Source organism: Plectropomus leopardus, chromosome 13, assembly GCF_026936395.1.
Source record: "Plectropomus leopardus strain MGB_pleo_1.0 chromosome 13, ASM2693639v1, whole genome shotgun sequence".
NCBI lineage: Eukaryota > Metazoa > Chordata > Actinopteri > Perciformes > Serranidae > Plectropomus > Plectropomus leopardus.
The window spans coordinates 25,625,612-25,743,571 of NC_142188.1; the positions used below are offsets into that span (position 1 = coordinate 25,625,612).

Genomic DNA, 117,960 nt, shown 5'->3' on the forward strand with positions numbered 1-117,960 from the left:
TCTCTTTAAAAACAAAATTCTAATTTCACAAATTTCTTGCAATTTATGGGACATTTCTTACCAAGTTGCTTATTGCCTTTTCCTATGTGTTGGGAGAAACCAAACCAATTTGCTCAAGGTTCCAAAGTTTAAATCACTGAGAAAGGCATCTGAATGCAGAACAGTGATGTCAAACCAGGTTTCAAAGGGTTAAACCTAAAAGAGCCACTTTGCCTCCAACTGAGGGTTGACAGCGCCCTCTTGTGTCAACATCTTCAGGCAGAACCACACACTAAACAATATTAAAGTTAACATTGATTTTATTGCCATTCATATATACATATATCTTTTCTTTCTCTTGATATATCACTTAAAGCATCAGGATCACTGTAAAAACAAAGAACACAGAACAATGAAAAAAAGGCTAAACTTTGTTAAGTTCTAAGTACAAAGAAAAGCAGCTAGTGTTAATCACACTGATTCCTAATCAAAACAGGCAGTATGGTGCATTTTGCTTCCACAATACTGCATGACATGATTGGAGGAAGATACACAGCATTAGGTAAACTACAGCTGATTATCTGCTGGGTTGTGTGACTCTATGCCGACTCTTTACAGTATGTTAGCAGAGCTCTGTGAAATGGATCTACAGGAACAACATGTAGCCCCTTAAAATAGGCCTGGGTTGCCATAGTGACACTGCCTAAGGGTTAACACAGAAGAGAAACAGCACTGACGTGTTTATGAAACACAATAACACGCTGAAAGGTCCCGTGAATGGAGTTACTGTCTTGTTACAGGACAACTAAACACATTACAAGGCAATTAAACACTCAATCACTAAAGTCTTTGCATTGTCACAGGAATGATTTGGATGATCAGTAGATATTTTTAAGGAAAATGTGAGGCAAAAGCAGAGCGGAGGAGACGTGGCAGCAAGTCTAAAACTGTGCGTCAGGCTTTGTGATTGTGACGAGCAACAGTGGGAGCAGCACAGATTACAGTTTGTTTATAAATGATCCATCAGAAGTCTGATTAAAAATGAGTTACAACACGTTTTGACAGCTCTCCCTATGATACACACACCACAGAACAACCTCATTATGCAAACATCAAGGGACACAGGGAGCAAAGTATCCTCTCATCTTCATAAAAGTAGGAAATTAAAAATTCCATTTGGATCAATGGAATGGATTAATGAGCGACCAGCATCTATTTAACTGAACTGAACTTTACACAAGCTAATTAAACAGTATCACGCAGGTGGCAGCGGTCAGATTGCGCTTCCCTCTGTGTGTGCAGGGAGATAATACACTATTAAGTGTCTAATAAGTGCAGGGTGGCCAGGCTAACAAATTTGACAGCAATCCAACAGTTACAGCTGCAGAGTGGTGCAGTAGCAAGCTTTGGTCACTCAATTATACAGCACCACCTGCTGTGGATGTTGCGTCCAGTCTGCTATGTGTCGGTCTAGAGCAATACTAGGACACTACTAAGGAGGACTCATTCAAATAATGTGGTGTTTTTTTGGTTAAATTCAGGAGTGCAAAAAAATTTGGAAGTCAGTCATAGGGTGGTAATGGAAACCTTCTGTATGGGGAGTGCATTTTCAAACTCAAAAAAGGAAGTTATTATTTTTGTGCCACATTTAATCTCAACAGCAAAAAGGCAAATTAAACCTGTACGGCTACAACAGTACTTTAAAGTTATTAATACAGGCACACAAAATAAAGCCTAACAAGAAACCATTAAAAAAAATGTAATGAGTTTCATTAAACAACCAACGAAAACAAATGTGCATTACTGCATTTGTTGGGGTAGTCGGGACAAAAGTGTTTCTTTTGGGGCTGGACATGCATACACGTACGTGCACAAACACGCACTGGTCTTACCAGACATCAAGAAATGTCACACTCATTGATCACAGACACAGGCAGACTCCAGTGACAGACTGACAACTTCACACGGAGGAAACTCCTCATATCTCCTCTTCTCGCGGTGTGGAGATGATGATCATGATTCCCCTGGATGCCCACACAAAGTCATTTAACAATGGTCATGTTATTGAGTTTAGAATGAATCGCAGACCCCTTTTTCTGCACTGAAGAGCATGTCATCTCTTCCAAACCTCTCCTCTTCGGGGGTCACTCGGTGCTCTCCTGGCCCAGCTCCACTTCATCTTCGCCAAGAATGGCTTCTGGCGTGCCTCCCTCTCCCTGGAACAGCTCCTCCATCAGCTGTTCCCCAGCGCTGCCGGCCCGAGATGCCCACAGAGCAGCACCCTCCCGCAGGCCCAATGAACGCAGCAGCCGTGCGTAATCCAAAAACGCAGCCTTGATGAGTTTATGTGCAAACGTAGGTCAAAGAGAACTTGAAACAGCTCATGGGACAAAATTAACAAAAATTCAAATGTGCAACACATAACCACCTTAAAAAAATAGAAACCAGTGTTGATTCGATTAAGCTGATTAGAGGCTCATTTAAACAACATAAATAAAATCAAAATGTCCACAAGAAATGAAAGGAAACACCTGGATAACTGAGTGAGTAACTGAAATGAATGCAGGCGCTTCCATATAGGAAAAAAGAGATCACTGAGCAGTTTGGTGAGGAAAGGAAATAATATAAATGAAATGTGGTGATGTTTAGAGCACATCTGAAAGAGCCATATTTTCCTGCTAGTACAACGCCAGCAGTATCCTACATTCAGTCACACTAAGTTTTGGCAGTGCTTGTGTGGTATTTTCCTGGCTCCATATGGGCCTGCCTGCATTGAGCTGAGAGGTGTGGCTAAATAATATACGCACTTTTCAGCATAAAGCAATACTATAAGATAAATTACAAACGGCAGCATCCAAAATGACTATAAGGATCTCTCTAAATCAGCTCTGACATAAACTGGACATTTTATTGCAGGGATGTTAGGTCAGCCGGGGAAATTGAATGTTTATAGTCTCTGGGTCGATGGTCACCAAAATTGCAGGGATTAGCTGGACAAACACACCAGCGCTTGTGCCCAAACACTGCATCTGAGTGTGTGTTTGCACCCAGTTTATGTTGGTTTAAAAATAAATCTGTCACTCACCTGTATTTCTAAAAAAAAAAGTAACAACAAAAAACAAACAATGGCGGATATGATGTCCCGTGCTTGCAAATCTGAAAATGAGATATTTTGATTTCTTGCAAGGCAGTTTGGCCACGCGCAGTCTAGTCTGCTCCTGGTCTGGACTCCATAAATCATAAATAACAAAGTGGCTACAAGCCAGTTCTAACCAATGAACAAGCTAAAAGGGGATGTCCTCAATTTACTGTACACATAACAATAACACTTTTCTAGATTAAATATTATTTTAGGATTGATCTCATTTTTTCTTTTTTTCCCCTCTTCTCTTTTTCTCTGTTGTCTTTTGTGTGTTTATTGCTACATGTTAGGGCGACACAATTGATTGAATATCAATCGCAATCACAATTTTGGCTTCTCATAATTAAAATTTACACAATGAACTGTGATATTCACATTTAAATTGCGTGTCCGCTCATAGAAAACTCTGCAGCATAACAAATCAAGCGATTCCCAGAATGTTAGCCTTGCAAAGCAGCACAACTAACTTATTAAACCAACTGTAAAGCCCCATAAACTGCAGCGTGTCACCATATTGATCCAGCTCCCAAAGACAGACTGAAGTAACCAACGCAATCGCATGTATCACGTGTTCATAAAATCAATTCCTTACCCCGCTGAGGAGTCAACGAGATTGTCTCTGTCACAGTGACAGTAAGACACTATGCTCTATCCTATAACTTTCACAGTGAACATATTTATGATCAAAACTGTAGAACTAGTACTTTTCCGAAGTCTAGGTTCTGAAGGTTCTCTTATGAGTCATCGGCATCACTGCGCTTTTGTGATAAAAGTGTGATAGGATGTGCTCCGTGGAGCATTTAAATTGTCCTTCATTGTGTAAAAGCTCTCTGCTACCCAGTGCACGTCTGAGTTAGAGATAGACAGGGTTAGCAGGGGAGCTAACTCTAGCTGTAAATGGCCCCCAGAGTGCAGTAATGGCTTTTCAAAAAGGATATTGGAAGAGTCGTTGGCCTCCATCACCCCGTACTTCAGACAGGCTTCGATGAAGAGGGCGGCGCGATCAAAGTACCTCATACTGCCCAGGAGACAGAGGGCGGAAGAGAAAGACAGAGGCAGAAGGAGGTGAGAGCTATTGTCAGAAACCAGCCTCATCCCTGCCTTGATGTCTGTGATCCTAAAGCATACATCAGCCCTGTCATCCCGATGTCGCTCTAATTCTCTGCGAGAGCTTCTACTGCCAAAGGCATCTCATAACACGAGCTGTCAAAGAGGAGGATGAGTAGACTAACAGGGAATCAATGATGAGGTAAAAGAAACAGAGTCGGACCATACCATGCACTGTGCCATACAATGCTTAGTGTTTATGATGGGGAATGAATGAAGAGGGGGGGCAAAGGAGAGGAGGGTCAAGAAGAAAAAAGTTGCAGGGCAAATACATTTTATGAAGAGTCATAGTTAAAAGGGGAACCCTAATTTCAAGAATAAAATGTAAGACTGGATATTTGCATGCATGGTTTTCTGTGAGTGGCATTAGTGCAAGACAGAGAAAATTACAGGATCTTCGTTTCTCTAATTAAAATTTAATACTTCTTAGCCCTATTCCCCCCCTCAGTCTGTGCTTCGTGCAGCACATTTACACGGGATAAGCAAAGTTTTTATTTTATTGGAATTTACTGACATTATTACCCAGATATGATGCGCACAGCCATTTGTAACTCACACACAGAAGTAGCATGTTGTGTAGCGAGATAAGCCTCCTGCACTCAAAAGCTGTCAAAACTTTCAGTTATAATTGCCAACGCAGCCTCCGTAACGTTGATTCTCAACCAAGAAAGAGTTAGAAATGAGGCACAGAAAACCTAAATACGAACCCAAATCACAGAGGTGTTGATTCACAGACATCAGACGTGGCAGATTCCCGTGCAAGTAAGATCACAAACAATCTCCGCAAGTATTTAAATTGACCAGAGGTCAATATTAGTCCCATGTGAATGGAGCTCCAGACAATGAAAAACTGTTGTACATTTTTTAACAAAAAAATGTATTCTTATATATGTACAGATAGGGATGTGTGTGCATGTGGTTGTGTTTCTGTTACTGTGTTTATTTTAAAGGATCCCCATTAGTTGCTACCAGGGCAGCAACCACAGGACAACTATACACGAGGTCACATTACCCCAGAGCTCTATATCACTCTATCCCTAATAAACACCAGCAATTTACTGGAATTATTCAATGGCAACAACAAAAAGTAAAACAGATTCAGATTAAATTAATAAGAATTACATTTTAATGAAGCGCGTGTGTATAGGAAATATTTAAGTATATGTATGTGCAAATATGGTAAAGAGATGAAGTTCATGAATTAACTGACAAGTATCTGAGAGGGAGTAAAAAATGATACATTTATACTTCATCCTACTCCTCTTTGAACATGTAAGATGTAATATTTATTGTTTATCAAAATCTATTCATTGAGTTTATGTAGAGGTTATTGTCCCATGTGTATCTTTTGAAATAAATATTCTACCAAAATCAAACATCTATCAAACACCTGAATACATAAAGTCGGCTCACCACAGCATCAATCGTGGGTCTTACCTGTGGAGCATCTCTCCTACTTTGTAAAAGCAGCCGAGGGAAAGCAGCACCAGGATGGCTTTGGATTTGTGGTTGACCTGCGGGGAGCACAGGTGCTCTGCCCAGCGCTTCAGCACATCTGAGCTCTCTGCTGGGTTCAGACGCACCTGGAAACACACACAGCAGCGAGACACTGAAGCTCCAACTGCTTCAAAGGAGCTCTCCTAATGGCAAATTGATCTACAGTGTAAGAACATGGTGCTGTGCAGCTCAAAACTAAAACGTGTCTGTGTTTCCAAGATAGTAATTCTAGTAAGAAATAATTAAATTACACTATCAAAACACTTGATACTTAAAATGTAGTTGCAAGGAAGTAAAAAATGTGTAATGAATCCACGCAAATACATTTTTATAACCTTACAAATTCCCAAAAGAAAACATGTAAAAGTCAAGCATACATGTAGACATTAAGTGCACACTTTAAGAATTTCACCGATATAAAGAAAGTCCTCACATAAAACCAGGCTGTTTCTGCAGCAGACAGAAGCAAATACTACAAGAGGTAGAAAACCTGCAACTACCAGAATGCATTGTGCCTTACCAGACACGGCCACTGGTAGGTGAAGTAATGTGGACTGGTCTGTGTGAAACAATGGTGGCTGGCGATCTCATATTACAATAAACGATATGTGAATACGTGTTTTTTTTAAACATTTCAGGCGAGAAATAGGCAACTCAGTAAAATAATCTTGGTTCATATTTGATCAACGCTGCTTAGGTTTTGCCGTCTCGTATCAGTTTTTTAAGCCCCCGTTTTCACTGTGCAGGATGCAGAATGGCGCCCACTTCCTGTTCACAATCTCTTGCTAAACAGGGCATTTAAATATGTTTCTGGAAACATTTTAGGAGATAAACAAGCAGTGCAGTAACATTATCTTGATTTATATTTGATCAGCCCTGTCTAGTTTTACCGTTTGATTAGATTTCAGTCCAAGGAGGAATATCTAGGCACTGGTTAGATGGACGGAAGTTTACCACAGTTCATTTACACATAACACTCACATTGTTATGATACAAAGCTGGTTGAAAATTGGTGAAATATCCCTTTAACTCCCGCACACCTACATGCCCACACACTGTCAACCTATCCAAACATTACACAGTATCAGATGTTTCCTGTTGATGGACGCTGTCATGCTGAGTTACCTTAGCCAGCCAGGCAGCCCGGTTCCACTCCCCGTAGGTCTGCAAGTAGCGGCAAGCATCCGCTGCCTTGTCAATCAAACAGAGCAGCTGTACTCCCTCTGACAGACAGCAAAAGGAGAGAATTTGTACATGGAGAAATGATGGCCTATCGCTTGCAAACTCTGCCCAGACACCAGGGTGATGATTTCTTTACACACTGAATCCGCAGACAGAACCACACTCATTATGGATTGTGTTGTTGGAGTCCACACAAAATTTTATAAGAATCTACAGCTGCAACCTTTTCAAAACCGTTCTAAAACATCATATATAAATGTGTCTGGTTCATTTAAAGGCCTAAAGACTAGATGAATTATCTAGAAATATCTTTGCAAGGCTGCAGACATCCACATTATGAATGCCGATGATTTTCATTACAATAAGACTGGAGCGGGTTTCCGTCAGACACGCAGTAACACTACCTGCGAGCTTGCCGTTGGCGATCATGTTGGTGGCCACTAGTTTGATGGTGGATTGCGAGGGGCCTGAAGAGGTGATGGTGGTCACTAGGCAGGCCTTGAGTGAATCGCAGTAGTAGCTGCTGTTGTCTGCACTCGTCTCCAGCAGTAACTGCACCGCTCGGTCCGTCTGAGAGCAACAACAAAGAGATGAGCATACAATGACCATGGCAGCTAAGAAATGAGCCATCGGCAGCTCTGTCAGGTAACCACCGTGCGAGCTGAAGAAGACACAGTAACAAGGGGAAATTATGTTTATTATCTTGCTTTTCATCTGGTGTAGATGAAGGCTCAAGCTCACGCTGGGGTCAGCTCTAGCCGGCCTCGGCCCGTCTGCCTATTGGTGGACTGCACCTCCAGCACGCAGCGTGCTGATTGCAGCCTGTGATTAGAGGGAGAGTGGTGACATTGAGAGGGTGGAGAGGTGACTCCAATCCCCACAGGCTGAGACACCAGAGAGGAGAGAAGCAGCACTTACAGTCCATCTTGCTTCATTAGGCTCCACAGCACCAATATGACCTATTTACCATTATGGTAATATGCACGTATGCCCAGCTATGAAGGTGTGAGTGAGTGTGTGAGAGAAAAGGGTAATGTGTAGTTTGAGAGCTGTAAGAAAGAGGGTGAGAGATTGCCAGGGTGTCTAAAGGTAAGAGACACTTTAAGTAAATGCTTTTTAAGACCTTTTCAAGATATTTTTTAACCAAATTCAAGACGGATTGTTAAAAAATTATCTTTTTCTTATTCAAGTGTTGCAACTAAGAATAATGTTTATATGTGGTCCTGTGCAGAGGTAGGTTTTATGTAGGAATACAATTATTGTCATTTTCATTTGAATGCAATTTGAATGTTTTCTCAAAGTACTGTATTTAATATATGTCTATGCCCAGTGAAACACTTATGTGTGAATGGAATTTCTAAAGAATTGTTACATCAAAAAATGTGGACTTCCACACAGCAGACCTTGACTGATTTTTCACTAAAAGCAAAAGCAAAAATAAAATTAAATAACTTGTTTGCAATTAGGATCTCACAAATATTATAAAAGACTATTTAATGACTCTTGGTGTCTAATATTTATAAAGTTGAATCAAGGACAATTAAAATTTTCAAGGACGGGCAGACACCCTGACTGCACAATTTGTTAGGGCCGCACAGTTAATCGAAATATGATCAAAAGGGCAAAATGGCCAAGTGCAATATCCCACTGGCATGAGCTATTTTTTTGAGAAAGTAAAATATGTCACAACATGCCATTATAAATGAAGCACTGTGGTGTTACAAATCATATTCCAGATGTAAGGGAACATCCTTGTCATCATTGTGTGCTTTTTAGTGAAAATGAAATGCAAAAATGATCATTCCCACTAAATACACACCTTATATCCATCATATTATTCACATTATGTTGGTTTTTTTGACATATCATGCATCCCAACAATTTGTGCCAGATTTTCTTTTTGATTACTAAAAGGATGTGACAGCCAAAAAGAATTAGGCCATTCATGTATAAGGGGGGATTATGTCACAGGAATGCTAACTATTGTGATTCAACCCAAAGAGACATGAGGTCATTTTGTGTATCTGAAAACTGGAACATCTGAGCTGAAACTTCTATCTATACGATAAAAATGCAACATGTATCTGTAACCTCCTTACAGACACCGTGTGTGCAGTGTGGCTGGTGTAATACCCACCTGACCCAGCAGGAGGAGCTGGTCAGCACATTTCTTGGTGTGTTCATAACTGGAGCGCTTCAACTCCTGCAGGTGAACGCGATCCAACTGGAACTTCTGTTGAGCAGTAAAGGTGAAGCCACATGTTAGTTTATTTTTTTACATACCGCTTCCATAGATCCATGGTCACATGTGCATGTGAGAGACAGAGACAGATAGGTTATTGGACATGATTAATGATGATCAAAAAGATATAGAGGAAAAAAAAAAGAAACACAGAGTGCAGAGATGGAGAGTATAATTATAAAGTCTTTAAAATATTCAGGAGTTTTCACAGTGTTTCTGGTGCCACAGCACCCCGCACTTATTATTGGTGCCTTTTTTTGCTCATTATTTTACTACATTCACATGGGACTACTACATTATGTTCCCTGATGGGAGATCTGACTTTTTTTCCTCAGTGAGCAAATGATGGGCATGAATCATGAAAACAGCAAAAGATATTTAAAAGTATGGGAGCTCGTCAGTTTTTTATTAGAGGGGGAGAAAGATACAGTGAGGGTAGAGATAACAGCATAGTATGAAATTAGTTACATGGGTTGTATGTGTGTCTGTGTGTGTGTGTGTCTATACATAACACAGAAGCTTGACTGTTTTTTTTTTATGATGATTATGTCTGAGTCACAGCCGTGGGCATAAATCCTCACAGAGAAATGAGTTTAGTAACTGTATGCTCTGTATTGGAGTCTAGGATATTAGCAATTATTGTCAAACTGCTGCCACAGAAGCTGTTTTATGACAACAGGATCCAAATGTAGCTGCACACAGTCTGGGTAGCACTTTGGAAGTCTTAACTTTGTGATCACTGCATGGCCCCTCATTAACAGGGAGGAGAACTTTCACAAAATCTGAGTTGTGCATTAATGCATAAACTTAAAGGGGAAAAAAAATACAGACTTATTTGAGACTTTTCAATAAGACATCTTCTTACTCAAATTAGACAGTCCATTTACATTCCGCTACTTCAAGCATTAATGCTAGCTAAAAGCTACTTGACATTTTTCTAATCGTCTTTCATCAGAGAAGGTACTCTCGCCTGCTCCCGAGGTTATATTGATGTAGCCTTGTGTTAGAAAAAGACCAAACCTACCGAAGAATGTCTGTCTTCACTTTCACAGCGTGCCAACTTTTTAATTACTCTCCACAGTTGTGTTTCAAACTATTCCTCAAGAAATATTTTCTGCAGCCTGGACACAAAAACAATGTGTGGGTGCATCACAACTACAAAACAAAGAAATAAATAAACCTTGAACGAAAAAAAAGGCACATTCACCGTGGCAACATTAAGGTGGATGCCTTTTATTTTCAATGGGTTGTGTGACCGCCATGTTGATCGGCTGAGTGATGCCGGTAGACACAGCAGAGGAGGACCAATCAATGGGCATCTTCAGAAGAAAGTTTCCCAACACTCTTGAGAACAAACTGGGTCAATAATTAAAGTTGGGGATTCAAGGTATTGTTTATAGGAGCCATCAGTAAGACGCATTGATCCGAGCAATGACACAGCGCAAACAAGAGATTTATTTTTGTTTTTTTTTTAATTGAGCGTGTCCCTGCGTGGGCTCATTGGAGGAAATGTTGGGGAAATTAAATGCAATGAGGGCGAAATAAAAGATAGGTTTGACCTCAAAGGCTTAAAAGTGTAACAGAGGAGATACACAATGTCATTGATAATGGGATGTTTCTGTGTGTCCGGGGTGATGTTGCTGACACTGTGGATGACAAGGGACAGCCTGGCGGGGGTTGTTTGTCTGACTTGAGGTGAGTAACTGTCTCTGGATGGCTCCTAAGGGAATTCTGAAATATTGACTGCTGGGATCATTTGTTTGTCTCTGTTTACCAAAGACAGAAAAAAGCGTCTTGTTTCACTGACCTGGAAGTAGGAGCTCTCACACAGGACGTCGTGGCAGATGTCAAGGTGGTTCTGAGGTGATGGCTGGGCTCCTTCATTTTGGGTCTGACCCTCTGAAGTGGACACGCTCAGCTGGCGAGCCTGGGCAAACGACTGGAGGTAGTGCGACGCCACTGTCCAGAAGTGCAGATCCGACTCATCCCCGAACAGCCTGCGGTTTCCCACAACAACGCATCAGCTGGGCCCAGAGTGGATAATGTCGTCTCTGGAGGTTAGTCATGTCGTGCAGTCTGAACCAACACGCTGCGTGATCCTGATCCTTCTACTAGTTTGCTCACTAATGACCACAGTTCCTGCATCTTCCAGCCCACGTCTCGCTCTCCCAGCTCCCCTCCACCCCCTCTCTGCATCCTTCTGCCTTCACTTCACTTCCCTCAGCCTCCTTTAAACATATCTGCACAGGCACACAGCTGTTGCTAGGCTACCTTACCACATTAACACTGGCATAGAAACTTGGCCGGCCGGATGTAGAGACATAATTGTGAGCTCTTGCTGTGAGCACACTCGTAGTACCCACTGTACAGAAAGGGTCTTTAGGACTTTCATGGAAATCACAGCTTTAATAACAGCGTGCAAACTGAGGGGAGATACTGCGTTTCAGCTCAGACCGGCTGCTCTAGATTTGTCAGATGCTTGAGGGAAATGAGAACTGGAGCAGAAATGCGATTAGAGTTGCTGACACCAGCTCTCATATCATGCCTTTTTGTGGAGAATCACTGAGGTAAAGTTACTCCTAAAATAAATCCGGATATTTAGGCAGATTATTTGGCCATTTAAAAAAAGAAAATTATTCAACTTGCCTCAAAATATTACATCATCTTGTTTATCTTTTTCCCCCTATGATTCATGTGCTAAACTAAGTAAAATGTAACAAATATATTAAAAAAAAGTTACATTTTGATATTCCACAAATAACAACTGTGAAAACATAGTCAGCGTAATATTAAGCACAGACTTCCGTAGAGAAATCACTCCTGATCCATCGAATTCTGTCTTGCTCAGTTTAATTACTTGGTGATCAATCAGTGAATAACGAGACTAACAAGTAGCTTGATTGCAAACCCAGTTCCACTTTAAATCATTGTAACAAATAGACCCACTCGATCGCCTAAACTTAACATTCACACAAACAGAGATTAGCAGAAAACACATATTGAGTCAAAGTTTAACGTGCTCTGTGTTTACAGTTACATTATTCTTAAAATAATAGAGGGGAAAGATGTTTGTATCCTGGAAGAATGTCCTCCTACTTCCAGGACAGCAGCTGTTTGTTTGCTTTATATTTTTTTACTTCTTATAGTGTGCTGCAGGAATGAGTTTTAAAACCCTGAAATGAGTTGGTGTTTTAGCACTCCCAATTCCCTCATCTTGAAGTCAATGGGGTTGTTTTTTTGACTGGGTTTTTGGTTAGATGCCTGAAATAAGGTCTGTGGTTAACACAAGCCTAAGAGACTTTCATATTTTGTTAAACAGCATGGGTCTTTAACAGGGGGTCCACAACCCCTCGGGGGTCCTCAGACTTTTTGCACAGGGCTGCAAAATTATTGTTTGATTATTTTTTTTCAGTTTGTTTTTTTTATCCAAACTGAAATATGTCTGAAAATTCAAATTAACATGAAACCAACAAATTATTAGCAAAGATAAATCTGCCTTTTTGTAAAAAAAACCAAAACAAAATAATCTATTTAATTTAGAGTAAACCAAATTGATTACTGGGTAACTGTTACCCATGGATCCTTGTCAAATAAATTTATGATGTAGAAACATCTATGAATCAATCAAGAATCACTATTTTAGTAGCTTAGTACTGTATGCACCACATATTTACACAGGTATGTTTATACATGGCACTTCAGGCTGCCTATCAATGGGCTCAGTTTAACATGGAACTCAATTTCATATATGCATATATTGCTCCATCTCTCTTTCAGTTAGGGGGTTTTTGGCCTTAAAAGTGTTAAAGACCCTGCTCTACAACATAAAAAAAGGTTAGTAAAAATTCCCATACATGAATTTTAGGTCTTATAAAAGACAGTTGCAAACAACTGGCTTACATAAGACAGCAAAACGCCATCACACCGAACACAGCTTTACAGCCCTGCGGTGGTTTGGACACTGAAGTCATGTAACTGTAATAAAGTTCTTTTACATCCTGACGTTACCTCTGTAATTGTCATAAATGGTTGTTCACCACTGAGCCTATTTTCTACAATAATGCAAATTCCAATAGAAAATCCCATTGGCTTTTTAATGACAGAACTGAGTGACACTAACTTTCACGTCAGTCTTCAAAAAAAACCCCTTCATCCCTGAAGCATTCAGTGAGTTGTTGTGAATCTTTGACATAGGTACTCTGTCTGAATGTCAACAAAACAATCATGCCAGGGTACCAGTAAACCCCTGTGGGCACAGTACAGTATGTGCAGACAACAAACGGTTGTGACCTCATGCTGATTTTTAACTCACCGTGAGACCAGGAGGCAGCGCTGCAGCAGGCTGAGCTCGGGGTCCTGTAGCACACTCTTCATATCACTGGGGAGCCAATCAGAGACAGACAATCAGAACACAGCAAGAGCCAATTACACTTCTCAGACACAGCAGGCCCAGTGTGGCTGTTACGGCAGATTCTTCTTATCTGTCAAGCCGCAGACTACATGCTCTTTGGGCCTGCTGTCTAAACACAAAAGATCCTGGGACTCCTACTGCAAGGCAAAACAACACAAACACAAACTGTCACTTGGCAAACAGACACATGCACTAACATCTGATTGTTGCTGTTTGCATCATGACATGAATATAAATATTCTACATTGAGCTGCAGTGTGTAACCATTATCATTAGAACGTGCAATAACTCACTTAGACAAGGAGTTGAGCTGCTCCTGGATCAGGCCTTTTATCTCGTCTTTCTCATTGTAGTCTCTGAAAGACAGGGATCAAGCTCAGTCAAACAGCTCCCGAAAATAAAACCTGACCTGATATTAATATGGGAAGCAGAGAATCTGCTTGTTAAGAGCAGTCTATCTGTGGTGTCAGACAATAATGGATAACTCTATTCCAACATTTATGCTGAGGTCAGGTAGCACCCTGCGAGCGCCGCTAATACAGCTGCCTGACTTACCATAAGGCAGCTGTGTGTGTTTAATAAAAGAAAGAAGTGTCACACTGAGGGCTCAGTTAAATGGGGCATAATTACATCAGGTAATAGTTAAACACAGATGTAGCCGTCTGAGAAAACATAAATAAAACTCCTCTCTACGGGCGGCCTCTACTGGCTCCCATGTCCACTTGTTTACAAAGAAGAGTTGCTTACACTCGCAATTTGGTGATCTTTTTTCTGTGAAGGTAATAAAGTGAACGCTTGGTTGGGTGGGGGATGGCATGGCAGGGGCACGGGAGAATACATCAAAGCAAGTCTTATTATTTTATCGATCTTAAGAACGATTCAATCTTTCAAATCTCATCACACCCAAATAAGTCTCTATTTCAACTATTACTAGACAAACTCGCCTTGAGACCATTCCTGCTCACAACTAAGTCTAGTTTGCAAATTTAATAGGGATGGCACCATCAAATTGTGAAACTGAAAAAAAATCAGCCCGAAAACAGGTTTACATAACAAAAATACCGCTAAACATATGAGATGTATTTGGCAGCTAAATATCTCTTTATATTCATGTATTGACGTTTAAATGACATACTGTATGTGGTGTGCAGAGGTCAGTCTATTACAGATAAGTGTAAAGAAAGACTGACAGCCTGTCTTCATTCCAAGTTCAATAATGTATAGTACGCAGGTTGAAATGCAGTTTAACCTAAAGCACCTCTGCTCAATCACTGCTGCACGCTGTGTGGACATCAATAATTGAAACTCCTGGCCCGTCGATGTGCTGCTCTGCTAACTTGCTCCCAACAGCTTGCTTTAGGGATACGCATACTGTACGTGCCAATATTTGCTTTTTATTTCAGAGCTGGTGTACCCAACTACAATAAAAATAGGATTGGATTTGGATTAGAATTTTAATAGCTGTTACAAATATGGAAAAAATGCACTGGTTGGCCCTGATACTGATTTTGAGGACTGGCTTACAGCATCTCGAGCAGTAAAAAAGTTTGCTAACTTATTATTTTTTTAATCACTTTACAAACATTTTAACAAAGTCATTACTTTTCAACTTTGGTCCTTTAAGTGTGCCATTACATATTTACTTTTCATTGAAGTTTTTGGGTTTATCCCACAGTCTGAAGACATAGTAGTTTTATTTTCAGTTTTATCCCCACATGTACAAAGAATTTGTTGGGAGCCAGACAAGAGAGTAAACACAATCCAACACTGTCATCTTTTAAAGAAAAATATTAATTTAAACTAGTTGGGGAGTTAGCCTGAATAATAATGATTAATGGCTGCTGCTACAAAACGTGAAGAGAAAAAAACACAAATTATTGTCTCATTTATCTTTAAGTCTCTTTGTATTCAAACGAAAAAACACTCTAATCAATTGATTTAAGTTAATTATGAAATTCAAAATCTCACATACCAAAAAATACTAACTGATATTTACTGGGAATTAATGGAACATTCTTTGAAGATAAAAACTCATTTTACAGAGTCTTAGTGGTAAAGTTAGTGGACGACAGTCACATGAACTTTTCATTGCTTTATAATTCAATGCCTATTCAAACATGAAAAAAATATGAACCATCCCTTGACCTTAGGTGTAGACATACGGTTAGCCCTTACTTTTTTGATATCATAAGTGAGGGGATGATTTTATGATTGATTGGACACATATACAGTGAATGCCTCAGAGTTGAGACTTACACTTGAGTAATGTCCATGGTGAAGGTTCCTGACCAGGGCTGCAGCAGCAGGAAAGCCTTGAGAGTGAGGGCAGCTCTGGGCACCAGCAGGTAAGGACACCACACTGGATCTGAACATATTCCCCACAAATCAGAAGGATCACAATATTAGGTCATGGCTTTTAATGCAACCATGAGCTGTATTGACATCATATGTAATTATGTAGAGCAATTTATTATTGGATAGATATTTAATAAGCACATAATTTTTTAAATAATTAAGTCTGCAATTTACATTCTTTTACACATTTTGTTCCCTGGCTCACCGGTGAGGTCTTGTTCATCCATGCGGTAGCTGGCAGACTTCATGGCCATCTCAAGCACTCTGATACAGCCATCGTCAGAGGCCAGCACCACCTTGTCTGACGTACACCAGTCAATGTCAAGGATACGGTAGTTCACGTTGCGCCCAATCCGCATGCTGCTCACCATTTGGACCTGCAAGAGAGGCCGGCAGTTCATCTCAAACTGTCACCTGAAAGCTATCAATTTTTCTGCAAAATTTTAAAGGAAGAAGTTCACAATATGAGATGATTATTGGATTCAATAAAAGCCTGTTGGATTCTAAACGGAGGATAGATGCAACTGTAAACTAATTTATGTTGCGTATAGCAGGATAGAATGGAAGACTCAGTGAAAAGCAGCCTTTTCAGAAGGTGTTCCCTAATACCTCTTTCTCTCGGGCTTTTTATAGGGCATGGGAGTCCATACAACCCAGCTGTCAGCAGAGCACTGAAGCATTTCGGAGATCTCTCCCGCTCTTCCTCTCCTCCCTTATTCTCTCCTGCTCCTCCCTCTCTCTACAGTCCTATAGTGGGTGCTCACTTCCCTCTGCAGCTTAATCCATCTGTTGTCTGGCTTTTACGACTGGAGTCTGAAAACTGTGTCTTATCTCGGCTCCCCTCAAGAAAACACCTTTCTCCACACAGACAATAGCGCTCCGGTGGGACCCTATCCCTCCTCACCATGCTGCGTTATTCAAACCATAGCATCTATCAGTGTCCACATCCATCTCATTTTCAATTATTAAAACATTGCTGCTGGGTAGGCTAACAAATTTTGTGGCGTGGATACAGATAAACAAAAGAATTCCAGTCTGTGACATTAGATCTAGCCCAAAGGATTCTTAGATGAGGTGAAACGAAGACTGTGCGGAGGAGGGATTTGTGGATGATAACGACGACTTCAGCAAACAAAGTTAAAGAGGAGGCCAGGATGCATGTCGCTTACAGGAATCAGGATCATCCATCCTGCTATGGTTGTACTTATGTATGGCAGTGGAAAGCTTTTAGGGCTTCTGTATGTGTACAGAGCACTGTAATGATTCTTCAATGTAACGGGGCAATTACAGCAGAGATACTATTACCACAGCATTAGTTTGAGAGATATTATACTGCTTCAGTGATTACAGAGCTACAGAGACACATTCATTCTGCCACAGTAAATCTGTTTAAATGTAAACCACTGCTACGAACTTGCAGACTGTTGCAGATTCTTTCCATTTTTATGAGTTATGCAGCACAGTCAGGTGATGCATGCTGGAAGTTTATTACCAATCAATTTTGCCAAAATGACATGCATAATGTCAACGGCGACTGTCTAGGGCAGATGTGCGTAGACTTACCTCTTTAGTGTCCCAGACTTCTGCTCCATCTGTGTACATGACCAGCAGCTTCTGGTTGCCCTTGCCCGGGGCGAAGCGGATTTTCTTCACCCAGCCACGATGTGTCGGTATTCCCCTGAAAGCATCAACAACATCACTGATTGATTTTTTTCTATCCTACCCCACAGTCATTTCTTTCCCCCTGGTTTTCATTAAGTAAGAGACATCAGCATAGACAATCAATCAATTAACATTCTGGGCAGGTTTATTTTTGTCTCATAAAAAATGTAATCTAAATCAATCAAATATGTAAAAGCCCAAGAAAGCATCAATATATGCTTTGGAGAAATACAGGCAGTAATGTAGCAAACTGTAGGTATAATGCAATAATTGGCCTAAAACTTAGTAGTTAAGCTTTTACCTGGACAAACGAGCTTTGAGGTCCCAGAAGTTGAGATTGCCGTCAACATCCCCAAGCACCAGGGTGTCACCTTTCCAGGCAATGCAGGCGATACTGCCCATACTGCCCTGCAACACAAGAGGATTATACATATTTAGTAAGAGGAGCAAAAAGGGAAACATACGGAAGAACAGCTACATATTTGTCCCCTGTTCAAAGATTCCAAATAAAGGAATGCATTTCATTTGTTTCACAGTTTTGAAAGTAAAGCTTGATGTTAAGTAGCTTGCCCATGTACAGTAGATGAATTTCTATTATTTACAAACAAACAAAAACATTAAAAGAATGTCACTACCAGTGTTTCCCACAGAATCAAAATCTATGAGTAGCTGTAGCTGATGCCTGGGGTACAGCAAACTTCATTTTCTTTAACCTTTCTGTGCCCCTTTAAAAAATAAATAAATAAATTTCAGTGTTCACTCTTTAAATTTGGACATTTGTCCATGAACACAGTGCAGTTCGAGGCGTTAGAGTGGTGGGATGGATAATTGATCTTTAGACCTGGACAGAGCTGATTAATCGTGGCTGGATGTCACAAATGAATAAATGTGACAGAAACCCTGACTACTATCTACTTGCGTCACCAATGAGTTACTGTAGTTGCACTCTTTAAGTACTTTAGGTAAATTCATCACAAGTCTATGATCATCCTCTTCATAATTAGAAGACAGACATAAAAAATAATGATGTTATGAGTAATGGTAACAAGTCTCCTTTTCGATACAGCATCCTAAAGTGTAGTTAAAAAGTGTAATCCCAACAGCATAAAATCTGTTGTTTTCCCGCCCATAAAAACATCATACTCTCTGGACTGAGTGGTAAACAAGAACGACATCTGAGTTTAAGTAAGGCTATACCCCAAGACAGAGTGCTGAAGTGAAGACATTAAGTGTCAGCTCACCTTCGGTGTGTACACAGTGGATGACAGGACAGAACTTTTTGGGGAGAGTTTCTGTCAGTTTTTTCCTGACAGAGATTTGAAGATCTTCTATCATCCTGAAAGAACTGTAAAACCTTTGGGGTATGCAAATCTTTGAGCAATGAATCTGTAGCCGTCACGAAGATAAGGCTTTAAAATCCCCAGGTAAACCTCCGCTTTCTGTCTGCGCGTTGTGAATAGATGCAGGGAGCGAGCGAGCAAAACACAGGCTGTCTAACAATGCAATCTGCTGCTCAGAAACGGACTTGAGAATCTGATACACTATGGGGGCTTTCCTTTAGAAATACTCTATAGAGCAAGATGAAGTTTGCCATCTCGAATGAAAAGAATGTGTGAGTGATAATGTGTTACCGCTCCGTGTTTATTGACCAAAGATGTGGGTAATCAACAACAAACAACAGAAGGTGCCATCTACTCTGTAGCATGACTCAGCTCGACAAAATTAAAAGTCACAACGAGATAATGAGTCCGAGAAAGTTCCTGAAGAGAAAGTCTTGCAAAAGACATCTCAAACAATGGCTTTAATTTCATGGTACTCTGTGGGAAATGCTTGGGCAACTAAACACCTTTCTTTAATCAACAATCAAAGGGTTCTTTGTTGGTAGTGACACGTTATATAACCAGCACATCCCGCAGTTATCCAGGTGAAAAGAAATCCTCTCTGCAGTAATAGCTTGTTTCTATTTATCATGTTGCTGTCAAAGCAAATTAATGGTTGGGTTACCGTCAGGTGGTTTACAGGTTTATACAGTAAAGAGTGTCTCTTCTCCTGAGCCCAAGTCACGCTCTGAACCAGTGAAGACAACATGTGCAAAACACTATCTGGGACAAACTGATGACACACTGATGACACACTCAAAATCACACACATCCATTTGGCTGTTTGTTCTCTGACAAAAAAAAAGGTTTACTCTGGCCAAAAACATAAAGCTGTAGAAGCTGTGGCACATTAGATGGAACACTTTTTGTTGCGGAGCCAGCATGTATATCTTCCCCAAAAAAACTTGAAGGACATAGAAGGAAGTAATGGCTTTTACTTTACAGAGAAGGATGTTGTGCAGACGCTGGCTAACAACCAAAAAGAAGTGTTTCTTTTGAACTCCAAAATTGTTGGCACAATGCAGATGTTTGATCACAAAAACAGGGAAGTAACTGATGTGAAACACTTGGCTATCATCTTTTCATTTTCTTTGACATTGAGAAAGAATAGTCAAGCTGTAAAAAAAGATTTAACCTTTAAACATAAGAGAGAGGAAGCTGGAGCAACAACAAAAGATGACGGGGAAAAGACAAAAAAGGGAACTTTTCAGTTTTCTATCTAAAAAAAAGGGACTGTACAAGGATGGATGTGGCGTGTAAAGGTGAAACACAGTATAAAGGACAGTGTAGGTTAAAATATGCTGAGAGGAAGTATTGATTACAATAGTTGTCAGATAACACAGATAAAAACATATACAGAGAGAGCAAAGGAGAAAGTCAGAGGTAGAAAAAGTTATAGAAGACATACTGAAGTCCGAACAAAGTAAACAGGGAACAGAATAAACAGATTTAGATCTCTGTGTGCAGAAAGGTTTAACAAAAATAAAACTCAATGTAGAGTAAGATATATGACACCAATAGCAATAGCTTTGTGCAAAGGATCAGTGAGGATGACCTTGAAGTACTGGAGACATAAAAAAGACACTCTCTCTAGACTTACATCAGGGGGAATTCGTGCACCATCTTTGACTGTGTTGCCCTCCACAGTGATGTGGTAGACCTGCCCGTCTGTGTCAGTGAATACAAAATGCTCCCTGGCTGAGATGGCCTGGCTGGTCTCTGACTTGCTCTCTGCATCCTGGAGGAGACTGCAAGGGGAGAAAAATGTCAGTTTTTTTCCCTCACTCTTTCCAGTGTGACATATTTTGGCTAGACATGGACATGTTAGTATTCTGCAGCTGACAGCGGCAAGGAATTACCACTATCTTCTAAACCAGCTATTCCCAACTGGGAGTACTAGTTCCCTAGTGGATACTTGGGAAAACTGTAAAGAAGCCCATGTAATTTGGAAAAAAAAGATGTGATTTCATTAAAAAAAAAAAAAAAAAAAGGTCCACATAATAAGTCTGCTTCACTGGAACATTGTGTTGCAATTAAATGTATTTGAAGTAGTCAGCAAGTGACAAGCAAGGTCTTAACAGCAAGCTAAAAGAAAAGGATAAAAGGTTGATATTGTTAATAAAAGTAATGGATAAATTGTGTATCAGTGAATCGTGATAACTGGTTAAAATAGTTAAGAATAATTCAAAAAAAAAAAAGCTTGAAAAAGTTAACAAAAAGTCATGGATACCTTTTTGCAACAGTTAGCTAAAAGTCATAAAGGCTTGAAACAGCTAGCTAAAGTTAATGGGTACATGGCTGAAATACTAAAGTTAAAACAACTAGAAGGCGTGGATAAATTATTTAAAAAGTTAGCTAAAAGTAATGGATCAGTGGTTGAAATACTTATTTAAAAGTCATGGATAAAAGGCTGAAATAGTTAGCTAAAAGTATTATATAAGAGCTTGAAATTGATAGTTAAAAGTAATGGGTAAATAGATGAAATAGTTAACTAAAGGTTATGGGGAAAAAATGTTGAAAGTGTTTGCTAAAAGTAATGTGAAAAAAGTTTACTTTAAGTATTGGGGAAAAAAAAGGTTGAAATAGTTCATAATATGTAAAGGATAGAAAATTGAAATAGTCGGTTAATAGTGATGAATAGCGGGTGAAATAGAGAGGTAAAAGGTGAAATATTAAAACAATTATTAAAATGCACAGCTAAAAAGTATGGGTCAATGATGAAATAGCAAAAAGTAAGGGATAAAGATAATGGATAACATTAGAGCATCAATATCCACTTTTATATAGTCAATACTTGTGTAAAGCATCCAGTTTAAAATTACTGAACAAGTCTAGAGCATGACTGGTGGTGTTTGGGGTATCTGAGTTCATCTAACAAGAGTGTAAAGGTTTACATCAGTCAAAAGAGGCACTGATCTAGGTTTTTGTGTCACTGGAGAATAATGCTGGATTGCTCACTTTATCAGTCAGATAATCAATTAAACCTGATGAGGTGTAAAGACATTGTTTCTGAATTGGAATGATTAACTGTTAAATTAAAAAACAATCAAAATGTTAGTGCGATGATTGCTGTCTCCTAATGTGTCTCTTTTTAATCTGATTTCAGTTTCTCTCATAATAGCTCTTACTCTGCCCCAGGGCTTTATATCCTCGCAAAAGGTTTCCAGGAACAAAATTCTGAAGCTTTATAATGCTGACCTTATGACTGAGGATTCAACACTGCTCTGCTCGGCATCTGACACCGTCTGCCGAGCTATGGCCTCCCTCGCTGCCATCTGCTTCTTCTTCAGACTCTTCAAGTTGTGGGATGGGGACCATTCCTGTTTCAACACACAGGGTTGTAGTTGCAGCAACAAATGCAAACAAAAACCCAGATACAAACACATTTGCTATCACAATCCTCCAAACTATTGCAGTGCAAAAAGTAAATAGATAGAGACAGAAGGAAAGGGAATGATTTGCACATACAGTAGATGCTCACATAAATGAAAGTATGGCACGCAGGAGAGCTGTTTTCCCCCAGCCTTCCTGTCTAACTGCTGGAGCACTGTGGCTGCAGTCAGGTTGACTCGAGGTTGTAATCAATATGGAAATGAGACAGCAATATGGGGCTGGGGGAGGCCAGCATGTATTATTAAGGTTACTGGCGTTTTTTATTTGCACTGTGGAGGATTTTACAGCCCCACTGTAAAGTTTGTCCAGCATAACTCTTCTTTTATGAGCATTGCTCTGGCCTAATGAAGCCACTGTTCTTTGCTGAGCTGGGGGAAAATTTTCAGACTAATCTTTCAAATGGCCCACACAAACACAAGAGGGGAAAGGGGTCAAAAAGTAGAGACTGTTAACAAAGGGAAGAGTCAACAATCAGTGTTACTACAGCACTGACAGTGTTCTGTTAAAGTAAATATTTAATCTGGCATCGAGCATATCTTAACATGCCCCCCAACCCTACAGAGTAATGCCATTTCTGTTATTTCAATTTAAACAGCAATTGTACTTTTTTCTTTGTGTTTCATTAGCATTTCAAAGTTGAGGATTAGTAAAATATGTGTTTTTTTTAATAGAATGTAGATTTGTCAGTACCAATGCAGTAACAGTGGGGAAGTTCTTGGCCATCTCTCGAAGAAGTGTCCCCGTCCTGATGTCCCACAGCTCCAGGGGTTTGTCTCTGAACACCACCACCAGGTATTGTCTGAGGATGGATATTGCAAACACACACATTAAGTCTCAAAACATACATTGCCCACTGTATGGTTTATTTTGGTTTTTGCATCCAAAAAGGGTTTCAAAATCTGGTCCATGTAGCTCAGATGTTGAGCTTGCCACCTAACTGTCAGATTACCTGCAATGACAGTGATATCATGAATTCCAGTTAATGTGTTTCAGAAAGTTCTCTTTGTTTTGTTTTCATACAGTACAGTAAAGATTTAGATCTTTGAATGTTTAACTTTTCCTCAAGAGCCTAAATGCAACTACTCCTACAACTCCTACAATTTTTTAGCCCATACTGTAGTGAACTCAGGCACACAACTTTTAACAGCAACAAACACACACCGCTGGTACAGCTTTTTCTCTGTTGAGCTTAAAAGTAGTCTAGCTAGTAGTTTCAGGGTATGTGGGTCTAACACTGAAAGTAATAATTCAATTGTTTGCACTGCATGCATTTTTTAGTTTAATTTGATATGTTATGTTTGGTCTATGCTTTTGTTATGTGGTTGAATGTTGTGCTTTGTATATAAATTTCAGTAAAGGTAAAATCAAATCAAAATCAACTCGAAATGAACAGTGTGAGTAACAACACTTTGGGTCACAAATCTGAATATTTTATTCATTTTCTTGCACAACTGAATAAAAAATTCAGACTTGTGACCTAAAGTGAGTCAGTCTGAATCCCTAAAGATCTGGCCAAGTAACAAGCTCTACTTGTTAAAAGAAGCTACCATGTGAATGCTTAAGAACAAATATCTTAACCTTCAGCTGCTGTAGAGGAGAAACACAGAATTCAACAGAATAAACAAAAACACTGCAGCACTGGGCAGATCCTCACTAGGCTTCAGAGCATGAGAGCATGTTACCCTCTCTCTCCCTGTTACTATAACCCTTCGGCCTTTGCTATTATAAGATTGCGATCCATTGCAGCTTGGTTAAAATAAATAAGATGATATCGATACAAAAAAGACAGATATGATGCAGTGTCCAGTACTTCCATATTTTTTCACCTCGTTTTACCCCATGATGTGATGTGTAGAGTACAACCCCTCATATATTTTACTGTTCATCTTGCTGGACTAGCTTGCTTTTAAAGTGAGAGTAATGCAACTTTTGCTGAGCAGCAGTCACTGCAGCTACAAGTGACAGTTTATGGAATAATACTAAAAACTAAACTACTGTTGAGCATTTGCATTTGCTGAAGTGCTAAGTTAGCTCAAGTGGAGACGACTCAGCAAACTGGTACACTAATGTCTATTACACAGCAGTATTCACAGAAGGTTTGCAAACAGTCAGTCGGTGTGTTACATACGGTAGAAGTCAGCTGGCACACCCTCTATATGGAGATGCATGCAAGAGTGGCGACATGTAAGCTAAGCAATGAATGTACTGCTGTGCGTATCAGTTGAAATGTATGCTATATTGAGAGTATTTTCACTGCTTTACTTATCTGTCAGACAGACTGTTTTAACAGGGAAGCCATTAACATCTTCAGTCCCCATCTAGACTCTTTTTGAAACCACCAAACTCCATTGACAAAAACAGTAATTTTAGCTTGCTGAACATGGGACCTGCTGGTCTACCACTGCTTCGATTAGCTAGTTTGTGTTATTGTGTAACTTCAGTAAATCTAAACTACACCAAAGTTGCATAATAACACAAACAAGCAAACTGTTCGAGGTGGCTGTAGACCAGCAGCATATGTGTTCCACGATGTTAAATCGCTGATTTTATCAATGAAGTCAGGCTTTGAAGAGAGCAATATAACAGTTTCATTATCTGATTGGAAATCACTGTCTGCCATTAAGGTAGAGAAGAGAAAATGCTCTTAATATAATGTACACTTAAACTGAAACTGACCTCCACAGTAGATTGCTCAGCTTCAATGTCTTGCCTTCCTCTCTGAACTGAAGTATGCTGACTGATATCTACTGTTTGTTTAATACTGTACTTTATGGAAAAATGCCCGATACAACCCCATTTCAAAAAAGCAGATTGAAATGAGCAACAGTGCTATTTATCACTGATGAATTCAACTTTTCATTTGTAAGTGTAGTTAATTATCTGCAGTTAAGAAGCTTGTAGGCTATTCCATATATAATATTTTAATGGCCATGGCTTGTGTACTGACCCTTGTGTTCATTGCTTTCGCAGCAGCCCACTCTTTTCACTCATAAGGGAACACTTGTTGCTTTTAGCAAAAGAGCAAGAGTACAGTAGTTGCCTAATGTAGGCAGAATAATAAGAGGTGTCACTTTCCAGTATAATACATGATATTCCTAATCATATTCATAACATTTACACAAAGCTAGGACTCTCCATGGTGGCTTGGCATTGTCAAAATATGGTGCCCTTGAAATGAAAGTAGAGTTTCCCGTCACATCAAGAGGAGCAGAGTGTACAGGCGACAGCTGCTGTCTGATAACCTTATGTATATTTCAGTTTCCCCCCCAAAAAAGGGTGACTTTAAATGCATTCTCTTTTATTTTTCTGAAAATCACAGTCCTGTTAAAAGATGTATAGCAATGAAGCAATAATGAATCATGGATGATCCAAAACATTGCACAAAATGAATTTGTGAATTTAAAAAACACAACACCACAATTAATGGTGGTCTGTGCTTTTCAGATCTTTTTTCAGATTGGGACTCAAGTCTGGGTGTTACAAAACCTTGGAAAAAAACAAGCAAAAGTAACCCACTCCTTAAATGAAAATGGATTTTTATGTTCATAGACAGAAAGAGATGTCTGAAAGGTGAAAGGTGAGATTGCTCCGGGCGGGCAAGGTGAGGGCGCGTGTTGGTGCTAATTGTTTATATGTAAATGCACAGCTCGTGTTTAAGTGTGTGTGTCTCAGGTAAAAGCACGACAGACTGTGATGTTGTTAGCATTTGGTTTTGTTGATGGTGGGGAGCGCAGGCTACTTACTTAAGATGAGACACTTTAATCATCTCAATGGGTGGCTCATCGTTTCCTCGCTCGCCTCTGAAAGCAAAGCATCTTCCTGGAAAACACAACGGACGTAGAGAGAAAGTGAGCGTGAGGTAGACGATGTGATGATGGAAAGCAGAAGACGATATCATTTCCTCACACCTGTGAAGAGACTGATTGATCTCATTTCACTTTAGTGCCAGGGCGTCCTGGTTTCATCTCTTTGGCCTGCATGGGGAGAGCAAACTGCCGACAACTTACTCTCGCCAGCTGCTCTAATTCTTGCCTTTCATTCGCAAACTTTCCACCCACCAAAGTCGACATTATGCAGAGCATCAAGGTGCCCCTTTAAACAAAACAAGTATACCCTTCAGGTGTATCCTGTCATATTTGCCTGAGGAAGTGCTGATCTGATTTTCCGTGAGGACACTTAGGAAGCTGTTTAAAATGTACGAGTGACAGAGCTGTCTGTGGTGGTTTGAGGCGGGGGGGGTGACCTCCAACAGTTTTGTTGAGACGGCAGTTGGTGTGTACCAGAGGGAATGAAATAGCTATGCATATGGTGTCGAGAAAACTTGGGAGACCTGTGGCGCACTAGAGGCTAATGGAGCCCCCTTCATCATTTCTACTTTTGTTTCCAGAGTGTCAATTATCACACTCTTCAGATCATCAGCCTGCAGGCTGTAATCACACACACAGGCATCTCAACGCCCTGAATATAGCAATAAAGACACAAATGGGGTCACAAGGGTGTGCTTTCCCACAGCAATTTCAGAACTTTACACTCTTCCTTGTGGATAATCACTTCAAAGACACCACAAAGTACTGAGCTAATAACACCTGCCATGATCATGCATGTACAAATATTATAATATGTAATCATCATCTGTAAACATGCTACGTATTCCTACTGTGAGGCAAACGGAGTTCACCGCAACTTCTCAACACCAACTTCTCCAGTTACTGCAGCACGCAGAAAGTCTTCTAACAGTTAAAGAACATGTCCCTTCAGAACAGCTGCTATCATTGCTGCAGAGACCAGGTTTCACCACAATTGAGAAAGATGAGCGAGGAAGATGAGTTTTCATCAGAGAGCCTAAATCTCATCAGAAAATGCTTCAGCCGTAAAGGGCACAAGGTGGCTGCCATGGTGGATTAGTCTTATAGGTGAAGGGCAGAATCTTTAAGCGCACAAATTACTTTGCTGTGCTATTTGAGGGCTTATTTATGCAAAAAAAAGGCTAATTTCCCCTGAATAAATGAGACATAGGAACATAAGCTCAAGTAACAGAAGCAAAATTGTGCAAATTTGCCAGCACACTAACTGAACGTTGTCCAGGATGTTCAGATGTAGCAGCAGTTTCAATGCTCGATGATGTAATAATCATTTCAACATTTATCATTAAAACATTATTTGAAATATACTGTAAGTTCAAATGTGCTACTCTGAACTGAAAAACTGTACTTCGCAACTGATTTCCTCTGAAAAGCATAACATGATTGTTAAAATCGCAATGTCTTGTTTTCTCATTCCTAAATGTAGTAGAAGTTGCGACTTATGATTAAGACATCTTGTAAGTTCTTGAAAGGCACTTTTTTTGTTTTAGTTTTGGTGGAGCTTAGCAAACTGTTTCCGCTTACTTCCCTTGTCATCTTGGTGCCATGCTAGGCTAAACACGTCTCAAACCCATTGTATCTCTGTACTGAACACACACAGATTAAATTGATATTGATCTTTTCCATCTAACTCTTAGTAAAACAGCAAAAGGAAAGTTCATTTCCAAAAATGTTGTGACAAAGCGCACTCGCGCACACGCATGCATGCACGCACACACACACACACACACACACACACGGGTGCATCCTAGCTGTGAGGCATGACACTGGGATTCCCACAGTCCTGTGAACTACCAGTTAAATTTGTAGTTAAGGACACCTTGGAGATCTGGCACAAAAAAAACAATTAAAGGGGGCCTCTATACTATCATACTTGAATTTGGGGTTTCTAGAACATTTTCTAGACCATGCAGACATGCTTCCCTGGTCAAAAACACTGCTCTGCTCTGATCTGTCAGTATTTTCAGGTCTTCTGTAGTTTACTGCCTCTGCACCGCTATTACAGCCAGGGAATGAACGCACTATAGGAGCACTTTCTACCATTAAAAATCACCATCAAAAGCTTCTAAACACGACATATTCCAGTGGAAGTACGATCAGAGATCAGAAGAAATTAACATTCGCAACCAAGTTTACAAGATGTTAGAATGTGGCTACATGTAGCAGTGTCCGCGACGTAATGTAAACACTTGCAGAAGTGTGCTTGGAGCAGATGGCTGTATAAAAAAAATCCATCAACAGTCTGAAGTTTACTCTTACATATGTTTAACTCATTATTTAAAGCTTGGTCACATTTACTATGAACATCTGACATTGTAACATTATATATGTATGACAGAAAAAAAAAGAAAAAGCATAAAAGGTTTCCTTTGAGTATATATGTGTTGGAAAGTGCTGGGGCCTGTAACCAAAGCTGATGCTGTGGACTGTTAACTTTGATGACTCTGGCGCTTTAGAGAGAGCCATTAAAGAAGTGACTTCCCTTTGTCTTTGTTCTCAATGAATCAGGGATGAAAGCTCTGTGAACCGACCATTTAAGTGGCCGTATTTTTTGAGTCCATGCAAATTTCTGAAGGCAAAATTTAAAATTCATGACAAAAAAAAGGCAAGATTTATGAAAATGATGAAGAAAGTGCTCATCGATTATTTAAATCCAAGACAGAATATAAATTAGTTCTCATATACGGTTTGTCTAAACTGAAAGAGAAGATTTTTTTTTTCCATTGAAACAATCTCTTTCTAACCACTCAGTACCTCACCCTCAGGTTACTTTTGTAATCTTTCTTTTTCCAATCCCTTGAGGAGGTTGAAACATACAATGGTCAGCACTGGTGCAGTAACTCCACAGACCCTTCACTGGGCTCCGGCAGCAGGGATACAAGTTGCTCTCCAGGAACTCAGAGGATCTCATTTTCTCTCAGAGCTAAGCATCCTTTGGTGTTACCCTAACAATGTTCAGTTTGGACCTAATTTGGAGGAGTTTGTAAGTATCCCCTAGAGGAGAACTAGACAAGTCTCTTGGAGGACCACATAGACACAGACAAACAAAAAGAGAGAGTAAGAAGATGAGAGTCTGAAGTGTCTATTTTCTTTGCTATTTAGGCTGCAGGAACCCTGAAAATAAAAAGAAACCTCAAGAACAAAGGACATTATAAAAGTTTGGTTGCTAGCTTTAGGTACAGGTGATAATGTGTGTGCACGTGTGCATGTGCATGTGTGTGTAAGCCTCTCACCTGTGGGCAGGTCCACATGCTGCAGTTCATTTCGTACCAGGCCCATGTTGTTGGGAGCAGAAGTGGCAAAAGATAGGAAACTGGAAAGACTCACCCACTCAATCCCCCTGTGGAATAAGCGCGTGCACACACACACACACGCACGCACGCACGCACGCACGCACGCACGCACGCACGCACGCACGCACGCAAACACACGTTTTAGTTAATGAATAATATTCCTATCTAATACCTGCAGTGTTGCTGTCAAACATTCCTCCACTAGATCCTAGCGAGTGGTAAGGTAAATGAGACGCCTAAAAAGTCTAAAAAATCCATTCGGAAGGTGTAAAAAATGCCCAGCAAATCAAGCCAGCGAGTGTTAGATATGAATATTTTTGAGAAGTGGGCCCAGCTCAGGGAGCACCGACTCCACAGTAATGAGATGGTAAATAGCCACATGATTAATTAGTCGATTTCCCCACTAAATGTAAATGAGATGCTAAGTAGTGAGGTCTCGTTTGGCATGGCTGTGCTTGGGCAAGGGCTGCTGGGCTCATTTCCATAAAGCACCTCTACTCTCTTCACCATGGAAAACACACAGCTTTGATCTAAACGTTCGTCACGGCACTGGAAATAACAGCATGGCTCTATAGGAGCCGATACAGGAGGAGAGGATATCTAATAGAGATGTTCTCGAGACAAAGCCCTAAGCTGATGGCATTATTTGAATGTGAATGTCTGATTCAATGAGTTCATGTATGATTGTGTTAGTCTTTTATTTTTTACATTTTTGGTCCATACTGTGCATTTGATGATGGTCATTAAAAAAATCATGACGGTTCTCTGAGTACATTTGTCTAACACAAACCATAAACATTACAATGACACATCCTCACCCCACTAAAATCCTCCCCCTGTTGCTGGTGACATTAATACCTGCCCTGCTCTATCTCAGCATTTCATTAATTTCTGTGAAGATAACTAAATGCAACTGTATCTTTTTAAGGTTAGATTAATGTTCAAGATGCATTTTTTTTAAATCTCAGGAGGCGCAGTGGGGACCTGAACACAAGCTGTATTCACAGAGCCTCACTCTCTACTAAACAGCCTTGCAAGCAAAAAGGATTTCTCAAAAAAAGTCTTTAAAGAATTATGTTTGTAGATATATAGAATCATTTGAAAAGTTTCAACAAATATCAGGAAAACTCATCTCTGATGGAACATTCACAGGAAATAATCTGCTCCAAATTTATCATAATTGCTAATCTAACCTAAACTTCCTGCAGTTGGGCATTTTGGGTAAATTGTACAGTTTATCAGTTGTTCTATACTGTTACTGTTATGAATTTAATATAATATGAAATATCCCTAAAATATGCCACCAGTTTACTCAATGAAGGACAGGGGTTGGGAACCATTGCATACAGTCCAGCAAAATACCAGGATTTAAAGGTTTTAACCTCGTCTTTTTTTATATACCACGTCAAGTCCTGTTTGTCACCTTGTTTTCTTTGTCTGTGTGTGTGTTTGTGAGTTTGTGTACGCATGCATGCGTGTGTGTATTTTTGTCCTGCACTTGTATAGCCACCACTGTTTGTATTTAACACAAATAAAATGAGGGTTCCTACCACATCAAAGCCATGTGCAACTTCAGGCAACTACAACAGTGTGTAAGAGTGTTAAATATTATTTGCAGTATGAGCAGAAGGTACAGTTGGTTGAGTGAGACAAGCAAGACAAGTAAATGAGGAGTCAGCTGTTAAGTGTCATGACTGTAAAGCAAATTCACAACAACTGACACCAAAAACCCGGCAGAGAAAACCATTGCCTCATCATTCACCTTAATCGACACATATTCACAGCCTGAGGTGGCTACAGAAATGTATGTTTGTGTTGAATAGCTCATTAAAGTTTTGCTGGACTTTTGCATATGTGGATCCCAACTTCTCTCATTAAACCCAGCCTGGCTGTGTTTGAACGGATAGTGTTTGCTCCCAATCAATCTTTTAACAGCATTAATTGATTCAATCTCTTGCTTAATTAATCCTGGTGAAATAGTTTTGTTGCTCATTAGAGAGTACTAACTAATGAAGCGCAGCCTGCTCTTTGTTGGCACTTGGCTGTTGCATCGCAGGGCACTTTGTCGCTTTCTTAGTGTGGACCGCATCGCAGACCATAATTAACCGATACACTTTGCAGAGGCACAGCAGGATGAACAAATTTAATGTACGACAAAACCAAACTGAACCAAAGCAAAATTTAAGTCGAGTATATCACCACAATTTATCTTAAATAGATGAGTTTTAATTCTTAATTAGAATAAATGGCCTAAACTACTACTTGATATTAATGTTGTTTGCTAAATGAGTAAAATATTGAATGGTGTTCTTTTACAAAAATGCAACTAGATATGCAATGTTGAGTAAACCTATCAAAAAGTTCTAAAAACCAAATGAATCCAATAATTCAGAAGACCTAATTAAATGAGCTGGTCGCTTTTTAATATCTACTGAGCACACGTAGAGACAAAGGAGACTGCATACCCTCCCTTGGGTTCCCCATTTGTCCCTGTGGTAACACTACTGCAATTCTTTTTGTGATCCCGGCAGATAAAGATATTCTTCTCACAATCACAATCACTGTTGCCAGCTGGCATAGAGAACAACACCAGAAACAAATACTTAAAGATGAATCATTGAGCATTAAGTGTTCACACACAAGGCCATGGCATTAAGGCAAGACATGATGCATCACAAAATTGTAAAAATATATTTACTAAAATCTCTACAAATCTCTACAATGTATCCTTGTAATAGCTTCAATTTGTATCAAATAGAAATGTATGAGAGAGTTTCCTAACTAAAGATCATACAGCAGATATCAGTCAGCACGCTCCCAGCATGGAGAAGCAGACCGGAGTACCACCACAGAAGCTTAGCAATGCACTGCTATGGATGCGTGTTAGCAATTAAATAGATTTTATCCACTTAAAAAAAAGGCCTACCTAAAAAAAAATCAACATCAGTCTAAGATGACACTATATTAAGAATAATTTCATCACTGTACTTTGCCATCAGACAGCCCTTTGCCTTGGCACTACATTTTCTCCATAGTATAACTTCCATATTCTCTTGTGAAATTGTGGCTGTGTGGTGCACTTACACAGGTCTGCTGTTTGGGTCAGACTTTCAGCAATTTACAGTCTGCAGTTCGAATCTGGCCCCCAATAGGTGACGGTTGGCCCCCTAACCATTTTCTAATTCAAAATAAAAATAAATTGATTTCCACTGGGAATTTTTTTTGTATTTTCAGTAAACATAAGGTGCAAGAGTGCATAAAATAGCTTGTTTATCAAAAAAAACTGCCAGTGGAGGATCCCCTACACCCACTGACAGGTCCTAGCTAAGCCTCCGATTGATGTCCTACAATCCTACAGACATCCTAAAGTCTGAGTAATGTCCTGAAATCCTAGATATGCCCAAATATCCTACAAATGCCCTCAAATCCTGGAAACATCCTAAAGTCCTATAAATGTGATAAAACCCAAGAAAATCCTAGACATGTCCTACAATCCCAGACACATGTATGGGGCTGCTGAGACTGGCTCCTGGCCTCTTGTTATTTTGCAAAAGTGGCCCCCAAGCAAAGCTTATTGAGTATCCCTTCAATATATACAAGAAGATTAAGAGAATACAGATTATAACAGCAGCTATGAAATTGTGTTCACAATGGAAACAAAATGATACCTTTGTGAACCAGAGTGTATATAAAGGCAGAACTTAAGCAGAGGGAGACTGAACGGGCCAAAAAAGAGAGAGAGGAAACTTCTGTTGAAACTAGAGGCCAAGAAAGAGCACAAGATACATTTGTAAATTGTAAACACATGCTCACAGACACAGAGGGCTGCTGCTGCCTGTACCTGGTTACAACAAAACTTCAGCATAATTTTGCCTGTTGGTTGGGTATAGCAGTTTTCTTCAGCAAGTGTCTCTCTCACTTATTTGGTGGTGCTTTTACATATTCTGAAGAAGAAATGTTCCCTGCAAACGCCAAGTATCTCAGTTTTTCAGATTGAGTGTTGATATCAACGTTCAGTACAACTAGCCACTGCTGTCATCTTTTTTTTCTTTTTCAACAGCCTTGAAAAAAACAAGGAGCATCATTTTTGAAATCTTTTCAAAAAGTTAAGCTTTCTTCAGTGAGATTGTGCAACAGCACTTTCTGACCGGAACAGCTGACCTGCGGCTTAATGCACAGCACAGCTGGGCTTTTGCACAAGCATACAGACGTTCTGAGGTTAAGAAAATGCAGCACTAAAGGCAAAAGCTATCAGTGACAGTGAAAATACTTTAATATAGCGTCCACTTAGACTGATATTGATTTTTTTAGGTGGGCCTTTTTTTGTACGTTGTTAAAATACATTTTGCTGCTAACTCCCTCCACAGCAGTATATTGCTGAGCTTCTGCAGTGGCACCTCTGCCTGCTTCTCTAAACATTGAGCATATTGACCACTATCTATTGTATGTAAAACACTGACTATCAATAAGAACTTCATACAGCCCCACTTGTGAAGTGTTAACAGTCATGTCTCTGGCTCCTATAATGACAATAATGATCATGAACAACTCTTTTTTATTTATTTCTATTTTTAAATGTTTTGTCACGAGCAGAAGCAGAAAGCATCCTAATATAGAATTATGCTCTTCCTGAATGCCCCCTTTGATGGTTCACTGACACCTTCATAAATTAGCAACTTAAACTTGAGGGAATAGTGTTTAGAGATTAAAGGAACACTGTGAGAGAAGTCTAAACTTATGGCTCGACTTCCACCATAAAAAAACAGGAATTTATTCCAGGTGACAATAGAGAATGATATTTATATGCAGCAAGCATTTCACCTAAAAATCAATAGCCCTTGCTCCCAGCAGACATTTGGACTCGTCATAGCAGGAAAAACACAAGTGTAACTAATAACTTCAATGACGGCTCTGTTATGCTTAGGTGTTCCAGTGAGTCAGCATACACAATACCAGAGCCTGGCATTAATGTTATTAGTTACACATTTGACAAGTCCAAATGTCTCCTGTGAGAAAGATGTATGAACTTGGTAAACAAGCTCTAGGAGTTCTGTTGTGTCCTTGTGGAGGTCAGTAACAAGTCATTTCTTCTATTTGTTTGCGTTAACAAGACAAATACAACACTTCACTTACTCACTTACTGTGTCTAAGTGTTACATCAGCAGCTTTGGGTAGATATGCAACATTGGACACTGATTTTACACAGTCTGCTTCTCTCTACCTCAAATAAACACGAACACACACATACAGAGTAAAATATAGGCCTTGTTATGCCATTTATTGGGTTGTTGCGATTAACTGATTTGCACGGTACGCAAAGCTGGTCCCATTTTTCAAGTGCATCTAAGCTCCCACTGCGTTCACCCACACTTCAGGAAAGAAACTCACCCTTCAGTTACTTGTTGGGATAAACGTATGGAAGCAGTATTTTCATCAGTTCCTCGAGACTGTAATTTTTTAGAAATATGCGCTGGCCCGAATGCATAGTTTGTGATGCGAAGATTTTCTGTTAACTTCACCTCTGTACATCATATGTATCCAGATTTTCTCTTAGCGACATTATGGATTTGTGGCCTTCATGATGTAATTTGTGTAAAATACCAATGCTACTACCAACTTGGTGTTTGGACTTTAGTCAAAAAAGTGACACAAAAATCTTAAACTTTTTTTAAAGCTAGATAATGCACACCAATATCTGTTAAGATTCTTTTTATTTTGCTCTTGTGGCTGTCCTTATTTCTTCAAGTCAAGACTATGACACTCAGCAGATGTTGAGATAAAGCTCCCATAAAGCAGGCTTAGGAACACAAGCTGACAAGGCACTCTAATTATGTGATTGCCAATTGCCTCTGCAAACTGTAATGAGCCTGAAAACAATCAAGAGAAAATCAATCCGCCTCGAGCTGATTGACTGGCCGCTGGGGTTCATCCAATGTGTCATTTTACAGATATTTCATCTCATACGCACGAATGCATACTGACCCAGGAAGTATTCTGCCCTGTTGTAAATTTAACTTGCCTGGGACCAGCCCTTTGAATCAGCCCACTCCTTTGAGTTCCAGTTGATCGATTTGTCTGGCAGTGTGATATTCAACAGAGGTTTCTCAAATAAAACTAGAATCACCACTATTGGGTTGTATTTTGCAAACTAGTCAAGTTGCATTTACAGTTTATATTTATGTCTGTAAAAACTATTTTGATGTCACACTGAAGTTGATCTTTGTCCTTTTCGATATAAAACATCAGCACTTCATCTTTATATCCTGTTAGACATTTGTCATAATTAGCATATGAATTGTTGAGTTATGGCCAAAAACATGTTTTATGAGGTTGCATTAACCGTGACCTTTGACCGCCAAATTCTTATCAGTTCTTTATTGAGTTCAAGTGGATATATGTGCTAAATTTGATGAAACACCCTCGGGGCCTTTTTGAGAAATTGCATTCACAAAAATGAGATGACAGCAAGGCCAGAGTGACCTTGACCTTGGTCCAGCAAATTGTAACTGACTCCTAGTCTAAGTGAGCATTTGTGCGTAAATTTATTGAAACTCTAAATTAATTCTGGCTATATCGCTTTCAAAAGAATGACACAGATGCAAGGTCACAGTAACCTTGACCTTTGACCACCAAAATCTAATGAGCTCATAATTGAGTCCAAAAGGATGTTGTGCTAAATGTGAAGAAAATCCCTCAAGACATTCTTGAGATGTCGCATTCATAAAAAATGGGACAGACAGACAACCCAGCTACGGCTAACGCTGGTGCAGTGGTATAAATAAATTCAGCCAGTCAGCCAATCATCACTCTCGACTAACACCATTGTCAAGCTGTTGTCAAAAAGCGCGCCGCAACCAAAGAAGAACAGTGTACAAGATAGACGCTGCTGTTAAGGCTGTTCTAAATCAACGTGTCTTCTCTCCCTCTGCTCCCCTTTTAAAAGCCCAGCTAGACAGGTGTGTTGGCATGGCTACACATTATTGAGGACATAAAAGACCTTAGTTTCAGGCTGCCTTGGTCTCTAGTGATTGGTAGGGGAACATCTTATCTCTTTCCCCTAAAGAAATTGGTTAGGGCAGACGCAACGTTAGACTGAGAACGGAAGCAGGGTGTAAAAAGTTGACAATTCTGTCTGATATTAGGCAAACATTAAATTGCACAGCAACAAGAAATCTTACCTGACTTCACAGGAGTGGACACTGAGTTCTTTGTGGAGAAGACCACTTGTCAGGTTATAGACCAGTACAGAACCATTACCGGTGCCTGAGAAGAAGAAGAAAAAAAGAGAGCAGCGCATAAGAAATATGTGACAGACTTGACACAGAAAGACGAGAGGTCACAAGGCATACAGTTACTTATCTTAGCAACGTCTACCCTCCAGCTGGATCACAGAGCCGGTGTGTCAGTGTGACACTCCTGTGTGTTCCCTGTCACTGCAGTGGGTGTGGATCGCGGCAGCACATCAAACCCTGTGTCACTCAGCTCACCGCCTGAGAACATTGCACTGTTTCATCTGCTGCTGGGAAAATAGTGCAACAGCTCTATCTTTCCCCAAACTCTACCTGATTAAATACTGCAGGTGACATTTGCCACCCTGATCAGATACTCTTAGACTTGACTAAGTGATGTGTTTTTCACATTTGTTCAAACTGCAACACAGAAAATCAAACCAAAATTTACTTAAAAGTTGTTATTTTATGTTTAGCAATCTGGGGAAAGTTTCTAGCTGTTCAAGTTAAATTAACTTGAAGTTAAATGAACTTTTTAGCATAGGTAGGGAATGTTTTTGTGGTCTGATTGAAATTCATCTTAGTGGCTTGTTCAAGAGTATCCCGGCAGCAATGAATGATTGAATAATTTCCCATCTCCTGTCACATTTTAGCTCTGGGGTAATTTTTAAAGGTACCCTATTGTACAAAGTCAGATTTCCATATTGTTTTTATTACAGAGCAGGTATACTAGGTCCTATAAATACTGTAAAAGTATTAAACACTTAGTCTACAGAGAAAGGCACCCACGATCCATTTTCAGAAACAGTGCCCTTTAACTAGCTGTCTGGATTTCTGTGAAGTTGTGATCTCACGAGTATTAAAACACAAAGGTAGAAACTGCAGCTACAGTGCAGTTACATTCATTCCCGAGCTGCAGTGATGGTGCAAAGATGACGAGAGTGCAGATGTGGAAGACCAGGAAACCCTGACCATAAGGAACAGGCTGGGTTTCATCGGTAGCGAGGGGGATTAAGAGACAGACACTAAAACGGAGCATTTCAGACAGAGCATGAATACTGGTGTATTCAAGCAGACAGTGCGTGGAATATAAATTAAATTTTTAACATTTAAGGATGTAAACATTTTCTAGCAGAAACATAAAATAATAGTATGAACTTGAAATTTAGTCAAATACGGGACCTTTAATGTGTATTTGTATTGAGCCCTGATTTGCATGGGTGGTTATGTCTAATAAATATTTGAGTATTTCAACAAAACAAGCAATAAAATCCTCTTTTTTGCACATTCAGCTTGAAATCATAAAAAGCTGACATCCTATTTACATTATGGTAATTTCGTTTAAATGATTACAACAGCTTTTTCATGGTTTTATAGAATGCCATGGGCTAATTTTACATTAGTGGGGAAAACAAGCAGTTGCAAAAAGCACAAAGCAATTGAGGTTATAACCTAAGCAAGGAAGCTGAAAGACGCAGCAATTAAAATAATTACTCAGTTCTGAAGCATTGCAAAGAAGAAAAAAAACTGCAGCAGATGTGAAAGCAAATCAAAAGTCCATTCTCATGATGTTTGTTAAGTGTTTAAACACTTTTTTTGCGATGAACACAAGCAGGTGCAGACACACATTTACGTCTTTAATGGTCCTGAGTCTGATTAAGCTACACTGTTGTCCCTCTGCAAAGGACTGCTCAGTCTGCACTGGCCTTCAGCAAGACGACCACATGCTGACACAACATCTGGAGGTAGTGATAGGCAGTGTCGCAAAGGCATCTGTGTGTGCGTGTCTTCCCCTCCTGCTCCCTGTTCAGCTGATAGATGGCAGGTGGAGTTGGGTGGTAGGATGTTCCAGCAGGAAGTCAAGCAAACGGGATGTGGGTGGATGGAGATAAACAAAGATACTTCTGTCCCTGTGTTGCCTTCCAGCCAACGTTTGCTTACTTTAATCAAGATGATCATGAAAACGCTGCCCCTCCATATGGTCTGGAAACTGTTGATAAACCTCAGTTTTGATTCTCAGGCAGTTACTTCTGATATGATAGCAAATAGAAAACAGCCTCCTAACCCACAATGTAGGACGCTACAATCAAAAGACAAATTCAGGTGAGACCATTCGACTCAGATGGACCAATCAAAAAGCTGCAATCTATGAGTGGCATTGTGGATGCTGCTCAGTGTTTGCTGCTCAGTCGTCCTTCATTTGTTTCTTTTTCAAAGACAAAACAGCACTCTGTCACTTTGATGCTCATCGGCTTGTTTAAAAGCATTTTTTTCTGTTGTGAGTTAGAAAATCTAGTTAGACATAACAGGTTCTAAAAAAAAGGAATTCATTTTTCATTTCCTTTGTCTTTCTTGCCAAAAGTTGGATTAGAAAAATGATACTCTCATATCTAGCTGTAAAACATGACACTACAGACAGCGGCTGGTTAGCTTAGCTTGGAATAGTTAAGCTTATTTCATTTTAGCTTAGTTAAGCTTATATTAGTGTAAAGACTGCAAACAAAGGAAGACAGATAGCCTGGCACTGTCCAAAGGTAACAAAACCCACTTACCTACCTTATTAAGATAACAAATAATTATGATATTGATGTTAGTGTAAAAGTTGTGGTTTTCCGAAGTGTTTTGTGCTTGACTATTTCTTGGCCCATCCCGAGGACTCCCGAGTTTGCGCGGTTTGTTTGGCAAAGTCACACTTAAGCCTCCTAAAGTCTGAGATTTTTAGCAGTCTTATACGTTTGGTGCAAGCTACGCTGTGCGACGTAAATCTAACAAACTTTGGTGTGATATCAAGTTTGATGTATGCAGAATCAATGCACAAGATTAAAAAAATCATTAGCATGCATCACGCACCTACGCCGCTGTAGTGGTAAGACAAAAATGTATTATTAAATCAAGCCCTCGCTATAGGGGAATTTATGTGTCAAAAAAGCTAACTGTCGATGCTAACTTTAGCAAACAAGGTTAAAACGGAATAATGCCAACCTTCAACACAACAACTCTACTTCATCAATATAGTCTGAGGAAAAGATTTTAATTATTTCAATAAATTCAACTTCTTGAAGGTGCTGCACACTTGGTAAGGCATTAAAGTTTTTAGTATATCTGTAGTACTTGGTAATAATAAAGCATATCAAAGCCTGCAACTGATCACAATAGTTTGTTTCTCATTCATGGTGTATGACATCCCATCTCAATTCCCCAATTATAAGACTGACTTAATGAATTTCATCGGAGCAGGAGAAATCCTTCCCAAAATGATAGTAATCTTTTTGTTGCATTAAAATTAAATTTGAATCCAATCCTAAATCTAATATGTTTCGACAGCGAGCACAGCTCAGTGATGGCAGAGCCGGACTATCCTGAGTTGAACCCAACTTTAGAAATAAATTGTGGCTTGAATAGACTCTTTTATGAACTGCAAATACCTGATATTTCCTTTGAAAGACCACTAGAGCTGAGAATGAGAATCAGTCCATTTGATAATTGTTTTGCTTTCTGAGGTGCATGCCTCAGTGGCTGCCTTCATATCAGTGCCAACGTCTCACATTTTGCAATTGACAAATTCATGTTTTTGCTGTGTTGCTACTTTATTCTCCTCTTAATGCTGTTTCTTTTTGCAGATCCAAACAATGAAGCAAAGAATAGCTGTCGGGCGAGCATGGATTAATAAATTAGGCACGCCACCTTCAGATGATTAGGAATGGATGTCAGTTTGTCAGTGTTTGTGTACGTGTCACTGAAAAGGAAGGCTCTGGGCCTTGTACCTATCTGTAATGGAGCTGTCAGGTCTCACAAAGATTACAGCTTTTTAGACAGGAGACCAGACAGCATCGCTTCTGGGTAGCTAGGTCGGTTGCACAGTTTCGGTAACCTTCCCTCCAGAGGCAGGGAGCACAAAAGACTGACAGAGGGGGGGAAGGGAGAGACGGAAATAGAGAAAACAGAGACGGGAAACTCAGCCTTCTGTCTAACTGTAATGAAACTGTGGCTGGCAATTTCAACCCCCAGTGCTTTCACATCATCAGCAGTGAGCTCATCGCTTGCTTTATTTTCACCTAGTGGAAGGTGTAAGGAACGGTTTCCCTTGGCTGTTCCTCTGACTGGTGTCGCATCACAGAGACTCAATGAGTCCCCCTTTTAACTCAACTACACATTGGGGAGAGACCTAATGTAGACTGGAACAGAGGCCAAGAAAGAGACTGAGCTGTATCTGCCAAGCACTCATCCACGGATCGCTCTGGATTCAGTGATCAGGTGTATTCTCTAGCTCTTGGTAAACAAGAGAGGTGACAGATGCCAACGCTGCCAAAACACCTGTCACAGTCCCAACCTTGGCGTCATTACTGAGAAGGTGACAATTGCAACTGTAAGCCAGGAATTTATTCAATTGATAAAGCTTGACATTGAGGCCAAGTGCTAGTTTAAAATGTATACGACTGTATGCAGGAATTGTTGGTTACTGTTTGTAAACAGTATTGTCAGTGAATGTGAAAACCAACCCAAGATTCACTTGTTGGACATTTTTATACCCTTGTCTTGGATTTATGCTTCTTGAAGTCTTTTGTTTGAGTAAATACATTGTTTGTCTTTAGGGAAAATCCTGCATATTATACTTTTAAACACTCCAAATACAGAAATGGCTAATGTTATTGTAATCTCTACATTTTTGCAGCAAAGCACTCACGAACAGTGCTAGGGCTTTAAAGCCAATTTTACAAAGTGGCCAAAAGTGAAATTACAACACCTGGTTCCTTCACTTGATGCCATAGGGCCCAGAAGGACATTTTCCTGTAGACACAAAAATGGGAGAGAATTTTTCATTGCATGTAGTTGCGTATAGTCATATATAGTGGGCATGCACCGTTACATGGCAAAAGAGACATCTGTAAATCAATGGATACATTTTTATGAGCGTCACTAACCCTGTGATATGGCCCATTTCCCATCGGGATTTGATCTATTCCGTCCAAAAACATTTTGAAAGTCTAGAAGAGCAGCCTGATTAAATCATTTTTATCCCTCTTAAATACAGCAGAGCACTTAATCAGAAGTTAGCCCCTTGGTTGCTGTAGGTCTCTAGCATACTTGGCGCCCACGATGTGGATGATCTGGGTTAATTAATATGGTGGAAATCAAGCTTTGTGGCTTCATGTGCCACTCACAATTTTCACAGAAACAAACAGGGCCCCACCGCCAACACTGTAGCCACTGTGTCCTTTATGCATCCGAGGTTGCAACCATACAATGTATAACAAAGATGGATAACAGTTCTCCAAAACCCCTTGATTTCCCCCAGGTGGCTGCCTGCAGTATAAGTCATAAACCAAACCCTCAATTTTAGAGATCGGACAAGGACCACACTAAAAGAACAAAACACATCAATTTTTTTTTTTTTTCCAAGAGGGTCTCAGTCATGTTAGGTAGTTTTTATCCCGCTGCTGTATGTTCAAGTGTTCATTTCTCTGATGGTTGGTTATAGCTAGTTATTTGTTTGCTCTAAAAACAGCGATGTAAAACATGACTGACAGCTCTGTGTGCCAATCAAGAGCTTGCAATTATTGGAGCTGCTTGTGATTGCTCAGATGGCGGAAACTTGATGCTGTGAAGATTGCGACTGCACAGACTCTGGCTTCAAATTACACCACAAGAAAAAAAAAATGGCAGCAGCTGTATCTGGGATATTCTGGCTTCATTTTTTGATTGGTCATATATAGATCACTCATAAATGTGCTCATACAAGACATTGTCTATGAACGAAATATCATTCGAGCATCCTAAATCTTTAAAATTGCCTGGACATTGCCTCCACCCGTCAACAGAGATGTGCCCTCCATCCAAATCTTCAATGCAATTATCCAGTCCCCAAAACTTACTATTCACAAGCTAGCTCACAGGAAGTGGAACAAAAGGCACATTTCAATAATGCAGCTAGAGACTGTTTAACTACTTGACTCTGAAAGCTGACTGTGGGGACCTGACAAACGATGTGCATAGAAAACTCAATCGCCCTGTTCTAGTTTTAGATTCAGAACGCCACTGGGAACCAGCTGTGCCAAGTCAACCCCACACCATCTGCGACATGATGAGCTCCTACTGCACCCGCTCCAAAATTCATACACTGATTGAAAAAAAAAAAAAAAATGACAGGTCTCTGACTGAAAAGTGTTTTCGAAATGGCTGTTCTTGAGAGTAGTGGTTGTTGTTTTTTACGTAGAGATGCCTCTCACTCTAAACCAACACACCAGAGACATACCAATAAATAACAGATGGTGAACAGCAGTGGTCAACACTTTAGGCCTTTCAGAACTACTGTAGTCATTAAGTGTCAATGTTTTGTTAACTTGGGAGATCTGTGTGTCCCACCACTGTAGACGTGATGCACATGTGAAAGCGACAAAGACACCCAGTGCAAATGCTTGTAAGATGTGTAGGTTGAAGGTGTTATTATTCATCTGCTTGTCTGTAGGTCTGTGGGAGGCAATGTATCTTTGAGGTATGATTAATTTATGTGGGCTATGTCAGGGGACTGAGTGTAGCCTATTTTTCAGCTTGACAACTAAACTGAAGGTTTGCTGCGTTGGGCAGAGAACAGCAGTACGCCTGGGCCTTAAATGGAATTTGGTTGCACAGGCAGGAGTGTGTGCGCACAGAGACCAACACACATAAAGCAACAGACAGACAGACTAAAATTAAGACACATTACATGCACAATTCTGCTCTTAATTTCCCATTCAAATTGAGACTTTCATAATTATATGCATTATTACTGTGGGGGAGATAGGGTAGCTTTTGAAGAAAGTGGCTGATCTAAAACAAATAAATCCAAGTTTTCACTGCCGCTCTCCTACTCTCTCACTCTCTCTCATCTATTAGCTGTCTTTGGGAAGTAATAACAGAGGCTGATCTTTCAGATTAAGTATACACCCTTTGCATCATTTGCTGAGACCTCACGGTCGGATTGAAAAGACTGCCACTCACTCACTTTCGGTCTCAAAAAAGTCAAGATCACAGCAGTCATTTGTATATTCAGGCATACTGATGTGTGCATTTCAAATGAGAATGAGAAATCAGGATATTTTTAAATTTGCAGTGTGTCAAGATGGTTCAAATAAAGTGTCAGCGAGTTAAAGAACCTTTCAACTTAAAAAAATGTTTTGCTGTAACCTTAATACCCTCCAGTAATTGGACTACAAGGAGAATACTAAAAGATGACATTTAAAACCTAGTTGAAGTAATACTGTAAATTGCGGGCATGAGGATTCTGGAGGATCGACTTTGACAGGTCCCTTAGGCAGAGCATATAAATAAACATATTTGATAATTGTGTTGCTGTTCTGAGGTAAAGATCTGCTTGACTTCATGTCTGCCTTCGTGTCAGTAGCTGTTAATTTCCTGTTTAATGATGAATCGATGTTTGAGGTCTTGCTCTGTTGCTATTCATTTCCAGTGCTTATTATGTCTTATTTTTCAAACCCAAACCACAGATGCACATTGATAAAGGGCCTGGACACACAAGCGATTAAAATGTGTGGCTGCAGCTGCATAATCATCCAGCCCTGTGCCCTCCAAAGTGCTCCTCTCTGGCTGGATGTTTTTTGCTCTCATCACTGGGCAGCAACATTTCATAAATCAAACCAGACAAGTTTCTTCTTCTCAAGCCCCAAATCTGTAGTTGTTACAGAGATGACATGATGAATGACAACCACCAAGACAGAGCGAATGGTACGGTGTTGAAATACAGATGATTTACAACCGTGACAGATGCATAGAAATATACCACACTCTCAGAGCCAGCTCTGGCTACAGACACACCACCAAAAAACCTTGTTGCAAAATACTGAGATAGAGCTTTTTATATAGAGTAAACTCTGTAAATACTAAATTTATAAGTATGTTATTTTTTTTGTCAGTGGGGGAAGGTAACCCAGTTTATTTATTTGGGTGCTGCAATAAAAAGTGGCAACCTATAAGTGGCGCTGGGCAATACGGAGAAAATAAGACATCACAATATTTTTACCAAATACTTTGATATCGGTATTGTGATGATACCGTAGAGTTGACAATTGGTTCTTTCACAAAATATTTAAATAATGAGATTTTTTAATAACTTATCATCAGTAATGTGGATATAATGACTAAATGGGTAAAGACGTATAATAGAACGGCTAGAACAATGTAGGAAGTTTAGAAAACTGCATCACTTTAAAACTAAGACAACACAGAAAGCACTCACGATATTCCAATATCCAAAATCTAAGAAAGTATATGGTCTCTTATCACGATATTGATGTAATATCAATATACTACACAGCCCTACCTCCCAGGCTGAAAAATTAAGCCAATAAGGAAATGCCAAAACTGCAGATCATCAAATGGCCACTTGTAGCTGGCTCTAATACAGAGTAAATCCCCATTGACTGCCATGTTAAAACGCCAAACTTGACAGCAGAAATAAAGATGTTTATAGTCTGGTGCCAAAAACAGGTTTTGGTCTCTAAAGCTAAATTCCCCCTTCTTGACAGCTGTTCAGGGGGTGAATTTAAATAAAAATTAATGCACAATCTATATTTAACCAAGACTCAAAACTTTGAGTGCATCTTTGTGGGCGGGGCTGCTTGAGTGACAGGCTGTCTGTGAGGCATCGCTACATTTCATCCAGCAAGAGAGTGGAGCATTTCCAAAGCCAAATTGCCAAACTTGAGGCTTAAAACAGAAGTTCACAAAACAATGGGTGACATTAGGTAGCTACATCAACTATTTATTAAGTCTATAGTGATGAATTATACATTTAGATGGACTTCACATGGATATCTCCACTTCATTAAACTTCACCCTTCTAACTCTATTACAGGTCAAATAGTATACTTTTGACTCAACTGCATAGTAATATCTCCCACATTTAAAGGAGGCTACCATGCATAACATTAAGTAATTCCACTCTGTACTTTAACCTAAGTGAAATTTAAAAATCTTCACTTTTGCTTTTGAGAGGGGCTATTTGCATGCTGTAATGCGCTGCCATGCTAATGTTCACAAAATACTAAAGCCTACTGACTGCAGAGTGCAAGTCAAAAAACTAAAATATGTCCAAAGGGGATTTTTCACTGTCCTTGTCAATTTTCATTGTCTAGAACTGCAGACAAATAAAGTACACGATATTTTAGTGTTTAACAAAGCATTCATTCAGATTTAATGCATCTTATAATATGTGATAGAATAAATATTTAGAATCTGTTCTGTTTTTTAGGTGTAATAGCCATTAATCTAAATAAGCAGCACACAGCATCCATAACACATTGAAAAAGTACTAGTTGCCAAGACTCTGACTGAGGAAAGTCACAAAAACATAAAAGCAACTCATGTATTGGGTTTCTCTATCATCTGCAGCACTGATGCAACTGAAACAAAACAACATACTGCTACCTCCAGATTACACAGAAACTAAACTTAAAAGCAGACCTTGGTTCAGACTTTGAGAAGCCCCGATGTGAAATAATGATGTTGAGCTCCATAGCATTTGTTATATTTCAGAATACTTTCTCTGTGGTACAGATCGCAGCTCCTTTACACGGATTTGATATTAGTGTAGAGGATGTTTCATTTGGGAACAAACCCCCCCACCCCTGCCAGCGGGAGTGCCTCACTCTTCAGTGAGTTTTCTGTGTGCATGTGTGTTAATGGCGCATTATTAGTGTACCAACCTGTAGCCAGCAGGGGCTGGTAGTGGTTGATGTTTTTGGTGGTCAGAGGAGGACACATGCGGATGGAAAACGGTGGCAGCGGCAGACCAGACAGCAGGCCAGTCAGCAGGAACTTCAGCTGGACCTCTTGCTGGTTGGATGAAGGAGGAGGAGCCTCACCAGCTATCATGGTCTGACCTGGAGATGAACCACAACATTCGCTACTTAATTATTGGAGCAATTTAATAATCACAGCAAATCAAGCATGCTTAGCATTTCTACAAGAAGATCAGAAGGGTACAGTAAATGTTCCCTTTCTTTCCATTTTTCCCTGCATTTTAGCCCAATGTATGCAATATGCAATAAAATCAATATTACAACTTGATGTCTGTTTACAGAACAACAGAGAATTTATGCGAGTGAAGCTCCAATTAGAAACCTACTTCATTCAAGTATTTTAATATTGTGCATGTGTTGATATAACTGTGTCCAATATAACATTAAGGCATACACAAAATCAGTCGAGCTCATCCAATTTAGACGATAAGTCTGGCAGCTGAGTAAGTCTGCATTACAAAAATAAGGCCTGCATCACAGCTTTACTTTAATGGTTCGCTATAACTTTTCATACTTTGCTCTTCAGTATTTTTATATAATGTCTGTGGAGTTGCTTCATTCTGTAAATGTTTGGGGAGGAGGATTTAGACAGGATTTAGACAGCTACTCTGAAGCAACCATTCTTATGGATATCTCATTAAAACCACTGGCAGCAGTTTATTTGTCTGAGACAGAACGTTGTTCACTTGTTTGCAAGAATGTGCATTAGGAAAAGGTTACACTATTTCGGCAGAGCACAATCAGACATTTTTGAGAGCTGGCGTAGCTGAGGCTCTACAATAAACAAATATGTCAGAAAAAATCAAATATGAGCAAATTAAGCAATACTTAAGACACAAGCTAACAAACTGCCAACTGAAGCTCTTCAACATACTGACAGCAACATCAACTATTGAACAGCATCCCTAAGTAGCTCCTGCTACAGCTCCAGATGAGGCTGCACATAAATGAGACAGACACGGTGTCCTGATTTTGTGCAGGTGTGAGTCATTCTGCATCGAGTGGCACAGTGTCATTAGAACCCTGATGGAGGCATAAGTGCTCATGTGTTGAAATAAATCTAATCTTTTGTAGCTTTGGAGAAAAGAAAGAGGTTATCTCTTTTTCAGAATTCTAGGCAGCTATTTGTGACAGAGCTCATTAGCCTGATTACCAATAAAACTTTCAACTTGGCTTTACCGAACTAATCCTAAGCTGTTCTTTGGCTGAATTGGAAAAGCTTACACAATCGCCTGCAGCTAGAGCCATCAGAAAACAACCAATATTGTTTGTTTGATTAAGGGCAGTTGGGTTCAAAAGGATTTAGTGGTGAGGTGAGACAATTAAGTCACAGATCCAAGTTTCTACACGCTTCTTCTCCTTAAAGGACCACTATGTAGGATTTAGGAGGATATACTGACTGAAATGGAATACCACATAAGTATATTTTCTTAAGTATATGAGCACCTGAAAATAAAAACTCTTGTGTTTTTGTTATCTTAAAATGAGCCATTTATATCTATATGGGGGAGCCCAGTACTGACAAACCAAACACTGGCTCCAGTTAGGTTCATTTGGGTTTTCGTATTTTTACATTTTTGGGTCAGCCACCAAAGAAGAAGCCCATCTGAAATGAGCAGTGCCCAAGTTACACTGATTTGTAACATGAGGCAATTTTTTTAGTGTGTCTAGCAGTTTAAATCACTGGGTATGTTTTTTATTTATTTATTTATTTTTTATTTACAGAGTTAGAGACCTCTGTGGAAGATTTGTGTCCTGAACTTCCTGAACGTCTGGATGTTAAGTTACCAGAGAAAAAATGTGACCACACATTAGCATGCCTTGGACAAGCCACCCACAGTGCCAAGCAGTGTTGGAAATATATTATTTGTAATGTTAAACTTCTTTAATCTGTGTTTTTACCAGTTAAAACCACTGAATCTGTTTGTTTCGGAGTAGTAGACCTTTGTGGATAATTTGACTCTTGGTAAAAACCTCCTGAATGTTTTGATCATAAATTAACCTATCAGAGAAAGGGGTGAGCACACTATAGCATGGGTTTTTAGCTGTTTAAATCACCTGATGCATGGCATTTTAGAGAGGAAGCGACCTCTGTTGATGATTTGGCTTCAGTAAAAATGTCATAAACCATGAACACAGAAACAAATCCAAACGGGAGAAGTTTTAGCAGGTTGCAATCTGCAATTCACTGTCACCAAATCCCCCTAAATCTTACAAACTTCACCTTTAATTCTACTTTGCTGGTTTCATTATATTTCCAGTGCTGGGCAGTCATAAAATGTAATACCAGCTTTCCCCTTCAATATAAGCCCCAGGTCCTTTAATATTTTCAAAGACCAAAACACGCTATTTCTCACTGAAGCATGGATTTTTATGGCATTGCTTTTCACAATCAGACAGTTAATGACCACATTTTATACGTTCTAAATGGGCAATCATCTCCTTTTGTGTATTTGCTGCAGAGCTATAGGGCGCAACAGCCTTGGTGTTATAATTGGCACTGGTTGAAAAATCTATTCGCTTTTCATCTCATGCACCATAACAGTGTTCTATACATTGGAAATGTAATGTCTGTCTAAATGAGCGTCATTGCAGCTTGAAGACGTAATAAAATAAGAGCATCGGGGCATAACTCCAAACAAACCAATGCATCAATAAAAACAACCCATACATACAACAGATTGCCATTTGAAGCAAATGAAAATATGCAATGAAAGTATATGAGGTTTTCTAGGAGGTTGCTGTTACCCTTCTGATGCTCCTCTTGTGTCAGCCAATCAGCATGAGATTTTAATAACAATCTTTCTTTTCACAAAATTTTAGCAACCTGCAGGCCAGAGATGTTCCCTCATCACAAGAGCTTTAGTCAGCAACTGTCTGACAGAGCTTTTCCTCTGGGCAGTGGCTGGCTCCAATCTGTGTGTGTGTGTGTGTGTGTGTGTGTGTGTGTGTGTGTGTGTGTGTGTGTGCGTGTGTGTGTGTGTGTGAAGGGAGAGACAGCAAAATCCTTCTCTCTTATGCCGGCATAACTACTACTGCTCCACCTCCCCAAGGCCCACCGCTCTCTGGCAGTTTGACTCTCACTGAATACAACTGACAAACATGAAAAAAAGAACAGAAGAAAAAAGATTCCTGCATCTCATTACTATTTTATACCCATATTCATCTTTTGACAGGCTGTTCTAAATCAACAGGGAGGAGGGAGAGAAAGGGTGAGTGAAGAAGAGTTGAGAGAGAGAGAGAGAGAGATGGAAACTCATCTTAAGCAAAAGGACGAGATGGTAAAGAGACAAAAGTGAAAGAGAGAAAGGGCCAAGAACCCAGGGGACTCCGCTCAGACTGGGGAGTAATGCTGGCCTTGTGTAGTGTGCAGAGCAGAAACCAGAAGTTGTACATTAAAAAGCAGAAAGTGAAGGGCTGCCCCAAGGCCCACACAACTAACCGCGGTACAATAAGTGGTATAAGATGGCCTGGTTCACACAAACACTCACACAAAGTTTATGTTCACACACTCACACACAGCTGAACCCCCTTCATTCTTTTTAGTTTTTAAATTTCCTGTCAAAAATGAAAGTCATCTTTCTATGGGAGGGTGAAGAAGGTTCAAGTGATTTACCGTGAACAGAAAATGAAAACACCCCTTTTAACAGTTTTTGGATTATGTTGACCTGCGTTTTAGAACTTAATGCGTTAAAACAATGTATTTTCCTACTTATCTACACACACACTCTAAGCCATTTCAAAGTGCAAAGTAAACTAGAAAAATGTCAAATTTTTGTAATGTTAAACGTTTATTAAATATAAACTAATGCAGTAATTGGACGAGGTCTGCAAAAAGATTAAAAATGAACTAACATATCGATACATTGTTTCAATGCTCATTTTGTCACAGTATCGGTACTATTGTTACTACTTTCTCACTCTTTTTTTCTCAGATACTGGGTTGACAAACACCGCAACAGTGCCCCCGTAGTCCAGCCTCCTCTTACAACATTGCTGTCTTCTCAAGTCGCGTCTCATTCGTTCGAGTTGGATGGAGCCTTTTCTGACAGTTTTGTTTACTTGCACTTTTGTGTACTTTGAATATGTGACAATCTTAGATACTGTTGAACATGTGCACTTCTGCAAAGTATTATTTTCCTTTGGATAATCTTTTAAAATAATTGTTAATGTTCTCTACAGTCATTCTGCAGTTCTCTGCTACTAAGAGCAGAAAAGCTGTTGTCACGTTGTAGCGTTTTTATATTTATGTTGTAAATAAAAACTTAACATTTCATGCCCTCAATGTCAATGTCCCCTGTGGTTACAAAAATGGTATCGGAAATCGATTTTTTTTGCAAGATATTGTCTAAAAGTTAGAAATTCCATTATTATGACAACACTTGTTGGAGATAGGGCTGGGTATTGTTTTAAAATACCACAGAGATACCACAGAGTGCTTCATTTAATACCTCATTCAATACCTATCATGTGAAAGGAAGCATTCAGTTGTGCAAAATGCCTCCAGACACCACAGATGTGTAGTACAGCCAAACTTTTGACGTTTTAGTAGCATCTTGGCAAGCTGAATTTTAACTCTATAAAACACACTGTGCTCCTCTTAACCTCATCACAGACTGTATGGTTGTAGCTGCTGCAAAATTGCCAATTTTTTTCTAGATCTGGGTAAAAAAAACAAACTCAAATGCAGGTGTTGTCTGACTGGAGAAGTTATGATAGTACTTGGTACTGGGTTTTATGGTTCATACCTTAAAGGGAATTACCAATACCCAGCCCTAGTTGGAGCTAAGGCCAAAGTTGCCATGGGGTGGTTTGCAAAGAACAAAATGGGTTTTCTGGAGTGGCCAAGTCAAGGCCCCCTGACTCCCAGTCTAACTTGAAGATAGCTGTCCATCAGTGAAAACCGAAAAAAAAAAACAAAACAAAAACAAAAAACAGCTCCCAGCTCAAACTGTTCTGCAAAGAAGAGTGAGGCCAAATCTCCAAATCCAGGCGTGCCAACCTTGTGTAGAGCTTTCCAAAATGACTGATAGCTGTGGTTACTGATAAAGGGGCTTCTACCAAGTATTGATTTAAGAGGGTGTTTACTTATCAAATTTCAGTTTTGTTCATTTCATGCAATATTTTATCTCATTAAAATGATTTTATTTCATTCACATAGTTTTTTGTCCATCTGGGTCATGGCCAAATCAATCTCAACATAATGACCTAAGTTTGTATGTATGAATTTACAGACTTACAGACAGAAGAAGATGTAAAAACTTTGAAGTAGGATGTGTTTTCTTTCTACTATTTGTGACATTTTGCGTAGAAACACTCATTGTGGGGGCGCTGAAGACCCCATCATGTGTGGTGATGGCCAGATGGTGTTGATAAAGAATGTGTGCAGTCATACCAATCATGCTGTTGAGTGAGAGATCCTGAATCCTTTTCTGGTTGGGACCCAGCGGCGCGCCACAAAATGACACTGGGGAGTAGAGTGGCGAAAGACCCGAGCTGACACAGACAGGGAGAAAGAGATTATTAATTAAAGACATTTTGAAAACACTGCACACATCAGTTATTGAGACCGAGTGAATAGGGAGAGATAAATGAGTATTGCTTGTGTGAATGATGAATATGATCTGCCTTTTAATAAATAACTGGACCAGAGGGAGACAACAGCGTACACAGAGGAAGACATGTCGACTAATTCTTTGTATTGATTAGATGCTGCTTAATAAAAAAATATAGAGATGATTCAGAGAAAATTCATTTTCATGACAGTGGCAAACTGTTATGGAGCTTATACACTCGGGACATGACCTATAATTGAACAGGTACAGCAGAGTGAAATGTTCTACTCTAAATAACTCATTTTAATTTATCTCTACAAGCTCAGCCTACCGTGACACCAGCTCAGTCAGAATGTAATAATTCATGTCAGTATATCCAACCTGGTCCAAGCCAACTTTTCAGGATTTGTTTGAGAACAGTGAGCACAAGAATATTAAAACAACCAGAACACAGCATCGGATTATCAATTTGTGTAGCACACAAGACTGCTGCCAACATTTCAAAAGTCCCAAAATAGAAACCACATCTGTCTGAATCTACAGCGCAAATAAATTCAAACAAGGCTATAAAATCATCACAAAGAGGCAAAAAAGCAAAAGCATGCCATCCCTCTTTAATTCCGTGCTGCAGATTTATCTTGTTTGCCCAAAAATAAATTCAGGTTTTGGCTGCTCAGAGGCAGAAAAACCTCTCTCTGCCTCACACGGGAAGCCAGCTGAGGAGAGAAATACAAAACTGTCTCCTCGACAGCAGCAAGGGAGTGCTCCATCAAAGGGAAGCAGAGCTCATCAACGAAAGCTAAACTCTGTGCACCCCCCCACCTGCGCTCCTCACTAAGAAGACTAAATTTAGGTCAGAGGATTATGTCGTTTAAAGTCAGTTTAAGTCACTTTACAAAGTATTCAAACTTTTAACCGTTACCGCTCTCTGTTATTTCAGGTCACCACCTAAAATTATGTAGTTTGGCAGAGTTATACGTGTGTCTGAGTGTGTGTGTGTGTGTGGGTACCTTGGATTGACAACAGCCCTTCCGATGTGGGCTTTGAGCTCCCACAGCATTACTCTGCCGTCACTGACCATTAGCGCAGCGTTGTTTTCATTGACGGGGCAGATGACCATGCGATATGGCCGCACTGTTTTGGTGACTCGGATGGCATCGCACTGAGAACGCAGGTCGTACATGAGCTCGTAGACATTCTGCTCGGGGTCTGAGGGAGAAAGAAAGTAAAGAAATATAAGGAGATAAGGGTGGTGAAAAGGTAGCTTAAGACAGCGTGAGGGAGCGGAAAAGTAAGAACAGTTGTTGGAGATAAAAACGAAAGAGAAGAAAAAGGAGAGAATATGAAAGAAGACATTGAGTAGACGTTAATAATAAAGGGAACAGAAGCAGAGAGAAGAGGGGAAGCAGATAAAGGCAGGAGAAAGTGTGATTGAGAGGCCGGTGAAGACAATTTTTGAGTAAGTGTGAGAGGGAAGAAGAGTAGAGAGATATGAGGAAGGATTTAAGGAGATAAGAAGAGAAGACAGGAAATAAGCGAATAAATGACTCACAAAAGGAAATGATAGGAAAAAAAGAAAAATGAGAAGCATGGAAGAGATAGCAAGAAGTGAGGGAGAGAGCGAGTCAGCAACAATGGACTCCCACTGGCCTATAACACTAAACCAAAGATAAATGAGACAGTAAGAGGCTAAATGCCCGCTGGAGCATAGAGAAAGGCTACAGGCTGACTGCAGTGCAGTTTGGCTGAATAGATGATGACTGGGAGTTGGAGGAGTTTGTACAGTGCAGCTAGCATGTGCTGTATGCGTGTGTGCTCGTCTCTCTGGAGAGGTTTCATACCCGTTGCTTCCTCTGGAGTGGTAGTGGAGCGACACACTCGGAGAGTGATACACCCGTTCTCATGGAGACAGTAGAGGGCGTCCCGCTGAGCGCAGGGAATCACCTGCACAGAGAGAGATAGAGAGCCATGGAACAGGTGAGGATGCGTGTTCATGAGTAAGCCAACTGTCTTTTGAAGACTAAATGTTGAACAGGTGGTGCTTTAGTTTTCTCTTAGTACTGAATCAATGTGTACACATGTTATTTTGTAATTTAATACAAACACAAATGTAAAAAAAACAAGATGAATCTATAAGTCATTATGTGATTCTGAAAAAAAAAAAATTCTGTTTTTTGCACACAGGGATGCGCACACTTCGTCGCTAGTCAGCAGCAGAAATACTAGTGCATTTACCTATATTACTACCCTACTATAATTGAAAATAAAAATGAATCAATGCAATCAATAAATCTGTATTTCTGTCTCTTTGTCTCTCTGTCTACAGGCTGACCAAGAGATTGTATGCTTGTTGTTATGCTTGTAATTAGCTGGGCGCACTGGACTCTGTTAAGCCTGGACAAAAACAAGTGTTTTTAAATGGAGATGAATAAATACACAGTTAATAAATGCTATTTAATAATGTTGGTTTGTGAAAAATCTCTCAATCATCTCTCAATTCTGACTGTTTTCTGAATGTTTTCTTGTTTTAATGCCCCTTTTCCACCAGTATAAACATGAGGACGATGTGTACATGGTAAAACCTGCCAAATATAGGCATCCATTCCCATTGTGTACATGGCTCTACAGCAGACAAGTATGCCTTTCTGTGTGTTTTCCTCTGTGTGTGTGTGTGTGTGTGTGTGTGTGCTTGATGCCATGTACAGGCCTAAAAACAAGTTGGTAAACAGCAGAAAGCAGCATGCGACCTGTGATCTTTACAGTGGTTACTTCTTTTTCATATATCTCTTACTTATTCAGTCTCTCTTTCAAACTCGCTGCAAACTAATTTAAATGGATGTTTGAGCGCTGCTTGGGCAGGGACAGACGTTGTTTTGTGGTGGTGCATCATTGCGTCTCACCATTTAGGGGGCTTAAATTGGTGTCGTGTTTCCATTGAAGGCAAATGGAGCTGGAGACAATAAATAGCTGTGACTACTGCAGAGTCATTTGACCTAGGTGTGTATGCCAGTTATTCCCATTGCATTAAAAAGCCAGATGTTAGCAGGTGTTAGTGTTTTTTTTGTGCTGAGGAAAAGGGGCTTCAGCTCGGGTCAACTAATAAAAAGTTTAAACTTTTATTTAAACGTCAAGGAAATTAGTTGTTAGGAACATACCTATTTGTTAATCATCATAGTTGGAAACAATAACAGCTGCAAGTAATAGCTGTTTTCATAACTGAGCAATCTGTTGATTGTCTTTTTGGACAAATTGATTGATCATTGGTCTATAAAAAATGGCCAACAAAAGAGAAAAATGTCTATCACAACTTCCTAATGCCAAAGGCGATATCTTCACATTGCGGCCTACAGTTTTATTAATGGCCTACAGTTTCAATAATTGTAAAGTGTCTTTTTTATCTTATCATTTTAAACCAAAGTTTCATGAATTGCATTGGATGTAGAGCTACTGAACATGTACCTGATAAATGGAAAACTCAGTGTACATTGTCTGTGTGCTAACTGCCGAGTCTGACAGTGTGTGGTTTAGATGTGTCTATATTTCCCCGTCTTTCCTTGGCTCGTGGAGCTTCTACACTCCAGCCTGGAATTTTGCTGAAGCTGTGTCATCAGTCATGCAAATTGGCTGTGTGACAAGCACTTTATAACACTTAGAGAAGGGAGGTGTTGGCTGGACAGAGCCTGGGCAGCTGAGTAATACCCCTCTACTCCTGCTCTGTGACTTTAGAACTTACTCCTTGACTTCAAAGGCTTGTTCTCCACCTTTGTACTGTTTAACCATGGATACATTTATTAAAACAAGAGCACTGACAACCAAAAATAAGTATGATTTATGGAAGATCAATAAAATATAGAACAGAGCACAATTTCACACACAAAGAAAATGTCAGCTGACTGCAGTGATAAACTGGGGATCAGTTGACTGGCCCATGCAAGCACATAGAAGCACATTTCAAGGTTATATATATGCAAAGGGAATATAATGGCTCAAATAGAGTAGAACCACCACAGTGAAAACCATGAGATCTACTCATTGTAATGACAAGCCGCCGCTATGGTCATTCATTCACAGAGAGACATAGAGTTGGGAGTGAACGCAGAGTGAACAGAGGCATTAAGAGACACTTTCTGTTCCATTACTGGCTCTGCAGCCGTGACAAATCCTCTATCTAATACCCCCACAGCATTCATCAATTTCCAATTAGAAATCCAGACTCCAAAAGAAGGGAATTGTCACCCAAAGGTCAACAGTGCTGCTGAAAGTGACGACAGAGAGGAACAATAAGTTAGACAATATGTAGGCCGGTGAGATTTCTCTGCTGTAGCTAAGGACTGCATGGCCCTGCTGTGTAGTCGACAGACCTTGATGAGGTGAGCGCTGAGAGGGAGGAAGAAAAGTAGAAAACTTTATCATTCACGGCAGGGGGAATTGGCTTCCTGAAAGAATCATCCATATAAAAACTACAATTACCGCTTTTCGGGTGTATGCCTTCACCAACCTGTCAAGCAGTTCGCGTCCATGTCTGTCTAGACTTTTATAAACTATGTATGTAAGGGAGCATTTGAGGAAATTTAAATAAAAGGTATTTAGTGTAATTGGCAAATCAGCAGTTATCACTGTATTGACATGTATAATTCCAATCAATAATTTCTGGTGAGAAACATAACGTACATAAAGACTGCTTTTACAGAGGACTGATCCACATGCAACTGAGGGTGCTCATAATCATGATTTTTAGGGACAGTCGCAGATCAATAAAGCAGTATTGGCTGATACCATGTTGTAGTTGACTAAAATTTTAGTTGGTCCAGTGACCTTATTTAGAACAAATATCAACCATCCACAATTGGTGGCAGATCAATCAAAACATCCTTAGGTGGAACAAAAATAACCTTTAGTTTAATTTCAGCATAACCAATGAGCTTGCGACGGACTACCAGAGGAAGAGGATATAACACAAAGCTGTGGCCATGACGGCTGACAATGCTTTAAATATGGATGTAGTTATAGTAGGATATAGTTTCTCATTGGGCACCCAAGATTAATATCGACAATCTGATAAAAAGTCTCTCCTTCTGTTCACAAGTTATTAAACTGAATAACGGTCAAAGAAGCGTTTTTGAAGAACATTTATTGTGAAGTTGACTAATGTGGCTAAGCTAAAAAACAGCCATGTCAGAATAAGCTGGTTCTAATATCAGCTTTGGGTAGCAACAACAGTCCTATATAAAATCACTTTACTGATGTTTCGACATTATCATACATATCCTATTTTTTTTATAGTGCGCTATGTTGTGCTATATTAGCAATTCAGACCAAATTCTTTTTTCTTCTTCTGGCTGTAGCCCAATGCCAGCTTTCTATATAACTGTCTATCAAGGTACAAGGAGGTCCATGTGGTTTTGATCACCTTGTGACCAATCATAAAAAGGGTTACACTTCCTTCTCTGGTTTCTGCCCCAAATGTTAAAAGTCAGATCAATTTGTGTGAGCAGAATTCATCTTCAAGAGCAGAGTTAACCTGTGAGAGAGTGTATGCGCTCCAGCGATCACCGAGCAGAGGCTCTCTCTTGCATGGTAGCTGCATTTACTTGCTCCTTAGTTCTATACACGCAGGTGCCATTCTTTCTCTCTCCCTGTTTTGTTTCTGGCTCTTAAAGATCTAGTGAACTATGTGCACGAGGACTCAATAACCATGAGTAGCATTTAACATCTGCCCCGTGAAATAATATAATTTGCTAATGAGCATGTTTGGGCCTGCGACATATGACAAATGTGACACCATGTAATTAATATATGAATTCTTGAGCTATGGCCAAACTGATTTTGTCAGGTCACAGTGACAAATGTCAAAATTTGAAGAAATTCTCTCCCTCCTTTCCTGAGATATAGCACTCACAAGAATGGGACGTACAAACAGACATTAATCAAAATGCCTGTGGCCACATCTGTTACCAGCATGGATGGATAAAAAGACAAGTTTGGTAAAGCCCTTCAAGAAGTGCAATAAAAGCAGAAACTGTGCACTTGGTTCATTTGAGGGGAAGGAAAGATGGAGTGTATATGAGGGCGACACAATAGCCACCTTCTATTTATCGCACCCAAACCAACTACAATGTCAGTGCAAATGTTTTGTCTTTGTATGTATCGCCAAATGTAGGCAGGAATGTCTCTAAATCTCATTCCAACCAATTAAAGAAATGGCCGAGAGCTGACGGGTTCTGACCTTGAAAAATTAATGCAATTGGAACTTCGGCCAGCCTCTTTCCACCAAAAACTAGGTTAGATATGAAATTTAGACGAACTTAGATCCTTTCAAGCTTTCCAGAAATCATTTTTCCAACTTTGCTCTGGATGTATGCAGTGCCTCACCTGAGTGAAGGGCACCCCAGAGCGCTCGATAGCCACCACGCCCACCGTCTGGCTGAGCTCCAGGTCCAGGATGAGGATCTCTCTGGGATAAAGTAGCAGCATGTGGTTCCTCTTGGATGGCAGGTAGGACAGCTGCAGACAGTCGTTCAACGTAACAGCCTCCGCACTTCAGCGCCACAAGCCAGAGAAAGGACAGGGTGAATCACACACAAAGAAGGAAAAGGAAATTAATTTCTACGTCAGGGATTTTATCTGGAAAATATTTGTTTTTTCCCGTAAAAAAGTAAGCTAAAAGCCTTAAGCACATTTATCTATTCATTGATGAATTAATGTATTCCTACATTTGGCCACTGTTTCTCATACTTGTTTTAAACTCAATACACTGCACACCAGACATGTTGGAAGATGCTAAATGTACATTTACATGACTAGAATGAAATCTAGTTATCAGGATGTATTAAAGTCTTATTTGGCAGACACATCAGACTCTGCTGTAACAACACTCGCATATGAAATATGCAAATACACCAATGTGATGATGGATGAGGAGGTCTTAAAACAAGTTTAATAAAATACTGTCTCATTTCTAAGATCAGCTTGATCTTTATTCATGTCCTCCCATACTGAAGGCTGAATAAATTAGTTATTACTGTGGTGGCCTCTGCGAGTCAAAAGCAAATGAGGGAGAACTTAAAAGTGAACTTGGCCTAATGATGGGAGGTTGATGAATTAAGCAGCTATTGGCAGTGTCAGACAAAAATCCCTTTCACTATTTTTAGAGTCCAAAAAATGTTGAACTAAGTCTGTTTGCTGTAAGATCTTTCGTGTATATAAATTAATTACAAATGCTATCATCCATGGCAGTAGCCAGGTCAGATATCTCTATACCACAACAAAGCAGTCACAAATACTTAGCGGTTCAATCAAGAAGGAACCGAGGGCTGATTCTCACAGAATTTATGAGCAGGTCCATGACCATAACTCACTCCTACAGCTTCATCCCGTTAGGTCACCGTGAAATCAAATAAAGGAGGAACAAACTTTATAACACAATGGAGATCATTATCATCTTGGGGAGAGCGCAACAGATAAAGTGTGCCCTATAGGGGAACCTTTAGGAGCTGCTGAGCTAAATCACAGTTACCAGCTTACTGAAGTCAGGCGAGGCAGAGATAGAGGCTGAAATGTCTGAACCACCAAAGGCAAAACATCAGAAAGAAACAGTGAAAGAGAATTCTGTGTCTTAGATGCAAAAAAAGAAAGTAGCGACGGGGCTACAGAGAGAAAGAGGAAAAACAGAAAAAGAGAAGAAAAAGTCCTGTAACCTCAAACCCTCACAAAATATTCTGCTGTACAATCTCTAAATCATCACACGCTCTTTACATCTCTCTCTCTTTGTTGTGAATTAGGCATGAAGGTTGCAGCCATCTGTGTATAATACATAGTTATACTTTGCTCTGTGCACACGTGCGCGCAGGCACAAAGTGTGAGGAGAGTTTAGTAGCACAGCAGGCATCAGAGGACTGAGGTTCTCGAAGAACTCCTGCTTCTATCCTTTAATTGTGTTGAATAAACACAAATGACCCAGAGGATATTAAATTCAAACTCAGTGTTTATACATTATGTACTCACTTCGGTTGGAGCTTTTGATGTCTAGACAATACAGAATAAATTCAAACAACTTGTTACTGGCAGGCAATGGTGCGTAAATCATGACTTTGGCTTGGATTTGCACATGAGCACTAAATGTGTGCATAATGAGGTTTTATAACTGAGACACACCAGTCTTGGCAACGAGAAAACCATCAGCAGCTGGTAAAGGCAGGAGGGACAGAAAACATTTCGACAACTTCCACAAACTCAGTAAACGCACTTCAGTTGGTCATGCCCTTCCTGAAATTCAAATATCTGATCTCTGGGGATTTTATTAAAATAGCTTGGTACATTTTGTGGTTTGATCAGGTGTTCTTCTTAATGTAAGTTTATTATTATTTGATTTTCTTTTACAATTTTTTTAGATTCTCCCTTGTCCTTGTCCTACTCTTACTGTTATTTAACCCTCAATATCATAACATACTTACACTGAACATAAATGTAAACACAACACTTTTGTTTTTGCTCCCATTTTTCACAAGTGTACGTTAAAGATCTTATACTTTTTTAACAAAACACATGATACTTATTTCTGTCAAATTTGGGTAACAAATTTGGGAAAATCCATGTAAATGTGAATTTTTCCAAGATGATGATTAAACAGGTGTGCCTTAGGATGGCTAGGATAAAAAGGTCAATTGAAAATGTGCCGTTTAATCACAAAACACAAATCCACAGATATCACAAGTTTTGAGGGAGTGGACCATTGGCATGCTGACTGCAGGAATGTCGTGCTGTCCTGTTGCTCATAAACTGATTATACCTTTCACTACAATTAGACATCTCCAATGTTGTTTCCCTAAATTTAGCAGTACATCTAACCGCATATGAAGATGCTGGATCTGGAGGTCCTGGGCAGGTCTTTGGTTGTAAGGCTGGTTGGGTGTACTGCCAGCATCTTGGTAACAACATTGGAGACAGCTTATGTTAATGAAATGAGAATTCAATGTACCGTCAGCAGCTCTGGTAGATATAACTGCAGTCTGCATGCCAATGGCACACTCCCTAAAAACCTGTGACATCTGTGGCACTTTGTTAAAACTGCACATTTTAGAAGTGGCTTTTTATGTGATCATCCCAGGCCACCTGTGTCGTAATGACGCTGTTTGATCAGCATCCAAATATGCCACACCAGCCAGGTGGATGGTACTTTTAACAAATTGTCGGTCAAAATTTAAGAGAAATTGAAAACAAAGTCTTAGATATTTAACTTACACATGTGAAAATGGAAGCAGAAACAAATGTGCTTAAATTTGTGTTCAGTCTAATTAAAGTTCTTAAGGTTTTCATGAGATCCAACCCTGTTTTTGATACCATTTATGGCCTCAAATGAAACCTCTATGTATAGTTCTTTTATTTTTAGAGGCAGAGTCCATCATTCCCACACCAGATTTAAAATGTTTTCAAACACACAAAAAGTTTACAAGCGATGCTTGTACGTTACCAAAGTTATCATTACTTAGTCACTGTTGAGTGATGACTCTCTTTATATCACTTCACAGGAGTATTAAGTTACTGCAGACAAAATATCCTACTGCTGATTCACATTAAAAGTGTTATTGGTGAAACACAAGGTGGCTTTTATTGTAAAGCAACCGTGTTGCTGTGGTTAGTAAATTTTTATGTGTGCAAAAAACAAGACCACTGCCATTTTCTACATTTTCTTTTTGTCAGCAGATCAAGAATCCGCTACGGTGAGCAGTTAGATGGAGAGTAAGAGTACTGCACACCTATTACTGCTCAACAAAGTAAACAACCTCACCATCCTGCTGGGTGGAAAACTACTCTCGCTGTGTGCTGCAGGAATTGATGAAAAAAGGCTGATTATTGTCTGACTGACTTCTTTATCAAAAACAATGTGAGTTTGTTTGGTAACACCACTGACAGATTCACCAGTTGCTCTTTTGGTTGAACAAACTGCAAACTAGCAGCTAAAGGAGTTTTTGCTGCCTCACATGCTGTAACTACGGTAACCATGAGCAACTAAAATCGTAAGGATTAGTAATATTAAATTTACATATATAACATTTTTTGACAATTTAAAAAGTATACAGTTTTTCCGTGTGTCTGTGCATGAACAGGCGTGCCTGACTGTGAAGCCACTGTCTATTATCATGATAAAGAAGCCAAATCTGTGCTGGCTAGCAAATAGATTAATGGATGTTTAATGAGACACTAATGTTCGTGATATATTACTGTATTCAACATGTTTCTGATAACAGTCTGGAAGAGCAGAGTTTTGTTTAAAACGCTCATCTATCAACCTCAGGCAGACCGAGCCAGAGAGGAGAGATACTGTTACTGAACATGATTAACACCCAAAAATCCGACACACAGACAAAAGCGGACTGATGGAATACAGCATTTCCAGAGCAATTACACGCAGCATGAAAGGTGAGGAAAGAGGGTGTCAAACACCACCCGAAGACACAAAGACTGAACCGGACATGAGGAGAGAGGCGAGGGAGAGAATAAAGAAGAGTAAGATTAATGGAGTGTTTGTTATTAGAGCTGTTGAGTAGGTGGACAGAGGCCGGGGTGCTGCTGCTATAAATAAGCCTGTTTGACAGTCACAAGCGCACAGGCAGGAAGTTGCCAGCACATCAAACAAACCTTTGGTTCCTGGTCTGCCGCAACTTTTTTGAAAGTAATGTCTCAGACAATTTCACAAGTTTGTCACTTAGCAGCAAAAAAATAGGTTAGTCACAACTGTTACATGCTGCGGTGCTAAAAAGATGTGAACAGTATGCCATGGCAAGAGACAAATACGTTTTTGATTTCATCTGTATTGAGCCTTAAAGGCCTGTGTTCACGTCGCGTTTTTTTTCTCGCTTCTTTTTTCAGTTGTTCCTTATGAGGAGCAGGCATCTGCGACTGCATGGGGCTGCACCGCACCCGGCACCTTTTTTAGAATGCTCAACCTTTTTTGTGTGGCTGCGTCCGTCAATTAGAGTTAAAAAATCTCTGAACTTTTTAGAAAGGCGCTGGTGATGTCACTGCCGCTTTTTAGCTTGGCTAATGTCACAACAAAGACAGAGACGCCTGTCTGTGGGAGCAGATAGGCCAGCAGACACTGGATGCTGCGGATGTGTGTTTTGCTTTTATCACTGTACTGTTGTAAATCCGTTGATACCTGTGCAGTCAACCCTCTGTTAAGATACTGTCATGTTAGCTTACTAGCTAATGCTAATGTTGAGATATCGTTGTCATGAAAACAAAACCCACGCAGAGCGCGCCGTTAAAAAAAAGAGCTGGGAGCCCCCTTTTATGAAGCTCTCCCCAGCGACCTGTCACCGCTACTCTGCTGATGAAAAACACAAGGTGGACACAGGCCTTTAATGACACAAGTTTGTCAATTTAAAAGATAATTTCACGAGTCAAGAAAATTGCAGTTTTTCCAAAAACTGTTGAAGTGTAAGAAGCTAAAACCCCTGTGTGTTTTTTACTGGCATGTACTCACACAACTAACTGACAAACCTTCTTATCGCTTAGCTGCAGCTCTCAACATGGCCAGACTTGTAGTGATTTTCACCTCTTTTTATGCTTTTTTTTCATCATGTAATAAAAATGAGCCAAGGACAAGGCCATGTTGGTAACATATATTGTCCAAGATGGGCAATGTAATTAAGCAGTATCACACAAACCTAAATGGTATTGCAAGAAACTGTGATTTCCTTGACTTTTGACAGACATCAGATGTGTAATTGTGGCACATTTCAACTCCTGAAGTTGACTACAGTTGATATTTTTTCTGAACATCTAATGTGAAGGAACTTTGCCTCTCTATAATGCTGTCATTGGCGGCCTTGATTTACTACCAGACCTTTGCATAATTAATACGACAGCTCTCACCCCAGGAAAGCTTGAAATTGAACTTGGTCAAATCGATCATTCTCAAATCTTGACAGAAAAAGACTCAACTGAACACCAAACTCTACATTTAGTTTAACAACCAAACAAGCTCTTCCAAACAAGTCCAGCTCAACATGATTCAAAATCCATTATTATTCTCACATATCAAAACCTGATATTTTACCCTGTTACAAAAACATCATCCTATAGATCCCTCTGTCAGATCATTCAGGTATTGAAAAAATTTTGCTTTTCTTATTCCTCCCAAACAGACAAGCTGTCACAATTCACTTTCAACAGGTCTGTTAGGTTGCTGAAAAAAAGAGGGTGAGCAGCATGAGTAACAGAGAGAGAGAAAAAAAAAAAAAAAAAACCCTGATGCAGATGAACTGATTCAACCTGTTGAGAGCTCATTCAAAAACAAATAGCACACCATTGTGCTCCCATTTTACACTCATCTATGGGATGAAAACGTTGATCACTCAAACAAGACGTGCTCAGTGCCTGGATATGTTGTCTGGCAGCAAAGGACATAACATCATTGCCACATGCTGACAGGTTCAGGTTCGCTACAGGTCAAGTAACCATGAATACACTTCACAAGGTAAATGCCCCTCAGCCTAAAAAAGTGTTTGATAAATTTGGTCTCTTCAAAATCTGTTTGAACACAAATCCATTAGGTTGACCCTGAGCAACACTTTTCAATCCCATCTGCTGGAGGAGAACTTTCACAAACCTTGCTTCAAATGCAGTTCAGGTTGTGGGAGATTAAAAACTGTGAGAGTCTGAGAGGTTTTGAACAATGGTTTAAAATATGCCTTAAATAAATGTAAATATTGCAACTTACGTGGGTTTTTCATTGGTGATGAGCACTTTGACCTTGTTGAGGGCCTTCTTGGCGCCGGTAGGAGCCGGGGCAGCAGCGGGGGCAGGTTTGGTGTGGGCAGGGCTTGCATGAGGGCTGGCGATGTAGACCTTTTTGCCAGCGCTGCCCGGAGGTTTGGAGTGCGAAAAGTCTGTGATAAAGACTATTCCTTCACTGGTAAGCACTGCCAAGAAAAATTTAAAAAACATTATTAGGCTGTATATACTTGTCATAGCTGTCAGCATTGTGTTAACTTTGCATCTTTCACTTGAGAAAATCTAAATTTCCCTTTACCTAGTATGGAAAATGAGATGTTACCACAATTAGCTAGACTGAATGCCATGTAACTCTCTAGAGGTGGTGTGGTGGTGAAGGGTAAATTTAGTAGCTCCAGTACAATATAGAGACATGTATGTGTGGGCAAGAAATTGAAAAAGTGAACTGGTGAATAAACTAAGCCTGAGTCAGATTTTTTGGACAGAGTGTTGTTCACCTACACGCCATGTTGGAGGGGTCAAAGGGGTCAAAAGAAAAGGAGAGGATGTTCTCAGCATAGCTCTTCTTCCACAGCTTGGTGCCCGTATCTCCATTCCACAAAACGATGTAGTTGGGAGGGTGCACGGCTAACAACAGATCACGAGACGCATCCTGATTCCATAACCACTCCAAGTCTGGCAGAGAAAGAGCAAGAAGGAGAGGAGAATGTGGGAATGGAGAGCATGGAGGCGTAGTGAGCGCCAGGAGGAAAGACAGAGAGTGATGGTGAGAGCATCTTAATGAAAACAAATAGCCAACAATGGAGCAACCCTTCCAAGTTTCTACTTGGCAGAGCTGCTAAATCCAAGCAAATATGGGGGGGTCTTGGATGTTCTCTTACCCTGGATAGGTTTGGAGTGCTCCTGGATCTCACAATGGGCCGTGCCACTGACCACATCCCACACTATGATCTTCCCAGAGGCATCTCCTGAAGCCAGCCGCAGACAGTAGGGAGAGCTCATGTTGTGGTAGTAGTTCTCCCTTGACCATTTCACCTAACAAAGACAAAACACATACTAACTGAATATCTTGAAAGTATCCTAAAATCAGCTTGGTTTGTGCAAAGCCAAGGACAGGAGGGCTCTGCAGCCAGCCATGAAAACCGTCCCGAGGGTCACTGGTGTCCATCAGTGAGATGAAATACCTGAGCAAAGCCAAAAGGATATTAAAGGACAAAAACCTTCCCCATCATCTAATGTCTCAATGTGGCTCTTTCTGCTTGTACTTTCTTCCTTGCAGTATAACTAGACTTTATATTGAAGAAAAGTCCCTGACAAACTTATGTTAATTCTGTAATACACGTTTTCTTATAGATTCTCCACAATAAAAGTCCACCTATTAATTTCTGATGAAAACGTTTTTATTGTGTAACAAAAAAGAGGGAAATGTTGGGTTTTCATCAGCAGTAACTTAACAGAGTCCTGTTCCACTAAACATGAAATAGTAAAACAAAGCCGAAATCTACAGTACAAACAGGGCGCAAGAGAGAAACTAAATTCCAAACCACAGAGATTAGGTTCGAAGCTATAAAAGTACAGAGAGCTGAACACACACAGAGACTTTAAAAGATCTTCCTCTCTGTTCTCCTGCACAGACAGAGGTGTGAGTTGCATCTCCCACCCAGAGACAGTATATAAAGATGGATGACATGAAAGCTCTCCCATAGGGAAGCTTCTCGATCACACCCTGGTGTTCGGCTGCAGTACAGGCCATTAATCCCCCCCCTCCGTGTTAGTGGACAGAACATGGGCCAAACTATTCACTCAAAGTACATGCCAAATAAAGTTTTCCCACAGATGGTTTGTATCATTTAAAGTGGTTCTTATCACCCTGATGTTCGTTCAAGTAATTCTGATAAATTTCTTTAGATTAGGTATTTAATTCTACAAAAGAGGGATTTCTCGCCATGATTGACAGCTATGTGTGCTAATTTGTGACACACATCATATTTAATGATGCTGATGCAGTTGGACGGGTGTTTTGGCAAGAACTCCCCCATCGTGGAGATCACTATTATGCAGAATCTGGCTCCATATATGTCACCAGTGCAAGATGGCAGCAGCTGTATCCTCAATATTTTAGATTCGCTCTGGCATAGCAATGTGGGGATGTGCTGTCCATCTTCATATACAGTCTTAGCTCCCAACACACGCTTGTCTCAGTGAGAAAACAGGGGGTCGTCAGGGGGTGTCTGCGGTGAAATGTCACTACTTCACGCTTGGAGGCCATTGGGCGTCCTTTTGGCCCCACTACAGAGGAGGTCCATCTGTGGTGCCGCATGTTAAATTTGACAAAGCACGGCCAAATTTTCACGACATTTGACTCAGTGTAGCCAAAAGTGCCAACGGAAAAGGTCCCCTGTTGTACACTGCTGAGTCAGCGCTCCTCACTTAATGCTGCTCGGGGTAAAATCATTACACTATGTCAAACTGTCCCATCCACTATGTGAAGTGTGTGTGACTACAGCCAGCTGCTTACTCAGACCCAGGATGAGTCTGGGTGAGACGGAGGAAGCTGCCCAGAGGAAGAAAGGCTTTGTCTGCTCCGGCTCCTAGATAATGTTATCTTCTGCCCTCTGCTTAGAAGTGGTGAATTTACAGATCACGACAACCTAATACCACGCAGTCTCGGGCTTTCTTTTGATTTCTACAGTCAGCGAAAAATGTTGCACACTCCTGATGTGTCATTAGAATAGTTAGCACACATTAACTTGGAGGGCTGACTTGGCTTGTTCAATATAGCAAAGTTAGGTTAAGTGAATACCACTGTCACCCTGAACATCCCGCCGAACCTCATTTAAAAATCTGGCAGTTCCATTTAGTGTTACCTGACAGTCTCAATGAAAAAAGGAATAATACTCAAAAATCATTTTGGATAGCCAAATCCTACTCGAGTGAAAAAATTCGGGTACGTGCCTACTGTTCACACTGCTGCAGTCTGGCGAGCAATACAGCAGCATCTGCGGCCTTACCAACAGACTACAGAGCAGCTTCTTTTTCCCGAACTGTTAGACAGCTGAACTCACCCTCTGTTCTCCACCATGAAAATTGCTGTTTTTTCTTGTGTCGCATAAAGGGACAACTTGCATTTTGCTGTGCAGCCCTGTGTCGTAGAATTACAATGAATGAACCTTGAGTATCTGGCAGTCGCTATGGAAACATTGCACGACTTCTGCATCTTGCTATCTGAAATAGAAGAAAACTAAAGAAGAGAGACCTAACAGGAAAGGAAACGCATAACATTGAAACATAGCCAATGCTGGCTCTATACTTTAGACAAATGATTCGATGTACAAGCTGGTTTTAAATTATTGATTATGTATGTGCGCTTGTTCCCGAATGGGCATGCTCTTTACTGTGGCTACTTCTTTCCTTTTTTCTTTTCTCTTTTTTTTCAGCAGGCTCTCTTGTGTCGCACTGGGTGGTGAGGAATGGCAGGCTGCGGCTGCGGTGCTTTACAAGATTAAAGTGTTCTTTGGAGTGAGGAATGAGAGTCTCGGATTGAGCCCAGGCACTGATAATCACCTCAGAATTTATTGGCCATTATTTACCCTTCTACAAAGCACACAAACATATATACACATATACGCCAACGCGCACAATGGGACTATCCATCAATGCAGAAGAAAGCTTTATCAGTGTTGCTGGTGTTGGCTTACACAGCTGAATGTGTCTGGCAGAGAGGGACGAAAACAATGTGGCTCAAGGTTACAACATGCTAACATTAATACTGGGTGATGAAATATCAGCAGGTGTGTGTTAGTGTTTCACCTGAAAAGTAAAAAATCAGCAAAAAAAAGTCACATTTATGCAAAGGACATATAATGACACACAGTACGTGCACTGGAGGCATTTAAGACTTACAAACAATATTTCACATATGCTGGCTTTAAGGGGAACTGGTAAGATGTAAGTTTTTTTTAACACTTTAGTCCTTATTGGTTTTTTTTCTGTCAATTCACAAGTAAAACATATCCACAACATCAAAAATAGTAATTCACTCTACAGTATTATTTGCTTATTAAAACTTTTGTAATAAAATGTGAATTATTGTAAATAAAGTTATAGAGTACCGATGTCTTTATTTCAAAACCTAATCCATTTTTCACATTTTTGTTCAGCTCATATTCTTTCACTTTTAGAGAATAAGTCAGTGTTTTTTGATCACAAATATTACTTTTACTACATCTAACCACCGTCTATGTCTCGGTGGGTCCATTTCAAGCCAGTTACTTGTAATGGCCTTCCTTCAGGCTGTGAGTAGAACTTTGACCAAGAAATGATCTTCCTCCAGCAGCACTTTTAGTTATATAGCCCAGGTATAAAATGTAGCACTTCTCGGAGATTACATATCTAATATCCTATTCAAGACTGAATTCACTCCATCCCACAATTGCTCTACTTTTGGGCAGTTCCGGAAGATATATGCATGATTTGCATCTGTATGACCACATCTCCTCCAGCACACCTGATGCCGTAGAAGTTTTTTGCTTTTTATGTTTGGTGCAACAATTAGTTTTCCAAATCAGTTCTCTCTATTTATGTGAATTTATGATGGCATTCTTCTTCTGAAACAATGATGCAAGATTTATGTTTTTGCTTCCAAAAATCAGTTATGCAATAAATACACAAAGAGGAAAATGTAAGAAAAAAAGGAAATAAACAAATGTTCAAGAAACTGTTAGTCGAAATTATTTCTGTTGACATTAATCAGACCAAAGTGTCACAATAATTATTTAGCTTAAACTTAAAATGTTCTACACTAAGTAGTCAGTTTTATCGTGATGGCCTTTTTACTTTTACAGGTTTACTTCTCAACACATTAATTCTATCTTGCAGCCTGTGGAAAAGGATGGTACATTAATTGATAAGTCAAATGAGGGACAATTAACTGGCAACATTTTTTACAATTGCTGTTCCAACAACTTATTAAAGCAAAAGAAAACCAAACATTTGCTGTTTTCCAGTCTCTCAAAATGAAATGTTTGTATTCTCTCTTCTCTTTTTTCTTTGTCAGTGAAATTCTTTTGGTCTTGGATGGCTGGTTATCATTTTGGGCTGTGGGAGATTGTGATGATATTTTTGAAATGTTATAGACTAAACAAAAATATTTTAAATTGGGAAAAAAATAAACAGAGTAATCTTACATTAAATTAATCGTCAGTCGCAGCAAGATGGAGATTTAACAATTAACAATTCAACAGCTAAAAAAACTCACCTTGACCACATTAGCTTTGTGCCTCTCCAGCACCTGGATGGTCTGAGCCGTCTTTGGATCGATGATGAGAATACTGGAGTGACATCCCTGAGCTATCAGCCCCTGCCAACCCCTACAAGAAAATGAAAGCCGGAGAGAATGATGACATGAGGAGGTTGACAAAAAAAAATGTGAGTGGTGAGGTTAGTGTGAGGGAGCTGAAAGTTCCCTCCATGTCAGGATAAAAGAGATGGTTTGTACGTGGGACACTGAGCCACATAAAGCAGATTTTGACACGTGTATTGAAACACTTTATTTTATGAGCCAACATCAGTGCTCGTCATCCATCCCACGATGTCTACATCTATCTTCATCATTCATTGTGCAAACAACTTCTGCATGTATTTATGGCCAGAACAAATCCAACCTGCACAGATATCAAAAGTCAATGCAACATCATAATTTGGAACTCCTGTACAGACTACAGCTGTTTTTTGTTTGTTTGTTTGTTGTTGTATTTTGTAAACACATACTTTGATAATGAGTCCTGATGCAACAGGGTGATGCAACTCATTACTAAAAGAAGCTTCTAACTTTAAAGCAAAACAGGGGAATAATAACAGAAATAAAGACTGGCTCCAGGCTCCAGGTTACAGTATCTACAACATAAAGCAAAATTTATCTAACACATGATTCACATCCCTTCAGTATGAGATGAATAATATCCAGATCATTTACACTTCCACTGTTTTCAACAAAGAAGATTAATGAAAGTCTATTCTTTGCAAAAATGCCTAACATACAACTGCAAGCTTCACATATGTGAAATTAAACTTTCATTAACTAGACTACACTGACACCATTATGGTAAATAGTAGCTTATATTTCTGGTTGCTTTTAGCTTGTTTTATCACAGATCAGGCAATGCAATCATTTTACGGACGTCACACTGCAGTCACAGTCTCTGAAGGACTAATATGGGAATATAAGGGTTAAAAACCTTCAGGCCCAGCCAACTGTCAATTCACATCACATGACACAAGACACCCTTAATGCTTCTTTGCTTTGTTGAGAAAAAATTACATTATCATTCAAAATTTTCACTGTCATATTTCCGGGCCGCAGTGACAGGACCAATATAATAAAGGTGCACGCACGATGTAATTAGCAGGCTGTAAATCACCTGTCATCATCGACCCACGATTTTCCAGCTGTAAAACGATGCTAACGGCAGAGAAGCAGTACTCACCAATCTACAGCGGTTTTATTCTGCAAATTGAGAGTGCCAGTCAGCGTCCGAGCCGCGAGTTTGATGTTGACAGTGTACGGAATCATTATTGTTGGTCGGTATTTATGCTACATTAACATTTGTTGACGAAAAGCTGCTACAATTGTTTAGCTTCTGTGGCTCGGCTCTGTAGATAAATCTAACAGGAAGTAAAACGGTGTGTTGAAACAGAAAGCCGTGCGGGAACAAATCCCAGCGTCACAAGGTTCCACAACAGAAACCTTACATTTCTGCGGAAAGATAATGTCAAAAGAACTCACTCAACGTGTCATTAAAATAAAATAAAATAAAATAATAATGATGATTATTATTATTGGTAGTAGTAATAGTAGCAGCAGTGGTATTGATATAATATATATATAGGATAATTATAATATAAATATAAAATTATAATACATTTTAAAATAGTACACATATATATAACACACAAATAAACACACACAAATAAATGTGTACACAAATAAATGGAAATTGTTATGATATCATTTGATACTGATTTATTATTTCTCTAACATCCAATAGTGCCAACAGTTAATAATAATAATAATAATAATAATAATAATAATAATAATAATAATAACAATAATAATGATAATAATACATTTTATTTATATAGCGCTTTTCAAAATACTCAAAGATGGTTTAAAAGTACAGACAAGCAACACATTAAAAGGAATAAAAAAAATAAGTTAAAATCATGAATTAAAATCACACATTATAAACAGCTCTGAAGAGATGGGTTTTGAGAAGGGATTTGAAGCTTTGACAAGGTAGAGCAGGCACAGATCTGTTTGGGGAGAGAGTTCCAGAGGGACGGGGCAGGCTCTGTCACCCCATTTAAACCAGTGTAAAGGTGAAAATAATAGGATTGGATTTTGATTTTTTCGACATACTTTGTTTTGTTTTTTTTAATATCAACTTGTGTAAGGGTTAAGATTGTATATGGCTATAATTATCTAAAAACCAGGGCACTGTTTAGTTTAAACTGAATGTAAGAAAAAAACAATCTGAAGATAATTATATGAAATAAGTTGTCTTTTTTCAAATATCAGGTAAAAAAAAATTCATACTAAAAGTATAGTTTGATATCTTTAAATGTAGGAACTCAAAAACTCTTCTTTTTCATCACCAGAAATGGCATATTTATTCAGACAGTGTTTGTATCCCTTCATTTGAAATTGTATAATAGCGTGATGGGTGATTCATGTGTCATGATAACCAACTGTCCCACCAACTTCATCGTCATTAGTTTGCCCCCTGTGTGATTGCCATTAGACACTGATGATCTTATGCGCGCTGGGTTCATAAGAGTCTAAAATAGAGGAGATAACCTGTATGGTTTAGAGTGGGTATGATGTGAGGAGCAGTGTCTCGCAGGACGGTGGTGAAGTCATATTCTAATCTGATGGGCTTTGAAGCAACAAACAAGAGAAAGCAGTTTGAATGGCTTTAGGCCACCACAGCTGTGCAACTTAAATATAACAAATGTTGGCAGTTCAAACCGTCCAAATCTTTCTGCCTTTTGTTTCATGGCACTTCCACCCTGCAGTGACACAAGCTGGCACCCTGGTTGATATTGTGAAGCGCACAGTCATACCTCCAGGGGACGAACACCTGTCCTGGATTATTTTTGATGAAACTCTTTGATCTCGTACACAGTCTTTATCACATAGATTCAAACTTATTGTTGCAGTCAGATCTTTTTGAGTTCTGTCACGCATAACTCCCACTATTAAAAAAATAGGCCAAGTTTCACTCAAGACTTGAAACAATACCTTGAGCTTTTTGTTCCCACATAATGACACACTATGACGTTCAGGCGGAAGTTAGCCTTCAAGTTTGAGATTCTCTCTTCTGGTGAATTGAGGCAAAGCTTGTGGTGAAACACAAAGAAAAAAAGAGACAAATAAGACACATAGTGAGGAACTGACAGGAACTGAAAAATAAACAAATAAGAACATGGACGGGCAGTTTTTCTGTTATAATTGAGTGACTTTCAGAGAGATGTTCCATTATCGATCGATAAAAGCATTTGATGGATTCTCGTAAAACTTAAACTGGCCTTTGAGAGAGACGTTTCTTTTTTCCCCACTACTGACCATGACTTATTGAACCAGGGATGTCAATAGCCAACTATGAAGCACATTTCACTCATTTGTAGAGGTGGTAGAGACATGGGAGGTGGAAAAAAAACATGTTGTAGAGTCAAAAGCTTTTAGAATCAGAAAATGTTCAGGTTAACAGCTTCTTCAGTCAGCACTGTTCATAGTGGTGTTGGGGGGGGAGAGATCATAAAAGTGAATAACGCTATTATTTCAGGCTATTTTTACAGGGAGCTGTCTTATTGTTCCAAATACTGCATTTACACTCTGTTTTATGTGGCGTCAAATCAAAAACAATAATGTTTCAACAAAAAAATGATTCTTATTCTCTAGATATATTGTAAGCTAAGTCAAATATATAGATCCAGGTCTACATTGGAAAGGAATTTCAATCAACTCATATTCCCTGTGTGGCAGACAGAATGATTAACATGTTTCATGTGAGGTTATTGAAATTCTTTTTTAATCAGAATTCCCCACAGCTCTTTTCTGATTTGCATGTTAATTGTCGATTGGTTTACCCAAGATTGCATCTCACCTCTGTCAACATTATCTTCTGGTCATGCCTTTCTGCACATTCAATGTACACACACAGAGTCTGTCCTATTCATCATAATTACTGCAGGCCTGCTGTCTTTAGGAAGGCCGCGGAGTTGATAGAATTACTGTTTGATACTATTTCTCACTTCTCCCCGCGGGACTCATCTTTAAACTTCAGTCGGATGTGTATCCTGTTTTCCAGATGAACATTACCAAAGATGTGGATATCATTTTGACAGGTTATGACTCAAACACATTGTTGATAAATGTGATACTGCAGCTTCAACAGCAGCACACTAAATCTCTTTCCACAGTTTAAAAGTAGAGTATGTCATGCTTTTCGACTATAATGGTAAAAGTCGACTTAAAAGTTATTTAATTAGCTTTAGATTGAAGAATGAGAGAAAAGTGTCTGATGGATCTAATGTAAAGGCATTTCACGTTTAAATTACACCTAATTAACAAATACATTAAGCAGTATGAGGGTGAGACGCTATAGGAATATATTTTTTCAATACTTGTTTGATGAAAATGAAACCTCTCTGTCTATGCCAGTGTGTGCACAGAAATAAAATTCTTATTGATCTTATCATCTGAATGCATGAGACTACTACCAAGCATATTTCCCAAATGTCAAAGTGTCCCTTTAAGACTGATGGGTCTAGGTTGTTCTGGACAGCTAATGGTCTGAAAACATGTATATAGTAACAGTGACATCCCTGTGTCCATTATGTCCAGGGACTAATGTCAGTCCATGTTTCCTGCCACTTTTTTTTTACTATTTACTGTCTATTATCTTCCATCAAACTACATCCTGATGCATTTCTGTTATAGAGCATTCCCTTAGACACATCCATCCACTGTTTTAAGCGTTTCTGTTTGCCTCATACAGACTTTGAGTCTAATTTCCACTTGATTATAGTAATTTAACTGATCTTCAGATGTGTTGCAGTCACATCTTACATCAATATACACTACATGATTTATTTTGGATAGAATTAAGCAGTTGTGTACAAGGTTTACTTCAAAGGAATATTCCTCCCGCTCAGCAGGCCTATTTCAAACACATGCATTTTCCCTAAAACCTTACTATTAAAACACTGACACATTATCAGCCTCTGGCACAGATGAGTTGCACATCTATTCAACTACATTTGACTCTGCTCATGAATTCCATTGAAATAACCTCCCAGATCCTTCATTGGCCACAAAGCAACAAGCGTAATTGAAAGCAAGTAGAACTCCAATGAGCTGTGAGGCGAGATTTCTCTGGATTCGCATGTAGAGTTCAAACAGAAGCAGGAGTGTTTTAAATAGAAAGGTTTCAGCAAAAAAGGCACGTGTTTTGGAAGTACTGAACATACGCCTTGATATGTAAGATTTGGTTTATACTGTGTGGGAGTTTATAAATGGATGTTTTGATAGAGTTGCTGGTAAACACAGCCCCCCCCCCTGATTTCAATTCATCAAGAATTTCATCAAGGACTTCAATGAAACATGGAATCGATAACTGATACACAGATGAACATTTTGGGGGTGAAATATTCCTTTAAACTTAACTGTAGCTGTATTGGGTCATTTTTGACCAGTGGGGGGAAAGAAAAACTGCCAAACAAACCCATAAAAACACAGGTGTGGCATAGTATTATGTTATTAAGTTGTTAAAACCAAAATGCAGCATGAAGCAACAAGAGCATCCCATCACAACTGTGTTGCCCTCCAGAGAGACACACGGCCTACAGGCATTTTCTGATCCTACGCCCCTGATGGCAGAATAACTTACTTGTCAGTGCTTTCGAAAACTGTTACAAATAACAATTGCGGAGGTTAAACCTTTTGCATACCAGCATGGTTAGAGTTTGGTTTGGCTAAGGTACATAAACAACTTGACTAAAAGAAGAGTTTGACATTTTGGGAATATGTGGTTATTTCTCCGCTAGATGAGACCGATGTAAACATTGACCACATTCTCTGACTGCTTGACGAATGCAAAACTCACTGTCCTTTTTACTCTGTTTTGGTTTCTTGTGCTTCTTCAGAAAAAAAAATTGCAACTTAAGCTTGCTAGATGCAGAACCTTCTCCTCCAGTCACTCGCTTACCTCAGTTCTTCTGTATCGTGATGGAAAGAAAGCATTTAGTCAGGCTACCCTCACAGGACAGGCATTATTTGACAGAGTGAAAGGTAATAAATCAGTCCTTTATTTCTCTCTCTTGTTTTTCTTCCTGCTGCCTTTAAGGTTCTGTGGCTGTGTGGCCAAGGGGCCTGGGCAGCGATGTGTAATGAAGGTTCTGTAATGAAAATGGAGAGCAGGGATAATCACACTTTGGGCCACGTAAAAACCCAATTAGAGCCAGAGTGCTCTGAGAGCACTTGACTGCCGGCTGTCAGCCGAGTGAAATATCCCCATTATTTCCGCAACCCATCTGTATATCCAGCCTTAGTTTAGATGTGTTTATGAGCATGCTGAAATGTTTTATTGATTTTACTGCATGCATTGTTTATTAATGTACACAAACTCCCCTCCTTTGTTCCCCACTGGGAATTACATAAAAAAAACTTGCCTGTGATGAATTCAAGATGTTAAAGTAAATGTTGCTGGTTGTGAGAATTCCCATACCTACAGTATGGGAATTCTCTAGTTAAAGAATAACATAAATATTTGGAGGGTGGTTATGTAACATTAAAAAGAATTTATAACAAAACATACCATCAGGCAATACACTCAATACACTCAAGGGTTTTGCTGCTACAAGCTTACTTGATGTATTGGTTTTTCTCATCTACTTATGTATTTTTAAATGTTTGCAAGGAGTTTGTGTAATGTTAAATATACGTTTCCGTTTGATGTATTGTATTATAACTTTGATGTGCAGTCCCTCGGCAGGTCACAATGTGCTTTTGTTACACTAAGCTGTAGCACTTACAGTATCATTACCCATCATTCTCACCTGCTGCTGTCAAGCAGAGAACACACAGGTTGCCATCAAGGGTTGAGAAATCTCAACCACCCATGGCGGTCTGTAAACCTTTAAAAATCCATCAGATCCACTTGATAAAGTCAAACATTGCTGTCATAATAAAAACGGCTGATTTCTTTCATGTTACTGAATTTCTCTGGACAGCTTGCTTGCACAGTGGACATATTTCTCAATTTCACATTAAAAATACTGGGCAGGTAATTTGTCAGACTTGGATCACATGACTCAGACTCGAGTGAGACTCAGGCAACAATTTTGATGACTTTAGACTATACTTGACAAAACCAAAAGACACTTGCAACTTGACTTTGGGTTCTAACACCAGTGACTTCATTTGGACTCAAACCTTTTGACTTGCAAATATGAAACTGCACGCACAAGGATTAAAAATATGTTATTTAAAAGTGTGCAAGAAATCAATTTATTTCAACTTACAGTAACACAATTCATCTCAGCGAGTTGACACTTAACTTCCCAGATGCACTTTGCTTGAACCAATCTGACACCATCCAATCAAGTTGAAGGATGTTATGGCGTACCAGTTTGAAACAAAGATAATATTGTTCACATACAAAAACTATGCAGTGATCATCAGTACACAAGTCGTGTGTGTTGAAAATTACACACACAGACACAACAACTACCAAATTTGCTCAACATTTGAAGTTGCACAATGAATGCTTAGCTAATGTAAGCTTAATAGCTAAGTGAAATTTTTGCTTTCCTTTTAGGAAATAAATATTTTTGTAAACGGAATATACTATATGTTGTTAACATGCTATTACAATTGGTGAATAGTGTAATAAGACTTGTTTAACACTCAAAACTCAAAGTTTAGGACTTGGGATTTGACTTTAGACATTTCAGTCTTGACCTGAGACTTGGGACTTGAGTGCAAAGATTTAATTAGTACTTGCAAGGCAATGACTTGGTCCTACCTCTGGAACTGAGAGTTTCAAAATTGCACATGTACTAAATATTTTGCAAAACATGTGTACGATGTTTTGCAAAAAAATTAAAACCAAAACCTTACATAACAACAAAATAAATCTGGGTTAAAACACAATGAAAGAGTAATACAGATGTGCTCTCAGAGCTAAAAAAAAAAAAAAAAAGGCCAAGGCTTGTGTGATTCCCTTTATCATCATCATCATCATCGTCTCTCCAAATGTTTAACTGACACACAACAAAATCCAGCTCTGTAATGTGTGTATTTATGATTCTCAGAAAACAGAGAATTAATGACAAGCTCCCACCAAATCTGTATGCTCTCATTTCTGCCATCCTGCCTGCCATCCTCTTGATCTTCACATCAGCAGAATTCCCCGCGCGAGCACAGTGGGCATAGCACAGATGAAACAGAGGCAACAAGGGCATGAAATTCTCATTGATTTCTCTAAACCCACAGCAGTCCATATGGGAGTTTCCAGTAAATGTTTTACTGTGTCACGTCTCCGTTCACTTGAAAACTTTGAGATAGCAGAAAAAAAGTTCTCATCACCAGAGACCTTTTGTTGCTCATGAAGCATGTCAGACTCACACGAACGGACCAGCCCTTTGAATCATGCGTCCAGAATGTGTTAACAGCTCTCTTCCATATTTCACACAGACTCGATTGACGGTTACAGCACTAGATGTCAGGATGAGTTATGATGTCACACTTTGAGAGGAGAGGTCCCCAAAAGATACCCCTGATTTACTTTCATCACCCAGGCAATTGAACATCTACCATATGAATATTAATGAAAACCTCAATGAGTCGTAAAGTAAAGGCATTGTCATCTGTGTAATTGGCAGCACTGTGTCTATTACTTCTGCTGGCATGAAATTGATTCTACATTGCTGGCTTGTAAAACCAAAATGAGTCATCACTTTATGCTCAGGCTGCATAATTTCTTCACACTGGGAAAATGATCCATAATGGACATATTCTATTTATCATAAATACAGTAGTATCAGGAGCGATATGAAAGACATAAATGGCATAAAACATAAGGGTTATAATACACACTATTACCTTGTACATATAGATGAGGAGGTAATTGATAACCTCTGGGAACTGCCATTAGATTGCATGTGAATACTCAACATCCATTCCACCGTCACTACAGAGAAACAGGCTTGAGCATAGGTTTTGGCTGGCAACACATATAATGAGGTTCATTGTTGAGCTTTATCATTTCACTAAAACCCACAGAGAGGATGCTGCCCCTGCACTGCATGCATAGATACATTTTACCTTCAGAACTGTCAAAAATGACCCATACAGGAAGGTGATTTTCATCAACTGAGTGCAAATGAAAGCCATGTATTTGTACAATATCTCTGCTGAGCAATAAAAGTGTCACATCTGAGCGCAAAGTAGGAGGTGAAAATGAAAGGGCTTTTATAGGATAGCGCCAGTGGATTTACATTACTGTGTTTTTCACACAGGGAAAAAAATAAATTTGAAATACACATTTAAAGAGTTCCAAAGTTCATCCTTGGCCTTAAAAAAATCCTAAGTACTTATAGGACTTTTAACTTTAAGCCAGCACGGAGTCTATAGAGTGTGTGGAAAAAACAAGTTAATATTTGCATTTCCATGACAACTGCACAGATTAAGTTGGCTCATGAAGATCAAATGATACGAAAAGAAGCTCACATACTAAATAGACCTTGGTCAACATTTGAACGTGTGTATAAAGAAAGGAGACAAATTCAATTCAGCTGCCAGAATGAATGTTGGCAATGTCGTTTCTGTAAACCATAGACATGTTACATCTAGAAATTTCTACTGAATGTTGAAATGTAAGGTTTCTTGAACTTTCAATTTTCATTTTTTTTCAGTTGTGACAACACTGTGGTTAAGGTATGATGATAGGTATAAGCACAAAAATGACTTGGTTTAGGTTAGGAAAACATATTGCTGGGGGGTTAAAATGCCTGGTTTGGTCACAACAAAAACACCTGAAAATGTCCACCTCATAAAATGACCTCCTTATAAAAATACCTTATTTTGTCACCACAAATTTGGCTTGAAATTTCCCAACATCTCGTTAAAAAATACTTGCTTTTGTTGCTATTAAAATATCTGGAAATGTGTATCTCGTTTAAAAAAATATCTGCTTTTGGTACTACAAACTCAAAATGACCCAAACTTTCATTAACAAATACCACCTTTCCACTACAAATATTTCTGGCAATGTCCCGATGTCTTGTTAAATAATTCCCTGCTTTTGCTACTTCATATACAGCTCAAAATGCATATGTCGTCAAGAAATACCTGCTTTTGTCTCTATGAACTAAGCTAGAAATGTCCTAACCTCTTGTTAAAATATATACATTTTTTCACTACAAACAAGGCTGGAAATGTTTGGACCTCTGGTTAAAATATATCTGATTTTGTCACTATAAACATGGCTAGAGATGTCCCAACCTCTCGTTAAAAAATACCTACTTTTGTTGGTCTCAAACAGTGGTGTGCTGCTGTCTACTGCTTGGCAACCTTCTCAGCTTGGTGTCACACCATCCACTATGTCTCCTCCACTCACATACATGTAACCTAAACCACATCACTTATGTGTTGTTTATATGATAGGCTACATATGAAGCATTTAAATATTACATATCCATGGTTTAAATAAATGTACAATGCTGACATTTTATTCTGCCCAAGGGCTGGATATACTATAGCAAAAAAAGAATCAACCAGTTGAGAAAACATTTTTTTTTAAAAACTGCTGATGCTTACATGGCACAAAGGTTCACTGGTGGTTTGCTGAATATGAAAATGATAAAATATATATATGTATATGTTATGGCCTTCACAATCACCAGATCTCAACTCAGATAAACAACTATGAGAGATTCGGGGGCCAAAGTCTGTTTTTACCCTTTTATTTTTCTACCATCTGCATTTATTTCTCTAACATCAGTGTGTGATTAATTGCACAGAAGCAACTGAGAATTAAAATTAATAGACATTTAGAAAGCCGTCCAGTTTTTCTGTATGCTCATGCGTTCTCTTTCTTAATGGTGGCGATATGAGTGGGATAGAGCTTAGTTAAAATATGCATTATACTGGTCATTAAGCCCTCTCTGAACCATTATCTAAAGACTCAAACCATTTGAATATTAGAGGGAATGAGTCAATAAACCACTAAGCACTCAGCAATGAGAAACTGTGTGATGAAAATTAAGACATTAAGGAAAAAACCCAGACAATTCATGACCATGCATTGCACTTATACCTTAAACCAACATTTGTCAGCCTCATTCTCCAGCGACTCTGGGAAGAATATTTAATGTAGCAGTAACACAGTGTCACATAAACCTGACCCCGGGAGAACCATAAGTGGTGGCCGCGCTCGATGCCTCATCAACACAAACCACATATGCTGATGTGGCTGTCAGTGGTACTCATTACTCCTCTTGCTGTGGCCTCCCTCTTGATGTTTTATTAAGGTCTAATAAATGACAAGGTGATGAAACGGTCAGACACAGAATGCTGTTAAAAAAGACGAGCTTTTCCCAAGAGGAGTGTAAACAAAATGAATTAAACCTTGGGTGTGTGATGTGTCAATAAAACAGTAAGACTATATTCAACATGCAGGGCAGACGAGGCTTCACAGCCTATTAGTTTCACTGAGGAAGAGTCGCGTGGGGATGGTGTAAAGGCCTTGAGAGCAGTTCTGAAAGTATTTCACCAGCTTAATGTGATGATGAAGCCTATAAATCTACAGCAGCATGATGAGCTTTAGACATCTTACAGTCATGCAAATCATATTTGTTAATCACTAGCATATTTCTCTGAAATAAATCCAAATTTTGCATATAGAGGAGAGAGTGCAGCTGTGATACATTCATTTACAGCCTTGGGCACACACATATGCACTTACACTAATATGAGTTTGGATGTATGGATGTATGGATGTATAGATAGATAGATAGATAGATAGATAAATAGATAGATAGACAGTGTTGTTCAACTGAGGTGTGAACTTCATATAAAGTGACATTTTCTAGAGTTAGTTTCTCTTAAATACCTAAAAGAAGAATGTATAAGTGCGTCCCTGGCAACTATAATGGCAACAATAAAGTCTCAGTTTCCAGGGATACACTCACATCTTTGCCAGATAAGGTGGCAAGACAAAGACAGCAAAGGCAAAGTGAGAGATGTAAAGAAAGAGAGTTTTCAATCTATCTCGATGGCATCTCATTGCATTCTGACACTCTGGCGCTATTGATCGCGTGGGCTTTATAATAATCAAGAATATTGATTTTATGCACAATTGAATTGAGAGTAAATATAATGTTGGGAGTTAAAGTGGGTTGGAAGGCAGAGAGTCAAGGAGAGGCTCACAGAAAATGAAGGAAGCTCAAGGTTGATGCCTGTAAAGGAGGGGAAAAAATGCCAGAAATCCACAGAAAGCTCAGATGCTCATTATCACAACTTAGCTGCACAGCGAGACACTGCTGCACTCTCTACACTCCACTCTCTTTCTCTGCCAACGTAAATTCACCCAACCTATAAAGCATGGAGAGTTACAGCTGAACTCACCTGTGCACCTCTTAATTGTGCAATATCTGTGCTCATATACAAATTATGCATACTCGTGTTCACTGGTGCATGTATGAGGCTTGAATTAGAGGCACTGCATCTTGGACCAGCAATGAGTTGTGTGCTAATTATCCCAGTTTCAATTAAGCCAGATTACTTTCCAAAAGCAAGGATGCATGACAGCTCAATGTTAATTGACCAATGCCTCAGTGCAAGTGTGATTGTGTATGTGCGTCGACGCCAGTGAATGAAATACTGATGTGTGGCAAAGATGGGCAAAGGCCACTAGAAACAACAGACAAACAGTGGAAAAGTTTGCTTACAGTCCCTAAAGTAAAAGTAAATCTTCACCTCAGGTTGTTTGTGTAACTCCTCTATCTTGTGCGCAGACATGTTGTCTTTGCCAGGTCAAATCAAGATGAATAGAGCTGGAAGGCTGAATGCATTACAGTATGGACAGACAGAAAATAAAGGTTTGGAAAGCATTCTGGACTATTGTGCATTTGATCCCTGACCAGATGAGAGCTTCACTCTCCTGCAGGCCGGCAATTTCTATATGTTTACGACACAGTGTGTTTTACTCTCTGACTCAAATATTAAATCTCTGCTTTAACCGCTATACTCTGCATGGCTGACAGCAACAGAATTACATAATCATTCTTCGAAAAAATAATCTGAAGCAAATTTTCCAAAAAATACAAAAGTATGCAAGTATGCATAATAGATTGAGGAAACTTGAGGATTATTATCTTATCTTATTATCTTATCTTATCTAATTCTGAGAAAAGCCATCATGTGGAAAAATACTGTTTGTTTTTCAAAACTAATAGGATAATAATCTCATAAATTCTCATTTTCTGAATTACTTTGATTGTTATCTTACCATTATTATCATTATACTTATTATTATTTTATTATTATCATTATTATTATTATTATTAATGAGAGTTGTATCAATAATTATATTGTTAATTCAGAAAAACAGGGTATTTTTTTCTTTCTGAAGTGAAGGCATTATGCTTTTGTAAAGAAGCCTGTATTGTGTCAGATATTCTTTGCTAAACTATAATAATTATACTGGTATTATCTTGATCATCATCTATATATCAAGCCAAAATGTACAAATAAGTTCAACTAAGAAGTCCTACAAATTAAACAACATAATACACATTTTAAAGAAGTCTTTTCAAATCACATATTGTAGCATTTCCTAATCTGACACCCCTATCAGTAATACTACATAATTCCAAAATGGTTATAAATCTACAATGAAAAAAAAATCAGCTTTATTACGTTTCAGCGTTATGGTTAAAGTTTGTCTAGGTTTAAGCAAGAAACAACTTGGTTAGACAGGAAAACATCATTGCATCATTGCTTGCATTAAAGTAAGCACCTTGTTAAGGTTTGGAGCTCTTCATGGTTACGATACGAATCACATGGTTAAGGTTAGGGAATGACTGCAGGAGAAACCAACTTTGACTGTTGTCACAGGAAACAGGAAACTAGCAGTCAGCCTTATGTTTAAGCCTGAAACTACAGTATATTGTATTGTCCTTCCATCCACACCTCCTCCATCTGCAGACTTTGTTGCTCGATAAAAACGGGACTCATTTACTAACCATTCATGGAGATTCTGACATTCACCATTTTTGCAAAAAACAGTACACTAACACTTTAATTCACATCAGTTATGTTAATGGGAACCATACTATCTATTTGGTGATTCATCATGGTAGATAATATCATTGGCAGTGCAGGCGGGCAGGTCAAAAAGTGACAAGGCAGCGTGCCGGGTAAGTTATTTATAACTTACAGAAACACTGTGTGAAATAGTGTCTTCATCTTCTCTTCTCCTCTTTTTGTCTCTCTCAAAAACACACACACACACACACACACAAACACACACCTTGGAGAGCACCAAGGTCCTATCTCTGCTGTCCTGATAGTTGTGCTACTACAATTATGCATAAAGTTTGCAGTTTGCAAGTTGGGTCGTAGATTAAGGCATATTTTTAGCACCCCATGCATCATTCTGTGTTATTTTAATTCCACTCCCTATCATATGAAATATGCCTGCCTGTTTGGCTCTCACTTTCCTCAGAAGCACCTCCACCTCAAAACAGAAGGGTTTTTTTATGTTGGGAGTCCAGTGCTCCACCCTCTCTGGACCGTGAGTTGGACATTCTCGACCTAATTCTCTTAACTTCTTCTTCTTCATCTTTAGATTCAGAATGTGCACACGGCCCTGCGGTGTTATGTCCTTTAATGGGGATTTGCAGGGTGCACCCGTATGCCAATAAGGATCAACTCAAATCACGTCCAACATACAAGGATGTAAACAATTCTGGGGTTTAAGTTGACATCATGAATCTATCAGAGACTTTTCTTTTGACCTTTCTTAACAAAAATACAGTAGAAACTTGAATGAGGTCCCAATTTTAGCTGATTTCCTTCCTTGCTCTGGAAGGACAAGAGTCATAATTCATACAGCGGCTAGTTAGCTTTGTCACCTGAACATAAACTTGTGTTGTTCTGGGTCATTTGTTGAAATGTCACTGTTCTTGGGAGGAAAGTCTCAAACTGTGAGGTCTATAACAGAAAGACCCAGGATATCAGAAAGATATCTGCAAAAACTAGCTCACTAGACTGGTATCACTAGGATTTAGGCCCATGCACTTAGTGCCAACACAGGAAGCAGTGTGCCCTTATGTAGCTAATCGGATTATAAAGTTTTGGAGGACAGAGTGGCTGACGGGGATCTAGCATATCTGACTTTCATGGAGGAGATAGGAGTTTGCTTTCCATCACAAACCTGCTTCCAACATTTACCTTTTGACTGTGAGCATTAGGTTTTTCTAACCCTAACCATCTGCAGTAGCCATGCAAATATGCTATAGAAAACAAGAATTTTAAAAACATCGGTGCTGAATGCAAAAAAAGTTGTCATTAAAAGTTATTCAGGATCATTCTAGATCATCAGTCATACTCCCTACAATCTTTGCTACTATGTGAATCACTGACAACTGACAACTCACAGCATCATGCCTTGATCCTCCATAGTTAACAATTCAGTCATCAAACTTTAAATTCATCTTCAAAACAACCACTTCACTTATTCACACAGCAGAAAGGATCCATCCCTCAAGCACCCAACACTCGCACTATAATTTCAGTATGATCTGTATCATATCATAGCTAACTTCTGCTTCCCACACATCAATATTACACATAAACAATTTCAGCTTTAAGGATGTTCTGTAACCAGTGTCTTTGTTTATAAAACTCTTAAAAGCTATCAGGATGAAGTGAGAACTGTGAAAAGAAACAGAATACTGGATTAAAGAAGGAAGAATTTTTAAAGAGAGTCAAAAGAGGAAGTACAGAGGTGAGAATTCAACGGCATATGAGAGTGTGATGCATTCAAGACTAAAAGATGACTTAACTACCTGATATGGATGATGAAAAATTACTTTGATCCCTCTTACAGGAGCAGGGAGGTCATTCAGCTCTTGGAGAGCCAAGAGTTGAAATTGGTTAAAGTAATGACCAATATTATAGACGTTTTATAACACTGGAATGAAATCAAAGTCTGTCACACCCTTGTTTTTGGCTTTGGCGACCTGCCCTGACCAACGCTAGCCTTTAAAAAATGAGCAGTGGCAGCACAGCAGCAATGGTAAAAGTAGATGAGCTTGGGTGCCGATGGGTAATCAATCATCCTCACCTCAGTGCTAAGATGAGAGCAGGTTCCACTGCAGTGAACGCGAGGCAGTGACGAGGAGGGAGGAGAGGGGAAGAGACACCAGGGTGGCAAGAGAGAGGAGGTTAGTGAGATAAAGTGCAACAGAGTGGAAAAGACAAAGGCGAAGTTTGATCACGTCCCCACAGGCAGGGAACTGAGACCTGACCCACACAAAGGGGGGACACTACAGGGCGAGGGGCTTAGCAGGGCCTAAGATCTTGGTTTAAACTTCAGCCTCAAAATTTGAATCCCAACACCGTCTCAGATATTAATATTAAAAAAATAGGCTCCTACTTACCAGAGCTGCGTTTTCATTAAATGTGAAGAAAAATGTGATGTGTATGTTGTTGTCTAACAAGTGATAAATGTATTGAACTTTGCAAACAGATGATTACAGCTCATGTCTGTTACAGCTATTCAGGAAATGATTTGTGTCACCCAGCTATTCATCACCTGTCAGACCGTCACCTGCTCAGGGGCTTAATGACTTCATAATCAGGTGGGAGACTAATAAATATGGGTGTGTATTCACTGTTAAAACGTCTTTAGCTATATAGTCAATGAAGTGTCTGTGTAATGTGCAATAAATCGACAAATGCATACATTCTTATTCAAATGTGTGTCTAGGCAGCGCTATGATAATTGTGCAGAACAAGGCATTGCTAAAAACTAGTTCTCTTCCAGCATACCCAGCCTACTATAATATTGTACTGTAATGTTGACTAAACCCACTTTGATTGCCTTAAAGAGGGATATTTGAACAGGAGTACAGTTTAAGCACCCTCAGCCATGAATAGATTACTAAACTGGCCTACCAGGCACAGGCTCAGGGGTCAAAAGTGTCAGGGGCACCCCTGGCCTTCACTTGCAAAGAAACTCAAAGCAACCACTAAGAGATGCATAACAGCTGCAAAGACACAAAGACACTCGCAATGACTACAGAAAGAGGCAAAACATTCAAGACACAACATGACAACGAAGAAATGCAAAGCAACTTTGAAGAGACTCAAAATGAGACTCAAATACTCAAAATGGCTGCAAAGAGACTCAGAATTACCACAAAGAGACACACAATGACTACAGACTCAAATGACCACAAAAAGATATTGATTAGACAAAAAATAACAACAAGACTCAAAAACTCAAAATAATGACACAGCAACACTAAATGACCACAAAGAGACAAAAACTTACAACAAAGAGATGAAAAATGACCAGAAAGAGACAACAAGACACAGTAGGACAACAAAACAACTCAAAATTACCACAAAGAAACACAAAATGACCACAAAGTAATGCAAAACAACTTCAGAGACCCAGAACTACTACAAAGAGACTCAAAATGACCACAAAGAAGCACAAAATGTCTCCAGAGAAATGCAAACCAGCTTCAGAGAGACACAGAATTACTACAAATACTCAAAATGACCATAAAATAACACAAAATGACTACAGAGAGCCACCCGGTTGTCAAATAATCGTCTGTGTTCTACAGTCAAAGTCGTTCACTGCATTACATGATTGTTCAACACTTATGCTGTCGCAGTGCTTTGGTGTGAGATTGTCTTTGGTGTCATTAGAACATGAGACTGACAGTAAAAGCATGTGTCACATGCCAGGAGCATGAGAGTTGGCAACCCTGAAGTATGTTAACATGCAGAACGATACACTCAGCGTGAAACACAGTCACACAGCAGAGGGGAGCTGCTTCCTCTGGAGCCGTATTGCTGATCATTAACATATCTCCCTCTGCTGCTCCGGTCGGACCTGGGGATGAACGTCCCTGTGTGACCGGCAGAAGCTGTGCTGCCTGCAGCCTCTATCAGAGCCAAGCCTCGCTAATACCGATAGTTTGTGAATCTTCCTATTGCCACTGATTAACAAATGGAGAATTATGTCTTTGCGGCGGCACCCAGTCCAACATTGTATGATGGCTCGTTAGCTGTCTATCTTGCTATTTTTCCACTGCTTACAGAGAATGAGGAATAACGTGACAGTAACACAGGACCCTCAGCGTGTCCACCGTTTTTGCCCTTATTTACTAAAGTACAACGGCCAACACGAAAACAGCTACATCGTATCCTTAGTCATACTGACCAATGGAACCAACTCTTATCACTCACTCTCTGAAAACCCCATGTGTAGCACTGCGACCGCTTGCTGCGGTCCAGCCAAAAAACAGTCTAGACAACTTAAAAGTCTGTGTGTCTTGCTCCTACGTAGAAGAGGTGGTGGGGCCTTCTGCATGTCTGGGCCCAGGGCCCCGTTGTCTCATAATCCGCCCATGCCTTCAGTTTGAACTGCTGTCAAAAAGAGACACATTTTTTTGCTGACTCCTCCTTGCTCTCTCCTGCTTTCCCCGTCTCTCTCTCAACCAAAATGTTTTTATTATTTATATAGGTGTTTTCTTTTCAAGAGTGTTGAATAAAACATGACACCCAACTTAGCAGTGTTGCTGATGTACTTTCTATACAGTTTTCTGTGTATTGCACATTGAAATGTGAACCTGTGTGCACCTCAAGAGGTCACTGCCATCTGTACTTTTGAAACCTCACTATGGAGAAAACATCACTGGAATAAATAATGAGAAAAACATTTGGGCTGTGTAGACTTCCAGTAAATCACAACATGTTTCAGCCTCAGTAGACTACATGGATGTGTTTGCCCCTGATATACTGATTTTTTTGTAGATTTATAGATGTTTTAATAAAAATCAAGGGTGCATAACCTTCTAAAAGATAGGGATTGAATGAAAACACATTAAGACAGGGTGTGGGCTGACACTGTCAGTACATATTAACACATATATGCAGTATTTTCTCCCTGAATGCTGGGTTGCTTTTAGTAGTACCCATTAACATGCTGGAAAATATGGCAAAAAAGCATTTTTATATGAATATTTTATGGCACAACCGCTGTCATTCAAAAAAGTTTGCAATTTTAAATAGCTGTCATGGAGAGATGAACAAACTGAACATTTAGACAGCAAACATGAAGCAGTTCTGTTGAAATGTGCATGGGACCGCTGATAAGCCAAAGAAAAGGAAACTGTTTTCCCTATGCCGCCCATACTGTATACATCAGTAAATCCATGTTTGACTTTCATCTCAGCAGAGTGCTTCTAAAAGTGAACTTTGGAACTTTTTAAAGACCAGGCTGCAGCAGGGAGACATTTCACAGCAGCATGGTTTCACAGTGAGCTCGGCTGAGTCAGACATCTAACTGGTGTCAATGGAAGATACAGCACTGACCTTTTAGTCACTCAGTGGGTGGGGAAGGAGTTCACAAAGACATGGATCTCTCCTCACTGCAGCTGATAAAAAGGAGCACACATTATTAACTGATTATACAAAAACAAAACATTGTGGGAAAATGCTACAACCAACAGAATGTGTTTCGAGCCATAGTAGTGGCAAGGCTCTGGGGCGGGGAATGTCATTTGGTTGGTGCGCTTCTATGGACAAAAATCATATGGGTTGCCATGATATTTTGTACAGATATATCCACACTGGATGAAACCAATTGATTTTCCTGACTTTTCCTATGACATAGACAGCAGGTCAAAGTTTTACATATCCTGGGAAATGTCTCAGCAACTACAGGACAAAAATAATACAAAATATGGTACAGACATTCAAGGTCTCCAGAGGGTAGATACTGCTTTCTTTTTACTCACCTGACTTTTCCAATAGTGGCACCATGAGGTTGACTTTCATGTTTTCTGAGTGAAATGAAGTTTTGGATGTATTTGCAACAATTTCAATCCCCCCTGAATGGTGAATTGTAATCCTCTGACTTTTAATCAGTCTGATCTCACAGAAATTACCACAACCAGTTAACACCAAATTAAACTTAAACAATGTTAAACTGACATGCTGGCATTACAGAAACAATGCCACTGGAAAGTCATTTACAAACAGTGTCAGTTTTAAACAGGTGGTTAATGTTGTGAAATGGTCTTGTGTTGGGTAGATTCTGGGAGAAAAATCTTGATTAGATTTAGAAAAGGACTGTAGTTTCAGTCAAGAAAGTGTGAATGAGGTGTAAGGAACTTGTAATGTTGTCTAATTATATCAACATGGCACGGTAACAATAAGTAAATAACTGTGTAAAATACAAATAACTCAACGAAGACCAGTTTCACAAGGGACACAAACATTGGTTTTCTGAGTGAAAGTCCTGTGATTGTTAGATCCAATCATAGACTTTTGCACTCTACCTATTACATTATGTTTTCTGGGGGAATCTATGTGTACACCACAACAATGAATCCTAATTGGTATTGTTTCCTATGTGCCTGCCCAAAATTTTACCACAATACATGCCACCACCACAGAGTTAAGGGGTTGTGGTAATTTCTCGTATTTCTGTGAGACCAGCTTGCTTTTCATTTACCTCTAACTCAATAATTAACAGCAAAACTCAAGACATAACCGTCTGCCTCAGCTGTACTTTTTGATTATTGCTAATTAGTAAACATACAAACATACAAAATTAAGAGAACATGGTATAAACATTATACCTTAAAACCAGTACAGTCGTTTTTTAGCCAGTGTCAGAAATAAAATCTTTTTTTGTCATCTATGCGCACCATGAATTTAAAGTAGTCGAATATTTCTTGCCAGCTGAAGCACTTATCGGGAAAAGCACCTCATATTTAATGACGTTTCTGTCTCAAGTGTTGCTCTAATTGCTTCTAAAAACAAAGGCGTGTTTCTGTGACCACTTATACATATGGCAAAAACTTTTTTTGAGTACTAATGCTATACTGCAGTGCACAAACTGAACAACCACATATACCCTCAAAAGGGGGCAGAACAAATGCCAAAACTGTGTGTTTGTGATAAAGCTGGCATCCTTCAGTGGAAAACAAATGTTAATTCAGCCATCCAGATGCTGGAGAGAATAATGTAATACTGAAACTGTCTCCCTCTGCCAGAATGTGTGGTGCTATTTTGCTTTTTATGTGTCCCCACTGTACGCTCACTAATGGCCACTCTTAATGCTTTTGCTCTTAATAGCAGAGTCGTTTCCCATACATAGGGGAGCAGGATGGACCTAGGACACTGTGTGGCCGCATCTCCTCTAATGAGCAAGCAATTTCGCCATTGCACCAGCTAGAGCAGAACAAAGAAAATTAACAAAAAACATTTTGTGCGCTGCAGTTTCTAGGCTGAATACATTTTCATGGCTGGTACTAGATGCAGAGGAAGATGAAAGAACAAGGCCGGCATGTTTTCATGCATGTGTGCATGTGGATACATCTTTGACAGGGGATACTGATGAAGGATTGTGTCCTTGCCAGTTTGAACACACTCTGAGAGTGATGTCTTTCAATCAGCTACTCGCAACAGTTGCTCAGCGAGCAGAAACAAAGACAGGCGTTACAGAGCAGCTGTGAGAGGCCATTTGTAGTACTCCAGAAGGCTTTGCAATAATTAACACTGCAAGGTTAAAGTCATCAGAAATATCCTATTCTAAATTATGCATGCATGCTTAATTTAAAGAACAAACACAGCACTGTACGATGTAGGAGATTATCCATCCCTGCAAAACGTGTGTAATTATTATGCATTATCAGTTTTTGCAGGAATGTCTCACTCAAAGCAAACAAAGCTGAGGCAGAACAGAACGTGTCCATGAATGTCTTCAGATAGTATTCATGGCGGGTATAAGATGGAATTTCTGGATATGGTGCAATTTTTGCTGTGCTGCCATCTGCAACTAAATGATTACTGGCTGCATCTTCTGTCCGGACACACTCACAAGATAAGAGAGCTCGAGGGAAGAAGGAGAAGGAAAACACATGGAGGTTTATTCAACATATCAGCAGTCAGGTAATCCGACTGGCAGTGGAATAAGAAGATTAGCAATACACACTGATGAGTGTGAACTCGCAGGAAATATTGCTGAGGTATCTGCACTGAGTGAAGCTGTGAACCTGGACAGGCTCTGCACCAGCATCCAGATCAGGGACTTAATATTGCTCGATGGAAAGGTGGCAGGCGGAGAGTTAGGTTTTACAAATTTTCTTACTCTTTATTACACGGTTGGATTACTGAAGGGCACAGGCAGGGGCCCAAAGTGTAAGGGGGGGCACCCTGGTGTGCACCTGCAAAATGTCAAATGTCAAATTGACAAGTACCGACCAGGAGGAGTCATAAAATAACAAAATGACAAAAAGACACAAAATTACTCCAAAGAAACACAAAACTGCTAAAAGATGCATAACGACTACAAAGACATGCAAACTACCACAAAGTCTACATGTCCTGCTCCTATGTAGGAGAGGTGGTGCGACCATCTGCATATCCCAATATGCATAATATCCAAGGGCCCATTGTCTCATAATCCGCCCATGTTTATTCACCTAGGCATGTTCAAGTGTGTCATGACGGGGTATTTAAAAAGCATGCAACAATAAAATACTCCCTTTTGTTTCTCCAACCAGCAAGTGCTTTGCTGCATGTACTTCAGGAAAATGTTTGTTACTGTATTTTCATAGCTGCACCTTGATTGTTGCAAGCCTGTGCCAGTCACGTTTGCTCAGCCCCTGCTCATTACAAAGTCATCAAACACTGTTGCTTTTGCAGAGCTTTCGGCATAAGATCCAAGACCAAAAGTCACCTTTTGCATCCGCGTGATACGCCACTGGATGGCATCAGCTGAGAACACAGCATGACAGACACAGTAGCAGTGTTATTGCATGCTGGTGGACGGTACCTGTCATGGCAGAAAGACATGCACATGGCCAGAACCTGTTCTATCTGCATGATATGCTACAGGACGGCATCAGGTTGAAACACTGCTGGTGACAGCTGGGTGGGAAGTGGGATGGATGGATCCAACAAACCCCAGACTTTTATGCAGGAGACCAGTGTTCGCTTCTTGTGTGAATGTGATTTTTTTTCTACACCTTACCATGTGCCTCCTTCCCCTAATCCTAACCATCCATTCCCTTGTAGCCTTACCCAACTCCCCATGCCAGCATGTGCATTTGTTGATGTCCACACATTAGTTGCCATCTGCTTTTGTTGCTTAAACATAACCTATGACGGCTTGGGATGAGAATGTGTTGGTTTGCCATAGGCCAAGCTGTTTACTGGTGCTTGGGTGCGTTGCAGATGTGTTTATTTCCATGCACCCATACAGCCTGGAATGTTATTGCCTTCAATTAGTGATGATGAAACTGGGGAGCTGAAGCACCTTTAGTGGATCCTTGATTACAAAACACATGCTGATGTAATATTCATGCATCCAACTAGAATGATGGCAGACTAAACAACACAAGTCAAACCTTAGTTTGATATCTGTGCTTGGAAGAAATCTAGCACAGCCTTAAACTGGCACCTTTGAGGATACATTTACGTGGGAGATGTTACAAGAAAGACAATGAGGCTACAGGGTGCTAAAAAAAAGTAACATGTTTTACATACTGATTAGCAGAGGAGTTGTTTCACTTGCCAGATGACATAGTACAAAGAAGATTCATAGACAGGAAATCATCTGTAAATCACTGTTATGATTCATGAATATTTAATAAAGCCTCATAAGCAGTAAAAAGCCTGAGCTTGAGTGTAGAGCCAATACTTCGTCTGCTTTGTATGATAATGAACATAGGTGCTCTCAGCAGCCAGAAACCCATCGACCAGCCTGGAGGCATCATCATTCACTCGTTCTTCACAAAGCCTCTCAGATGGATGAGAGGCATGCCGGCCTAAATGGAAATGACTGGATAAACAAACCTATCTCTTCCTGTTTGCTAAGCAAAAGGAAGGAATCTTCTACAGCTAACAAAGCCCTCTCCATTAGGAAATGGACTGAGGCAAGCAAATTAAGAGACATTAATTCAGAGCAGGTTTGATGTCTCATAGCCTATTACTCTACAGTAACCTTCTTAAAGGTTAAGCACAGTGGAAATGGTCTTTCTTCTTAACACTATTGTAAGGAATACCATTATAGAGGAACAACAACACGGAGGCAGATGGAGTGGAACGGCAGCTCATTACCACTGATATAGAAGTAACCAAGGCAACAAGTAGACGAGCGCCTCCTCAATTAATTCACAATTAATTGGTAATGATAAAAATTTTATCCATATTTTGTGGATGTATGTCTGCAGGGTAAAAATCTGGGGAAAACAGCATTTCATTAGAAGCAAGTCCAGTCTTGTGTACATCACTGGACTACGAGGAAAATTTGTAGAGCAAGTACAGCTTGTTATGAGCACTGGCTTTCATGCCAATTGACCTTCCTGCGTGGGAGGCATAGCTTGTCAAGAGTTTTTATTTTGATATACTATATGATTGAAGTGGCCGAAGTCCTCTAACTTTGTAAATCAAAAGCAATATATTTTATTTCCCTGCAGACAGAGAGTGGGGCCAAGTCAGTACAATGGACGGAGAGAATTGTTTTCTAACTTTTTCACCTTTCCAGGAGAGCACATAGCAAACACTGGTCTGCCACCTTTATTCCAGCAATGTCACTTCCTCGGTTTCATACCTCATTCCTGAAAGCTACCCAATATGAGCACAGTTACTCCTTTAATGGCCGTTATAGGTGATGTATGGGGAGACACCTGCAATCCACATGTTTCCATCACCCCAGTGTGCACAGAGGTCACAGGCTCTCTTTTAATGACCTCTGGGCTAGTGCTTTATGGTTATATTTTAGCCACAGAGGAACTAGTCAGTGTTATTTGTTGTGCTCACGTAAAGCTGCCAGGCAATATTTTTTATATTAAGAGTATGTCACATCACTCCTTGTATGTGAAAGTCACTAGTCAACGTATCCTTATATAATGGTTTGCATGATATCTTACGAATTAGCGCCCCATGAATGCTGTTATGTACTCAACATAAAGGTACAAACCAAACATAAAGTGACGTAGGTTAGGTTTAATAAAAGACACATGGTTGAGGGTCTTTAGGTTTAGGCAAAAGATTTGAGTTAAGAATTTGTTATTACAATGGGGACAAGGGGGAATGTTGTTCTTATTAAAGTTGCTGCTAACCAACACCCTAATGCTCCCAAGGAAGTGCTTTGAGTAACCCCTAAGCCAATGCACTAAAGAGGGTGCTGGTGGCTTTCTCCATATGCTCCAGGAGTGTTCAGATTCTGAGGAAGCATATCAGCTAGGATTTATTCAGACTTCTGCACGTGTGTCCAACCTAATTTTTGGAGAAGTCTGTACCTGCCTGTGTCCTTGAAATAAACTTTGGAGGACATTATTTTGTCTTGGTCGCTGGAGTCACAGAAAAAGATGTGTGTTAAGGAACTTGACAGTGGATGGTTGTAAACTGTGTCTAATTTTTTTGATGGTGTGAGTTATGTATGTCCAAAAAAGTCAAGAATTCCTGTTCTGTATTGTTGTAGAGGTCAAAGATGTTGTTTGCATTTAAGTACTTAAACTTAGTTTTGAGGCTAGGGGTTAGGTTAGGGGAAGGTTTATCTTAAAATATCAAAGTTCACTTGGTGTTACACCAGGTTTGAACAACGTTCTCCTGGCCATGTGACTGTTGCCTTCCCTTTCACACGGGTTATACATGAATTACTAGCTCATGATAACGGGGGATATACGAATTGTGGTGCATTAGTTTTTGTAGATGCATATATATGCATATACAGACTCCTAGTAGTGACGAAACGATCAATAATCATTACTCGACTCAACAGTTTCTCACAGCTTTTTGGAGCATTTTGGTGCATCTCACTATTCAGCCCACAACTTTACTGTTTCACTCTCACTGCTATCTTCAGTGTTACTTCCAGCTGCAGCTAGGAAGTTAGTGTCTAACTGATGAACATAGTGAAACATTTTATTAGTTAAAGAGACAGATATTTCCCTCAGGAGTTTGTGAAAGCCAAAACAGCGCTAAAAGAAGGTGAAAAAAAAGTTGCTTTATGCCTCCTAAGGGGGTATATCATCACCTGTTTGCTACACTGTTCCTTTAGCATTTCATCTCAAAAGGTAATGTATGTTTAGGCCTTGTACCACTGCTCACAAATGGTAAAAGAAAGCTGTGTTGCTATAAGATGAAAACCTGCATGATGCTGACTATTGCCATTTCAGAAGCCCTTGTAAGCAGACAGGAAATTGATAGTGTCGGAAAAGGGGACTTGCATTGTCTTAGGGCCTTATCTATTACCATCCGGGGAGAGTCTGAAAGAGCAACACTTCAACAAGTACCTGCAAGTGTACATCAGCAACAAATAGGGCTGAAATAAAAGTATTGACAGGAAAGAAAAGAAAGAGAAATCGCGCAAAAGATTAATTGTGTGGGCCAGGATATTGCTTTAACAAAGAGGTAGGTAGTACAAAGAGTTGGAAGTAGAGGAGGAGAACTTATCCTGGAAAGCTCAGCAGACTTATTGATTTTGAAAAACACACAACCTCTCACAAACTTTTCTACATTTGTTCACACTAAATGAGTAAGCAATGAAAAGTGGCTTTTACCTTAGGCTACATCTAAGAAAAATCCTTCTTGGTTTGGATACATGTGCTTTCTATAACCCATTTACCAGTATAACAAAAACTGAGACCAACAGCCAGATTGACCTCACTGTGAACTTATCTCTTATTGGCTTGTTTTCATTGTTAGCATAAATCTGTGGTTTCCACACACCAAAGCAGCTGTACTCAGATGTTCAATTAAAATCAAACAATATCAGACTTCCTCAAATATACTGGGCGGCAGTATTGTAATCAAGCAAGCCTTAACCGAGATCAAGTCACGACCAAGACCAAGGCATGGTGAGACCGAGTCAAAACCCTGACCAGACAAGTGCAAGTCCCGCAGTAGACCTCTTATGATAAAATGTGAAACATGCAAACCTTAGGGCACTCCTCAAATTGACTGAAAGATCTGTGTTGGCATAAAAATACCCACAGAAAACAAATTAATATTCCTCATAATTCATTTCTTTTACTGCCATTCAGTATATATGGGTGTATGTATAAGTGTACCATTAGAAATGTCTTGATAAAATCCAAAGGCTTTGCAGAGATGAGTAGGATTTTTTTTGTTTTCTATGAGCAAACACAGAAATAAACATGAAAGAGCAGAAATCTCCTTAACCTTCTTTATTCAACACTCCCTTTTTGCAAAGACAATTTAGTGATATCCCTGATGTTGTGGTCTTGACCAGTCTTGAAATAAAATTCTAAGAGCTCTTTGTCTGGGACTAAGCCAAGGCCGTAAAAAAAGGCAGTCAAGTTTAAAAGAAGACCTGGACCATTAAGAAATGGTCTTTAGAAAGATCTCAAGACCAAGACTTCTCCTGAGTGCTGAAACTCTTGTGAGCAGGCCATTGTTTCCCACACATTCATTTATTTGTAGCGGGCCACCACAATTAAAACCCTGTGCTGAAATATACAGTATATACTGTACAGTTATTCTTATACTCCACTCCCAGACTGCAGAGTGCTCTGTTGTTACTTATGGAGCAGTAGAACATGCAGGCACAGTGAAAATGAAACTTAACCATTCATTGTGCTGGGTCTAAAAGTTTGCTTTCACTCACTCTGCGCTCTGCTTCTCCTCTCATCCATCAATCTAATCAGCTCTGACCGCAATAACCAATTCATTATCCATGCCACGTCCAAATTTTGAGAGAGGGCACTGAATGATTTTTTTTCTTCAATAAAGGGACACAAGCACACAAGATAAAGAAAAAAGAACGAATAAATAACACAAAGTTCCTACTGCAGGCTATGTTTGAATCTGTAAACCTCCGTGCTATAACCACATAATCTTAGCTGACCGTTTGGCCCAGATCAAATCTCTGATTTGGATTGCTTAGTGCATTTTTCAGTTGGATAAATCTGCTGTAACTGATTCATATAGTCTCAAAAGATCCTTTGGGATGTTTCTAAACTCGCCATTTATTATATTTTTGTCTCATTCATATTTCACTTACAGTAGACCTTCCTTTACTATGTCCTTACCTAATCCCCAGATTGCAGTGTTCACAAAGTTAAAGTCATTTTTCAGAGAATTTCACAGAGTAGAGAAGACAGCAGCATCAGCATCCTCGAAGTGTCCCAAGATGGCCTATGTGTTCCTACTCCCACAGAAGCCAGGTTGCTGTCATTCTTGATGGAGAATCTTATCCAGGCCAGCTGTAGCCCCTCTCCTCTGCCGGGCGCCTTGTGGGTTTGGCAGAATGGCAGTGCCAATGCCCATCAGCGCTGAACATCAGTCAGTTCATGCCCCAGATTCACACATCATCTCCACTTCAGAGGGCTGGCCGACTGCTTGTATGTCTCTGTGTGTGTGGGTATCTGTCTGTGTCTGTGTGCATAAAATTAACTAAGCGAGGCAATTAGAGATTTCATGAATATCATTTTTGTGTGGAAAAAAGGCCCAACGCAAACAAACCTGATACAATTCTGCCACCTGAATAATGCAGAGGAGATGCAGTTATCTCTCTTGAAGTGAGAAGGCAATTTAATCTGTGAACTCATAAGGTTGCAGGTCCATAAACATACGCTTCCTGTTTCTCTCAGTTGGCCCCCTATAATTATTTCTATTGCACACTGTGCGTGGTTATGGCTATAGAACAACACTTATTAAATAGGGGCAATCACAGACTCATACAGACAGCAACTGCTCACAAGATGACATGAAAAGTTTTCAAAAATACCAACAATTGGAGAGAACCATGGTTTCCTCAGTGGAAGCAAATGCTGTAATGTCTTTGACAAACTTAACTTCACAAGCTCTTCAGAGAAAAAAATAACAGGCTGTGATTCATCAACTGGAACTAGGAAAAGGGACTGAAAGCCAATTAAATAGATAAAATGAATAAATAAGGAAAGAAGGGAGACAGTTTAAATATTTATCCTGTCTGCTGAGTCCCTTTGCTCAACACATCTCGCTTCAGAACTGATGTGTAGCTTTCATCAATGATCTTATTTCTTGAATGTCATCTTTGCTTTTCTCTTTTGCTGATTTGTTTTGAATGGTACACATCACCAGCAACAGTGACTGAAAAAACATAATTTATCTATAATTCATCATAAAAATATGTGCATCCCTCAATGTGATATTTACCTTTACGTGTGAAGTCATGTTTCCTGAGAGAAAGCGAGAGAGAGAGCGCTTCAGGGAGCCTTGGGGCAGTGGAGCTGGCAGGCTGAAATGAGGCTCTTTCTTTCAGGGACAGACATTTTTGAGACATTTTTTGCGCCTGGGGCAAGATGAGGCTTTGTAGTGAGCACAAGACTTTTTTGGAGTTTATTAAAATACAGTACAAATCAAAAGAAATCTCCTTTTAGGCTCTTTCTAGTCATGCTTCGTGAGCGGGGACCATTAAACACACAGTCGATTCTCCATCATTTTTTTGTAACCTCTCAACTCAAGTGTTTCCGAGGTCGGGCGAATTTATGGCTGCCTTCTCAGGCCGCTTTTTATCTTCTAAGAAATAGTGACAGTTGCATGAGTGCTGAATGTGCTCCGTGTGTCTTAGTGAGCATAAATCAGACTTTGGTGTAAGAAGTTGCAGCGATCATTGTCATTTCAAGGATGTGATAGGACCCATTGTTGCTTTGAGTGGGCGCAAATCAGTTCACCAGTTAAAGATATATTTATTTTTGCTGCCTCACTGGCCGTGGGAGGTTAGCAGCATTAGACAGATAAATTTACCACTCAAAGCAGCGTGGTACGAACCACCAGTGCATGATAGACTGTAATCAGTGAGTGAAAACCTTTTAAAGCCTTTCTACAGGCCCAAAGTCTCATCTCAAACCCATTATCAGCACACTGATGAAGTCTGACATGGAGGTTATTTCACCTTTTCACCATTATACTGTCATTACTTCTAATGTCTCAACCCACAGGTGTAGGACAAGGCTAAGTGTAGTGTTTTAAAACACAGTATCAACAATATGTCACCCTGTATTTCACTGTAGGGGCATGTGTCAAATCAACCCTTTAAAGCTTTAGGAGAATATTTTTAAAGGTATGCCTATAGTTTGACATTTCAGGAAGAGTGCTTATTTGCTTTCTTGCTAAGAAGATATGAAAACTGGCACCACTCTCAGCTTTAGCAAGTGTCGTAACTGTGTGTCTTCCTGGCAACTTCTCAGTGATGAGAAAACTCTAGCTAGCTGGTTCCACCTTGCTCACAGTCTTTATGCTAATAGGCTAAGTGAATCCTGTCAGCTAAATATTTAGCTATTATATATAAACTTGGCACAGGGGACACCGCATTTCTTAATAAGGGCTAGGACAAGATCATGATTAACATTACAGGTCAGTCAACTGATGTGACAAACAACTCTTGTGACAAAACAGTTCAAAGGTGACTTGTAGTTTTACATTGGACACAAACACCCGTCTGCTGGGTCAATGTCCTGTGCTTGTTTGACTCACCCACTTCTACTCCCACCAGGCTTGAATAGACTTTTACATTCTTAATACTACAAGCCCAGTATGTCCAATAAAGACGCTAAAAGGCGTCTTATGCATCGGAATCAAATGCTAACAGCCACTGACCGAGCTGCTGTTAGCTATTTGATTCCCTGGGAATGGGGCCAGGTGACATCATCCGAAGGTTGCCAGGAGGTGAATTTGCATTTCCTGATGCCCTACTCTGCCTCTGATTGGCTTAACCCGACATATTAAAATCTGCGTCCTCAACTTGTTGCCCATGTTCTTTCAAACAGATGATGACCATGTAATTTATTTGCGCAGATTTTACAAGAGCATACCAGCAGTTCTATTATGGGCTTACACAAACCCCAACCCACATCACTCCTCTTGCCTAAACCTAACCGATCAAACCAATGTAGGCAACGAGTGGTAGCTAGTCAGAGGGAGAGTAGGGCGGTCTTTCCTTAGCAATCCTAGGAAATTCTAATTTGCTGCCAGGAAACCAGTAGAGACACCTGGGAGTCACTGTGCCCCACCCAAAATATAATTTTGCACATAACCTCCAAAAAAACTATCCCGCATTACACATAATTACGCTACATCTGGTATGGATTAAATGGTATGGCATGTAAATTCACGACCATAAGAGGGGCTGGTTGGTTGCTTTTGTAACTGCCAGACAAGGTCGGGCTGTTTCCCTCTGTTTCCAGTCTTAATGCAAAGCTAAACTAACCGACGGCTGGTTGTAGCTTCATAGCACACAGTAATGAAAGTCGTATTGGTTCTCTCATCTAACCCTCAGTAAGAAAAAGCTAATTTATTTATTGTCGACTGTCAAGCTATTCTTTCAAGATGTAGCAGATTGTCATGACACAAAAATGCAATGGTTCTCATTAGTTGTAACCCAACAGAGAGGCAGCCAAGCAGATAGGAATAGAAAGGCTAAAAAAAAGCATGAGTTAAAAAACTGATGAAGCGAGATCAAGGTTTTCAACCAATCGAACCGCACTGAACAAAAAGCAAGTGTAATTCTGCGGTTGATTTTCCATAAAGTGCAAATACCTATAAGTTTAATACATAACTGGTGAAAACCCAGTTTTATGTTACATAGCAACAAGCAGATGTGACAGCCTCTAAAACATAAGCTGTTATTAAGGTTATAATACAGGAAAATATCTGCTCAAGAATTGGCAAAAAGTATTGTATTCATGAGGATGTTTAGTGCTCAGTGTGATAGTGAAAGAGACAGAGGCAGGATGTTGTAAAGCAGAGATATAACCAGGCACACAGGTTTGTAACCCAGGATGAGCGATTGTACCTGTTGAATTATTTATGTTTCTCTGCTTTTAAGAGACAGGTGGTGCTACTCATAACAAACTAGTTAATTTTTTTTACAGCTTCGATTTCTCATTCTTTTAGGTCTTCGCTGCCCACTGGCAGACTGGCAGGTGGACAGAAAGACACAGACACACATGACCGCACACTCTACCAAATATATACATACTGTATGCATGAGCATGCACAGAGACGTGCATACTGTATCCTCAGAGTCAGTGCGTCTGTTAATGGGTTGACAGGTAATTCTGCGGTTTCCCAGAGTTGCTCAAGTCATTCAGCTGGAACAGAATGAATTCCAGAGCTTTTGCCATAAAGCCTCTTACAGACGGGCACCTATACTGTATGTTTAAAGGGATCTGTAGGTTTACTTTGCACTGGGATTTTCATAGATTAATAAACATAAACTACAGGTGAGATGTAAATGTTACATGAATATTTCAGTTGATTTGTTACAATAGCTTATACGTGCATTTTGTGTTGTATATATTAACATGTACATGTTTAGCTGCATTGTGTGCATTTTTATCTCACTGTAACATGTCTGTAACCATTATGTCGAATCGTCATATTCTATTTTTTTTAATAATTTCAGATTGGCTATTAACGTCAGGCAAGAGACTACCGATGAAAACTTACTTCCAAGCTAATCTGGGTGCATTTACATTTATTTAAATGTGGATTCATGTATGATGTCCCTTCTTAAATAATTTATCGTAAATTACAGCCAGGAATGTCGTATTAGGGGGAAGAGTAGGACTGATCATCCGGCGCCCCAATGTAAGGGGGTACCCTTGAAAACCCTGGGGGGGTGGGGGTGCATAGTGCTACGCCCCTGTCTCTGGCAGAGCAAAAACTTTTTTCCACTTACACTGTAATCATTTAAGGATGGGATGTTTAGGAGGCCAGTATGAGCAAGAGGGACATTTCTCATTAACTCTGCCCATGAACATATGGGAATGCGAGCATATTCTTTTAAAACAAACTTTAAAAAATGTGAACATACTTAAATTGACCCAAATAAGCACAAACATTTTAGAATATTAACTTTTGGCACACAGAAAAATCAAATTCTTTCATTGTGAGCTGATATTGGAAAGGACGTTTTTGTTCCATTTTCCCCACAGTGCATGGAGCAAATATAGATGACTGCAGATGTCTCAGCTGAATGTAAAATAGATAAATCTGACAACCAATTCCGCTAGCTTGTGCGTCTAGGATGATTTGAATTTTGATTTAGCGAAAAATATCTCCGCGATCACTATAGGTGTTCAGGAAAGGGATTGCCTGTATGGGTTTGTATGGACTTCTGCTACAGCATTACCAGTCAGGTCTGTCAGCCTGATTATGTTGGTCCACAGCACTTGGATATCATTAAATATTTATATATTCCATGCTAGGTTTTTCTCCTGCTCTCTTCAGCTCTTTTTATTCCCTGATGCACGCAGGTGTACAAACACACGTATCCTGCTGGGGATTTCAAAAGCCCTGCCACGTCACACCATTGTGAAATCTCCTGTAGTGTTTCATTTTTACATGAAAGCACAAGGCACACGCCACAAACAGAGAATCAGAGAGAGGAGTCATCAGTCATGGTGTATAGATGGAGAGGTTGGTGGAGCTGAGATAAACCCCTCCTCCTCCTCTCTGGGGTACCTTCATCCTGCAGGTCTGCAGATAGGAGATAAGTCCGTATTTCAGTGGTGTCGATTAAACTTTTAGCCTCAACACAGATTTAGAGGAACTGATCTGGGAGAGCTCATGTCCATAAAAATACCTCATCTCGAAAAATTATCTGTTCTGAAATGACGTTACTTGATCACTATCACTCAGTATCTCAAACATATACACTAGATAATCCAGCCTATAAAGGTGCCAACCATGTGTCAACTGCAGATAGAAATTACCTGCTATCATTTTCTCCCTCCTGAGTGATAATTTACAACTCTGTGCTGTCGGCCGAGTTGGTATCACATTGGCAGATGTGTCTTTTTGAAATGCAGCCTCTAAATAAATCATCAGGGTTGGCAAATTGAACAGCAGATCGTTTTCTTAGCAAAATGTTGTTTGACTTTCTGCAGGAGGAAAAGAAAGGAGAAAAATGTACAAGTCAAAACATGCTGTTTGGTGTTAGAGGATCTTAGGGTCAGAAAGAATGAGAGGCTGGAAATTTGCTATTTCTTTGGTTGATACACTCAACAATGGCTTTTCCTAGAAAAATGCACAAAATCTCTAAGGCTGTTTTCACACCTCTAGTTTGGTTTATTCGAACCGAACAAAGAGGAACAAATGAAACATTGTTGCATTTTAGTTTTGGTTGATTCATGTTCACACAGACTCTTTACAAACGAACCAAGAGGAGGAATCATGAGGTTCTACCAACTGTGTGAACATAACAACAAAGCAATTCTGATAGCGCACGCACAGTGGTCTAATAATAGTCTAATAATGCTTACAATCAGTTTCATCATTTCTCTATGAGCTCTTTGCGACACCAAAGAACATAAATATTAACACTCTACAGGCACTAAAGTGCTGCATGAACTTAATCAAAGAGTTACCTGTCAGGCGATACAACCTCAAGTTTACTCGTTTTGATTCATTTGTAAAAAGCTTGTGTGAACACGAACCAAACCAGAAGTAAAATGCAACCATGTATCATTTTTACCTCTTGGTCCGGACCAAATGAACTGAACTGCAGGAGTGAAAACAGCTTAAGTCTTTGCTGCCTGACCTGTTGTGTTAGGACAACAACCTACTCCTGAGTGCCAGCAAAGGACATGATAGTGGACTTTGGGAAGAAGTGGGAACATTAATATCAATGGGTCATCAGTGGAGAGGTTGGACAGCTTCAAATACCTTGGTGTCCACATCTCCGCGGGCCTGATATGGACGCTGCATACTGACTAAGTGGTGAGAAAGGCAAGGCACACTGTTTCAGCTCAGATGCTTGAGGTAATTCCAAGTATCTCTTCAAATACTGTGGAATTTCTACTCCTGCCATCAAGACCGTCCTGACCATGAATATCAGAGCCTGGTACAGGAACAGCATCGTACAGGACCTCAAGGCCCTGCAAAGAGTGTTTCATTCTGCACATACAATCAGCGCTGCTCCACCCTTCCTAAAGGATGATCACACCAGATGCTACAAAAAAAAAAAAAGCCAGGAGAAACACTGATGATCCCAACCAACAGGATAACCACATTTTCCTCCAGACCTCAGGTCCTGCTGAGGTCTGGAGGAAGGTACTAAAGACTCCAGGCCAGTACTGAGAGGCTCTGGTTTACCCCCAGGCCACACCGTCTAAGACTGCCCAATCTTATAATCTCATTTTCACTATTATAGTCCTCTTATTAATTCACAAATGGATGGAACACAGATTCCATTTAATTTAATTGTATTTTAAATAAATTCATGTGATAAATAAATCAATCAATTGACTGACAGGAATTACTTTTGTATGGGTCTATACTTTTTTTTTTTTTTTTTAAATTCTTTTAGGAAAGTCGTGCACAGTTTATCTTTAACCAATCAACAGGCAATTAGATTGAATGTCCATTTTTCATCACAAAATACCATTGTGTACTCTACCAATGTCTTTCAAAACACAGTATGGTCAAATTCCTCTATCTCCAAGAAAATCCACAGAATTTAACAAAAAACAAAAATTCCTCTCTTACTTCACTAAATCTCCGTCTCCGACACTGGTTACAGAACTTCTGTTTTCCAGTATGATTTTACTTTTTGATAATGCTAATAATATTACGTATCATTATCAAAAACAGCCAAAAATGTTTCTGGATTAAGGCATTTTTTTTCCAGAGAAGAATTGTGTGTTTAATTTAATACATTAAAACAAAGGCAGTAACAGTCTCCAGCTTTCCTCCCTGAGCTTTCAGAACTTTACTGTATATTTTGCGATGTACGCTACGAAGGCAGCGAGGTGCAGCAGCCACAGCAGTGTTTTCAGAGTCCCAGCAGGCTCAGCCACTCTCTTCTGGTCCTCCACTTCTTAAAAGTGCTCACAACTAGGTCAGTAGTTGTTAGCATATTTCAATTCACCTGTGGCTGCTGTACCTGGTGCAGAGCAGATAATTTGGGTAATCCTTTAGCTCTCCTCCAGGAAAGCTCCCAGTTGCCTCAGCTGTGGGAGAGAACTTGTGGTGTTGACGATATTGGCTCACTGCAGCAGTGCATCACAGCGTTACCGCAGAGATTATGTTTATTGATTTTCACTACTTTTAAGACTGACTCCTCTTCTGGAACAGCCCACTGCACGCTGACATCTTTGTAGCAGAAGCTCCCTGTCTATTGTTTGAGCTTTGTGCGAAAACCTAATTTAACACCACCTTATGAAAAAAGCTTTTCTGGCAAGTTTTGATGAGTTATCTGTCCATTACATCACTGCGCGGTTACAAATCAAATTGAAGCATTTACGGAAAACAGCCCTAAATGACACCCGTTTGTGGAAGCTTGTTAAAGCGGTTGGAAATAGTACATTTTCCACTTTGAAAAGTTTTGTGAGAGGTTAGAATTGCCAAACATTAAAGTTCAGCAGTGCTGACAGTGCAGCCTGGGTTTGTTCTCTCAGTGTCACTTAGCTCTCTTCACACCTCAGCCATCAATAACGCCCATGAAACAGAAACAGCAAAGAAGAGGATACAGCGATGTCATCCCGAGTGAGCCAAAGCTTTCCGATTCAACTGGGAATATCAGTTTTGTGCACAACTCCTAGAGCCGAGATTGAAACTTCTGAACCCCAGCACTTTCAAACATTTAATTTCAGTGTAAGCAAAACATGATGTGCCTCTTATAGATATATTTTATGAAACAGCTATTTCAACATTGACTGTTTTTGCAATAACACACAGGTCTGTGTTCCCTCCAAAGGAAACGTGTGGGAGTGAAGTCAACAACAGAATGCAGTGGGAGTTCAACAGACAGGGAAGAGGCAGTGAGAAGAATCAAATCGAATAATAGAATAAAAGTGTTTCTTCTGATAATAGTTTAGGCGGATTAGGCAACAAATAGCAGTGTCAAAGAGGAAGGCAGAGGAGCAAGGATAACCATTTTAAGTGGGAGTTATACAAGTTTTATTCAGACCTCACCTTGGCTTTTTGTTGGGTAGCATAATACATACACCCCTTGCCAGGATATCAAAATGGCAAATATCTCTCCAGTTTCTGGTCTAGACCTTTCTTACCCATAATGGGTGTAACAAAACACCATTTTGATAGTATTTTAGTTCCAACATTTTTTGTGGATATGTCACCTCACTGACCAGCCTTAAATATGAAGCAAAAGAAAAACAGCTTTGACCTTCTAAGCATAAAAAATGATCTCGACTGACATTTACAAGATTTGAGTTGATATTTCTCGGATGACATATCGACCAATCAAACCATACAGCAGATGTTAAGGAATAAATCAACACATAGAAGAGCATGAAAAAGTCAATGGCGTAGGTTTCATTTAAAAATTAGAGGGGACAGAGCTGCAAGCCAACACAGTGCCTAAAAGTGCAGTTCCTCTAATGGCCACTTGAGGCTGGCTCCAATAGCGAGTCAGTCCTTGTCAACTACGATGTTCAAATGCCAAACGTTAAAACAGAAATAAACGTATAAATGTTTATAACTTGGGGGAAAAAAACAGATTTGGTCTCTATAGCTAATTTGACGCATCAAAATACACAGTGTATGCAACATATTGCATTGGTGCATTGGTGCAAACAATCTGAAAATACACTGTCTCCATAAACAGAGTAACATTTGTTTAGATTTATTAATCAGAGTATTATATTCACTCAGAATCAGTAGGATGAGACACATGGAAACAGCTGATAACAGCTTCCTTTCATAACTTCTTTGTCTCATCCCTTCAGCCAGGTTTCTATGGGGGAAACTTAGGAATAGGGGCTGAATTTTCTGTTTTTTAATCACTAAGAACAAGCATGCTTAAATGACGCCTGTCTATCTGTACCTTCATTCTGTTTCAGTACTACAGACAGCGCTGCACCAACACTTCGCCTTTTATATAGCCACAGGCGTGCGTGAACATTTCACCATTTCACAGCAAAAACGCCCACATACTTGTGGAACTTACAGTAATATACGCCAAAAACATTGCATTAATTATATTATCGCCACCCTCCAAATGAATCATCAACAAGGACACAGCAGAGAGTAACAATACAAATTTCTTCCTGTCCTCATGCTTATTTGTCCAAAATAGCCCATAAAACATCCATGACCTCACTGGGGTCTGACTGACTGGCTAGTTTGAGGAAATTCAACAAACTTGGTCGGCTTTTTACCATTTTACCATTTTCCTCCTTGCCACTGAGGGCAAGCTATCTTAATTCAAACCCCGGTTTAAATCACATCAGCTCACGTGATGTGCACAAAATTTCCAAACAAATTTAAAATGCATCTATTTTTGTGCAACTTACATGGGAACTAAAGACGAACAAGACAAACAACATTAAATATTATAAATATTAGACAAAAATGTATTTTTATAGTGAAACAGGAGGTGCTGGATCCAACGTGGGAGGTGCCAGATCCTGTTCTGGCAAGATCCAGCACAAATTAAGTCCTGGACTGACTATAGCTTGTGAGTCAGATCCACCCCTTATACCCCCACAGCTCCGACCTCTTGTCCAAATTTGGCCACTTCTGGCTCCAAAAACCAAGATGACAGCAGCCACACTCAAGGCTTGTAAACAGGAGACCACAAAGCCATGGATGACATCACAGAAGCTACGTCCAAGGTTTCCCACACAATCACTTATTTGTGGCAACACACCATGATTAAAAAAATCTTCCTGATTTTTTGTTTTCAGAGCTGGATTTTCCAAAGGAGTGCTGTAGGACAATAAACCATTATTGACTGCACCACACTCATTGAGAGCAGAGAGTACTCTGGGCACAGAAGGAGCAGTAAAACACCAGGTGTAGTGAAAGTGAAATGGAATTGTTTATTGCACTGGGTGTAAAAGTTGTTCGCTTTTGCAGCAGCTGCTCCTCTCATGCATCTGCTCAGCTTTGACTGGATCGGCTGCTCAATCATCACCCCGCAACTAAAACCTCTTCTCCGTTTCGTTCAAAGACAAGCAAAAATGTCGGAATTTAGAGAAGTGACACAGAATGACAAAAAAGGGGTAGGGGGGCAAAGTAAAAAAAAAAAAAAAAGGTCTGGAGGTTTGTACAGCTGTGTTTTCAGTACTGTGAGCTTAAGTGACTGTGCACCAGAAATGAGTAGTTCATAGTTTCCTCAAACCCATTTTCGTAATTAATGGACAAGATGTCATTCTTGAAAAAGCCTCTCTTCTTCCATGATGTTTGTCCTTTATTATTTGACAATAGCAAGCATCTGAATGATGTGGATCCATTTATTTCTCTGAGGCAGTAAGCCAAACCAGAGTGCAATCAGTACTTAGCATTTAAACGAGAGAGCAAGCCTGACGCTCACTTTGCCGACAACTCCCCAGACCTTTCCTTGAGGGTTTATACTGAATGTTGCACTTTGACAGAATTGCGGTTTGTGTATTAATGAGGTAGACATGACAGAAATCACTGAGTTCTGCGATATAGCACAGTACCCTGAGGAATTTACAAGAGCATGAAAGGTACATCTCCAGCTGTCTTCTCATTGCTATTGATCTATTATGAATGTTAGCTTCTACTTTGGCTGTGATTCGTGCTGAGTTGGAGGTCTATTGTGCATGCTACCTTACATATACAGTTTTTATAATAATAGCAAATTGTTAACAGGGAGAACTTTCTCTAACCACATACTGAAGACAAAACATATTGGTTTCTTTAGTATGTATCAGCACATAAACCTGCAGAACTATACAGATCCTCCTCGTGGAAATCTGCATCCACCGCACGTTCTTATCTGAATCTGAATTTTTATTGCCGAGTAAGAAGTCACAGACTCATGAAACCAAAAACACTGCTTTGCCCAAAAAAGACAGTTCAAAAAGATTCATTATAGTGCCTAAAGCAATTTAAATATGTGAATGACATATCTACTGTACAAGATGGCTTTTTTTCATTTTAAATTATAACTTTTCACTTCTGGGAAGCCCCGTCTAGCTGAGCAAGTTTTTCCAATATCGGTTACAGCTCTACAGAAGAGACTTCTAACAGATGAGTCTCACATTTCTTGGCTGATCCATTAATAATGAGCCAATCTGATGACTCCTTTATTTGCCACATTCTTCAGAATCCAGATCCATTCATTATTTAGAAATGTCGCATTTCATCAGAAGAACAATGCCAAATTAAAGGAGTAGGGGAGAAAAAGGTATTCATTATTAAAAGCCTGTGTTGTAATGAAACAATTTCTTACAATGGCTACATTATCACTTACAATGGTAAGAAACTTTATTTTAAAAAAAGCCCTTCCTTGAACACCAAATGAGTCTGATGTTGCAAAAAATAAGGATTAATTACAAAAGTTTTATCCAAAGCACAACTTTGCTGTAACAAAATCATTTTGCAGAAAACTCTTTCCAAACCTACAGGTGTACCCCGACTTACTCTACACTTTCAGATCAGTTTACTCTTCACGTGGAACGATAGTCAGCCTGCAGAAACAGCTGTATTCAAGAGCAATTTCTCTTTCACTAGTTCATGGACACTCAGCAGTTTACTCTATAGTGAGCGGTAGATAATTACCATTATGCGCTATCACATCTCTTGTGAATCTCCCAACTGCTAGAGTAAACCTTTATCTGCACAAGATGTCCTAAACACATGTAAAACATTTACCAGCAAGACATTTGTAATCGCAGCTAAGCCACTGCAACCATGGTCGGCGTCAGTATTTTCATCTCTCTTTGCAAAGAGGGAGCCTGACCAATATGGCGTACTGAGAAAATTATTGATTTTCATTATTCCAGTTACTCTCTCAAGAAATTCTTTTGTTTTGTTTTAATAAAAGCAGATAGGGCAAAAAAAAAGATCAAAACCAAACAGCAGCCACACATGCAACACAATACACTGAAAATGCCACAACATGATATAGCCTAACGTGCACATATGGTACACACGCGACATGAGGCCCAGGATTGCACTGCACTGAACAGAATGGCATGTTTTTCACAGTGGTGAACAAAGTACTCAGATACTGTACTCAAGTAAAAGTAGTAAGGCAGTGTAGAAATACTCTGTTACAAGGGCTACAAGGATCATGTGTGCGTGATCCTGTTTAATTACATCTAAGATAAGAACCATAACAGCTAAAGCATCCATTCTTTTTGAAGAAGACAACTAAGGATTCTGTCTTCCATGTCATCACGTCATGACGTTATGTTTCCTTACTTTAAAGGTGCGGTGTGAACGTGGTATTTCACCGTAATTGTGGCGGTAATTCACCATGCAGGCCGCAAGAGGGCGCTGTTTCAATAATCTGGTACAGGCCCATAAACTCTTGTGTATTGCCCTAAAATAAAACAATTTAAAAAAGATAATAAACAGAGCATCCATTCTTCTCACAATAGAAAGCCAAGGCTTGTGTTTTTCATTTAATCACTTCATTAGTCACTTTGTTAATCCTTGTTTTATGTGCGGTGAAAACTTGTAGTTTCACTGTAATTTCGGTGGAATTTCCCCAAGAAATTATCCGCGGACGGCTGCGGTAGACTTTTATTTGCATAATCCTGTAAATGTCGGTCTAAAATAAAAACGGTAACAGCTATAACGTTCAGTCTGGTTCATTCTTTTTGCTGTATTAAGCTGAGATTTCTGTCTTCCGGTTCATCACGTAGTAGCAAATAATGTCATTATGTCAGCTAAAAAAAACACGCAGTGGCGCATGAGGAATGAATGATGAATCCGTCACAGCACCTTTGTACTCGGTGCAAAGAAATGACCATATTTCAAAAACTAAATAATGTAAGCGACATACCTCAAATAACGTGTGCAGTGTAAGAAAAAAAAGAAAAATAATTGTTAATGGTTTTACATTTAAAAATCTTTTGGATCAATATGTTGTTGTTGTTATTGTTGTTGTTGTTGTTGTTGTTGTTGTTGTTGTTGTTGTTGTTGTTGTTGTTTTAAATCTGATGAAAATACATGTGTAATTTTAGTAGGCTATATATATTTTTAATGATACAATTTCAATTTATTTATCAATAATTATGGTTTATTGACTTTTTTTTTAACCTTTTAGCTTAGGCTGTAATACAAAAAAAAACAAAAAAAAAAACAATAGGCACTGGCCAACCATTTCTACTGCAGAGTTTAAAGGGACTGAAGTAAAAGTCCATAGATATCAGCATTGAAATTACTTCAATTACTTCAAGTGTTTTCGATGCTGATAGTTTTGCACTTTTTCTTTTTGTACTTCAGTACAAAAAGAAAAAGTGCAAATCATGCAGAATGGCCCGTTACAAAATTATATATATTATATTATCGGATTATAAAGATTGATGCATTTATGAGTACATAATGTAAATATTGCAACTGGCAAAGGTGGAGCTAATTACTTGTTATACTGCTGGGTAATTTGTCAGTTTCCCCTCTAAATATCAATTAAGTTTTAAATTAATCTACAATATAGTTTATTTGTTGATTATGTTTTGTATTGTTAATCTGAAAAGCAACTAACTCTGTCAGACAAATGTTATGGAGAAAAAAGCAGAATTGTGAAGTAGCAGAAAATGGAAATGCTCAACTACAAGTACCTAAACATTGTAGTGAAGTACATACTTGAGCAAATGTACTTTGTTACTTTTCACCACCAGTTGTTAACCATTACATATTTCTTTATTTAAAAACATAACAACACTAAAATGTTTGAGGGGGCTTAAGTGGCGCTCTGCAGATTTGTGCTGTGTCTATAGCAAGTGATAGCCCAATGTGGCACAGATGTAAAGTAGCAGATCTTAAAAATATATTTGCTTAAAAATATTACAAAATTGCAAGGCTAAAGCTATCTTAGTTGCATTTATTATCTCTTATTAATTACCATGTTACACATCCCTGTTTCCTAACGGTGTAAATCAATGCAACCACAGGTTCGTGAAATCTGTATTTAAACACCCCTTTAGTGTGATGGAGTATTATGTAGAGCGTCTTGAAGGGTATTGCAATGTTAAGTGATATGAGATGCCAGCTGACTGTTGATGCATTAGATCCAGGTTGATTTGACTGCCATAATGGCACCACTCATCCAGGCACTGCCCTTGACAGGAAAACAATATGGATGTTTTGAGGGATGACACACTTGCCTTTCACTGCGCACTCTAATCACTAACACACTGAAAGGAAACCATCTCTTCTACTTCCAAGGCAAACAAATGTGTAATGACAAGCCCGTCTTCTGCAATGCTGAACAAGCTGTGTATTTTTTTTTGTTGTTTTTTTTTGCATAATTTACTTTAATAGAACACATAATCTCACAAGATGTGGGTTCTTGTAAGGTTTCAGTGTGATGGTTGTTTAGGAGCAACAATGGGCTGTGTGTAATTGCTGCTATGTGGGTGTTTTACTGTTTAGTGAGTGCTCAATGTGCCTTGGAACTACAATATCTACAATACCTCACAGGAGCCCAGGCTCTCAGGAAGTATTATGCCATTTAAACAATTCAATGTCAACTCCAGATAAAGGGTAAGTGATATTTGCCAGGTGCAGAAAGACTCTGGGACAATTGTTTGGAAACAGACTAAATTGAAAGACATTAGGCCTATACACTGTCAAAATGAGAACTTTGATCTTATAAATTACAACCTTTTTTTACAACCTAATGGATATTTAGAGCCATTTTGTTTCAAATGTGAGGTGAAACCAGGATATGTCAGACTGTAGAAGGTTCTTACAGCAAGAAAACATTCTCCTCTGGTGACAGAGGTTGCTGCTGGTCACACGTCCACACATGTCTGAGAGTAACAACCCTATTGATCTGCGGTGCCTTTGTTCTAGTTATTCAGCAGGAATCATTTTCATGAGTAACAAGGCCACAAGGGTGAAAAGCCTGCATGAAAACTTTCAGGGAGTAAATTTTCAGCCCTTAACAATTACTGAATTACTGAATTTATTTCAAACCAATGAGACTTAATGTTTACAGCCATGCTGGAATCGCTGTGATGCTGTTCTAATTAACGCTAAATGGGCTGTATGAATGTCATTAGTTTCACATGTATTTGTTCATAAACCAGAGTCTTTGGCAAACTGAAAATTTGACCTGAGGGCACCAGATGTCAGGGGATCACCAATGTTCACTGGACATTATTCTCATTATTCTCTACTATTCCCTCCTTGGGGCAGTCAGGAGGCTCTAAAATGTGGAACACACTACCAGCCGAAATATAATTACAAGGTTGGCTGAAGCAAAATCAGAGATGTGAGCATTTTATAACTATTTTATAATTTCTTTTTTTTTTTTTTACCATTGTTGTTGATGTTTTCTCTTATTTTCTTTTTCTTTACTAATAGCCTTACTAGGGACAGGAGTTGGAAACTAGCAACAGCTATAATCTCTATATGTGAAATATCAGTTACTACAGCTTGTTCGTAACAGGTGGAAGTTCTACGGTATTAATACATTAATACATTGTCCCTATTTATCCATACAGTTGTTAACATATTTCAGTCTGGAACATAGACTGTATGTAAAGATGACATGACTTCCCAAAAGTAAAGCCAAAACATTTTGATTCTCCCCCATAGCTGGCTGCAGTATAGGTCATAAACCCCGCCCCCTCCGAGTTAGCAGATGAGGAAAAAAGCCAAACTTAAAGATCAAAGTACTCATCAAAAGAATTGGCTGAAGATGGTTTCTTCCATTTTAAATAGTTCTTGGATGCATGTTCAAGTGTCTGTCTTTTTGATGAATGTGGTTTTGATAAATTGATGTGCTCGCAATCACGGGCGCTGCTCGTGATGGGTTGGACAGATGTAAACCCAGGAACTCTATACCAGATCCCTACTGTACAGACTCTAGCTCCAAATGACATCACAAGTGCATGATGGCAGGGACACTATCCTGAATATTTTTGCTTATTTTTTTGTACAGTGGGAGGAAGTGTATATGCATCCTCCACCTTTATATACAATTATTGTCCAAAGTGACCAAAGTGATGGACTTACTGACCAAGACACCAACATTGCCATGTTTATAGTATGCCTACAACTAACTAACAAACGTTAGTCTCTAAAGTGCATAGTGGTGAACATTTAAACTAAAAACCAGTGATTTTTACAGGAAGAAATGTCTTGGAAGAGAATGTTTCCTCAGCTCTGGAGTTGCCCTTGACAACAACCATTAAAACCGATATGAAAAGCAACAGGCAGTCTTAAGCATACACACGTTTATTGGAAACTCTCTGAACAAAAGGCAACACAACTGATGCAAAAAGCACAACACACACTTAGCACAGTTACATTCACGCACACACACATACACACACGCGGACGCACGCACACTCAACTGCCTCAGCAGCACTGCGCAGTCTGACAGCAGCTTTGTTGAAGCATAGATTCATTGAACTGAAATTTGTTGGCTCATTCACACAGTCATGTCAAGTTGTTCATTTGCATATAATAAGGACTAATGTAGTAATACCTATGCTCTGATTACAGGGTGGACATGTTTCACATAAATGTCCTCCATTTGTTGAATCCAAGTGAAGCGGCTCGAAGTTCCCGTCACAGCAACAAACATAGGCTCCAATGATCACACTCTGACAAGGTACATTAGGCTCCTTTGTTTTCTTCATGGACAAATTTCACACAGCTGCAGTCCTTTATTGTACATAAAGTATAGAAACAGCAAAACACAGCTCAAAGAGTTCTCAAGGCCAGACATGCTTATTCATAGAAAACAGTCTTTTCTCACAAATGGAACTGGCATGCCATAAACAAAGATTCTCAAGTCGACTCTTTTTTTTTTCTTCAGACATCTATTCATTATAACTGATAATTATTTCATTATTTTCATTTTGTAGTTACTTTTATCCCTTTAGTCCTCGGGAAGGTGCGATGACATTAAAAGAAAAATCCACAGAGTAACAAGCACTGGTTGCCCTTGAGCATCAGATTTGAAAAAAAAAGAAGATATATGTATTATATATTTTTTTTCTGTAGAAAATTATTGAACCTTCATTTCAAAATGACACATTCACCATTTGAAAAAAAGTGACACCCACTGCTACAAAAGTATCTATAGCACCAAATTAGAACAAATTATGTAATGATTTGAAGGAAAATAAAGTGAAAATACTGTTACAGACATGACTTCTGAACAACACTTTTTTTCCCAATATACATTGCACCATCTAATAGGATAATACTTAATGACAAAATACAAACATCAGGCTGCCAAGTCAGGCGAATGCAGGTCTATAGAACATAATGCATCTGTGTCACAATCATTTCATCCTCAAATCAGACTCAAAGGTGTCAAAAATCTCCAGGTGTTGAAAGACTTGTGTTACAAGTGTCTCTCCAGTCGACTCTCAGAGTCTCATTAAGTCCCGTCACAGAGTCTGATGTGCAGAATCAATCACCTTTTCTCTCCAGTGAAAGGCTCATTCTGTGTAAAGTTTCATTTTGTATTGCATCCGTGCGGGATAGGCCTTGTCAAACCTGCACGCACACGCACACACACACACACACACACACACACACACACACACACACACACACACAGTTGTAAGAAGCTGCCAATGGGTTGCATTTGTGAGGAGGTTTGATTGTGTCTGATTTGAGTAAATGATTGAAATAATTTTTTGAAGCTGTCTGAAGCTATGTCTATTTAAGCAAACAAAAGCTGAAGGTACGGCTGTTTCAACTGTTGCATTCTACAAAAATGTGGTCTTTTGACAGTGACGTACATTCTGACACAACAATAAAAATACAAAATAATCTCCTACATTTGGCTTGCTGCTCGTTTCATATCATGCTGTTTTGATGTGCTATCTCCTTCACTTTTCAGTGCAAATATATAATCATTGCCTTCCTCTGTAGCTTGCTTGGTTAAGGTAAGATAAAATTGCACCTTCCCATTAATGTCACAGCAATGGCAACAAAAAGACACAGTAACCAAGGCAACAAAATTATCCAATTTTTTTAACAAAAACTGTGAGAGGCTACAAATTGCTTTGCTGATGATAGGGGACCAGTAATGTCGCTTTGTGTAGCATATAAAGCATAACAGGGAACACGCAACTCAAACAGGAAGAAAGCTACAAATCTTTGGTGTTTGTTTCGACACGCTGTTCCTAAAATTAAGGCCGGGGATATAAATAAATAATGGAACGTTAATGGATGAATAATACATCACAATCGTTGCCCCAGGGTTCAGGCCTGTCGGCTCCTGAATGCAAGATTGTCTATTTGTGGGGCTTCAGTGGGCTGAAAGCCATTTGCAATGCTCGGGCAGTCCGTGGGGCTCCTCATACAGTCCTAATGTGCTCATAAGCGGCAGTGGCTGACCTCCCTTAATGAGGATTAATGCAGGATCAGATTGGAGTTTGTGCCTGTCCAGACACACTTCCACCACGTCATCCCCACCTGCCTGTTATGGATTGCACTCATTGAGCTACAATTTGGGTTCATGTCCCTGTGTAACCTGTGGGAGCATGTGTTAAATGCAGGGCCTGTGCGAAATAAAGCTGGATGGTGAGAGAAGAAGAGAAGAAGAGAGGTGTGGAAGGGGTGATATATAGCATTGTACGGAAAAGCTATACAAGGCCTGAGAGAATGGGGAGAAATGGGAAATAAAAAATGGGTGAAGCAGAGGAGTAAAGTTGGGCAACACTGAAAACTGTACTTAAAATTGACCAATACTTTGCTCTAGGGCTGCAACAATGAATCAATAAAATTGATTATATTCAATTATTAAATGTGTTAGCAACAAATAAAATTATCGATTTGTTGTGTCGCGCGATTATTATATCACTAGCTGTGTCGCGGGACTGTTTACGTCACATGCAGGCGGGAGAAGTCGGTGTTTTGAAGAGGCATGGCAGATGCAGAGAGGACAT

General features: G+C 39.5%; 1 protein-coding gene across 1 annotated transcript; it reads right to left on the reverse strand.

Moving 5' to 3' along the window:
- Positions 1 to 281: 281 nt before the first annotated feature.
- On the reverse strand, positions 282 to 71,529 carry wdr11 (WD repeat domain 11). Its single transcript, XM_042501875.2, has 29 exons — positions 71,310 to 71,529; positions 70,082 to 70,193; positions 65,706 to 65,859; positions 65,326 to 65,499; positions 64,811 to 65,012; positions 58,459 to 58,624; positions 53,928 to 54,030; positions 53,097 to 53,295; positions 51,927 to 52,027; positions 46,436 to 46,612; positions 36,684 to 36,768; positions 29,446 to 29,552; positions 26,093 to 26,168; positions 23,040 to 23,148; positions 22,155 to 22,276; positions 20,557 to 20,704; positions 17,879 to 17,985; positions 17,479 to 17,593; positions 16,121 to 16,292; positions 15,817 to 15,925; positions 13,854 to 13,916; positions 13,462 to 13,527; positions 10,957 to 11,146; positions 9,045 to 9,140; positions 7,312 to 7,477; positions 6,851 to 6,948; positions 5,666 to 5,811; positions 4,060 to 4,139; positions 282 to 2,326 (listed from the first exon to the last, which is right to left on the reverse strand). The coding sequence occupies exons 1-29, from the start codon at positions 71,393 to 71,395 to the stop codon at positions 2,124 to 2,126; spliced, it is 3,732 nt and encodes a 1,243-aa protein (XP_042357809.1). The 5' UTR covers positions 71,396 to 71,529; the 3' UTR covers positions 282 to 2,123.
- Between the last annotated feature and the right edge of the window lie 46,431 nt (positions 71,530 to 117,960).

Bases quoted from the DNA above. Each gene is read 5' to 3' on its own strand.
- wdr11 (XM_042501875.2), bottom strand. From the start codon at position 71,395: ATGATTCCGTACACTGTCAACATCAAACTCGCGGCTCGGACGCTGACT. The intron at 53,296-53,927 runs GTATGAAACCTC...TTTCTCCCTCAG, and splicing joins CACTCCAGAGGAAGCAACGG to ACCCCGAGCAGAATGTCTAC. The intron at 16,293-17,478 runs GTAAGTCTACGC...CCTCTCTTGCAG, and splicing joins AAGTCTGGGACACTAAAGAG to GTCCAAATGGTGAGCAGCAT.